General features: G+C 46.6%; 3 protein-coding genes across 3 annotated transcripts in view; 2 read left to right on the plus strand and 1 right to left on the minus strand.

Moving 5' to 3' along the window:
• Window positions 1-2,997: 2,997 nt before the first annotated feature.
• dscc1 (DNA replication and sister chromatid cohesion 1) lies at window positions 2,998-12,771 on the minus strand. The gene is made up of 9 exons (XM_064946938.1): window positions 11,930-12,771; window positions 10,989-11,160; window positions 6,608-6,742; window positions 5,964-6,054; window positions 5,645-5,783; window positions 5,227-5,279; window positions 4,925-5,079; window positions 3,444-3,592; window positions 2,998-3,193 (listed from the first exon to the last, which is right to left on the minus strand). Exons 1-9 carry the CDS (start codon window positions 12,100-12,102, stop codon window positions 3,082-3,084), a joined length of 1,179 nt encoding a protein of 392 aa, XP_064803010.1. The 5' UTR covers window positions 12,103-12,771; the 3' UTR covers window positions 2,998-3,081.
• A 377-nt stretch (window positions 12,772-13,148) lies between these two features.
• deptor (DEP domain containing MTOR-interacting protein) lies at window positions 13,149-99,278 on the plus strand. Its single transcript, XM_064946937.1, is given in 11 exon segments — window positions 13,149-13,498; window positions 14,178-14,273; window positions 28,019-28,032; window positions 28,035-28,196; window positions 30,523-30,646; window positions 43,587-43,768; window positions 52,432-52,614; window positions 59,841-59,978; window positions 84,127-84,197; window positions 86,724-86,828; window positions 96,526-99,278. Coding segments are annotated over 11 exon segments (1,218 nt in total). The 5' UTR covers window positions 13,149-13,484; the 3' UTR covers window positions 96,655-99,278.
• Window positions 99,279-135,566: 36,288 nt separating this feature from the next.
• Window positions 135,567-144,179, plus strand: part of LOC135519860 (collagen alpha-1(XIV) chain-like) — a 55,186-nt gene continuing 46,573 nt past the window's right edge. The window contains exons 1-2 of the mRNA XM_064945067.1: window positions 135,567-135,740; window positions 140,696-140,814. Of these exons, the coding sequence (XP_064801139.1) occupies window positions 140,724-140,814 (91 nt within the window). The 5' untranslated portion in view covers window positions 135,567-135,740; window positions 140,696-140,723. The remainder of the gene's footprint in view (window positions 135,741-140,695; window positions 140,815-144,179) is intronic.

The following is a 144,179-nucleotide window of genomic DNA, read 5'->3' on the forward strand; positions in this document are numbered from 1 at the left end:
CACGAAGCATCGTTACCCATCGCTCCACAATTTTTTTTCTTATTTTTTTTTTCTGTGGTTTAAATTTATTTCAATTTTTTTCCCAAAAAAGAATTGTACAATACAAAATTGTTTTTGCAACAGCTTGGAGAAAATGGTTTGAGTTGAGGTCTGTCATGACAACGTGCTTTTTGACATCCATTGTTCTGCTGCAGTTCGATTTTCATTCCCTCCCCACATGCGTCTACAGGCTGCTGAGTGAACCAAGCACACAGTGGACCAAACAGAAAGATCAAAATGACTGACTAACGAGCCCCAGAACAGACTGGGGGCCACGACAACAGAATGTCAGTGAGGGTCATAACCAGAACAGACTGGGGGCCACGACAACAGAATGTCAGTGAGGGTCATAACCAGAACAGACTGGGGGCCACGACAACAGAATGTCAGTGAGGGTCATAACCAGAACAGACTGGGGGCCACGACAACAGAATGTCAGTGAGGGTCATAACCAGAACAGACTGGGGGCCACGACAACAGAATGTCAGTGAGGGTCATAACCAGAACAGACTGGGGGCCACGACAACAGAATGTCAGTGAGGGTCATAACCAGAACAGACTGGGGGCCACGACAACAGAATGTCAGTGAGGGTCATAACCAGAACAGACTGGGGGCCACGACAACAGAATGTCAGTGAGGGTCATAACCAGAACAGACTGGGACATCGCTCCACAAAAGCCGCGGCTTTGCAGAGCAAGATGACGTCACCAACTGAAACGCTATTTAGCGCGAACCACCGCTTCCTAAGCTCGCCGTTTCACATCCGTTACACCTCTCCGACATTGCTTGCCCAAATATTTATATATTCTTAATTCCATTCCATTACTTTAGATGTGTGTGTATTGTTGTTAAATTGTTATATATTACTGCACTGTTGGAGCTAGAAACACAAGCATTACGCTACACCTGCAATAACATCTGCTAAACATGTGTATGTCACCAATAAAATTTGATTTGACATAAAATGTAGTCTTGGACTGACCATATCCAAATCCAATTTCAAAGTGTACATTCTGTTTGACACTAGGGGGCGATCCACTCACTCCAGCACATGGTAGGTGTAGGGATTGGACTTGGTAAGGGTCCAATGTCAAGTGTTAGCTATGGATGTTCTGATTGGCTGAGAAGTCTGGGGGGGGGGCTCCAAATCTCATCTTTCACTGCTCTGAATGGCCGAGGGGTCATGGGGCGTGTTCTATGTTGCTTGTGGACTTTATACGTGCCTCTAAGGCCAACTCTAATATCCAGACCCCTTCACTTTTCCCATATTATGTTGCGTCCTTATTCTAAAATGTATTAAATAGTCCCCCCCCTCCTCAATCGACACACAATACCCCGTAATGACAAAGCAAAAATAGGTTTTTAGAAATGTTTGCTAATTTATTAAAAATGTAAAACTGATCACATTTACATAAGTATTCAGACCCTTTACTCAGTACTTTGTTGAAGCACCTTTGGCAGAGATTACAGCATCGAGTCTTCTTGGGTGTAACGCTAGAAGCGTTATGGGAGTTTCTCCCATTCTTCTCTGAAGATCCTCCAAAGCTCTGGATGGGGAGTGTTGCTGCACAGCTATTTTCAGGTCTCTCCAGAGATGTTCAATCGGGTTCTGGCTGGCCCACTCAAGGACATTCAGAGACTTGTCCAGAAGCCACTCCTGCTTTGGAAGGTGAACAGTCGCCCCAGTCTGAGGTCCTGAGCAGGTTTTCATCAAGGACCTCTGTACTTTGCTCCGTTCATCTTTGCCTTGATCCCAGTCCCTGCTGCTGAGGAGCGGCTTCCTTTGGCAACTCTACCATGAAGGGCTGATTGGTGCAGTGCTGCAGAGATGGTTGTCCTTCTAAAAGTTTCGCCCTTCTTTACAGATTACCTTCAGAGCTCTGTCAAAGTGACCATCAGGTTCTTGGTCACCTCCATGAACAAGGCCCTTCTCCCCCGATTTCTCAGTTTGGCCAGGCATCCAGCTCTAGGATGAGTCTTGGTGGCTCCAAACGGCTTCCATTTAAGAATGATGGAGGCCACAGTGTTGTTGGGGACCTTCAATGCTGCAGAAAATGTTTTGGTACCCTTCCCCAGATCTGTGCCTCAACACAATCCTGTCTCATAGCTCTATTAGCAAATTATTTGACCGGAAGGCTTGGTTTTTGCTCTGACGTGCACTATCAACTGTGGGACCTGATAGACAGGTGTGTGCCTTTCCAAAGCATGTCCAATCAATTGAACTTAGCACCAGTGGACTCCAATCAATTGTAAAAACAGCGAGGAACAATGGAAACAGGATGCACCTGAGCTCATAGCGAAGGTCTGAATACTTAAAGGTATTTCAGTTCTTTTTAATACATTTGATAAAATTTCAACAAAACCTTTACTTTGTCATTATGGGGTAGTGTGTAGATAGCTGAGGATTTTTTATTTAATCCATTTTAAAAATAAGGTTTAACAAAATGTGAAAAAAGTCCAGGGGTCTGAATACTTTACAAAAATATAAAACGCACCATATGAAGTGTTGGTCCCATGTTTCATGAGCTAAAATAAAAGATCCCATAAATGTTCCATACGCAGAAAAAGCTTATTTCCCTCAATTGTGCACACATTTGTTTACATTCCTCTCAGTGAGCATTTCTCCTTTGCCAAGAAACCTGACAGGTGTGGCCTTTTGACCAACCTTTGACCCCCGGGCCCTTCCAGCACAATTATTATTTAATATATATTTTGGAGAATCATTTATGGTGCTTTTTGTTTATATTTTATCGTAACCTTGTTTCCAACAGTAAACTATTGGTTTTGGATCATTTTTGTGTTGTTTTAGAAATTTAAACACATTTTATTTGAAAGCCTTCTTGTCACTGCTCTTCTGCCTCTTACCACTGGAGGTCCCTAAATGATCAAATTGTGACTGTGGTATTAGGAAGAAAGTATAAGATATAGTATAGGTGGGAGGAAAAACACAAAGTAGGTCATAATTACAAAAACAGATTTTTATTACAACAATACACTGATTCCAAACAACTTTGCTCGTCAATTAAGATATCCAATCGTCTTCATGTTGCCACTAGCCTTCTTGAATTGAAGACTTTCATTCCGTTTTGCGTGGACAAACGAGCGTATTTGGTAAGAAGAGCTCCAGTGGTTTGCTTTTCTCCACACAAGTCCCTGCATGACAATAAATCGCTGAGGATCAATCGTTGTTAACCACAGACAGCTTTTCAGATAAAACACGACAGTTGGACCAACACCACCTGGCCGTGTCTGGCACCACCTGGCCGTGTCTGGCACCACCTGGCCGTGTCTGGCACCACCTGGCCGTGTCTGGCACCACAAACATCTGGCACAAGAGTCTAAATCTCTAATAGTCATTATTGTACAGCAGAGACAAGTCATTCTGATGCTGAGTTTTACTCACTGTATGTAAGGGGTGATGTCCTCCTCGGTCCACTTCTGTCTCATGGTGAAGAGGTGGGCGAATCTCTCCAGTGTGTCCTCGGGAAGATCTTCCACTCTCAGCAGAGATATGGTCTCCGGTTTGGAGCTGCGGTCCACAAGGGCCAGACTCTATAGAAACCCAGAACCATCTGGATAATCCTGTAATCATGTCTGCCAACAACCATCACGTCTTTAAACATGTGTAATTACCAGATTTCTAAGGCGAAAATAAAACCTGCTGTAATGCCTAAAAACGTAAACATCCATGAAGAGATATTTTGCTGTAGAATCTGAGAAAAGTCCACATGTAAAAAAACAGTGTTGGTTAAAGACATGTCCTGGAACTTTGACTAGTAAGTATTTTTCCAACCTCCCGAGTTGGGCTGGATGTGTCCATGTGTAGTTCATACTTTTATTTTACCATTATTTAACCAGGCAAGTCAGTTAAGAACAAATTCTTATTTTCAATGACGGCCTGGGAACACTGGGTTAACTGCCTGTTCAGGGGCAGAACGACAGATTTGTACCTTGTCAGCTCGGGGGTTTGAACTCGCAACCTTCCGGTTACTAGGCCAACACTCTAAACACTAGGCTACCCTGCCGCCTCATATATACATGCATAATCTGTGTGCAGAAAAACATCCTAACCTCAAACTGGCCACGAAATCCCTCATTTTAAAGCAACGGTTTTCTGGAAGCTATGCGACGCCATTTTCCCTACATTTTCTGGACCAGGTTCAATCTGGAAAACTGGCCCAACCCTCTGTGAGCTGCTAGTCTGACCCCCTCCTCACCTTCAGCTGGTCCAGTCTAGTGCCCATCCCTCTGTGAGCTGCCAGTCTGACCCCCTCCTCACCTTCAGCTGGTCCAGTCTAGTGCCCATCCCTCTGTGAGCTGCCAGTCTGACCCCCTCCTCACCTTCAGCTGGTCTAGTCTAGTGCCCATCCCTCTGTGAGCTGCCAGTCTGACCCCCTCCTCACCTTCAGCTGGTCCAGTCTAGTGCCCATCCCTCTGTGAGCTGCCAGTCTGACCCCCTCCTCACCTTCAGCTGGTCCAGTCTAGTGCCCATCCCTCTGTGAGCTGCCAGTCTGACCCCCTCCTCACCTTCAGCTGGTCCAGTCTAGTGCCCATCCCTCTGTGAGCTGCCAGTCTGACCCCCTCCTCACCTTCAGCTGGTCCAGTCTAGTGCCCATCCCTCTGTGAGCTGCCAGTCTGACCCCCTCCTCACCTTCAGCTGGTCCAGTCTAGTGCCCATCCCTCTGTGAGCTGCCAGTCTGAGCTGGTCCAGTCTAGTGCCCTTCCCTCTGTGAGCTGCCAGTCTGACCCCCTCCTCACCTTCAGCTGGTCCAGTCTAGTGCCCATCCCTCTGTGAGCTGCCAGTCTGACCACCCTCCTCACCTTCAGCTGGTCCAGTCTAGTGCCCATCCCTCTGTGAGCTGCCAGTCTGACCCCCCTCCTCACCTTCAGCTGGTCCAGTCTAGTGCCCATCCCGTCTGGGACACTTTGCTGCCACACCTCCTGGAACTCTGTCAGGTTGAACTTCACTGCGTTCTGCAGCAGCATCTGAGCTGTGGCTCTGCACACCTTGTCCTCGTTCAGCGCAAAGAACACCTCATCTGAAAAATTACGACATTTTCATTTCTGTTTAATATCAATTAAAATAGCTGTGAAGAGCCAATATAGTGCATGAGGGAAGAGGTAGTTGGCTGTGTGTCACTCTACAGCACACCAAAGCATTAAAAACGTACAGTACTTTGACTTACCGTTGTCCGTGTAGCGCCTTCCATAACAGTTCAAGCTATGCTCTATCATCTCCCTGGGCAGGAGAAGGGGTTTGGATGAGTATTAAACACATGTATTCCCTAACCAACACACACTTAAATGTTGTCATGACAATTACATGCAACAGAGAGCTTCCGCACACTTCGGTTCAATGCACATTTTAAAGATGTTTGTTGTCCTGAGCCTTTAGTCAAATGTGGCCTTTGACAGAGCTGACAACATGATGACTAAGTATTACATCAAACTGCTCTCCACTTCATCATTTTCTTTAACTAGGCAAATCAGTTAACAATAAATTCTTATTTAAAATGACGGCCTACACCGGCCAAACCGGGACAACACTGGGCCCATTGTGCGCCGCCCTGTGGGACAGTCGTAACGTTGCCTAACTGCACCTACTGTGGCTCCAGACATCCCAACTCCTCCAGACTGACACGAAGAGGGACTTTACTGAAGGGCCAGGACTCAGAGTCCACCAGCTGGGTGATGTGGCCCAGTAGCTTCATCTCATAGTCAAAATCCAACAGCCTCCAGTAGCCTAGAATACACAAGAGGGGAACACGTGAAAAGAGCACAGGACAAACAAACACCCCCTCATACATGTGGACACACCAAGACCAGAATGTTATTTCATGAATAGACACAAACCACATACAGTAGATCACATATCTTAATGGAAAAACTGTGAGAAAAATAAACATTTGAGAATCATTCTTACCGTTGACCTCACAGGCATGAATAGTCTGTAGTTGGGCCTCCAGTTCCTCCTCACTTGCTTGGATTCTTTCAAGCAGGTCTCCCATAGTGTACTGCCAAAAGGAAACGTTTTATCAAGCAGGTCTCCCACAGTGTACTGCCAAAAGGAAACGTTTTATCAAGCAGGTCTCCCATAGCGTACTGCCAAAAGGAAACGTTTTATCAAGCAGGTCTCCCATAGCGTACTGCCAAAAGGAAACGTTTTATCAAGCAGGTCTCCCATAGTGTACTGCCAAAAGGAAACGTTTGATCAAGCAGGTCTCCCATAGCGTACTGCCAAAAGGAAACGTTTTATCAATCTCTCGTGGGAATCGAACCCACAACTCTGGCGTTGCAAACTCCATGTTCTACCAACTGAGCCACACGGGAAAGGTTTTAAAAACAGAGAACGGTAGCGTAGCGGCAGACATTTACTCCGTGTACAATAGAGATGACGTTCTAGCGTGTACTGGCCTTTCCTGCACACGTCTTTTCTTAGCGGCACCAACGTCGCTGATAGTTGCTTTATTGAGGAAAAGTTGAACTGACTATGAATGTGACAGTCCTACCTGAAGATGAATGGACGGTGAGTCTCTCTGGATATAATCTAGTGCAGTTAATAAGTACCTTCGCCTCCGTGACATCCTCCTGCCCACTGACGCCTGGGCCCTCGTACGGATTCTCCATCAGAAGTCTCTTCAGCTTCTTGAGTTTGGGATGGCGCTTTCTCAGCTCCCAGTAACTGTTAGAAAAGCCCCAAATCTGTTGGGAAAAGGGTCACTTCTCTTGTCCTGAATAGATTTCAGCATATTAATTCACACTGCAACATTCTGTAGGTACTGGAGAGCATTACTGGTGTGCAACATTCTGTAGGTACTGGAGAGCATTACTGGTGTGCAACATTCTGTAGGTACTGGAGAGCATTATTGGTGTGCAACATTCTGTAGGTACTGGAGAGCATTACTGGTGTGCAACATTCTGTAGGTACTGGAGAGCATTATTGGTGTGCAACATTCTGTAGGTACTGGAGAGCATTATTGGTGTGTAACATTTGGGGAAAGTCGTACAGTATTGAAAACATTGAATGATGTGTGTCAGGTACTCCCAAACTGGGGTGACGAGCAATGCCGTCTGGGGGGGGGGGGCGCCAAATAAAATCAGTCACATTTTCAAACAGACCATTTATATTTTTTAGGCATTTGGGGGAGTTTCTCCCCCTCACCTGAGTAGCCTCGTTTCACTGCCAAAAATTAAATTAACCATCTAGTGATCAGCGAAATAACAACACAATGTCAAATACAGGAAACCTAGTCAAATAATTAACATCCAATCACACCGTTACTCTCTCGCGCGAAACCGTCACGCAGACATTTAGAAAAATGACAATTTGAAAAATAAGCCGCGGGAGTTTGAGTGAGAATTAAGACGACTTTCGAGTAGTAAGACATGTATAAAAGCAACAGATACCATTAATAAGAAGGGGCTAGAAGCGTCTTATATGGTGAGCTACTGAGTAGCTAGGACAGGCAAGCCCATACTATAGCGGAGGACTTCCTTCCTGCTGCCATGGATATGACTAGGACAGGCAAGCCCATACTATAGTGGAGGACTTCCTTCCTGCTGCCGTGGATATGACTAGGACAGGCAAGGCCCATACTATAGCGGAGGACTTCCTTCCTGCTGCTGTGGATATGACTAGGACAGGCAAGGCCCATACTATAGCGGAGGAGTTCACTATTCCTGCTGCCGCATATATGGCTGGGACAATGCTGTGGGACAATGCCAACAAAAACTATACAGACAATGCCTTCATCAAACACTGTTTCATAAGAAAATCAGTGACATGGCAGATGTTTTGAAACATTTACTGCTTCGCATACGAGCCAGTGCGTTACAGCTGGATGAGTCAACAGACATGGTATATGTCCGTTACGTTTATGGGGGGGGGGGGGGGGTCAATTAAGGAAGACATCCTCTTCTGCAAACCAGGACAACAGGAGAGGATATTTTTTTAAGTACTGGACAGCTTAGTGACATCAAAAGGACTTTGGTGGTCAAGATGTGTTGGTATCTGTACTGATGGTGCAAAAGCCATGACAGGGAGACATAGTGGAGTGGTAACACATGTGCAAGCAGTTGCTTCCGACGCCACTTGGGTACACTGCAGCATCCACCGGGAGGCTCTTGGGTTCGCTGCAGCATTCACCGGGAGGCTCTTGGGTTCGCTGCAGCATCCACCGGGAGGGCTCTTGGGTTAAAAGCATCCACCGGGAGGGCTCTTGGGTTCGCTGCAGCATCCACCGGGAGGGCTCTTGGGTTCGCTGCAGCATCCACCGGGAGGGCTCTTGGGTTCGCTGCAGCATCCACCGGGAGGGCTCTTGGGTTCCTGCTGCAGCATCCACCGGGAGGGCTCTTGGGTTCGCTGCAGCATCCACCGGGAGGGCTCTTGGGTTCGCTGCAGCATCCACCGGGAGGGCTCTTGGGTTCAGCTGCAGCATCCACCGGGAGGGCTCTTGGGTTCCGCTGCAGCATCCACCGGGAGGGCTCTTGGGTTCGCTGCAGCATCCACCGGGAGGGCTCTTGGGTTCGCTGCAGCATCCACCGGGAGGGCTCTTGGGTTCGCTGCAGCATCCACCGGGAGGGCTCTTGGGTTCGCTGCAGCATCCACCGGAGGGCTCTTGGGTTCGCTCAGCATCCACCGGGAGGGCTCTTGGGTTCGCTGCAGCATCCACCGGGAGGGCTCTTGGGTTCGCTGCAGCATCCACCGGAAACTCTTGGGTTCGCTGCAGCATCCACCGGGAGGGCTCTTGGGTTCAGCTGCAGCATCCACCGGGAGGGCTCTTGGGTTCGCTGCAGCATCCACCGGGAGGGCTCTTGGGTTCACTGCAGCATCCACCGGGAGGGCTCTTGGGTTCACTGCAGCATCCACCGGGAGGGCTCTTGGGTTCACTGCAGCATCCACCGGGAGGGCTCTTGGGTTCACTGCAGCATCCACCGGGAGGGCTCTTGGGTTCACTGCAGCATCCACCGGGAGGGCTCTTGGGTTCACTGCAGCATCCACCGGGAGGGCTCTTGGGTTCACTGCAGCATCCACCGGGAGGGCTCTTGGGTTCACTGCAGCATCCACCGGGAGGGATCTTGGGTTCACTGCAGCATCCACCGGGAGGGCTCTTGGGTTCACTGCAGCATCCACCGGGAGGGCTCTTGGGTTCACTGCAGCATCCACCGGGAGGGCTCTTGGGTTCACTGCAGCATCCACCGGGAGGGCTCTTGGGTTCACTGCAGCATCCACCGGGAGGGCTCTTGGGTTCACTGCAGCATCCACCGGGAGGGCTCTTGGGTTCACTGCAGCATCCACCGGGAGGGCTCTTGGGTTCACTGCAGCATCCACCGGGAGGGCTCTTGGGTTCACTGCAGCATCCACCGGGAGGGCTCTTGGGTTCACTGCAGCATCCACCGGGAGGGCTCTTGGGTTCACTGCAGCATCCACCGGGGGGCTCTTGGGTTCACTGCAGCATCCACCGGGAGGGCTCTTGGGTTCACTGCAGCATCCACCGGGAGGGCTCTTGGGTTCACTGCAGCATCCACCGGGAGGGCTCTTGGGTTCACTGCAGCATCCACCGAGAGGCTCTTGCTGCCAAGGGAATGCCTGACGGCTTGAAAGACGTTTTGGACACTACAGTGAAAATGGTTAACTTTGTTAAAGCAAGGCCCCTGAACTCTCGTGTATTTTCTGCATTATGCAAATGATCTGGGCAGCGACCATGTAACATTTTTACAACATACAGAAGTGCGCTGGTTATCAAGGGGCAAAGTATTGACATGTTTCTTTGAATTGAGAGACGAGTGACTCGTCTGACCACCTGCATGATGTTGAGTTTCGCACACGACTGGTCTATCTGGGTGATGTTTCTTTTCGCCTGAATGATCTGAATGTAGGACTACAGGGACACTTTGAAACTATATTCAAAGTGTGGGACAAAATTGAGGCTATGATTAAGAAGTTGGAACAAGGACAACACACAGGTCTTTCCATCATTGTATGATTTTTTTGTGCACAAATTAACTCAAGTTTACGGACCATGTCAAATGTGCGAGCTGGGTGCGCAATTACACAGGTACTTTCCCGAAACAAACTGGATACGTTATCCCTTTCATGCCCTGCTGCCAGTCCACTTACCGATATCTGAACAAGACAGCCTCATAGAAATTGCAACAAGCGGTTCTGTGAATAAATTCTATTTAAAATCAGAAGCCACAGCCATATTTCTGGATCGGGCTGCACTCAGAGTATCCTGCCTTGGCAAATCAAGCTGTTAAGACACTGATGCCCTTTGCAACCACATACCTATGTGAGAGTGGATTCTTGGCCCTCACTAGCATGAAAACTAAATACAGGCACAGACTGTGTGTGGAAAAGGATTTAAGACGGAGTTATGTGCATTCTTTCAAACAGACCCTTCTCATTAACCTGTGGTGAGTTATTCTCAATTTACGATAAACAAATAAGGTTTTATATGTAAGATGGTTAAATAAAGAGAAAAATGATTGATTATTATTATTATTTGTGCCCTGGTGTCCTATAGGAGCTCTGTCAATTCCACCGAGCCGGGTGACAAAAACTCACTCATTCTTATGTTTAATAAATGTATCGTATGTGTGTGTGGCAGGCTTACAATGATGGCAAAAAAACTACATTTGAGAGTGTGCTGACCCTGGTGCTTAGAGGGGGGGTACGTAGCTGGAGGTTGAATGTTTGAAGGGGTACGGGGACTATAAAAAGTTTGGGAACCACTAATGTAGGTGAACACAGTGCACTAGAAAAACATTTAATACATCAAAATGTACTCGCTGTGTTAGAATGTCTATAGCTATTTAGTGTGCGTGTGTCAGCATGTTAACGTAATATCTACTGTACAGACATTCAATAACAGATCAGTGATTTTCAAAATGGCTGTCACACAAGAAACATTCATTGTGTTGAGATAGTTGATAAGACTCCTCCTACCTGTGCATGGACCAGCTGAGAGCTGGCCTGGTTGTCAGTCGTCAGCTGATCTGGAGTCAGGCAGCCAGGCACTAACAGCAGGAGGTTTGAGGTGTCGGCTATCTTCAGGTCATAAGTCTTGTCTTCACTGCACAGGACAGCTCTCTCATCCTGGTCTCCTCTGATAACCAGGCTGCAGGTAGAGAACAAGGATAAAGGAGAGAGAGATTGTTGACGTGTCGAGAGACTCAACGTTAAAACAGTCTCTCGACACGTCAACGTTAAACAGTGGCAACAGCTGGATGAGTTGTTTTCACCAGGGCTGGACAACCCTTCTCCTATAGAGGTAGTAGGTGGGTGGCCCTTGACCATCACGCTCAGTTCCATTACATCACACATAAGACTCATTGGATGAAGGGGTATTCTGAAGGGGGAGGAGTTTAAATAAGAGACATGATGCTCAGTCTATACATTAACACACAGCTCTTGCGGTAAGTAGAGGGATTTCTGTTTCTATAACTGTACTGCAAGTGTGAATCCATTCAAGTTTAGTTTCAGTATTTGGCCGTTTTTGGCTTCCGGAGCCAATTTGCCCTTTAAACAGAACATGTAAGGTCCTCGGAGTAACGGTAGACTCCTTAAACCTGAGTCAGGTGTGTTTCAGTCCAACACACCTGATTCAGTTTATCAAGGTCCTGATGGGGAAGATCAATCATAGAATCAGGTGTGTTGGAGCAAATGCCTGCAGACATCCGGTAAGAGTCCAGGTGGGTTGCCAACGCACACTACATACACGTAATCTGTGAACCCAGAACAAAATCGTGTAAACCAACCAGTCACCTGCGAATGTTTAGGAGAGACAACCCACCGCCACATGTCTATTAACATAACTAGCTACGTCTATTAACGTAACGGTGTATTTATGTTGAATTAGCTCCATTGTAACTATGCAGATACTTTACCTCTTTCCTGCTTCTATGTGTTTACAGAGCGTGTCATCCAGTTCCATCAGGCAGTAGTCTCCGGACGAGACGCTTTCTCCAAAAGTTAAACAGTGAATTGTGTTCTGCAAATCATTCTCTTTTAGTTTGGCGATTTGTATGGTCGCCTGCACCTCTTCTAATGTTCTCGACATCTGGTTCTAATATATGAGCTAAATTTAATGAAAAATAGCCTATTTTGTAATGTACTCCAACTAAATTTGATTCTCGCTAGATTAACTTTCCCGCAATATATACCGGAAGTACGAAGGCATATTTGATTGACGGCGGCATAGGCCAATGAAAGTGTCGATTACGTCACGTTGTCCCACCTACAGTACAGTCGATTTATGTCCCCGCAAGCACGCGGAGTTCACCCGACGTGGGTGCACGGTGCTGAAGTCTACCACTGGAAATGATCAGATGGAAACCAACCTTCATCTACGGTCACTGAACCTAACCATAGCGCCAAAGGCGATGCGCTTGATTTAGCTCGCTAAGCACACCGAGTGAGTGCAGTTTGTTGGTTTGAGACTAGTCCACTTATCCGATTCTGTAACATTTGCATATATCGCGCCTTCTTGGTTTACTTCCACAGTGCCCACTTGTCTTGTGAGCGTTGCCAATTTAGCAACTTTGTCGCTATATTAAGCGAGTTTTCAGACCCCTCCAGCGACTTTTATTGGTAAAGGATTCCAGCGACAAATTCAGATGTTATTTTTCAGGCTGCCTTTGGGGTTTTGACACAGAGGGTGTCTATGATTCTGATAGCATTTAGCGACTTTTCCCACTCAATTCTGCCGCAAACAACAGTGGGTGACCGTGCAGGCTACTTGTGCAACATGAGTCACATCAACGACGCACTCACATGCCGCGTTCACGTACTAGTTTGAAACGAGGAAACTGACATTTCCTGGTTGCAAGCGTGTATAACTTCAACCTATTAGCAAGTCGGACATTTCAGAGTTTCTTAGTTCCAACTAGCACTTGAACACGGCAATAATCAGAGAGGTGCGGCGAAAACGCGACGTGGGGGCCGCAGTTGTGCCGCATCAAGCCAAATTCGTGATGTGACGCCGTCGCGGAAACGGTAAAACGTAATCTAGCGTCTTCTAGCGACAAATCAAGGAGCCAATAGCTGTAATCACTGGAAAAAAATTCGGCAACGCTGCACGGTGTCAACGTGCTTTTCATGGTAGGATTGCGTAGTAAACAGAGGCAGAGGTCCGAGTGGAGCTCATTACTACTGAAGAAACCTATGCACATTTCACAAGGAATCGCTTTTCGTTGAATGAAGCTTTACGGACGAGAAAATAATATGCATACGTTTAGCTGGTTAGTGGACCAGTTTAATTTTTAGAATACAAAAGAAGTTCAACATCAAGCTTGTATCCCCTCTTGCATAGCTATAGATAGCGTCTGTCCATTTTTCACTGTGTGAAACGTGTTTTTTTATGCATTTCTCAGAATACGCTGCTGGTTTGCAAATCTAGGACAACGTGATCTCGAGGAACAATAAATCAGCTATATTTTATCCATGGTGTTTGCAAGGTAAATTATTTGAAAAAAATGTTATGCATTTAAATGTGCACGTAATGATCAAATACTACAGCACATGTGTGTCAGAGCTGGACCACGGCAGGGGTGTTTAACCTGTCATCATGGACGATATGAGCGCACTGTGAGCCCACGTTATCTAAACTATCCTGTTTATTTCAATAGATTGTGCTGTTGATATTCTGCAATTTTTGGGAGATATATACGAATGACTTTTTACGTCAGTTAAGACACTAATACAGTATCGCTACAGTCATTAGGACAGAATACAGTGGAGCTATCCAGACGGCTTGTCAATGACATAAGGGTAGGCAACTATGTATGGTGTACTGTACAGTGTAGCTATCCAGACGGCTTGTCAATGACATAAGGATAGGCAGCTATGTATGGCGTACTGTACAGTGGAGCTATCCAGACGGCTTGTCAATGACATAAGGGTAGGCAGCTATGTATGGTGTACTGTACAGTGGAGCTATCCAGACGGCTTGTCAATGACATAAGGGTAGGCAGCTATGTATGGTGTACTGTACAGTGGAGCTATCCAGACGGCTTGTCAATGACATAAGGGTAGGCAACTATGTATGGTGTACTGTAGCTCGTTTTCACAGGCTATGATGCCTTTGGCTTGTGTACAGTATTTACATTGCCAGTAATATTTCCGTTATTTTAACAGTTGTAAAGAGATGGATGGTATCGGGAACACAATGCAGAAGAAGGCTGCGGAGCTCGAGCGCATGGCCGAGGTTCTCGTCACCGGAGAGCAGTTGAGGTAGGAGTGGCTGGCTCGAGCTGAGAGCTCTGTACGATCCTGTTCAAACTGTGTTGCGGCTTTTCAAACAAAGGCGTGAATTGTACCCATTCAAACCAACGCACAAATACAATACCTTTTCTGCAATGCCAATGTGTATTGCGTTGTACTGGCCCAGTGCACGCACACAATATGGTGTTTTCAAGTCTCAAAGTTGTTGTTTTTTTTGCATTGTGTAACTGAAAGCCATTCATTCAATGTGGTGTCAATCCGAAGAACACTGCTGCTTGTTTTAGTGGAAGAGAAGTAGCACCTGCTATTTGTGGAACAGAACACACACCCTTGGCCCATATTAGGGGTGCCATAAAAAAGCATGATTGAACTAGTGAGATAGCAGGAAGGGACAGCAGAGAGTGTCAACATCAGTGAAATGACTCTTTATAATTGGCATTGAAACGTTTTATCGCCTGTCAGGGTGTGTGTGGGGGTGTGTGTGGGGGGGGGTGGTTCTTTATCTTCATCATGGTCAAATCATATAGGTCAGTCAATAAACTCAATGTCAGTGTTCCCTATCAGTGGTTAACCTTTGACCCTCTCTAAAATGGTCACTTTTTACTAGGGCTGTGATAATATCAGTATCACATTTATCTTTCTATGGCAAAAATGAAAACAGGAAGCAGACCAAACTCTTTTTGTCCTTTAAAAAACCTGCTGTGTGTAAAATGTTGTGTGCCGTAACTTTGAAAATAAGTACACGTGTCTCTGAATGACAACGTAATGTTTTCCTAGAGAAGTTAAATCTGCTTTATCTGGAACACAATGCCACAATACTAACGAGTATTCTCCCTGGCCCTACTCTTAACCTGCCACAGCATGGCACAGTAGTAGTCTGGTCTAGTTGGCCCTACTCTTTACCTACCACAGCATGGCACAGTAGTAGTCTGGTCTAGTTGGCATGTCTTTTAACCTACCACAGCCTGGCACAGTAGTAGTCTGGTCTAGTTGGCATGTCTTTTATCCTACCACAGTACTAGTCTGGTCTAGTTGGCCCTACTCTTAACCTACCACAGTACTAGTCTTGTCTAGTTGGCCCTACTCTTAACCTACCACAGTACTAGTCTTGTCTAGTTGGCCCTACTCTTAACCTACCACAGTACTAGTCTGGTCTAGTTGGCATGTTTTTCTCCCAACAAAGTAATGACCTCATGCTTAATGTAACTAAGAACAGGAAGACTTGTGTCTCTAAATCATATCATTGACTAGAGGTCATCTGGGGATAGGCTATGTCTGCCTCCCAAATGGCCCCCTGTTGCCTTTCTAGTGTATGGGAATACGGTGCCCTGTCTTAGACATGCCGACACAGATGTTGCTGGCCACTGACTTGCACTAGCAGCGCTGCCTGGAATAATTGGTCACAGCTGAACATAGTGCACCTGCCTCTCTTTGGGCCAGTTGAACAAGAGTACAAGACATGCTGTTGTGCTGAAGATTAGCTCGTAGCTAATCGGCAGGTAGCCTAGTGGTCAGTGTGTTGGGCCAGTAACTGACAGGTTGCTTGATCGAATCCCCGAGTTGATAAGGTAAAAAGCTGTCGTTCTGCCCCTGAACAAGTTAACCCACTGTTCCCCTGACCAAGGCAGTTAACCCACTGTTCCCCTGAACAAGGCTAGTTAACCCACTGTTCCCCTGAACAAGGCTAGTTAACCCACTGTTCCCCTGACCAAGGCTAGTTAACCCACTTCTGTATGGCTGAACAAGGCTATAATTATAGTGAGGAAACCCTGACCAAGGCTAGTTAACCCACTGTTCCCCTGACCAAGGCAGTTAACCCACTGTTCCCCTGACCAAGGCTAGTTAACCCACTGTTCCCCTGACCATGGCTAGTTAACCCACTGTTCCCCTGACCAATGCAGTTAACCCACTGTTCCCCTGACCAAGGCTAGTTAACCCACTGTTCCCCTGACCAAGGCTAGTTAACCCACTGTTCCCCTGACCAAGGCTAGTTAACCCACTGTTCCCCTGACCAAGGCTAGTTAACCCACTGTTCCCCTGACCAAGGCTAGTTAACCCACTGTTCCCCTGACCAAGGCTAGTTAACCCACTGTTCCCCTGACCAAGGCTAGTTAACCCACTGTTCCCTGGTAGGCCATCATTGTAAATAAGACTCTGTTCTTAACTGACTTGCCTAGTTAAATAAATACAAACCTAAACATTATAACAGGACATAAGCTTCCTTGGATTCTGTAGTGTTAGAATGGTATTTTTGACCCCTGGCTTTATAATTATAGTGAGGAAACCAAGCTGTGTGGATTCATGGCGGGTTGCCCTGTGGGTTTAGGTTACAGAGACTCTAATCCAGGAGACATAGTGCACTACTTTGACGAGAGCCCTATAGGGCCTCGAGCTAGTAGATTCGGACTGAGCTGCCAAATCTAATCCAGGAGACGCTAGACAGTCATAGATTCTAGAGACCTCTAATGCAGGAGACGCTAGACACTAGTAGATTCTACAGAGACCTCTAATCCAGGAGACACTAGTAGGTTCTACAGAGACCTCTAATCCAGGAGACAGTAGTAGATTCTACAGAGACCTCTAATCCAGGAGACAGTAGTAGATTCTACAGAGACTTCTAATGCCGGAGACAGTCCTAGTTTCTACAGAGACTTCTAATCCAGGAGACAGTAGTAGATTCTACAGAGACCTCTAATCCAGGAGACAGTAGTAGATTCTAGAGACCTCTAATCCAGGAGACGCTAGACAGTAGTAGATTCTACAGAGACCTCTAATCCAGGAATTCTACACGCTAGACAGTAGTAGATTCTAGAGAGACCTCTAATCCAGGAGACGCTAGACAGTAGTAGATTCTAGAGACCTCTAATCCAGGAGACAGTAGTAGATTCTAGAGACCTCTAATCCAGGAGACAGTAGTAGATTCTACAGAGACCTCTAATCCAGGAGACAGTAGTAGATTCTACAGAGACCTCTAATCCAGGAGACGCTAGACAGTAGTAGATTCTAGAGAGATCTAATCCAGGAGACGCTAGACAGTAGTAGATTCTAGAGACCTCTAATCCAGGAGACAGTAGTAGATTCTACAGAGACCTCTAATCCAGGAAACGCTAGACAGTAGTAGATTCTAGAGAGATCTAATCCAGGAGATTCGAGACTAATCCAGACAGTAGTAGATTCTAGAGACCTCTAATCCAGGAGACAGTAGTAGATTCTACAGAGACCTCTAATCCAGGAGACGCTAGACAGTAGTAGATTCTTGAGAGACCTCTAATCCAGCTAGACAGTAGTAGATTCTAGAGAGACCTCTAATCCAGGAGACACTAGACAGAAGTAGATTCTACAGAGACCTCTAATCCAGGAGACAGTAGTAGATTCTACAGACAGTAGACCTCTAATCCAGGAGACAGTAGTTGATTCTACAGAGACCTCTAATCCAGGAGACAGTAGTAGTACTACAGAGACCTCTAATCCAGGAGACACTCGACAGTAGTAGATTCTACAGAGACCTCTAATCCAGGAGACACTAGACAGTAGTAGATTCTACAGAGACCTCTAATCCAGGAGACAGTAGTAGATTCTACAGAGACCTCTAATCCACGAGACAGTAGTAGATTCTACAGAGACCTCTAATCCAGGAGACACTCGACAGTAGTAGATTCTTCAAAGAGCCAGAGAAGCAGCTGTAATGAACAGTGGCTGTTTTGTTGACTTTCTCCATTTTAAAGTTATAGTGAATCACCCCATTTTATAAATAAAAGATGCCTTTTATTCCTAGTTGTTGTTTAACTAATCTGCCGTCTAGTGGTTGTAGTTGTAGTGTTGTTCATGGGTCAGTCCAAGAGGCAACAAAACATTTGTTCATAGCGGAGTAACGCTTGTACTGTAGGTACACTTTGAGACCGTGTTCTTGTTAAAGTCATTCATTTCGACATCTAGATTCACTTTCGTTGGCCAATCAATGAGTTTTATCTTGTCTGCCTCAACCTCTCCTCTCCTGATCGATTTCGTTGCATATCTGCTGTCTTTAGTCATCTTGAAGGTACTGAAAGAGGAGCCAGAATACACATGGAACCCAGAGTGTGTAAAGAGTTCTTGTTCTGTCCTGTCTGTCTGCTGAGGCCTGGGACATTTAATCTACTGTGCATTTAATGACCTGGACAGACACTCCAAATCACTCAGACCTGACTGATTTATATGGCGTGCACCACCTACATAACAGCCCTTTATACATACTGAGGTATCAGTTTAAAAAATGGTTAATTGTTCATTTTTTGAATGTTTCAGTTAGTTAATTTTTAATGAGGACACTCTTTCATCACCTGTCAGATTTGTGCACCACCTACAGAAGGACTCCTAAATCTCTTTATCCATCCTCCTCAGACCTGTCTACTTTATCCCTCCCTCTGTCCATCCTCCTCAGACCTGTCTACTTTATCCCTCCCTCCATCCTCCTCAGACCTGTCTACTTTATCCCTCCCTCTGTCCATCCTCCTCAGACCTGTCTACTTTATCCCTCCCTCTGTCCATCCTCCTCAGACCTGTCTACTTTATCCCTCCCTCTGTCCATCCTCCTCAGACCTGTCTACTTTATCCCTCCCTCCCTCCATCCTCCTCAGACCTGTCTACTTTATCCCTCCCTCCCTCCATCCTCCTCAGACCTGTCTACTTTATCCCTCCATCCTCCTCAGACCTGTCTACTTTATCCCTCCCTCCCTCCATCCTCCTCAGACCTGTCTACTTTATCCCTCCCTCCCTCCATCCTCCTCAGACCTGTCGACTTTATCCCTCCCTCCCTCCCTCCCTCCCTCCCTCCCTCCCTCAGACCTGTCCCTTTATCCCTCCTCTGTCCATCCTCCCTCCCTCCCTCCCTCCCTCCCTCCCTCCCTCCCTCCCTCCTCCTCAGACCTGTCTACTTTAGGGCATACACACAGTATGCAGTCAAACATTTGAAAACACCTACTCATTCAAGGGTTTTTTATTTTGACTATTTTCAAGACATCAAACTATGAAATAACACACGTAAAATTGTGTAGTAACGAAAAAAGTGTTTTAGATTGTAGATTCTTCAAAGTAGCCACCCTTTGCCTTCATGACATCTTTGCACATTCTTGGCATTCTCTCAACCAGCTTCACCTGGAATGCTTTTCCAACAGTCTTGAAGAAGTTCGCACAAATGCTGAGCACTTGTTGGCTGCTTTTCCTTAGCTGCGGTCATCCCAAACCATCTCAATATGGGTTGAGGTCGGGTGATTGTGGAGGCCAGGTCATCTGATGCAGCACTCCATCACTATCTTTCTTGGTCAAATAGCCCTTATACAGCCTGGAGGTGTGTGTGTGTGTGTGTGTGTGTGTGTGTGGGATCGTTGTCCTATCGGAAAAACAAATGATAGTCCCACTAAGCCCAAACCATATGGGATGGCGTATCGCTGCAGAATGCTGTGGTAGCCATGCTGGTTAAGTATGTCTTAAGTTCTAAATAAATCAGACAGTGTCACCAGGAACGCACCATCACACCTCCTCCTCCATGCTTCACAGTGTGAAATACACATGCAGAGATCATCCGTTCACCTACTCTGTCTCATAATGACACAGTGGTTGGAACCAAAATCTAAATGTTGGACTCGTCAGACCAAAGGACAGATTTCCACCTGTCTAATGTCCATTGATCGTGTTTCTTGTCCCAAGCAAGTCTCTTCTTCTTATTGGTGTCCTTTTAGTGTTTTTCTTGCAGCAAATCAACCATGAAGGCCTGATTCACACAGTCTTCTCTGAACAGCTGATGTTGAGATGCGTCCGTTACTTGAACTCTGAAGCTTTTATTTGGGCTGCAGTTTCTGAGGCTGGTAACTCTATCCCTCCCTCCCTCCATCCTCCTCAGACCTAATGAACTTATCTTCAGCAGCAGAGGTAACTCTGGGTCTTCCATTCCTGTGTTGGTCCTCATGAGAGACAGTTTCATCATAGCACAGCAGAGGTAACTCTGGGTCTTCCATTCCTGTGTTGGTCCTCATGAGAGACAGTTTCATCATAGCACAGCAGAGGTAACTCTGGGTCTTCCATTCCTGTGTTGGTCCTCATGAGAGCCAGTTTCATCATAGTGCTTGATGGTTTTTGCGACTGTACTTGAAGAAACTTTCAAAGTTCTTGAAATTGTCCGACCTTCATGTCTTAAAGTAATGATGGTCTGTAAGTTTCTCTTAGCTCATTTGAGCTGTTCTTGCCATAATATGGACTTGGTATTTTACCAAATAGGGCTCTCTTCTGTATACCACCCCTACCTTGTCACAACACAACTGATTGGCTCAAACACAGTAAGAAGGAAAGCCATTCCAGAAATGACCTTAACAAGGCACACCTGTTAATTGAAATGCATTCCAGGTGACGAATGCCTACAGTGTGCAATGCTGTCATCAACGCAAAGGGTAGCTCATTTGAAGAACATCAAATATATTTTGATTTAACACTTTTTTTGGGGGGGGGGGGGGGGTTACTACATGATTCCATATGTGTCATTTCATAGTGTTGATGTCTTCACTATTATTCTACAATGTAGAATATATATATATATATATATGTATGTGTGTGTGTGTGTGTGTGTGTGTGTGTGTGTGTGTGTGTGTGTGTGTATGTGTGTATTTATTTAATATATATAATGTATGTGTGTATTTATTTAATATATATAATGTATGTGTGTATTTATTTAATATATATAATGTATGTGTGTATTTATTTAATATATATAATGTATGTGTGTATTTATTTAATATATATAATGTATGTGTGTATTTATTTAATATATATAATGTATGTGTGTATTTATTTAATATATATAATGTATGTGTGTATTTATTTAATATATATAATGTATGTGTGTATTTATTTAATATATATCCTCCTCAATGTATGTGTGTATTTATTTAATATATATAATGTATGTGTGTATTTATTTAATATATATAATGTATGTGTGTATTTATTTAATATATATAATGTATGTGTGTATTTATTTAATATATATAATGTATGTGTGTATTTATTTAATATATATAATGTATGTGTGTATTTATTTAATATATATAATGTATGTGTGTATTTATTTAATATATATAATGTATGTGTGTATTTATTTAATATATATAATGTATGTGTGTATTTATTTAATATATATAATGTATGTGTGTATTTATTTAATATATATAATGTATGTGTGTATTTATTTAATATATATAATGTGTGTGTGTATTTATTTAATATATATAATGTGTGTGTGTATTTATTTAATATATATAATGTGTGTGTGTATTTATTTAATATATATAATGTGTGTGTGTATTTATTTAATATATATAATGTGTGTGTGTATTTATTTAATATATATAATGTGTGTGTGTATTTATTTAATATATATAATGTGTGTGTGTATTTATTTAATATATATAATGTGTGTGTGTATTTATTTAATATATATAATGTGTGTGTGTATTTATTTAATATATATAATGTGTGTGTGTATTTATTTAATATATATAATGTGTGTGTGTATTTATTTAATATATATAATGTATGTGTGTATTTATTTAATGTATGTGTGTATTTATTTAATATATGTGTGTATTTATTTAATATATGTGTGTATTTATTTAATATATGTGTGTATTTATTTAATATATGTGTGTATTTATTTAATATATGTGTGTATTTATTTAATATATGTGTGTATTTATTTAATATATGTGTGTATTTATTTAATATATGTGTGTATTTATTTAATATATGTGTGTATTTATTTAATATATGTGTGTATTTATTTAATATATGTGTGTATTTATTTAATATATGTGTGTATTTATTTAATATATGTGTGTATTTATTTAATATATGTGTGTATTTATTTAATATATATGTGTGTATTTATTTAATATATGTGTGTATTTATTTAATATATGTGTGTATTTATTTAATATATGTGTGTATTTATTTAATATATGTGTGTATTTATTTAATATATGTGTGTATTTATTTAATATATGTGTGTATTTATTTAATATATGTGTGTATTTATTTAATATATGTGTGTATTTATTTAATATATGTGTGTATTTATTTAATATATGTGTGTATTTATTTAATATATGTGTGTATTTATTTAATATATGTGTGTATTTATATAATATATATAATATATATTATATATATAATATATATTATGTGTGTGTGTGTGTGTGTGTGTGTGTGTGTGTGTGTATATGTATGTATATATGTGTGTATTTATTTTAAACTGAAATGAGTCGGTGTATCCAAAGTTATGACGAGCACTGTACCTACATCAGGAGACCAGGACACAATCCTAATTCATCCATCCACATCCCCCTCAGACCTGTCTAACTGTCGGATGTCCTACCCTGAACCCTTCACCTGAGGACCAACACCTACTAGGTTACACAGAGGCCTCATAACACAGATAATCCCTACACACTGCACTCATAACGCTAACACTTCACCTGAGGACCAAAACCTACCAGGTTACACAGAGGCCTCATTACACAGATAATCCCTACACACTGCACTCATAACGCTAACACTTCACCTGAGGACCAAAACCTACCAGGTTACACAGAGGCCTCATTACACAGATAATCCCTACACACTGCACTCATAACGCTAACACTTCACCTGAGGACCAAAACCTACTAGGTTACACAGAGGCCTCATAACACACAGATAATCCCTACACACTGCACTCATAACGCTAACACTTCACCTGAGGACCAAAACCTACTAGGTTACACAGAGGCCTCATTACACAGATAATCCCTACACACTGCACTCATAACGCTAACACTTCACCTGAGGACCAAAACCTACCAGGTTACACAGAGGCCTCATAACACACAGATAATCCCTACACACTGCACTCATAACGCTAACACTTTATCTGAGGACCAACACCTACCAGGTTACACAGAGGCCTCATAACACACAGATAATCCCTACACACTGCACTCATAACGCTAACACTTTACCTGAGGACCAACACCTACCAGGTTACAGAGGCCTCATAACACAGATAATCCCTACACACTGCACTCATAACGCTAACACTTTATCTGAGGAGCAAAACCTACTAGTAGGTTACACAGAGGCCTCATAACACACAGATAATCCCTACACATTGCACTCATAACGCTAACACTTTACCTGAGGACCAAAACCTACCAGGTTACACAGAGGCCTCATTACACAGATAATCCCTACACACTGCACTCATAACGCTAACACTTCACCTGAGGAGCAAAACCTACCAGGTTACACAGAGGCCTCATTACACAGATAATCCCTACACACTGCACTCATAACGCTAACACTTCACCTGAGGAGCAAAACCTACCAGGTTACACAGAGGCCTCATAACACACAGATAATCCCTACACACTGCACTCATAAGCAGAATCAAATCAAATCAAATGTATTTATATAGCCCTTCGTACATTAGCTGATATCTCAAAGTGCTGTACAGAAGCCCAGCCTAAAACCCCAAACAGCAAGCAATGCAGGTGTAGAAGCACGGTGGTTAGGAAAAACTCCCTAGAAAGGCCAAAACCTAGGAAGAAACCTAGAGAGGAACCAGGCTATGTGGGGTGGCCAGTCCTCTTCTGGCTGCGCCGGGTAGAGATTATAACAGAACATGGCCAATATGTTCAAATGTTCATAAATGACCAGCATGGTCGAATAATAATAAGGCAGAACAGTTGAAACTGGAGGAGCAGCACGGCCAGGTGGACTGCGGACAGCAAGGAGTCATCATGTCAGGTAGTCCTGGGGCATGGTCCTAGGGCTCAGGTCCTCAGAGAGGGAAGGAGAGAATTAGAGAACGCACACTTAGATTCACACAGGACACCGAATTGGACAGGAGAAGTACTCCAGATATAACAAACTGACCCCAGCCCCCCGACACAAACTACTGCAGCATAAATACTGGAGGCTGAGATGAGTCTTCAGTAAAGACTTAAAGATTGAGACCGAGTTTGCGTCTCTGACATGGGTAGGCAGACCGTTCCATGAAAATGGAGCTCTATAGGAGAAAGCCCTGCCTCCATCTGTTTGCTTAGAAATTCTAGGGACAATTAGGAGGCCTGCGTCTTGTGACCGTAGCGTACGTGTAGGTATGTACGGCAGGAACAAATCAGAGAGATAGGTAGGAGCAAGCCCATGTAATGCTTTGTAGGTTAGCAGTAAAACCTTGAAATCAGCTCTTGCTTTGACAGGAAGCCAGTGTAGGGAGGCTAGCACTGGAGTAATATGATCAAATTTTTGGGGGTTTTAGTCAGGATTCTAGCAGCCGTATTTAGCACTAACTGAAGTTTATTTAGTGCTTTATCCGGCTAGCCGGAAAGTAGAGCATTGCAGTAGTCTAACCTAGAAGTGACAAAAGCATGGATTAATTTTTCTGCATAATTTTTGGACAGAAAGTTCTGATTTTTGCAATGTTACGTAGATGGAAAAAAAGCTGTCCTTGAAATGGTCTTGATATGTTCTTCAAAAGAAAGATCAGGGTCCAGAGTAACGCAGAGGTCCTTCACAGTTTTATTTGAGACGACTGTACAATCATTAAGATAAATTGTCAGATTCAACAGAAGATCTCTTTGTTTCTTGGGACCTAGAACAAGCATCTCTGTTTTGTCCGAGTTTAAAAGTAGAACGTTTGCAGCCATCCACTTCCTTATGTCTGAAACACATGCTTCTAGCGAGGGCAATTTTGGGGCTTCACCATGTTTCATTGAAATGTACAGCTGTGTGTCATCCGCATAGCAGTGAAAGTTAACATTATGTTTTCGAATAACATCTCCAAGAGGTAAAATATATACTGAAAACAATAGTGGTCCTAAAACGGAACCTTGAGGAACACCGAAATTTACAGTTGATTTGTCAGAGGACTAACCATTCACAGAGACAAACTGATATCTTTCCGACAGATAAGATCTAAACCAGGCCAGATCTTGTCCGTGTAGACCAATTTGGGTTTCCAATCTCTCCAAAAGAATGTGGTGATCGATGGTATCAAAAGCAGCACTAAGGTCTAGGAGCACGAGGACAGATGCAGAGCCTCGGTTCCGATGCCATTAAAATGTCATTTACCACCTTCACAAGTGCCGTCTCAGTGCTATGATGGGGTCTAAAACCAGACTGAAGCATTTCGTATACATTGTTTGTCTTCAGGAAGGCAGTGAGTTGCTGACATTCAGAGAATGCTCTGAATGTCCTCGTTACATAACTTCAAATGAACCATTTTTAAAATGAAGAATATAAAACAAGTGTAACTTATTGACTTCAAAAGGGGGGGGGGGAAACCCCAGCCAATACTGTGAGTCAGCATGCTGTTGTGTCACTGACTATCTCACATAACCACAGTTCAGATGCCACCAATGTGCACCACACTGTGTTGTTGTTGTCACTTCCTCTTGGAGACAACTACCAAGAAACTGGAACATGTGCTACGGATTCACAATGCATGTACATGCACGTCCTTCCTGAGAGAACATGGAGTACAGACCAGTGACCGAACAGCCAAAGCTGTGTTATAAGAGACTGTACAGGGGAGGGGGAGTGTGTGTGTGTGTGTGTGTGTGTACATAATGACATGTGTAAGGTCTTTTATTCTTTTGGAACATCTGTGAGTGTAATCTTTGTTGTTTTTTATTTCACTTTTGTATATTATCTATTTCACTTGGGTTGGCAACGTTAACACGTGTTTTCCATTCTGACAAAGCCCCTTGAATTGAGAGAGGGAGAGCGGTATGTCACTAGGCAACATAATTGTGTAGATACAGTTACAACACATGACAGAGAGAGAGAGAGAGAGAAGCTCCACTACTGTATGTCAATAGCCTGACGTTGTGTTGTTCCACAGACGATGTAAAGAATAGTCTACAGTATTAGCTGTAGGCCTTATCCTGAACATGTACTGGAGTTACAGCATAGGATGGAGGGGGAGAGGCTCCAGTTTGTCAATAGCCTGACTTTATCTTTTCCTGAACATGTACTGGAGTTACAGCATAGGATGGAGGGGGAGAGGCTCCAGTTTGTCAATAGCCTGACTTTATCTTTTCCTGAACATGTACTGGAGTTACAGCATAGGATGGAGGGGGAGAGGCTCCAGTTTGTCAATAGCCTGACTTTATCTTTTCCTGAACATGTACTGGAGTTACAGCATAGGATGGAGGGGGAGAGGCTCCAGTTTGTCAATAGCCTGACTTTATCTTTTCCTGAACATGTACTGGAGTTACAGCATAGGATGGAGGGGGAGAGGCTCCAGTTTGTCAATAGCCTGACTTTATCTTATCCTGAACATGTACTGGAGTTACAGCATAGGATGGAGGGGGAGAGGCTCCAGTTTGTCAATAGCCTGACTTTATCTTATCCTGAACATGTACTGGAGTTACAGCATAGGATGGAGGGGGAGAGGCTCCAGTTTGTCAATAGCCTGACTTTATCTTATCCTGAACATGTACTGGAGTTACAGCATAGGATGGAGGGGGAGAGGCTCCAGTTTGTCAATAGCCTGACTTTATCTTTTCCTGAACATGTACTGGAGTTACAGCATAGGATGGAGGGGAGAGGCTCCAGTTTGTCAATAGCCTGACTTTATCTTTTCCTGAACATGTACTGGAGTTACAGCATAGGATGGAGGGGGAGAGGCTCCAGTTTGTCAATAGCCTGACTTTATCTTTTCCTGAACATGTACTGGAGTTACAGCATAGGATGGAGGGGGAGAGGCTCCAGTTTGTCAATAGCCTGACTTTATCTTTTCCTGAACATGTACTGGAGTTACAGCATAGGATGGAGGGGGAGAGGCTCCAGTTTGTCAATAGCCTGACTTTATCTTTTCCTGAACATGTACTGGAGTTACAGCATAGGATGGAGGGGGAGAGGCTCCAGTTTGTCAATAGCCTGACTTTATCTTTTCCTGAACATGTACTGGAGTTACAGCATAGGATGGAGGGGGAGAGGCTCCAGTTTGTCAATAGCCTGACTTTATCTTTTCCTGAACATGTACTGGAGTTACAGCATAGGATGGAGGGGGAGAGGCTCCAGTTTGTCAATAGCCTGACTTTATCTTTTCCTGAACATGTACTGGAGTTACAGCATAGGATGGAGGGGGAGAGGCTCCAGTTTGTCAATAGCCTGACTTTATCTTTTCCTGAACATGTACTGGAGTTACAGCATAGGATGGAGGGGGAGAGGCTCCAGTTTGTCAATAGCCTGACTTTATCTTTTCCTGAACATGTACTGGAGTTACAGCATAGGATGGAGGGGGAGAGGCTCCAGTTTGTCAATAGCCTGACTTTATCTTTTCCTGAACATGTACTGGAGTTACAGCATAGGATGGAGGGGAGAGGCTCCAGTTTGTCAATAGCCTGACTTTATCTTTTCCTGAACATGTACTGGAGTTACAGCATAGGATGGAGGGGGAGAGGCTCCAGTTTGTCAATAGCCTGACTTTATCTTTTCCTGAACATGTACTGGAGTTACAGCATAGGATGGAGGGGGAGAGGCTCCAGTTTGTCAATAGCCTGACTTTATCTTTTCCTGAACATGTACTGGAGTTACAGCATAGGATGGAGGGGGAGAGGCTCCAGTTTGTCAATAGCCTGACTTTATCTTTTCCTGAACATGTACTGGAGTTACAGCATAGGATGGAGGGGGAGAGGCTCCAGTTTGTCAATAGCCTGACGTTGTGTTGTTTTCCTCCACAGGCTGCGTCTCCATGAAGGAAGGTGGTCAAGGACCGCAGGCATCACCTGAGGACGTATCCCAACTGCTTTGTGGCCAAGGAGCTGATCGACTGGCTGCTGGAGCACAAGGAGGCGTCAGACAGAGACACAGCCATCAACATCATGCAGAAACTCCTGGATCAAAGCATCATCCATCACGGTAGGGCCTTCTGACATGACCAGACACGTCTGGGCTGTGTTCATTAGGAACCAAATGGACTGAAACATAGGGGAGAGATTTCCTGGACCTGTCAATAAGAAATGCTCATTTTTCGTTTTCCATTGCTAAGCATTTGGTGATGGTGTGCCCTAATTATATATATGTATATGTATATGTTTATGTATATGTATGTATATGTATATGATGGATATATATGTCAATATGACTTTATGTGTGTGTGTGTGTATATATGTATGTCAAGGATACACAGGGTGTAGCTGCTGTCTGATGACCGATGAGTTTCCTGAACATGTACTGGAGTAGTCAACATAACACTTTAAACTCAGACCTCACCACTCAAAGAACAGCAAAGTGCTTCATTTGGCAAATTACGTTCACTTCAGAGGATTGACAGGCGCTGGGGTGTCGAAACGTAATGGCATTATTGGGCTGTTCATGTGTGGGGTTACAGCAAATGAGGAGGCTCGTTAGCAGTTAGCTAACTCAGCTCTGTTTAGTGGGCTGTTAGTGTGGGGGAAAGAGGAGGCCATTAGCAGTTAGCTAACTCAGCTCTGTTTAGTGGGCTGTTAGTGTGGGGGGAAGAGGAGGCAGTTAGCTAACTCAGCTCTGTTTAGTGGGCTGTTAGTGTGGGGGAAAGAGGAGGCCGTTAGCAGTTAGCTAACTCAGCTCTGTTTAGTGGGCTGTTAGTGTGGGGGGAAGAGGAGGCCGTTAAACAGTTTCTAACTCAGCTCTGTTTAGTGGGCTGTTAGTGTGGGGGAAAGAGGAGGCCATTAGCAGTTAGCTAACTCAGCTCTGTTTAGTGGGCTGTTAGTGTGGGGGAAAGAGGAGGCCATTAGCAGTTAGCTAACTCAGCTCTGTTTAGTGGGCTGTTAGTGTGGGGGGTGTGAGGAGGCCGTTAGCAGTTAGCTAACTCAGCTCTGTTTAGTGGGCTGTTAGTGTGGGGGAAAGAGGAGGCCATTAGCAGTTAGCTAACTCAGCTCTGTTTAGTGGGCTGTTCGTGTGGGGGAAAGAGGAGGCCATTAGCAGTTAGCTAACTCAGCTCTGTTTAGTGGGCTGTTAGTGTGGGGGAAAGAGGAGGCCATTAGCAGTTAGCTAACTCAGCTCTGTTTAGTGGGCTGTTAGTGTGGGGGAAAGAGGAGGCCGTTAGCAGTTAGCTAACTCAGCTCTGTTTAGTGGGCTGTTAGTGTGGGGGAAAGAGGAGGCCATTAGCAGTTAGCTAACTCAGCTCTGTTTAGTGGGCTGTTAGTGTGGGGGGAAGAGGAGGCCATTAGCAGTTAGCTAACTCAGCTCTGTTTAGTGGGCTGTTAGTGTGGGGGGTAGAGGAGGCCATTAGCAGTTAGCTAACTCAGCTCTGTTTAGTGGGCTGTTATGTGGGGGGGGAAAGAGGCCATTAGCAGTTAGCTAACTCAGCTCTGTTTAGTGGGCTGTTGGTGTGGGGGAAAGAGGAGGCCATTAGCAGTTAGCTAACTCAGCTCTGTTTAGTGGGGGAAAAGAGGAGGCAGTTAGCTAACTCAGCTCTGTTTAGTGGGCTGTTGGTGTGGGGGAAAGAGGAGGCCGTTAGCAGTTAGCTAACTCAGCTCTGTTTAGTGGGCTGTTAGTGTGGGGGAAAGAGGAGGCCGTTAGCAGTTAGCTAACTCAGCTCTGTTTAGTGGGCTGTTAGTGTGGGGGAAAGAGGAGGCCGTTAGCAGTTAGCTAACTCAGCTCTGTTTAGTGGGCTGTTAGTTTGGGGGAAAGAGGAGGCCGTTAGCAGTTAGCTAACTCAGCTCTGTTTAGTGGGCTGTTAGTGTGGGGAAAGAGGAGGCCATTAGCAGTTAGCTAACTCAGCTCTGTTTAGTGGGCTGTTAGTGTGGGGGAAAGAGGAGGCCGTTAGCAGTTAGCTAACTCAGCTCTGTTTAGTGGGCTGTTAGTGTGGGGGGAAAGAGGAGGCCGTTAGCAGTTAGCTAACTCAGCTCTGTTTAGTGGGCTGTTAGTGTGGGGGAAAGAGGAGGCCATTAGCAGTTAGCTAACTCAGCTCTGTTTAGTGGGCTGTTAGTGTGGGGGGGAAAGAGGAGGCCATTAGCAGTTAGCTAACTCAGCTCTGTTTAGTGGGCTGTTCGTGTGGGGGGGAAAGAGGCCATTAGCAGTTAGCTAACTCAGCTCTGTTTAGCGGGCTGTTAGTGTGGGGGGGAAAGAGGAGGCCATTAGCAGTTAGCTAACTCAGCTCTGTTTAGTGGGCTGTTAGTGTGTGTGTGGGGGGGGGGGGAATATGACGCAATTATCAGTTCACTAAATGTAAACAAACATTGTTCCTCTTTTTGTGTTGCAGTTTGTGACGAGCACAAGGAGTTCAAAGACATGAAACTGTTCTATCGCTTCAGGAAAGATGACGGGACGTTTCCACTGGACAACGAAGCCAAGGTCTTCATGAGGGGACAACGGATATATGAGAAGTAGGTTATCCAGTCAATGAACCCAGAGTGGCTTTCTGTCCTGTTGATGGCGGGAGACATTTTATCCAGGGGGGAAAAAACCAAGTAAAAAGCTTTCTCATTACAGCGAGTTCTTACTTGTTATATACAATCAATTAAATATGTTCTGAACAGTATTATTTTTAGGGTGTAGGCATCCTGTTGGTGTTGTTGTTACCAGTCTAGTACATGGTGTTGTTCAGCAGGCAGGCGAGAGTGGTTAGAGCCTAATAGTTTCCATAGAAACCCCCTCCTCAACCAGATAGATCTCGTTCAGTCACTCTGCCAGCTACAGTTGTCTCTCTGTCTCTCTGTCTCTCTGTCTCTCTGTCTCTCTCTCTCATGAGAAAACAAGTTTTAATCAGTCATGGACATAAACGTGCTGAAAAAAATTGTCTCCCAGTTTTAAAGAAGATGGAGAACAAGCTATGAAGGATAAATACTGTAGTTTTGGTGCAGGTACAGACAACTAGCTATGAAGGATAAATACTGGAGTTTTGGTGCAGGTACAGCCAACTAGCTATGAAGGATAAATACTGGAGTTTTGGTGCAGGTACAGACAACTAGCACAAAAATAATAGTGTGATATTATCAAAACAATTCGATACAATATTTAGTCAAATGAATAATATCACTAAAGCAAAGGGGGATGAGTTGGCTGCATTACTGCTATACCAGACTCCAGGACATTAGCAAGGGGGATGAGTTGGCTGCATTACTGCTATACCAGACTCCAGGACATTAGCAAGGGGGATGAGTTGGCTGCATTACTGCTATACCAGACTCCAGGACATTAGCAAGGGGGATGAGTTGGCTGCATTACTGCTAGACCAGACTCCAGGACATTAGCAAGGGGGATGAGTTGGCTGCATTACTGCTAGACCAGACTCTAGGACATTAGCAAGGGGGATGAGTTGGCTGCATTACTGCTAGACCAGACTCTAGGACATTAGCAAGGGGGATGAGTTGGCTGCATTACTGCTAGACCAGACTCTAGGACATTAGCAACAGGGATGAGTTGGCTGCATTACTGCAACCAGACTCCAGGGCATGAGCAGACAGAACATTCTAGCAGCATAGCAACATGCTGTTTGATTTGATATGCAATTTTCAGTTGGACCGTTCAAATGGAATTCATTCAAGGTGGTTTCTATGGAATGGATCTTTCCTGGTGTGTGTGTGTGTATCACCTTTATTTAACCAGGTCGACCAGTTGAGAACAAGTTCTCATTTACAACTGCGACCTGGCCAAGATAAAGCAAAGCAGTTCGACACAAACAACAACACAGAGTTACACATGGAGTAAAACAAACATACAGTCAATAACACAATAGAAAGGTCTATATACAGTGTGTGCTAATGTAGTAAGATTAGGGAGGTAAGGTAATAAATAGGCCATAGAGGCAAAATAATTACAATTTAGCAAGTAACACTGGAGTGATAGATCTGCAGATGATGATGTGCAAGTAGAGATACTGGGGTGCAAAAGGTAAATGATTTGTTACAATGTGTTAACTGACAACTTAAATACTCCACTCATGACAGAGACAGTATGTTGAAATTCACCCTCAGGCATCTTGTATTGGCTGCTACTACCTAACTTACTACGCAGTAAAAATGCAAGTGTCTCTCTCTTAGTTTTTATTTTTTTTAAGGCTAGCCCCTCCCCTCTCTGCTCAGGCTGGCCTCCCTGCCCTCTCTGCTCGGGCTGGCCTCCCTGCCCCCTCTCTGCTCAGGCTGGCCTCCCTGCCCCCTCTCTGCTCAGGCTGGCCTCCCTGCCCCCTCTCTGCTCAGGCTGGCCTCCCTGCCCCCTCTCTGCTCGGGCTGGCCTCCCTGCCCCCTCTCTGCTCAGGCTGGCCTCCCTGCCCCCTCTCTGCTCAGGCTGGCCTCCCTGCCCCCTCTCTGCTCAGGCTGGCCTCCCTGCCCCCTCTCTGCTCAGGCTGGCCTCCCTGCCCCCTCTCTGCTCAGGCTGGCCTCCCTGCCCCCTCTCTGCTCAGGCTGGCCTCCCTGCCCCCTCTCTCCTCGGGCTGGCCTCCTTGCCCTCTCTCTGCTCGGGCTGGCCTCCCTGCCCTCTCTCTGCTCGGGCTGGCCTCCCTGCCCTCTCTCTGCTCGGGCTGGCCTCTCTGCTCAGGCTGGCCTCCCTGCCCTCTCTGCTCGGGCTGGCCTCCCTGCCCTCTCTGCTCGGGCTGGCCTCCCTGCCCTCTCTCCTCGGGCTGGCCTCCCTGCCGCCTCTCTCTGCTCGGGCTGGCCTCCCTGCCGCCTCTCTCTGCTCGGGCTGGCCTCCCTGCCGCCTCTCTCTGCTCGGGCTGGCCTCCCTGCCGCCTCTCTCTGCTCGGACTGGCCTCCCTGCCCTCTCTCTGCTCGGGCTGGCCTCCCTGCCCTCTCTCTGCTCGGGCTGGCCTCCCTGCCCTCTCTGCTCGGGCTGGCCTCCCTGCCCTCTCTGCTCGGGCTGGCCTCCCTGCCCTCTCTGCTCGGGCTGGCCTCCCTGCCCTCTCTCCTTATGATGGTGCTGTATTTTCATTACATTTTCAATTCTGATTGCATTTCACTAGGACATCATGACGTCCACCATTTATGTTGTAAATTCCACTTGTTATTGCAGTTCTACACGCCTGCAGAATGTAGGTCTAGTGCCTCTCCAGTTCGGTAATACTCTGTGACTGTGTCTGTGTTGTAGCTATCTGCCAGCTCCACAGCAACCTTCTTTGTGCCAGCTCCTGCTCCAGTCCCTGTGGTGGTTGAGCCAGCCTCCCCCTGAGGGGTGTGTGTGTGTGTGTGTGTGTGTGTAACAGGAAGACAGGCAGGGCCAGTGTTAGGGTGTATTTATGTAGTCACCATGGTAGAGGGACACACAGCCTGGTTTAGTGGAAGTATGCAGGCAACATCTCAGTATTCACACTCACCAAACTAGAGACTCAAACAAGCACAGCTGCAAACAAACTACCTGTGTGTGTGTGTGTGTCCTGGAATCCCAGCCCAAGTTCCCAGTACAGGAAGAGCTGTTGTATGGTTGGGGTGGGGAGTCAACAACGGGGTTAATCTCAAGGCGATATTTAACCTCCTTGTTTGACTGTTGTCTTCCTGCCTGAACAACCAGGGTGAAGATCAACTTCAGTCCCTGGTTGTCTGGTAAATGGGCCTGTAGTGTTTAGAGGGTGGTGAATGAGGCGGGGTGGCAGGGTAGCCTAGTGGTTAGAGCGTTGGACTAGTAACCGGAAGGTTGCGAGTTCAAACCCCGAGCTGACAAGGTACAAATCTGTCGTTCTGCCCCTGAACAGGCAGTTAACCCACTGTTCCCAGGCCGTCATTTAAAATAAGAATGTGTTCTTAACTGACTTGCCTGGTTAAATAAAGGTAAAAAAAAAATGAACCCTTTTTTTAGAGAATCAACAAAGCGAACCTTTCCTTCTCACAACGAGCAGGGGCCTCGGCCCTGAGCCCAGACCTGTGTGGTGTGAATGGTGGCGACTGCTTCCTCGTTCCTCCTTCACAAGCAGTTTAACCATAATGTTTCCACTTGTCTCATCTGAAGGAGTCTACAGTACACAGTGGTAATTAAACATGGGGGAGTCTACAGTGGTAATTAAACATGGGGGGAGTCTACAGTGGTAATTAAACATGGGGGGAGTCTACAGTGGTAATTAAACATGGGGGAGTCTACAGTGGTAATTAAACATGGGGGGGGAGTCTACAGTGGTAATTAATCATGGGGGAGTCTACAGTGGTAATTAAACATGGGGGAGTCTACGGTGGTAATTAAACATGGGGGAGTCTACGGTGGTAATTAAACATGGGGGAGTCTACAGTGGTAATTAAACATGGGGGAGTCTACAGTGGTAATTAAACATGGGGGAGTAATTAAATTAAACATGGGGGAGTCTGGGGGACTACAGTGGTAATTAAACATGGGGGAGTCTACGGTGGTAATTATACATGGGGAAGTCTACAGTGGTAATTATACATGGGGAAGTCTACAGTGGTAATTATACATGGGGAAGTCTACAGTGGTAATTATACATGGGGAAGTCTACATTGGTAATTAAACATGGGGAAGTCTACATTGGTAATTAAACATGGGGGAGTCTACGGTGGTAATTAAACATGGGGGAGTCTACAGTGGTAATTAAACATGGGGGAGTCTACAGTGGTAATTAAACATGGGGGTCTAGTCATGGGGGAGTCAGTGGTAATTAAACATGGGGGAGTCTACAGTGGTAATTAAACATGGGGGAGTCTACAGTGGTAATTAAACATGGGGAGTCTAAACAGTGGTAATTAAACATGGGGGAGTCTACAGTGGTAATTAAACATGGGGGTCTAGTCTACTAGTGGTAATTAAACATGGGGGAGTCTACAGTGGTAATTAAACATGGGGGAGTCTACAGTGGTAATTAAACATGGGGGGAGTCTACAGTGGTAATTAAACATGGGGGAGTCTACAGTGGTAATTAAACATGGGGGGAGTCTACAGTGGTAATTAAACATGGGGGAGTCTACAGTGGTAATTAAACATGGGGGAGTCTATAGTACACAGTGGTAATTAAACATGGGGTGAGTCTACAGTGGTAATTAAACATGGGGTGAGTCTACAGTGGTAATTAAACATGGGGGAGTCTACAGTGGTAATTAAACATGGGGGAGTCTACAGTGGTAATTAAACATGGGGGAGTCTACAGTGGTAATTAAACATGGGGGAGTCTACAGTGGTAATTAAACATGGGGGAGTCTACAGTGGTAATTAAACATGGGGGAGTCTACAGTGTATATTTAACATCCCACAGTGTAAGTGTCCCTCTGCCCACAGCGATCAGGACTCCTGTCCCCGGCGTTGTACTGTATCATGTATCTATGTGTTGCCTCAAGGCCGTCGCTGTCTTAACTGCCCGCTAGGGATGAATAAAGTGTATTGAATGGAATGGAGTGGAATTGAATGTGGACAGGCTTTTCTGTGGTCCATTCAGTAGTGTAATCCTGCTGTGCCCTGATTTAGTTTTCTATCTTGGTACCAGCCGGGTCAAACACTGCTTCTACTTATTGTTCTGTTGATAAGAAATGCAAATAATTGTTTTGAAGGATGGAGCTCAGACCTTGACGTGATTCAGGCACTTGTTTTCCCTGTTAATATATACGGCACACTTTTTTTTGTTTTCCTAACTGTTTAAGTCGATAATGATTTATATATTCTGTGTTACTGATTCTTAGAAATAACTTGAGACCTATAGTCTATCTTTGTGAATTATTATCTTAAACTCAGAGGAACAACGGCGTTCATTTGAACAACAGGTTAGAAACTTCTTACAAACACGGCTCAAGAAATCATAGAGAAACAATGCGAAGGCTTTTAATACAAACTAATGCTATTATGAATCCTGCCACACACTGCTGGTCTGCAGTGATTGGACCAGAGCCAGTTGGGCTCGCAGGACTAAAGCTGACGGTCTGACAGTCACAGGAGACCGTGTTGGTCTAAACAGCACCCTATCCCCTACACAGTACAGTGCACTACTTCTGACCAGAGCTCTAAGGGCCCTAGATAGGAATACACCCGAGTGGCCAAAACATTAGGAACACCTGCTCTTTCCATGACGGACTGACCAGGTGAAAGATATGATCCCTTATTGATGTCACTTGTTAAATCCACTTGAATCAATGAAGGGGAAGAGACAGGTTAAAGAAGGATTTTTAAGATAATTGAGACATGGATTGTGTGTCGTTGAGGGTAAATGGGCAAGACAAAAGCTCAAAGTTCCTTTGAACAGGGAGTGGTAGTAGGTACCAGGTGTAACGGATGTGAAATGGCTAGCTAGTTAGCGGTAAATAGCGTTTCAATCGGTGACGTCACTTGCTCTGAGACCTTGAAGTAGTAGTTCCCCTTGCTCTGCAAAGGGCCGCGGTTTTTGTGGAGCGATGGGTAACGATGCTTCCTGGGTGTCAGTTGTTGTTGTGTGCAGAGGGTCCCTGGTTCGCACCCGAGGGGACGGTCTAAAATTATACTGTTACACAGGCACGTCAAGAACTGCAACGCTGCTGGGTTCTTCACGCTCAACAGTTTCCTTTGAGTATCAAGAATGGTCCTCCAACCAAATGACATCCAGGTTTCTTGACCCAACTGTGGGAAGCATTGGAGTCAACATGGAATGCTTTCGACACCTTGTAGAGTCCCGTGCCCCGAATCATTGAGGCTCTGGTTCTGAGGGCAAAACGGGGCGCAACTCAATATTAGGAAGGTGTTCCTAATGTTTTGCACACTTGGTGTAGGTTGTCATTTGGGATGCAGAGTGTATGTAGGATAGAACAGGTTGTGTTCAGGACATCATTACCATGTGATGGCTGTAGTTGCTTAACAGCAGAGCACATTTACTGTACATTAAAGGACAACTACGCCACTTTTAACATGTGGCTTGTTATTGTCAGTATTTGGTGACCTCCACAGTTTTTAGTGTGATTTCATGTCTGTCGATTTGTTTAGTGGTGAGCAATACCGGAAAGTGCTTCTCTGACGTTTGAGTAGGATCCCTGAGTTGACAACTACAGGAAATGATTTACAGCGACCGATATGACCCGTCTGTATTTTTCTGATCATCCATCAAATCAAATGTTATTGGTCACATACACATGGTTCATCATATTGGACCTCCCTACCACCAGCTCTGTTGGTCTTTGTCTAATAAAACCTGGAAATATTTTAAATAGAACCTTTTTTTTGGTTCCAGGTAGAACTCTTTTTGGGTTCCATATAGAATCTTCCATGGAAAGAGTTCTACATGGAACCCAAAAGGGTTCTTACCTGGAACCAAAAAAGGTTATCCTATGGGGGACACTAAAGAACCTTTTCGGAACCCCTTTTTCTAAGAGTGTAGGTTTTTGAGCGTCTATTTAAAATATGTCCAGGTGTTATTAGACAAAGACGGAGCAGAGCAACATATGGTAGGTTGGGAGGTCCAATATAATGAACCATGTGTCTTGATCTTTCAAAAATGACAAAAACAAGGAATCGTGCAGAATGGCTAACAAACGATAAAACATCAAATGTGTATCAACTCTTACAGTAGTGGATGTATAACTGGTTCTAAAGTTGCAGAGTTGTCCTCTTAATGACTGGCCAGACCTGCCGAGGTGGTTTAGATCAGATGTGGATTCCTGCTGTGTTCTGAAAGGCCCACTATTACTAACCTTGGTCAAAAGTAGTGCACTATATAGGGAATAGGGTGCAATTTGGGATGTGTCCTGGGTGTTTGGGTCGGCTGTCGGCTTGGTAATCTTTCACATGCCAAGCGTCAAGACTAAAGTGAGGTTAATGGGTGGGTTAGTTGACTCAGTGATACGGTGGTGAAACGTCAGCAAACAGTCACACGTCATTGCTTCCTATGGAGAAGAGGAATTTATCTGTAAAGACAGAATCGGTGCCCCGCCTTGGAGAACACAAGCTATACTGTAGCCACACCATGATGACGTGGTTTGTCTTTGTCTCAGTGCCAAGCAGTAACATGTACATGATAGTTTTCACTGTCTTTGTCTCAGTGCAAGCAGTAACATGTACATTATAGTTTTCACTGTCTTTGTCTCAGTGCCAAGCAGTAACATGTACATTATAGTTTTAACTGTCTTTGTCTCAGTGCCAAGCAGTAACATGTACATTATAGTTTTCACTCTGTTTGTCTCAGTGCCAAGCAGTAACATGTACATTGTAGTTTTCACTGTCTTTGTCTCAGTGCCAAGCAGTAACATGTACATGATAGTTTTCACTGTCTTTGTCTCAGTGCCAAGCAGTAACATGTACATTATAGTTTTCACTGTCTCAGTGCCAAGCAGTAACATGTACATTATAGTTTTCACTGTCTCAGTGCCAAGCAGTAACATGTACATTATAGTTTTCACTGTCTTTGTCTCAGTGCCAAGCAGTAACATGTACATTATAGTTTTCACTGTCTTTGTCTCAGTGCCAAGCAGTAACATGTACATGATAGTTTTCACTGTCTCAGTGCCAAGCAGTAACATGTACATTATAGTTTTCACTGTCTTTGTCTCAGTGCCAAGCAGTAACATGTACATTATAGTTTTCACTGTCTTTGTCTCAGTGCCAAGCAGTAACATGTACATTATAGTTTTCACTGTCTTTGTCTCAGTGCCAAGCAGTAACATGTACATTATAGTTTTCACTGCGTTGTTCATACCGTTTATTCCCATAATATAATATATATATCCCATTTAGCAGACGTTTTGTCCAAAGCGACTTACATGTCGGCTTAGGGCCACTGTCTTTGTCTCAGTGGCCAAGCAGGAATAACATGTTGGCGTTATAGTTTTCATGCTCTTTGTCTGAGTGCACACAGGACCCATAGCTCCACCTGTTTCCACACGGGTTTGATATTTACTGTGTGTGTTGTGTGTGTGTGTGTGTGTGTACCAAACATGGCATGTGTATTCTGTCTGTTGGGACTCCACCCTTGTCGTCTTCGGATATATATCTTGTACCAGGGTCACTCAGTAGGAGGCTGTTGGGGTTAACTGATATCTATATTGTACCAGGGTCACTCAGTAGGAGGCTGTTGGGGTTAACTGATATCTATATTGTACCAGAGTCACTCAGTAGGAGGCTGTTGGGGTTAACTGATATCTATATTGTACCAGAGTCACTCAGTAGGAGGCTGTTGGGGTTAACTGATATCTATAGTGTACCAGGATCACCCAGTAGGAGGCTGTTGGGGTTAACTGATATCTATATTGTACCAGAGTCACCCAGTAGGAGGCTGTTGGGGTTAACTGATATCTATATTGTACCAGAGTCACCCAGTAGGAGGCTGTTGGGGTTAACTGATATCTATATTGTACCAGGGTCACTCAGTAGGAGGCTGTTGGGGTTAACTGATATCTATATTGTACCAGGGTCACTCAGTAGGAGGCTGTTGGGGTTAACTGATATCTATATTGTACCAGAGTCACTCAGTAGGAGGCTGTTGGGGTTAACTGATATCTATAATGTACCAGGGTCACTCAGTAGGAGGCTGTTGGGGTTAACTGATATCTATATTGTACCAGAGTCACTCAGTAGGTGGCTGTTGGGGTTAACTGATCTATATTGTACCAGAGTCACTCAGTAGGAGGCTGTTGGGGTTAACTGATATCTATATTGTACCAGGGTCACTCAGTAGGACGCTGTTGGTGGTTAACTGATATCTATATTGTACCAGGGTCACTCAGTAGGAGGCTGTTGGTGGTTAACTGATATCTATATTGTACCAGGGTCACTCAGTAGGAGGCTGTTGGTGGTTAACTGATATCTATATTGTACCAGGGTCACCCAGTAGGAGGCTGTTGGGGTTAACTGATATCTATATTGTACCAGAGTCACTCAGTAGGAGGCTGTTGGGGTTAACTGATATCTATATTGTACCAGGATCACCCAGTAGGAGGCTGTTGGGGTTAATTGATATCTATATTGTACCAGAGTCACTCAGTAGGTGGCTGTTGGGGTTAACTGATCTATATTGTACCAGAGTCACTCAGTAGGAGGCTGTTGGGGTTAACTGATATCTATATTGTACCAGAGTCACTCAGTAGGTGGCTGTTGGGGTTAACTGATATCTATATTGTACCAGGATCACCCAGTAGGAGGCTGTTGGGGTTAACTGATATCTATATTGTACCAGAGTCACTCAGTAGGTGGCTGTTGGGGTTAATTGATATCTATATTGTACCAGAGTCACTCAGTAGGTGGCTGTTGGGGTTAACTGATCTATATTGTACCAGAGTCACCCAGTAGGAGGCTGTTGGGGTTAATTGATATCTATGTTGTACCAGGGTCACTCAGTAGGAGGCTGTTGGGGTTAACTGATATCTATAATGTACCAGGGTCACTCAGTAGGAGGCTGTTGGGGTTAACTGATATCTATATTGTACCAGGGTCACTCAGTAGGTGGCTGTTGGGGTTAACTGATATCTATATTGTACCAGGGTCACCCAGTAGGAGGCTGTTGGGGTTAACTGATATCTATATTGTACCAGGGTCACCCAGTAGGAGGCTGTTGGGGTTAACTGATATCTATATTGTACCAGGGTCACTCAGTAGGAGGCTGTTGGGGTTAACTGATATCTATATTGTACCAGGATCACTCAGTAGGAGGCTGTTGGGGTTAACTGATATCTATATTGTACCAGGGTCACTCAGTAAGAGGCTGTTGGGGTTAACTGATATCTATATTGTACCAGGGTCACTCAGTAGGAGGCTGTTGGGGTTAACTGATATCTATATTGTACCAGGGTCACCCAGTAGGAGGCTGTTGGGGTTAACTGATATCTATATTGTACCAGGATCACTCAGTAGGAGGCTGTTGGGGTTAACTGATATCTATATTGTACCAGGGTCACTCAGTAGGAGGCTGTTGGGGTTAACTGATATCTATATTGTACCAGGGTCACCCAGTAGGAGGCTGTTGGGGTTAACTGATATCTATATTGTACCAGGGTCACCCAGTAGGAGGCTGTTGGGGTTAACTGATATCTATATTGTACCAGGGTCACTCAGTAGGAGGCTGTTGGGGTTAACTGATATCTATATTGTACCAGGGTCACTCAGTAGGAGGCTGTTGGGGTTAACTGATATCTATATTGTACCAGGGTCACTCAGTAGGAGGCTGTTGGGGTTAACTGATATCTATATTGTACCAGGGTCACTCAGTAGGAGGCTGTTGGGGTTAACTGATATCTATATTGTACCAGGGTCACTCAGTAGGAGGCTGTTGGGGTTAACTGATATCTATATTGTACCAGGGTCACCCAGTAGGAGGCTGTTGGGGTTAACTGATATCTATATTGTACCAGGGTCACCCAGTAGGAGGCTGTTGGGGTTAACTGATATCTATATTGTACCAGAGTCACTCAGTAGGTGGCTGTTGGGGTTAACTGATATCTATATTGTACCAGGATCACCCAGTAGGAGGCTGTTGGGGTTAACTGATATCTATATTGTACCAGGGTCACTCAGTAGGAGGCTGTTGGGGTTAACTGATATCTATATTGTACCAGAGTCACTCAGTAGGAGGCTGTTGGGGTTAACTGATATCTATATTGTACCAGGGTCACTCAGTAGGAGGCTGTTGGGGTTAACTGATATCTATATTGTACCAGAGTCACTCAGTAAGAGGCTGTTGGGGTTAACTGATATCTATATTGTACCAGGATCACCCAGTAGGAGGCTGTTGGGGTTAACTGATATCTATATTGTACCAGGGTCACTCAGTAGGAGGCTGTTGGGGTTAACTGATATCTATATTGTACCAGAGTCACTCAGTAAGAGGCTGTTGGGGTTAACTGATATCTATATTGTACCAGGATCACCCAGTAGGAGGCTGTTGGGGTTAACTGATATCTATATTGTACCAGGGTCACTCAGTAGGAGGCTGTTGGGGTTAACTGATATCTATATTGTACCAGAGTCACTCAGTAGGAGGCTGTTGGGGTTAACTGATATCTATATTGTACCAGGGTCACTCAGTAGGAGGCTGTTGGGGTTAACTGATATCTATATTCGGTAAATTTGTACCAGAGTCACTCAGTAAGAGGCTGTTGGGGTTAACTGATATCTATATTGTACCAGGGTCACTCGGTAGGAGGCTGTTGGGGTTAACTGATATCTATATTGTACCAGGGTCACCCAGTAGGAGGCTGTTGGGGTTAACTGATATCTATATTGTACCAGGGTCACTCAGTAGGAGGCTGTTGGGGTTAACTGATATCTATATTGTACCAGAGTCACTCAGTAGGAGGCTGTTGGGGTTAACTGATATCTATATTGTACCAGGATCACCCAGTAGGAGGCTGTTGGGGTTAACTGAACTTGTTGACCTTAAGTCCTAGTGCTCTTCCTGTAAGTTCATCTTTATAAATAGCACAGGGGTGACCAAGCTACCCTCCTCCTGGGGACATGAACTACCCATCAGCAAGGTTTTGATTCCAGCACTACGCTAACACACCTGGTTTTACTTAGTCATTCATTAGCTAAATCAGGTGTGTTATTGGTGGCGCAAAAGCCTGCAAAGATAACTATAACCTGTCGTTCTCAACCAACATCATGGCGGTGGCCAGTTCCTGTAGGTTCATGCTCTACAACATCCGCAGAGCTGACCCTGCCTCACACAGGAAGCGGCGCAGGTCCTAATCCAGGCACTTGTCATCTCCCGTCTGGATTACTGCAACACGCTGTTGGCTGGGCTCCCTGCCTGTGCCATTAAACCCCTACAACTCATCCAGAACGCCGCAGCCCGTCTGGTGTTCAACCTTCCCAAGTTCTCTCACGTCACCCCGTCCTCCGCTCTCTCCACTGGCTTCCAGTTGAAGCTCGCATCCGCTACAAGACCATGGTGCTTGCCTACGGAGCTGTGAGGGGAACGGCACCGCAGTACCTCCAGGCTCTGATCAGGCCCTACACCCAAGCAAGGGCACTGCGTTCATCCACCTCTGGCCTGCTCGCCTCCCTACCATTGAGGAAGTACAGCTCCCGCTCAGCCCAGTCAAAACTGTTCGCTGCTCTGGCCCCCAATGGTGGAACAAACTCCTCACGACGCCAGGACAGCGGAGTCAATCACCACCTTCCGGAGACACCTGAAACCCCACCTCTTCAAGGAATACCTAGGATAGGATAAGTAATCCTTTTGATAACCCCCCCCTTAATGATTTAGATGCACTATTGTAAGTGGCTGTTCCACTGGATGTCAGAAGGTGAATTCACCAATTTGTAAGTCGCTCTGGATAAGAGCGTCTGCTAAATGACTTAAATGTAAATGTAAATGTAGATGGAGGCTGATGGGAAAAAGTCTGTTTGTGTTGAATCAGGATGGAAAACGATGTACAACTGATTTCCACATCGTATAAAGTAGTCTGTCTTAAACAACAGGTGTGTATATAAACCCGTCCTTCTCAACAGGCTGATGATGAGCACGGAGACGTCCATCCTCGCGACTCGGGAAGAAGAGGGCGAGACGTTTGAACGGACGCTGGTGGCCTCGGAGCTTGTTGATTGGCTGCTGGCGGAGGGAGAGATGGCGACCCGAGAGGAGGCGGAGCATCTTGGACGGAGGCTTCTAGAACACGGGATCATGCAGCATGGTGAGTGGGAAGGAGCGTTTCATAGTCGGTCTGATTTATTTTAAATTTTAAAATTTTAATTTGTAATTTTTTTGAGACATCCCAACTAACATAAGGTCACGGTCAGTACCCCACCTGTCACACCGATGAAATGACATATCTCTGAGTCCTGAGTAGGGTTAGTCCTGCAGTTTGGGAACCACTTCCCTAAGCGAATGTAATTCTAGGCCCTTTTTGAAGAAGCTGAGTGCTGTACTTTCTTCTACTAGTCTACTATTTAGCCCTTCCTGGTTTTCACTGAGGATTTACATGGTAATATGGTCAAACGCTAATTACACAATAATGACCTATCGTGGTAATAACATGTGGGGAGGCAGGGTAGCCTAGTGGTTAGAAAAAAAAAAAAAAAATGTTGCGCTGTTGTCAGTTGTTTCGATTGAATTCTATGGTGCTGTAATTTCCAAGCTGACTTTGCTGGGTGAAAGAGGAGACGTGGGAGTGTTGACGTTAACGCGGTGGGCTGTAGGATCCTATTTTAGTCAGGGAACACGGCGTCTTCTCTGGTCAGACAGGATCACTCTGTGATCAAAGGCATGCTGGGATCATCATCATCACCACCCACTTGCATTGGATCTGTCCTGGGTTTTTTTTCTCACACACTCACTCACTCACTCACTCTCACACACACTCACTCTCACTCACTCACTCACTCACTCACTCTCACACACACTCACTCACTCACACACACTCACTCACTCACTCACTCACTCTCACACACACACTCACTCTCACACACACACTCACTCTCACACACACACACACTCTCACACACACTCTCACACACACTCTCACACACACTCTCACTCACACACAAACACACACACACACGTTTATTTTACTATTCTTGTTGGGACCAAACAATTGATTTCCATTCAAAAGTGTATTTTTGATAACCCTAAACCTTGACCCTTTTTAATTCCTTACCCTAATTGTAAACCGAACCCCTTCAGCCTAAAACGTCCACGCTTGTCCAAATGTTCCTTGTTTTATGTTCCTTGTTTTCGGTCCCTGTGAGGATGTGTTTTCGGTCCCTGTGAGGAGTTGTTTTACGGTCCCTGTGAGGAGTTGTTTTACGGTCCCTGTGAGGATGTGTTTTACGGTCCCTGTGAGGAGGAGTTTTACGGTCCCTGTGAGGATTTCAGGTCCCGACAAGGATGGTAAGACCAAACACATTTTGAAAGTTTAGCAGAGACTTTTTTTTACTTGGCTCCCAGTATTCCAGATTCACAGAAGATTGAGTTAACTTTGGATATGTTTTTATCTCACGACCAGTTTCATAATTAAACACGCCACATTTATCTGCTTGAAACGTGCGCTTCCTGCCCCATGATCCCTCAAATGACAGGCGCAGGGCTCTGGTCAAAACTAGTATAGGGAATAGGGTGCCATTTTTATGATGTGCCCTGGTCTGGATCACATGACTGGCTGAAAGGACTTGTGTTGTCACGGTGACATGACTGTTAGTCTCTCTCTCTCTCTCTTTCTCAGAGGTCAGCTGGGGTCTGTTTGCCGAGGTCAGGAGTGGGGAGGAACAGGGTGAAAGGGTTCTCTTATCAGGCCTGGTGGAATTCCTCTCTGTATGGTAACAGGACAGTCATTGTAATTTAGTCCAGTAGAACAGTGACGAGGTGAATCACATCTCCAATAGGCCCTTCGCTGCACTCTGAGTTAAAAGCAGGAAGTCACGCCAGTTACTCATGTACAGGGCATGGCCACCTGCATGGCTACAGAGTGAATGTCCCTGAGTCTGAGAGGTGGTTCCACTGGGGGGTGAACCCTTGATCAGAGACAGATGGACGTCATGTCTCTGGCCAGGGTGTTCCCGACCGAGATCAGCTGCTCACCTCTGGACAACGGTGTGTGATCCGACCTAGATACACACATACAGCACACACAATCATCGACCCAGATACGCGCACGCACGCACGCACGCACGCACGCACACACGCACACACGCACACATACATACATACAGCACACATAATCATTGACCCAGATACACATCCAACACATACAGCACACACACACATACAGCCCACACAATCATCGACCCAGATACACACCCACACACACCGGTAGCATGTGTTGCACACACGCGCGGCATACCAATGTCACGTGCACACCCACGAGACGCTCTCTGTCCTCTACCCAGGCTGCTGCTGGAACTGGGCTTCCTCTGTGTGACAGAGACAGAGCAGGGAGTAGAGCTGCTACTGAGCCAGTCAACCTCCTCTTTCTACAGGATCACCTGTCTCTATTACTGAGCCAGTCAACCTCCTCTTTCTGCAGGATCACCTGTCTCTATTACTGAGCCAGTCAACCTCCTCTTTCTGCAGGATCACCTGTGTCTCTGTCTCTATTACTGAGCCAGTCAACCTCCTCTTTCTGCAGGATCACCTGTGTCTCTGTCTCTATTACTGAGCCAGTCAACCTCCTCTTTCTACAGGATCACCTGTCTCTATTACTGACCCAGTCAACCTCCTCTTTCTGCAGGATGACCTGTCTCTATTACTGAGCCAGTCAACCTCCTCTTTCTACAGGATGACCTGTCTCTATTACTGAGCCAGTCAACCTCCTCTTTCTGCAGGATCACCTGTCTCTATTACTGAGCTAGTCAACCTCCTCTTTCTACAGGATCACCTGTCTACTGAGCCAGTCAACCTCCTCTTTCTGCAGGATCACCTGTGTCTCTGTCTCTATTACTGAGCCAGTCATTCTCCCCTTTCTGCAGGATCACCTGTCTCTATTACTGAGCCAGTCAACCTCCTCTTTCTGCAGGATCACCTGTCTCTATTACTGAGCCAGTCAACCTCCTCTTTCTGCAGGATCACCTGTGTCTCTGTCTCTATTACTGAGCCAGTCAACCTCCTCTTTCTACAGGATCACCTGTCTCTATTACTGAGCCAGTCAACCTCCTCTTTCTGCAGGATCACCTGTCTCTATTACTGAGCCAGTCAACCTCCTCTTTCTGCAGGATCACCTGTGTCTCTGTCTCTATTACTGAGCCAGTCAACCTCCTCTTTCTGCAGGATCACCTGTCTCTATTACTGAGCCAGTCAACCTCCTCTTTCTGCAGGATCACCTGTGTCTCTGTCTCTATTACTGAGCCAGTCAACCTCCTCTTTCTGCAGGATCACCTGTGTCTCTGTCTCTATTACTGAGCCAGTCATTCTCCCCTTTCTGCAGGATCACCTGTCTCTATTACTGAGCCAGTCAACCTCCTCTTTCTGCAGGATCACCTGTCTCTATTACTGAGCCAGTCAACCTCCTCTTTCTGCAGGATCACCTGTGTCTCTGTCTCTATTACTGAGCCAGTCAACCTCCTCTTTCTACAGGATCACCTGTGTCTCTGTCTCTATTACTGAGCCAGTCATTCTCCCCTTTCTACAGGATCACCTGTCTCTATTACTGAGCCAGTCAACCTCCTCTTTCTACAGGATCACCTGTCTCTATTACTGAGCCAGTCAACCTCCTCTTTCTACAGGATCACCTGTCTACTGAGCCAGTCAACCTCCTCTTTCTGCAGGATCACCTGTGTCTCTGTCTCTATTACTGAGCCAGTCAACCTCCTCTTTCTGCAAGATCACCTGTGTCTCTGTCTCTATTACTGAGCCAGTCATTCTCCCCTTTCTGCAGGATCACCTGTCTCTATTACTGAGCCAGTCAACCTCCTCTTTCTGCAGGATCACCTGTGTCTCTGTCTCTATTACTGAGCCAGTCAACCTCCTGTTTCTGCAGGATCACCTGTCTCTATTACTGAGCCAGTCAACCTCCTCTTTCTACAGGATCACCTGTCTCTATTACTGAGCCAGTCAACCTCCTCTTTCTACAGGATCACCTGTCTACTGAGCCAGTCAACCTCCTCTTTCTGCAGGATCACCTGTGTCTCTGTCTCTATTACTGAGCCAGTCAACCTCCTCTTTCTGCAAGATCACCTGTGTCTCTGTCTCTATTACTGAGCCAGTCATTCTCCCCTTTCTGCAGGATCACCTGTCTCTATTACTGAGCCAGTCAACCTCCTCTTTCTGCAGGATCACCTGTGTCTCTGTCTCTATTACTGAGCCAGTCAACCTCCTGTTTCTGCAGGATCACCTGTCTCTATTACTGAGCCAGTCAACCTCCTCTTTCTACAGGATCACCTGTCTACTGAGCCAGTCAACCTCCTCTTTCTGCAGGATCACCTGTGTCTCTGTCTCTATTACTGAGCCAGTCAACCTCCTCTTTCTGCAGGATCACCTGTGTCTCTGTCTCTATTACTGAGCCAGTCAACCTCCTGTTTCTGCAGGATCACCTGTGTCTCTGTCTCTATTACTGAGCCAGTCATTCTCCCCTTTCTGCAGGATCACCTGTCTCTATTACTGAGCCAGTCAACCTCCTCTTTCTACAGGATCACCTGTCTACTGAGCCAGTCAACCTCCTCTTTCTGCAGGATCACCTGTCTCTCTGTCTCTATTACTGACCCAGTCAACCTCCTGTTTCTGCAGGATCAGTCCCATGTACTGGTCACCTTGTCGTCATGGTCACCTTGTCGTCATGGTCACCTGGTCGTCATGGTCACCTGGTCGTCATGGTCACCTTGTCGTCATGGTCACGTGTTCAGCACTTTAATATAATCAGCTCTGGTTCTCTTGACTGTGGCACATCAGAATGGTCTCCCATCCTCATCGCGGCCCAACCCTGCTTCTCTGTCATCAGAGACAAGCCAGCAGTGGGTTGCAGCAGGATGGTACTGTGTGGGTACTGCCTGCTGGCTCAGTACAGGCTCTGTGATACAATCTGTTTCCAGTGTGCTGGGCTGTGTAGTGCAGAGCGTGTCTGTTCCCAGTGTGCTGGGCTGTGTAGTGCAGAGCGTGTCTGTTCCCAGTGTGCTGGGCTGTGTAGTGCAGAGCGTGTCTGTTCCCTGTGTGCTGGGCTGTGTAGTGCAGAGCGTGTCTGTTTCCAGTGTGCTGGGCTGTGTAGTGCAGAGCGTGTCTGTTCTCTGTGTGCTGGGCTGTGTAGTGTAGAGCGTGTCTGTTCTCTGTGTGCTGGGCTGTGTAGTGTAGAGCGTGTCTGTTCCCTGTGTGCTGGGCTGTGTAGTGCAGAGCGTGTCTGTTCCCAGTGTGCTGGGCTGTGTAGTGCAGAGCGTGTCTGTTCCCAGTGTGCTGGGCTGTGTAGTGCAGAGCGTGTCTGTTCCCAGTGTGCTGGGCTGTGTAGTGCAGAGCGTGTCTGTTCCCAGTGTGCTGGGCTGTGTAGTGTAGAGCGTGTCTGTTCTCTGTGTGCTGGGCTGTGTAGTGTAGAGCGTGTCTGTTCCCTGTGTGCTGGGCTGTGTAGTGCAGAGCGTGTCTGTTCCCAGTGTGCTGGGCTGTGTAGTGCAGAGCGTGTCTGTTCCCAGTGTGCTGGGCTGTGTAGTGCAGAGCGTGTCTGTTCCCAGTGTGCTGGGCTGTGTAGTGCAGAGCGTGTCTGTTCCCTGTGTGCTGGGCTGTGTAGTGCAGAGCGTGTCTGTTCCCAGTGTGCTGGGCTGTGTAGTGCAGAGCGTGTCTGTTCCCAGTGTGCTGGGCTGTGTAGTGCAGAGCGTGTCTGTTCCCAGTGTGCTGGGCTGTGTAGTGCAGAGCGTGTCTGTTCCCAGTGTGCTGGGCTGTGTAGTGCAGAGCGTGTCTGTTCCCAGTGTGCTCTTCTCGGGCCCTGGACAATGGGCTAACCAGGGGGCAGAGAGCAGGGCTCTAACCCCAGAGAGACTGCATCACTGCTGGGTTCACACCCACCACCCTGCCTGTGGCTCTTGCCCTGCCTCTGTCTGCATTCCTCTCCTCCGCTGGCACAGACCAGACTGGTACCTCGGCTGGCACAGACCAGACTGGTACCTCGGCTGGCACAGACCAGACTGGTACCTCGGCTGGCACAGACCAGACTGGTACCTCGGCTGGCTCAGACCAGACTGGTACCTCGGCTGGCACAGACCAGACTGGTACCTCGGCTGGCACAGACCAGACTGGTACCTCGGCTGGCACAGACCAGACTGGTACCTTGGCTGGTACCTCGGCAGATTAACACTGGGGTGATAAATGATCAGATGGTCATGTACAGGTAGAGATACTGGTGTGCAAAAGAGCAGAAAAGTAAATAAATAAAAACAGTGTGGGGATGAGGTAGGTGAAAATGGGTGGGCTATTTACCAATAGACTATGTACAGCTGCAGCGATCGGTTAGCTGCTCAGATAGCAGATGTTTGAAGTTGGTGAGGGAGATAAGTCTCCAACTTCAGGGATTTTTGGACAATTTGTTCCAGTCACAGGCAGCAGAGAACTGGAACGAACCCCATTCCGCCAAATAAGGTGTTGGCTTTAAGGATGATCAGTGAGATACACCTGCTGGAGCGCGTTTGCATCTACGGGTAGGTGTTGCCATCGTGACCAGTGAACTGAGATAAGGCGGAGCTTTACCTAGCATGGACTTGTAGATGACCAGCATGGCCAGTGGGTCTGGCGACGAATATGTAGCGAGGGCCAGCCGACTGGAGCATACAAGTCGCAGTGGTGGGTGGTATAAGGTGCTTTAGTGACAAAACGGATGGCACTGTGATAAACTCCTGAGTAGAGAGGTGGGCCTAACTTAAGAGGCTTCTGGCCTCCTCTCAGAATCAACTTGATCGCTCGCTCCTGAGGAATAATCAAGGCTGCTTGGCAGAACCCAGCCGTGATCCGGTTGGTGCTGCCACCTGGGGTTGGAGTGTGGAAGTGTGCCATGGTAGTGTGTTTGTCTATGTCCTAACACTCACCTTCCCCCACATCATAACAATACACACATACACACACACACACACAGGCACGCATGCACACGACAGCGTACACACACACACTGCATACTTTAAATGTCTGAACTGTAGAACAATAGCAACCCTGCCTGGATGGATCCACATTGTGGGTTGTTTTGGTTCAGTTGTCCCACACAATCACTGCATTCCTGGTTGATAGACTCACACAGAGAGCTGGTGACTTGATCTTTGTGGCCCAACACCATGTGCAACCGAGTCAATGGGTGAATGAATTAACATTAACCAAGAGTCATTGAACATGTTGTTGTTTTGGTTCAATTATATTTGAATTACAATGAGCCGATATTTAGATCTTTGTAAATCAACACCATGGCAACAAGCGTTCTGAATACACACAATCAACCCCCTTTTTAATCCTGATCGTTCCCTTTTTAGGGCACAAGGTGCCGAAACATAATTGAATCATTAACTTCTTGGATTGCTGAAATGTGTCTGTGGTGACTGGGGGAACTGCATTGGTCTGTCACTCTACCAACGTAAGGACAAAACTCCCTCCTGGGATGAAACAAACACAAACTGCAGATGATGAGGAATCCTTCCGTAGTTCTCCTTTAATGACGCCAGACAGGACAATCCATCACTATAAAGCACAGGATCAAAACCACTTCATACAGTCACAACAGCAGCTTTAAAGCATCACAAGATGTATCCATAACCAGACCAGTAAGTAGAACATACCAGCTGTATGTCTGTATTTTTAAAGTTAATACATCTTAACTTGATTGAGACTAACATTTTGAGACTATATCAACAATGGACTAATGAAACAAATACCAAAATATTGTTTTTGGGGTGGAGTGTTCCTTTAAATCCTGAGTCCTTACCCCTTGGCACAGTTATGCAGGCTTTATGGCTTAGTTACACAAGTGACAGTCAGATTTTGATTCCTGGATGGCTTTAGTCAGTCAGTTGGTTTTATGTCTTTCAAGGGATTTGGGGATTTTAAGGGGCATTCAGAGCCTCCCCCTGAACTGAGCGTTAGCCAAGTGAGTGTTGGCACAATGACGGCCCAAGCTAAGAGAGGGAGAGTGTGTGTTTGTCCAATCCAAAGAGACTTCGCTGATTACTGGTATTGGAGGCACCATCAGAGGTGTTCTGTCTGAATGGAATAATTGAAGAGTTACAGGATTTGGAACTGAACTACCTTCTGTTCTATAGTTACCAGGATTTACAGTTAGTTACTGTAGTTACCAGGATTTACAGTAACTGTAGTTACCAGGATTTACAGTAACTGTAGTTACCAGGATTTACAGTTAGTTACTGTAGTTACCAGGATTTACAGTTAGTAACTGCAGTTACCAGGATTTACAGTCAGTAACTGCAGTTACCAGAATTTACAGTCAGTAACTGTAGTTACCAGGATTTACAGTCAGCAACTGTAGTTACCAGGATTTACAGTCAGTTACTGTAGTTACCAGGATTTACAGTCAGTTACTGTAGTTACCAGGATTTACAGTCAGTTACTGTAGTTACCAGGATTTACAGTCAGTTACTGTAGTTACCAGGATTTACAGTTAGTAACTGCAGTTACCAGGATTTACAGTCAGTAACTGCAGTTACCAGAATTTACAGTCAGTAACTGTAGTTACCAGGATTTACAGTCAGCAACTGTAGTTACCAGGATTTAGTCAGTTACTGTAGTTACCAGGATTTACAGTCAGTTACTGTAGTTACCAGGATTTACAGTCAGTTACTGTAGTTACCAGGATTTACAGTCAGTAACTGTAGTTACCAGGATTTACAGTCAGTTATATGAAACAGTAACTGAACGATCCCAAACAACCGTTTTGTTCTGTGTTTCTCTCCCTGACAGTGACCAACAAGCACCACTTTGTGGACGGAGGGCTGCTGTACCAGTTCAGACTGAACTTCCGAAGGAGACGACGACTGATGGAGCTGCTGAACGAGCGCTGTCGTACCATCCCAGAGAGCCATGACAGCCCCTTCTGTCTGCGCAAACAGAACCCCGAGGGAAGCAACACCAGCTTCCTATCTGGTAAACCTCAATGTCGCGCAATCGAATGTCTTTTATAAAGCCCTTTTTACATCAGGAGTTGTTGTACCCACACTATCTACTGTCACACTGGGGCCGAATCCCACTATAACCCTTAGACCCTACTCCCTATCTACAGTCACACTGGGGCCGAATCCCACTATAACCCTTAGACCCTACTCCCTATCTACTGTCACACTGGGGCCGAATCCCACTATAACCCTTAGACCCTACTCACTATCTACTGTCAGACTGGGGCCGAATCCCACTATAACCCTTAGACCCTACTCCCTATCTACAGTCACACTGGGGCCGAATCCCACTATAACCCTTAGACCCTACTCCCTATCTACTGTCACACTGGGGCCGAATCCCACTATAACCCTTAGACCCTACTCACTATCTACTGTCACACTGGGGCCGAATCCCACTATAACCCTTAGACCCTACTCACTATCTACTGTCAGACTGGGGCCGAATCCCACTATAACCCTTAGACCCTACTCACTATCTACTGTCACACTGGGGCCGAATCCCACTATAACCCTTAGACCCTACTCCCTATCTACAGTCACACTGGGGCCGAATCCCACTATAACCCTTAGAACCTACTCCCTATCTACAGTCACACTGGGGCCGAATCCCACTATAACCCTTAGACCCTACTCCCTATCTACTGTCACACTGGGGCCGAATCCCACTATAACCCTTAGACCCTACTCACTATCTACTGTCACACTGGGGCCGAATCCCACTATAACCCTTAGACCCTACTCACTATCTACTGTCAGACTGGGGCCGAATCCCACTATAACCCTTAGACCCTACTCACTATCTACTGTCACACTGGGGCCGAATCCCACTATAACCCTTAGACCCTACTCACTATCTACTGTCACACTGGGGCCGAATCCCACTATAACCCTTAGACCCTACTCACTATCTACTGTCAGACTGGGGCCGAATCCCACTATAACCCTTAGACCCTACTCACTATCTACAGTCACACTGGGGCCGAATCCCACTATAACCCTTAGCCCCTACTCCCTATCTACAGTCACACTGGGGCCGAATCCCACTATAACCCTTAGACCCTACTCACTATCTACTGTCAGACTGGGGCCGAATCCCACTATAACCCTTAGACCCTACTCCCTATCTACTGTCACACTGGGGCCGAATCCCACTATAACCCTTAGCCCCTACTCACTATCTACAGTCACACCGGGGCCGAATCCCACTATAACCCTTAGACCCTACCCCCTATCTACTGTCACACCGGGGCCGAATCCCACTATAACCCTTAGACCCTACTCACTATCTACTGTCACACTGGGGCCGAATCCCACTATAACCCTTAGACCCTACTCACTATCTACTGTCAGACTGGGGCCGAATCCCACTATAACCCTTAGACCCTACTCACTATCTACTGTCACACTGGGGCCGAATCCCACTATAACCCTTAGACCCTACTCACTATCTACAGTCAGACTGGGGCCGAATCCCACTATAACCCTTAGACCCTACTCACTATCTACAGTCACACTGGGGCCGAATCCCACTATAACCCTTAGACCCTACTCACTATCTACAGTCACACTGGGGCCGAATCCCACTATAACCCTTAGACCCTACTCCCTATCTACTGTCAGACTGGGGCCGAATCCCACTATAACCCTTAGACCCTACTCCCTATCTACTGTCACACTGGGGCCGAATCCCACTATAACCCTTAGACCCTACTCACTATCTACTGTCAGACTGGGGCCGAATCCCACTATAACCCTTAGACCCTACACACTATCTACTGTCACACTGGGGCCGAATCCCACTATAACCCTTAGACCCTACTCCCTATCTACTGTCACACTGGGGCCGAATCCCACTATAACCCTTAGACCCTACTCACTATCTACTGTCAGACTGGGGCCGAATCCCACTATAACCCTTAGACCCTACTCACTATCTACAGTCACACTGGGGCCGAATCCCACTATAACCCTTAGACCCTACTCACTATCTACAGTCACACTGGGGCCGAATCCCACTATAACCCTTAGACCCTACACACTATCTACAGTCACACTGGGGCCGAATCCCACTATAACCCTTAGACCCTACTCCCTATCTACTGTCAGACTGGGGCCGAATCCCACTATAACCCTTAGACCCTACTCACTATCTACAGTCACACTGGGGCCGAATCCCACTATAACCCTTAGACCCTACTCACTATCTACAGTCACACTGGGGCCGAATCCCACTATGACCCTTAGACCCTACTCCCTATCTACTGTCACACTGGGGCCGAATCCCACTATAACCCTTAGACCCTACTCACTATCTACAGTCACACTGGGGCCGAATCCCACTATAACCCTTAGACCCTACTCCCTATCTACTGTCAGACTGGGGCCGAATCCCACTATAACCCTTAGACCCTACTCCCTATCTACAGTCACACTGGGGCCGAATCCCACTATAACCCTTAGACCCTACTCCCTATCTACAGTCACACTGGGGCCGAATCCCACTATAACCCTTAGACCCTACTCCCTATCTACTGTCAGACTGGGGCCGAATCCCACTATAACCCTTAGACCCTACTCCCTATCTACTGTCAGACTGGGGCCGAATCCCACTATAACCCTTAGACCCTACTCCCTATCTACTGTCACACTGGGGCCGAATCCCACTATAACCCTTAGACCCTACTCCCTATCTACTGTCAGTGGAACAAACTCCCTCACGACGCCAGGACAGCGGAGTCAATCACCACCTTCCGGAGACACCTGAAACCCCACCTCTTCAAGGAATACCTAGGATAGGTTAAAGTAATCCTTCTCACCCCCCCTTAAATGATTTAGATGCACTATTGTAAAGTGGCTGTTCCACTGGATGTCATAAGGTGAATTCACCAATTTGTAAGTCGCTCTGGATAAGAGCGTCTGCCAAATGACTTAAATGTAAATGTAAAATGTCAGACTGGGGCCGAATCCCACTATAACCCTTAGACCCTACTCACTATCTACAGTCACACTGGGGCCGAATCCCACTATAACCCTTAGACCCTACTCCCTATCTACTGTCAGACTGGGGCCGAATCCCACTATAACCCTTAGACCCTACTCCCTATCTACTGTCACACTGGGGCCGAATCCCACTATAACCCTTAGACCCTACTCACTATCTACTGTCACACTGGGGCCGAATCCCACTATAACCCTTAGACCCTACACACTATCTACTGTCAGACTGGGGCCGAATCCCACTATAACCCTTAGACCCTACTCACTATCTACTGTCACACTGGGGCCGAATCCCACTATAACCCTTAGACCCTACTCACTATCTACAGTCAGACTGGGGCCGAATCCCACTATAACCCTTAGCCCCTACTCCCTATCTACAGTCACACTGGGGCCGAATCCCACTATAACCCTTAGACCCTACTCCCTATCTACAGTCACACTGGGGCCGAATCCCACTATAACCCTTAGACCCTACTCCCTATCTACTGTCACACTGGGGCCGAATCCCACTATAACCCTTAGACCCTACTCACTATCTACAGTCACACTGGGGCCGAATCCCACTATAACCCTTAGACAGACCCTATAACCCTCACTATCTACAGACCCTACTCCCTATCTACTGTCAGACTGGGGCCGAACCCCACTATAACCCTTAGACCCTACTCACTATCTACTGTCACACTGGGGCCGAATCCCACTATAACCCTTAGACCCTACTCCCTATCTACTGTCACACTGGGGCCGAATCCCACTATAACCCTTAGACCCTACTCCCTATCTACAGTCAGACTGGGGCCGAATCCCACTATAACCCTTAGACCCTACTCACTATCTACAGTCACACTGGGGCCGAATCCCACTATAACCCTTAGACCCTACTCACTATCTACAGTCAGACTGGGGCCGAATCCCACTATAACCCTTAGACCCTACTCCCTATCTACTGTCACACTGGGGCCGAATCCCACTATAACCCTTAGACCCTACTCACTATCTACAGTCAGACTGGGGCCGAATCCCACTATAACCCTTAGACCCTACTCCCTATCTACTGTCAGACTGGGGCCGAATCCCACTATAACCCTTAGACCCTACTCCCTATCTACTGTCACACTGGGGCCGAATCCCACTACAACCCTTTGGGTTAGGGTTTACACATATCAACATCAGGGTTAGGGTAGAGTGTATAGTATGTGGGTGAAGGCCGTCAGTAGGTTTATGGACCTGAGGGAGTGCTGTAGAGTGCCGCCCCTCCACTCTAACCACTAGGCGACCTGCCGCCCCTCCACTCTAACCACTAGGCGACCTGCCGTCCCTCCACTCTAACCACTAGGCGACCTGCCGTCCCTCCACTCTAACCACTAGGCTACCTGCCGCCCCTTCACTCTAACCACTAGACTACCTGCCGTCCCTCCACTCTAACCACTAGGCTACCTGCCGCCCCTCCACTCTAACCACTAGGCTACCCGCCGTCCCTCCACTCTAACCCCTAGGCTACCCGCCGTCCCTCCACTCTAACCACTAGGCTACCTGCCGTCCCTCCACTCTAACCACTAGGCTACCCGCCGTCCCTCCACTCTAACCACTAGGCTACCCGCCGTCCCTCCACTCTAACCACTAGGCTACCTGCCGTCCCTCCACTCTAACCACTAGGCTACCTGCCGTCCCTCCACTCTAACCACTAGGCTACCTGCCGTCCCTCCACTCTAACCACTAGGCTACCTGCCTCCCCTACACTCTAACCACTAGGCTACCCTGCCGTCCCTCCACTCTAACCACTAGGCTACCCTGCCGTCCCTCCACTCTAACCACTAGGCTACCCTGCCGCCCCTCCACTCTAACCTCTAGTCTACCTGCCGTCCCTCCACTCTAACCACTAGGCTACCTGCCGCCCCTCCACTCTAACCACTAGTCTACCTGCCGTCCCTATGATGCTATGAACACGGTCGGGTTTTAAAGCTGAATGTCACGGTGTCACACTAATACATGGACAACAGGCTCTCTAGTTAAACAAACTGTGGCTTTATAGAGACTTCATAACATGTTCATAAGCACTACACATAGATGCACCAATATGTTTTATCCATCTTTCATTTTCTATGTTCAGCAGGAGTCAGGGTTCTCTACGTTCTGCAGGGTTCTCTACGTTCTGCAGGGTTCTCTACGTTCTGCAGGATATTGCAGAGCACCGATGCACAATGACATGGTTCTTTCAACTTTGCTCCACCGTCTGCCACAGTCTAGAGGTGTCCTGCTTTATGGAGGCAATATAGAGCTGCCACAGTCTAGAGGTGTCCTGCTTTATGGAGGCAATATAGAGCTGCCACAGTCTAGAGGTGTCCTGCTTTATGGAGGCAATATAGAGCTGCCACAGTCTAGAGGTGTCCTGCTTTATGGAGGCAATATAGAGCTGCCGCAGTCTAGAGGTGTCCTGCTTTATGGAGGCAATGTAGAGCTGCCACAGTCTAGAGGTGTCCTGCTTTATGGAGGCAATATAGAGCTGCCACAGTCTAGAGGTGTCCTGCTTTATGGAGGCAATATAGAGCTGCCACGGTCTAGAGGTGCCCTGCTTTATGGAGGCAATATAGAGCTGCCACAGTCTAGAGGTGTCCTGCTTTATGGAGGCAATATAGAGCTGCCACGGTCTAGAGGTGTCCTGCTTTATGGAGGCAATATAGAGCTGCCACGGTCTAGAGGTGCCCTGCTTTATGGAGGCAATATAGAGCTGCCACAGTCTAGAGGTGTCCTGCTTTATGGAGGCAATATAGAGCTGCCACAGTCTAGAGGTGTCCTGCTTTATGGAGGCAATATAGAGCTGCCACAGTCTAGAGGTGTCCTGCTTTATGGAGGCAATATAGAGCTGCCGCAGTCTAGAGGTGTCCTGCTTTATGGAGGCAATATAGAGCTGCCGCAGTCTAGAGGTGTCCTGCTTTATGGAGGCAATATAGAGCTGCCGCAGTCTAGAGGTGTCCTGCTTTATGGAGGCAATATAGAGCTGCCGCAGTCTAGAGGTGTCCTGCTTTATGGAGGCAATATAGAGCTGCCGCAGTCTAGAGGTGTCCTGCTTTATGGAGGCAATATAGAGCTGCCGCAGTCGAGAGGTGTCCTGCTTTATGGAGGCAATATAGAGCTGCCGCAGTCTAGAGGTGTCCTGCTTTATGGAGGCAATATAGAGCTGCCGCAGTCGAGAGGTGTCCTGCTTTATGGAGGCAATATAGAGCTGCCGCAGTCTAGAGGTGTCCTGCTTTATGGAGGCAATATAGAGCTGCCGCAGTCTAGAGGTGTCCTGCTTTATGGAGGCAATATAGAGCTGCCGCAGTCGAGAGGTGTCCTGCTTTATGGAGGCAATATAGAGCTGCCGCAGTCTAGAGGTGTCCTGCTTTATGGAGGCAATATAGAGCTGCCGCAGTCTAGAGGTGTCCTGCTTTATGGAGGCAATATAGAGCTGCCGCAGTCTAGAGGTGTCCTGCTTTATGGAGGCAATATAGAGCTGCCGCAGTCTAGAGGTGTCCTGCTTTATGGAGGCAATATAGAGCTTCCCTGGAAAGAGTGATTAGATACACCTACACATCCTTTCACAACTAACAACTCAAACACTGCTTATACACAGTCCTTCTCCCTTTAGTGCACTACTATTGACTAGGACCCATGAGGCTCTGGTCCCAAGTAGTGCACTGTATAGAGAATAGGGCTCCATTTGGGACATAATTAGTGTTTCGCTCTGAAAAGAAACAAATGTTGAATTGGGATAAAAAGTCTCTCAGACCTTCATTTGTTTTTGATGACGTCAAAGGGGGAAAATGTGCTCATGAATAAAAGACATTCACTCTCCTCTCTCTCTTGCCTCTCTCTCTTGCCTCTCTCTCTCTTGCCTCTCTCTCTCTCTCTTGCCTCTCTCTCTCTCTCTTGCCTCTCTCTCTCTCTCTCTCTTGCCTCTCTCTCTCTTGCCTCTCTCTCTCTCTTGCCTCTCTCTCTCTCTTGCCTCTCTCTCTCGCCTCTCTCTCTCTCGCCTCTCTCTCTCTCTCTCGCCTCTCTCTCTCTCGCCTCTCTCTCTCTTGCCTCTCTCTCTCTCTGCCTCTCTCTCTCTCTGCCTCTCTCTCTCTCTGCCTCTCTCTCTCTCTGCCTCTCTCTCTCTCGCCTCTCTCTCTCTCTCCTCTCTGCCTCTCTCGCCTCTCTCTCTGCCTCTCTCAGTAAGTCCTACTAAAGAGATCAAGATGATAGTGGGTATCCGTCGTAGCAGCATGAGCAGCAGCTGTGGCAGCAGTGGTTACTATAGCAGCAGTCCCACCCTCAGTAGCAGCCCCCCGGTGCTCTGTAACCCAAAGTCAGGTAAGAGGGTCACCGTTCTCCCTGAGTGACCTTAATACACACACACACCACAGTGGGGTAAGAGGGTCACCATTCTCCCTGAGTGACCTTAACACACACACACACCACAGTGGGGTAAGAGTGTGAATAGGAGCCCTGTGCACAGCAGTGTGTCTTCGATGTGCTGATACCCTCTCCTCCCCAAACTGAGGTTCTGGTCAGGAACTACTGACTATCCAGAACACATGGAAAAACACTTGGAGTGTTTTGGATCCTCAGTTTAGGTAAATGGTAACCGTATCATGCGGACAGAACCAGGCTGTACTGGACTGCTGTCTGTACCAGTGACTAGTGGTCACACGGACAGAACCAGGCTGTACTGGACTGCTGTCTGTACTAGTGACTAGTGGTCACACGGCCAGAACCAGCCTGTACTGGACTGCTGTCTGTACTAGTGACTAGTGGTCACACGGACAGAACCAGGCTGTACTGGACTGCTGTCTGTACTAGTGACTAGTACCTACAGCTACATGACCTCTGACATGTTGAGTCTGGGAAGAATCACACCATGTGGTTTACCCACGGTGCAGTGGAGCCTGTCATCGTCTGTAAGATGATCTCATGGCTCCATTATCTGAAGTGTACAATCTGTTTAACCCTTTAGTTTTCTATCCTGTAACCCTTCTCCGTTCTGCTGCCTTTTAGTCTAAAGATATCCAGGCTCTAGTCTTGTAAAGGAGGCTGTGTTTCAGATATCCAGGCTCTAGTCTTGTAAAGGAGGCTGTGTTTCAGATATACAGGCTCTAGTCTTGTAAAGGAGGCTGTGTTTCAGATATCCAGGCTCTAGTCTTCTATAGGAGGCTGTGTTTCAGATATCCAGGCTCTAGTCTTGTATAGGAGGCTGTGTTTCAGATATCCAGGCTCTCGTCTTGTATAGGAGGCTGTGTTTCTATCAAAGACTGCTAATTAAAAGATGGAAAACATTTTATTCTTTAGCTGTGTGTAGCTGTGTGTAGCTGTGTTGCTGTGTGTAGCTGTGTGTTGCTGTGTGTAGCTGTGTGTAGCTGTGTGTAGCTGTGTGTAAATGTAAAGTATGAGATTCCCTGTTTCTAGTTTCTATTCCCTGTTTCTAGTTTGTCTTCGGGACATTGTGTTCTCCTATTTCTCTAAACGAGAGAGAAGGGTGTTGAAAGCGGCTGTTGAAAGTTTTGTGTGTGACAGGGTTTGTGGCCAGGGTTAGGTCAGGGGATAGTTGTGTGTGACAGGGTTTGAGGCCAGGGTTAGGTCAGGGGATAGTTGTGTGTGACAGGGTTTGAGGCCAGGGTTCGGTCAGGGGAAAGTTGTGGGTGACAGGGTTTGAAGCCAGGGTTCGGTCAGGGGATAGTTGTGGGTGACAGGGTTTGAGGTCAGGGGATAGTTGTGGGTGACAGGGTTTGAGGCCAGGGTTCGGTCAGGGGATAGTTGTGGGTGACAGGGTTTGAGGCCAGGGTTCGGTCAAGGGATAGTTGTGGGTGACAGGGTTTGAGGCCAGTGTTCGGTCAGGGGATAGTTGTGGGTGACAGGGTTTGAGGCCAGGGTTCGGTCAGGGGATAGTTGTGGGTGACAGGGTTTGAGATCAGGGTTCGGTCAGGGGATAGTTGTGGGTGACAGGGTTTGAGGCCAGGGTTCGGTCAGGGGAAAGTTGTGGGTGACAGGGTTTGAGGCCAGGGTTAGGTCAGGGGATAGTTGTGGGTGACAGGGTTTGAGGCCAGGGTTCGGTCAGGGGATAGTTGTGGGTGACAGGGTTTGAGGCCAGGGTTCGGTCAGGGGATAGTTGTGGGTGACAGGGTTTGAGGCCAGGGTTCGGTCAGGGGATAGTTGTGGGTGACAGGGTTTGAGGCCAGGGTTCGGTCAGGGGAAAGTTGTGGGTGACAGGGTTTGAGGCCAGGGTTCGGTCAGGGGATAGTTGTGGGTGACAGGGTTTGAGGCCAGGGTTCGGTCAGGGGAAAGTTGTGGGTGACAGGGTTTGAGGCCAGGGTTAGGTCAGGGGATAGTTGTGGGTGACAGGGTTTGAGGCCAGGGTTCGGTCAAAGGATAGTTGTGGGTGACAGGGTTTGAGGCCAGGGTTCGGTCAGGGGAAAGTTGTGTGTTTTTGTCTGAGACCGTAGACGTTTCATTAGCTGGTGTGCGAGCGTGCATGGATATTTCAGGTTAGCCACGGGGGAGTCCTGCTATTTCTTCCCGTTGAACTCTCTCCTGACCTACCCTCACCTAGAACATGAGTTGAGAAATGGAAAGTGTGTGTGTGTCTACAGTATGAACCATATGACCCAATAAGGGTTGTTCTGGCAAGAGCTGGAACAGGGGGAGTAGCCCTTAGTTGGCAGGCATATATATATACACACACACACACACACACACACACACACACACACACACACACACACAGAGACACACACACACAGACAGACAGACAGACAGACACTCACTCACTGTGGGGGAGCTGGGGACTTACACCAGCAGGCCAGCCTGAGTTGCTGCACTCCCCACTGAGACAGAGGGGGACTGTTTATACTGTCGCACAGCACCAGGACAGAGGTGGACTGTTAATACTGTAGCACACGTCATGACACTGCCCTACACCCCCAGGCCAACGTCATGACACTGCCCTACACCCCCAGACCAACGTCATGACACTGCCCTCCACCCCCAGGCCAACGTCATGACACTGCCCTACACCCCTAGGCCAACGTCATGACACTGCCCTCCACCCCCAGGCCAACGTCATGACACTGCCCTACACCCCTAGGCCAACGTCATGACACTGCCCTACACCCCCAGGCCAACGTCATGACACTGCCCTACACCCCTAGGCCAACGTCATGACACTGCCCTACACCCCCAGGCCAACGTCATGACACTGCCCTCCACCCCAGGCCAACGTCATGACACTGCCCTCCACCCCCAGGCCAACGTCATGACACTGCCCTACACCCCCAGGCCAACGTCATGACACTGCCCTCCACCCCCAGGCCAACGTCATGACACTGCCCTACACCGGGACACAGGCCAACGTCATGACACTGCCCTCCACCCCAGGCCAACGTCATGACACTGCCCTCCACCCCCAGGCCAACGTCATGACACTGCCCTCCACCCCCAGGCCAACGTCATGACACTGCCCTCCACCCCCAGGCCAACGTCATGACACTGCCCTCCACCCCCAGGCCAACGTCATGACACTGCCCTACACCCCCAGGCCAACGTCATGACACTGCCCTCCACCCCCAGGCCAACGTCATGACACTGCCCTCCACCCCCAGGCCAACGTCATGACACTGCCCTCCACCCCAGGCCAACGTCATGACACTGCCCTACACCCCAGGCCAACGTCATGACACTGCCCTCCACCCCCAGGCCAACGTCATGACACTGCCCTCCACCCCCAGGCCAATGTCATGACACTGCCCTCCACCCCCAGGCCAACGTCATGACACTGCCCTACACCCCCAGGCCAACGTCATGACACTGCCCTACACCCCCAGGCCAACGTCATGACACTGCCCTACACCCCCAGGCCAACGTCATGACACTGCCCTACACCCCCAGGCCAACGTCATGACACTGCCCTACACCGGGACACAGGCCAACGTCATGACACCGCCCTACACCGGGACACAGGCCAACGTCATGACACCGCCCTACACCCCCAGGCCAACGTCATGACACTGCCCTACACCCCCAGGCCAACGTCATGACACTGCCCTACACCCCCAGGCCAACGTCATGTCACTGCCCTACACCCCCAGGCCAACGTCATGACACCGCCCTACACCGGGACACAGGCCAACGTCATGACACCGCCCTACACCCCCAGGCCAACGTCATGACACCGCCCTACACCCCCAGGCCAACGTCATGTCACTGCCCTACACCCCCAGGCCAACGTCATGTCACTGCCCTACACCCCCAGGCCAACGTCATGTCACTGCCCTACACCCCCAGGCCAACGTCATGACACTGCCCCCCAGGCCAACGTCATGACACTGCCCTCCACCCCCAGGCCAACGTCATGACACTGCCCTCCACCCCAGGCCAACGTCATGACACTGCCCTACACCCCCAGGCCTACGTCATGACACTGCCCTCCAGGCCAACGTCATGACACTGCCCTACACCCCCAGGCCAACGTCATGTCACTGCCCTACACCCCCAGGCCAACGTCATGACACCGCCCTACACCGGGACACAGGCCAACGTCATGACACCGCCCTACACCCCCAGGCCAACGTCATGACACCGCCCTACACCCCCAGGCCAACGTCATGTCACTGCCCTACACCCCCAGGCCAACGTCATGTCACTGCCCTACACCCCCAGGCCAACGTCATGACACTGCCCCCCAGGCCAACGTCATGACACTGCCCTCCACCCCCAGGCCAACGTCATGACACTGCCCTCCACCCCCAGGCCAACGTCATGACACTGCCCTCCACCCCAGGCCAACGTCATGACACTGCCCTACACCCCCAGGCCAACGTCATGACACTGCCCTCCAGGCCAACGTCATGACACTGCCCTCCACCCCCAGGCCAACGTCATGACACTGCCCTACGCCCCCAGGCCAACGTCATGACACTGCCCTACGCCCCCAGGCCAACGTCATGACACTGCCCTACACCCCAGGCCAACGTCATGACACTGCCCTACACCCCCAGGCCAACGTCATGTCACTGCCCTACACCCCCAGGCCAACGTCATGACACTGCCCTCCACCCCCAGGCCAACGTCATGACACTGCCCTACGCCCCCAGGCCAACGTCATGACACTGCCCTACGCCCCCAGGCCAACGTCATGACACTGCCCTACACCCCCAGGCCAACGTCATGACACTGCCCTACACCCCCAGGCCAACGTCATGTCACTGCCCTACACCCCCAGGCCAACGTCATGACACTGCCCTACGCCCCCAGGCCAACGTCATGACACTGCCCTACGCCCCCAGGCCAACGTCATGACACTGCCCTCCGCCCCCAGGCCAACGTCATGACACTGCCCTCCACCCCCAGGCCAACGTCATGACACTGCCCTCCACCCCCAGGCCAACGTCATGACACTGCCCTCCACCCCCAGGCCAACGTCATGACACTGCCCTCCACCCCCAGGCCAACGTCATGACACTGCCCTACACCCCCAGGCCAACGTCATGACACTGCCCTCCACCCCAGGCCAACGTCATGACACTGCCCTCCACCCCCAGGCCAACGTCATGACACTGCCCTCCACCCCCAGGCCAACGTCATGACACTGCCCTACACCCCCAGGCCAACGTCATGACACTGCCCTCCACCCCCAGGCCAACGTCATGACACTGCCCTCCACCCCCAGGCCAATGTCATGACACTGCCCTCCACCCCCAGGCCAACGTCATGACACTGCCCTACACCCCCAGGCCAACGTCATGACACTGCCCTACACCCCCAGGCCAACGTCATGACACTGCCCTACACCCCCAGGCCAACGTCATGACACTGCCCTACACCGGGACACAGGCCAACGTCATGACACCGCCCTACACCGGGACACAGGCCAACGTCATGACACCGCCCCTACACCCCCAGGCCAACGTCATGACACTGCCCTACACCCCCAGGCCAACGTCATGACACTGCCCTACACCCCCAGGCCAACGTCATGTCACTGCCCTACACCCCCAGGCCAACGTCATGACACCGCCCTACACCGGGACACAGGCCAACGTCATGACACCGCCCTACACCCCAGGCCAACGTCATGACACTGCCCTACACCCCCAGGCCAACGTCATGACACTGCCCTACACCCCCAGGCCAACGTCATGTCACTGCCCTACACCCCCAGGCCAACGCCATGACACCGCCCTACACCGGGACACAGGCCAACGTCATGACACCGCCCTACACCCCCAGGCCAACGTCATGACACCGCCCTACACCCCAGGCCAACGTCATGACACCGCCCTACACCCCCAGGCCAACGTCATGTCACTGCCCTACACCCCCAGGCCAACGTCATGTCACTGCCCTACACCCCCAGGCCAACGTCATGTCACTGCCCAACACCCCCAGGCCAACGTCATGACACTGCCCCCAGGCCAACGTCATGACACTGCCCTCCACCCCCAGGCCAACGTCATGACACTGCCCTCCACCCCCAGGCCAACGTCATGACACTGCCCTACACCCCCAGGCCAACGTCATGACACTGCCCTCCAGGCCAACGTCATGACACTGCCCTACACCCCCAGGCCAACGTCATGTCACTGCCCTACACCCCCAGGCCAACGTCATGACACCGCCCTACACCGGGACACAGGCCAACGTCATGACACCGCCCTACACCCCCAGGCCAACGTCATGACACCGCCCTACACCCCCAGGCCAACGTCATGTCACTGCCCTACACCCCCAGGCCAACGTCATGTCACTGCCCTACACCCCCAGGCCAACGTCATGACACTGCCCCCCAGGCCAACGTCATGACACTGCCCTCCACCCCCAGGCCAACGTCATGACACTGCCCTCCACCCCCAGGCCAACGTCATGACACTGCCCTACACCCCAGGCCAACGTCATGACACTGCCCTCAAGGCCAACGTCATGACACTGCCCTCCACCCCCAGGCCAACGTCATGACACTGCCCTACGCCCCCAGGCCAACGTCATGACACTGCCCTACGCCCCCAGGCCAACGTCATGACACTGCCCTACACCCCCAGGCCAACGTCATGACACTGCCCTACACCCCCAGGCCAAAGTCATGTCACTGCCCTACACCCCCAGGCCAACGTCATGTCACTGCCCTACACCCCCAGGCCAACGTCATGACACTGCCCCCCAGGCCAACGTCATGACACTGCCCTCCACCCCCAGGCCAACGTCATGACACTGCCCTCCACCCCCAGGCCAACGTCATGACACTGCCCTACACCCCCAGGCCAACGTCATGACACTGCCCTCCAGGCCAACGTCATGACACTGCCCTACACCCCCAGGCCAACGTCATGTCACTGCCCTACACCCCAGGCCAACTTCATGACACTGCCCTACACCCCCAGGCCAACGTCATGACACTGCCCTACACCCCCAGGCCAACGTCATGACACTGCCCTACGCCCCCAGGCCAACGTCATGACACTGCCCTACGCCCCCAGGCCAACGTCATGACACTGCCCTACGCCCCCAGGCCAACGTCATGACACTGCCCTACGCCCCCAGGCCAACGTCATGACACTGCCCTCCGCCCCCAGGCCAACGTCATGACACTGCCCTCCACCCCCAGGCCAACGTCATGACACTGCCCTCCACCCCCAGGCCAACGTCATGACACTGCCCTCCACCCCCAGGCCAACGTCATGACACTGCCCTCCACCCCAGGCCAACGTCATGACACTGCCCTCCACCCCCAGGCCAACGTCATGACACTGCCCTCCACCCCCAGGCCAACGTCATGACACTGCCCTCCACCCCCAGGCCAACGTCATGACACTGCCCTCCACCCCCAGGCCAACGTCATGACACTGCCCTACACCCCCAGGCCAACGTCATGACACTGCCCTCCACCCCCAGGCCAACGTCATGACACTGCCCTCCACCCCCAGGCCAACGTCATGACACTGCCCTCCACCCCCAGGCCAACGTCATGACACTGCCCTCCACCCCCAGGCCAACGTCATGACACTGCCCTCCACCCCCAGGCCAACGTCATGACACTGCCCTCCACCCCCAGGCCAACGTCATGACACTGCCCTCCACCCCCAGGCCAACGTCATGACACTGCCCTCCACCCCCAGGCCAACGTCATGACACTGCCCTCCACCCCCAGGCCAACGTCATGACACTGCCCTCCACCCCCAGGCCAACGTCATGACACTGCCCTACACCCCCAGGCCAACGTCATGACACTGCCCTACACCCCCAGGCCAACGTCATGACACTGCCCTACACCCCAGGCCAACGTCATGACACTGCCCTACACCGGGACACAGGCCAACGTCATGACACCGCCCTACACCGGGACACAGGCCAACGTCATGACACCGCCCTACACCCCCAGGCCAACGTCATGACACTGCCCTACACCCCCAGGCCAACGTCATGACACTGCCCTACACCCCCAGGCCAACGTCATGTCACTGCCCTACACCCCCAGGCCAACGTCATGACACCGCCCTACACCGGGACACAGGCCAACGTCATGACACCGCCCTACACCCCCAGGCCAACGTCATGACACCGCCCTACACCCCCAGGCCAACGTCATGTCACTGCCCTACACCCCCAGGCCAACGTCATGTCACTGCCCTACACCCCCAGGCCAACGTCATGTCACTGCCCTACACCCCCAGGCCTACGTCATGACACTGCCCCCAGGCCAACGTCATGACACTGCCCTCCACCCCCAGGCCAACGTCATGACACTGCCCTCCACCCCCAGGCCAACGTCATGACACTGCCCTCCACCCCAGGCCAACGTCATGACACTGCCCTACACCCCCAGGCCAACGTCATGACACTGCCCTCCAGGCCAACGTCATGACACTGCCCTACACCCCCAGGCCAACGTCATGTCACTGCCCTACACCCCAGGCCAACGTCATGACACCGCCCTACACCGGGACACAGGCCAACGTCATGACACCGCCCTACACCCCCAGGCCAACGTCATGACACCGCCCTACACCCCCAGGCCAACGTCATGTCACTGCCCTACACCCCCAGGCCAACGTCATGTCACTGCCCTACACCCCCAGGCCAACGTCATGACACTGCCCCCAGGCCAACGTCATGACACTGCCCTCCACCCCCAGGCCAACGTCATGACACTGCCCTCCACCCCCAGGCCAACGTCATGACACTGCCCTACACCCCCAGGCCAACGTCATGACACTGCCCTCCAGGCCAACGTCATGACACTGCCCTCCACCCCCAGGCCAACGTCATGTCACTGCCCTACACCCCCAGGCCAACTTCATGACACTGCCCTACACCCCCAGGCCAACGTCATGACACTGCCCTACACCCCCAGGCCAACGTCATGACACTGCCCTACGCCCCCAGGCCAACGTCATGACACTGCCCTACGCCCCCAGGCCAACGTCATGACACTGCCCTACGCCCCCAGGCCAACGTCATGACACTGCCCTACGCCCCCAGGCCAACGTCATGACACTGCCCTCCGCCCCCAGGCCAACGTCATGACACCGCCCTACACCCCCAGGCCAACGTCATGTCACTGCCCTACACCCCCAGGCCAACGTCATGTCACTGCCCTACACCCCCAGGCCAACGTCATGTCACTGCCCTACACCCCCAGGCCTACGTCATGACACTGCCCCCCAGGCCAACGTCATGACACTGCCCTCCACCCCCAGGCCAACGTCATGACACTGCCCTCCACCCCCAGGCCAACGTCATGACACTGCCCTCCACCCCAGGCCAACGTCATGACACTGCCCTACACCCCCAGGCCAACGTCATGACACTGCCCTCCAGGCCAACGTCATGACACTGCCCTACACCCCCAGGCCAACGTCATGTCACTGCCCTACACCCCCAGGCCAACGTCATGACACCGCCCTACACCGGGACACAGGCCAACGTCATGACACCGCCCCTACACCCCCAGGCCAACGTCATGACACCGCCCTACACCCCCAGGCCAACGTCATGTCACTGCCCTACACCCCCAGGCCAACGTCATGTCACTGCCCTACACCCCCAGGCCAACGTCATGACACTGCCCCCAGGCCAACGTCATGACACTGCCCTCCACCCCAGGCCAACGTCATGACACTGCCCTCCACCCCCAGGCCAACGTCATGACACTGCCCTACACCCCCAGGCCAACGTCATGACACTGCCCTCCAGGCCAACGTCATGACACTGCCCTCCACCCCCAGGCCAACGTCATGTCACTGCCCTACACCCCCAGGCCAACTTCATGACACTGCCCTACACCCCAGGCCAACGTCATGACACTGCCCTACACCCCCAGGCCAACGTCATGACACTGCCCTACGCCCCCAGGCCAACGTCATGACACTGCCCTACGCCCCCAGGCCAACGTCATGACACTGCCCTACGCCCCCAGGCCAACGTCATGACACTGCCCTACGCCCCCAGGCCAACGTCATGACACTGCCCTCCGCCCCCAGGCCAACGTCATGACACTGCCCTCCACCCCCAGGCCAACGTCATGACACTGCCCTCCACCCCCAGGCCAACGTCATGACACTGCCCTCCACCCCAGGCCAACGTCATGACACTGCCCTCCACCCCCAGGCCAACGTCATGACACTGCCCTCCACCCCAGGCCAACGTCATGACACTGCCCTCCACCCCCAGGCCAACGTCATGACACTGCCCTCCACCCCCAGGCCAACGTCATGACACTGCCCTCCACCCCAGGCCAACGTCATGACACTGCCCTACACCCCCAGGCCAACGTCATGACACTGCCCTCCACCCCCAGGCCAACGTCATGACACTGCCCTCCACCCCAGGCCAACGTCATGACACTGCCCTCCACCCCCAGGCCAACGTCATGACACTGCCCTCCACCCCAGGCCAACGTCATGACACTGCCCTCCACCCCCAGGCCAACGTCATGACACTGCCCTACACCCCCAGGCCAACGTCATGACACTGCCCTCCACCCCCAGGCCAACGTCATGACACTGCCCTCCACCCCCAGGCCAACGTCATGACACTGCCCTCCACCCCCAGGCCAACGTCATGACACTGCCCTCCACCCCAGGCCAACGTCATGACACTGCCCTCCACCCCCAGGCCAACGTCATGACACTGCCCTCCACCCCCAGGCCAACGTCATGACACTGCCCTACACCCCCAGGCCAACGTCATGACACTGCCCTACACCCCCAGGCCAACGTCATGACACTGCCCTACACCCCCAGGCCAACGTCATGACACTGCCCTACACCCCCAGGCCAACGTCATGACACTGCCCTCCACCCCCAGGCCAACGTCATGACACTGCCCTACACCCCAGGCCAACGTCATGACACCGCCCTCCACCCCCAGACCAACGTCATGACGCTGCCCTACACCCCCAGGCCAACGTCATGACGCTGCCCTACACCCCAGGCCAACGCCATGACACTGCCCTCCACCCCCAGGCCAACGTCATGACACTGCCCTACAGCCCCAGGCCAACGTCATGACACTGCCCTACACCCCAGGCCAACGTCATGACACTGCCCTACACCCCCAGGCCAACGTCATGACACTGCCCTCCACCCCCAGGCCAACGTCATGACACTGCCCTACACCCCAGGCCAACGTCATGACACTGCCCTACACCCCCAGGCCAACGTCATGACACTGCCCTACACCCCCAGGCCAAAGTCATGACACTGCCCTACACCCCCAGGCCAACGTCATGACACTGCCCTACACCCCCAGGCCAACGTCATGACACTGCCCTACACCCCCAGGCCAAAGTCATGACACTGCCCTACACCCCCAGGCCAACGTCATGACACTGCCCTACACCCCCAGGCCAACGTCATGACACTGCCCTCCACCGGGACACAGCCTCTGACCCAGAACAACACACTGATTATTCACACACTGTTCATTCACAACACGGACGTTTTTATCATATCTGATAGATTACTCTTTCACAACCAACTCACACTGGCACATGGAAGTTGGCATGCATATTTAGACTAGCTACTTAAAGCTTACTAAAATTATTAGATAAACTAAAGCAGATGTGATTTAGTTTAACTCTGATCCCCACAACTCCTCCTCAGCCTTTTTGGTGAATTACTAACTTTTCACAATTCAGAGAAAAAGGTTTAGGCCTGTGTTCTCTCTCGGTCTCTGTCTGTCTCTGTCTCTGTCTCTCTGTGTGTGTGTGTGTGTTGTCCATTTTTAAAGGAGTTGTAAACAGTCAGCAGCAGTATGGAGGAGAGGGGCTGGAAGGCCAGAGAGAGGCTGTGTACAATTGTTCTGGAATACACAGGAAGTCTTTGAATCAGATTCTTGGGAAAAGATGGGAAGTGTTTTTCTCAGTAAGTCTGAAACACTGGGAGTTGAGGGTGAACCATGCAGGCAGCTGTTCCCAGCTTCCTGCCCCAAGAAGTTTGACATTAACTGCTATTCCTCCTCTATAGCTATAGATGAGCCCTGGTGATTTAAATACACGTTGAGGAAATGTATTGATTAGTGTGATCGACAACACTTGACAATACTACCTTATTTTTTTTTTTGGGGGAATGTACTTACTGTGAGATGTGGTTGTCTCATCGAGCTATCTTAAGATGAATGCACAAACTGTAAGTCGATCTGGAGAATAGTGTCTGCTTAATGACTCAAAATGTCATGTAAATGAGTGTTGAGGGACGGCCGTCTGTTTGGACCAGAGGGATCACGGCCGTCTGTTTGGGCCAGAGGGATCACGGCCGTCTGTTTGGGCCAGAGGGATCACGGCCGTCTGTTTGGGCCAGAGGGATCACGGCCGTCTGTTTGGGCCAGAGGGATCACGGCCGTCTGTTTGGGCCAGAGGGATCACGGCCGTCTGTTTGGGCCAGAGGGATCACGGCCGTCTGTTTGGGCCAGAGGGATCACGGCCGTCTGTTTGGGCCAGAGGGATCACGGCCGTCTGTTTGGGCCAGAGGGATCGCGTAACATCTGATTGGTGAGAGTTGTGAGAGGCTTAAGCCTGTAGATTCCATTAGTGAGCCCAGATCACTCATCACGGCCTCATTGACTTGAGTAGGGTGGCCGTTCTTGTAATTGTATTTCTATGGCTGCGGCCCCTCCCTGAACACGGCTCTACTCTTCCTGTACTCCAGCTGTGGGGTGGAAGAGAATCTAGGTCACTGCAGTGTCCAGAGGTTACCCGAGGTCAACGTTAGTGAGTCACTCTCTAGGAAGAGAGGAACCCTTTCATACCGACTCAGTGCTGCTACCACCAAAACAAGGAATTGTGGGTGGGCGAGAGAACTGGTTTGAAGGACGGACGTCTGTTTATAAAGGTTAAGAGTTCATCTATAGTGAGTGTAGAGTAGCTACAGTGCATTCTGGAAGTATTCAGACCCCTTAACCTTTTCCACATTGTGTTACGTTACAGCCTTGTTCTAAAAACGGATTACACACTTTTTGTTCCTCATCAATCTACATACAATAATGACATTTTTACAAATGTATTATAAATAACAGAAATACCTTATTTACATAAGTTTGCAGACCTTTGCTATGAGACTCAGTTGCATCCTGTTTCCATTGATTATCTTTGTTTCTACAACATGATTGGAGTCCACCAGTGTTAAATTCAATTGATTGGACATGATTTAGAAAGGCACACACCTGTCTATATAAAGGTCCTACAGTGGACAGTGCATGTCAGAGCAAAAACCAAGCAATGAGGTCAAAGGAATTGTCCGTAGAGCTCCGAGACAGGATTGTGTCGAGGCACAGATCTGGGGAAAGGTACCAAAACATTTCTGCAGCATTGAAGATCCCCAAGAACACAGTGGCCTCCATCATTCTTTAATTTGTAAGTCGCTCTGGATAAGAGCGTCTGCTAAATGACTTAAATGTAAATGTAATGGGAGAAGTTTGGAACCACCAAGACTCTTCCTTGAGCTGGCCGCCCAGCCAAACTGAGCAATAGGGGAGAAGGGCCTTGGTCAGGAGGTGACCAAGAACCCGATGGTCACTCTGACAGAGCTCCAGAGTTCCTCTGTGGAGATGGGAGAACCACCTCTGCAGCTCTCCACCAATCAGGCCTTTTACGGTAGAGTGGCCAAACGGAAGCACAAGACAGCCCGCTTGCAGTTCATCTGGTCTGGCCAAACAGAGATCTGGTTAATCTGATGAAACCAAGATTGAACTCCTTGGTCTGAATGCCAATTATCACATCTAGAGGAGACCTGGAACCATCCCTACCGCGAATCATGGTGGTGGCAGCATCATGCTGTGGGGATGTTTTTCAGCGGCAGGGACTGGGATACTAGACAGGATCAGGGTGAACGGAGCAAAGTACAGAGAGATCCTTGATGCAAACCTGCTCAAGAGCTCCGACTGAGTTCACCTTCCAACAGGACAACGACCCTAAGCACACAGCCAAGACAACGCAGGGGTGGATTCGGGACAGGTCTCTGAATGTCCTTGAGTGGCCCAGCCAGAGCCCGGACTAGGACCCGATCGAACATCTCTGGAGAGACAAATAGTTGTGCAGCAACGCTCCCCATCCAACCTGACAGAGATTGAGAGGATCTGCAGAGAAAAATGGGAGAAACCAAATACAGGTGTGCCAAGCTTGTAGCGTCATACCCAAGAAGACTCGAGGCTGTAATCGCTGCCAAAGGTGCTTCAACAAAGTACTGATTTTAAGATGTCTGATTACTTATGGAAATGTATTACAAATAAAAAATGTAAATTTCACATTTGCAAACATTTCTAAAAACCTATTTTTGACATAGTCATTATGGGGTATTGTGTGTAGAAAGATTGATGGGGGGGGGGGGCATTTAAATTAAGGCTGTAACTTAACAAAATCAGGAAAAGGGTGAAGGGGTCTGAATACTTTCCAAATGCCCTGCATCTTCATGTCCTCAACAGTACTATACTGACTATACAGTAGCTACCTGTATTCATATCCTCAACAGTACTATACAGTAGCTACCTGTATTCATATCCTCAGCAGTACTATACAGTAGCTACCTGTATTCATATCCTCAACAGTACTATACAGTAGCTACCTGTATTCATATCCTCAACAGTACTATAAAGTAGCTACCTGTGTTCCTGTCCTCAACAGTACTATACAGTAGCTACCTGTGTTCCTATCCTCAACAGTACTATACAGTAGCTACCTGTATTCATATCCTCAACAGTACTATAAAGTAGCTACCTGTGTTCCTGTCCTCAACAGTACTATACAGTAGCTACCTGTGTTCCTATCCTCAACAGTACTATACAGTAGCTACCTGTATTCATGTCATCAACAGTACTATACAGTAGCTACATGTATTCCTATCCTCAACAGTACTATACAGTAGCTACCTGTGTTCATGTCCTCAACAGTACTATACTGAGTATACAGTAGCTACCTGTGTTCCTATCCTCAACAGTACTATACAGTAGCTACCTGTGTTCCTATCCTCAACAGTACTATACAGTAGCTACCTGTATTCATATCCTCAACAGTACTATAAAGTAGCTACCTGTGTTCCTGTCCTCAACAGTACTATACAGTAGCTACCTGTGTTCCTATCCTCAACAGTACTATACAGTAGCTACCTGTATTCATGTCATCAACAGTACTATACAGTAGCTACCTGTATTCATATCCTCAACAGTACTATACAGTAGCTACCTGTGTTCATATCCTCAACAGTACTATACTGAGTATACAGTAGCTACCTGTATTCATATCCTCAACAGTACTATACAGTAGCTACCTGTGTTCCTATCCTCAACAGTACTATACAGTAGCTACCTGTGTTCCTATCCTCAACAGTACTATACAGTAGCTACCTGTGTTCCTGTCCTCAACAGTACTATACAGAGTATACAGTAGCTACCTGTATTCCTATCCTCAACAGTATTATACTGAGTATACAGTAGCTACCTGTATTCATATCCTCAACAGTACTATACAGTAGCTACCTGTATTCCTATCCTCAACAGTACTATACTGAGTTTACAGTAGCTACCTGTATTCATGTCCTCAACAGTACTATACAGTAGCTACCTGTATTCCTGTCCTCAACAGTACTATACAGTAGCTACCTGTATTCATGTCCTCAACAGTACTATACAGTAGCTACCTGTATTCATATCCTCAGCAGTACTATACAGTAGCTACCTGTATTCATATCCTCAGCAGTACTATACAGTAGCTACCTGTATTCATATCCTCAACAGTACTATACAGTAGCTACATGTATTCCTATCCTCAACAGTACTATACAGTAGCTACCTGTGTTCATGTCCTCAACAGTACTATACAGTAGCTACCTGTATTCATATCCTCAACAGTACTATACTGAGTATACAGTAGCTACCTGTATTCATATCCTCAACAGTACTATACAGTAGCTACCTGTGTTCCTATCCTCAACAGTACTATACAGTAGCTACCTGTATTCATATCCTCAACAGTACTATACTGAGTTTACAGTAGCTACCTGTATTACTATCCTCAACAGTACTATACAGTAGCTACCTGTATTCATGTCCTCAACAGTACTATACAGTAGCTACCTGTATTCATGTCATCAACAGTACTATACTGAGTATACAGTAGCTACCTGTGTTCCTATCCTCAACAGTACTATAAAGTAGCTACCTGTGTTCCTGTCCTCAACAGTACTATACAGTAGCTACCTGTATTCATGTCATCAACAGTACTATACAGTAGCTACATGTATTCCTATCCTCAACAGTACTATACAGTAGCTACCTGTGTTCATGTCCTCAACAGTACTATACTGAGTATACAGTAGCTACCTGTATTCATGTCATCAACAGTACTATACAGTAGCTACATGTATTCCTATCCTCAACAGTACTATAAAGTAGCTACCTGTGTTCCTGTCCTCAACAGTACTATACAGTAGCTACCTGTATTCATGTCATCAACAGTACTATACAGTAGCTACATGTATTCCTATCCTCAACAGTACTATACAGTAGCTACCTGTATTCATGTCATCAACAGTACTATACAGTAGCTACCTGTATTCATATCCTCAACAGTACTATACAGTAGCTACATGTATTCCATCCTCAACAGTACTATACAGTAGCTACCTGTGTTCATGTCCTCAACAGTACTATACAGAGTATACAGTAGCTACCTGTATTCATATCCTCAACAGTACTATACAGTATCTACCTGTATTCATGTCCTCAACAGTACTATACAGTAGCTACCTGTATTCATGTCCTCAACAGTACTATACAGTAGCTACCTGTATTCATGTCCTCAACAGTACTATACAGTAGCTACCTGTATTCCTATCCTCAACAGTACTATACTGAGTTTACAGTAGCTACCTGTATTCATGTCCTCAACAGTACTATACAGTAGCTACCTGTATTCCTATCCTCAACAGTATTATACAGAGTATACAGTAGCTACCTGTATTCATATCCTCAACAGTACTATACAGTAGCTACATGTATTCCTATCCTCAACAGTACTATACAGTAGCTACCTGTGTTCATGTCCTCAACAGTACTATACAGAGTATACAGTAGCTACCTGTATTCATATCCTCAACAGTACTATACAGTATCTACCTGTATTCATGTCCTCAACAGTACTATACAGTAGCTACCTGTATTCATATCCTCAACAGTACTATACAGTAGCTACCTGTATTCATATCCTCAACAGTACTATACAGTAGCTACCTGTGTTCATATCCTCAACAGTACTATACAGTAGCTACCTGTATTCATATCCTCAACAGTACTATACAGTAGCTACCTGTATTCATGTCCTCAACAGTACTATACAGTAGCTACCTGTATTCATGTCCTCAACAGTACTATACAGTAGCTACCTGTATTCATGTCCTCAACAGTACTATACAGTAGCTACCTGTATTCATGTCCTCAACAGTACTATACAGTAGCTACCTGTATTCATGTCCTCAACAGTACTATACAGTAGCTACCTGTATTCCTGTCCTCAACAGTACTATACTGAGTTTACAGTAGCTACCTGTATTCATGTCCTCAACAGTACTATACAGTAGCTACCTGTATTATCCGCATCAACAGTATTATACAGAGTATACAGTAGCTACCTGTGTTCCTATCCTCAACAGTACTATACAGTAGCTACCTGTATTCATGTCCTCAACAGTACTATACAGTAGCTACCTGTATTCCTGTCCTCAACAGTACTATACAGAGTATACAGTAGCTACCTGTATTCATGTCCTCAACAGTACTATACAGTAGCTACCTGTATTCATGTCCTCAACAGTACTATACAGTAGCTACCTGTATTCATGTCCTCAACAGTACTATACAGTAGCTACCTGTATTCATATCCTCAGCAGTACTATACAGTAGCTACCTGTATTCATGTCCTCAACAGTACTATACAGTAGCTACCTGTGTTCATGTCCTCAACAGTACTATACAGAGTATACAGTAGCTACCTGTATTCATGTCCTCAACAGTACTATACAGTAGCTACCTGTATTCATATCCTCAACAGTACTATACAGTAGCTACCTGTGTTCATGTCCTCAACAGTACTATACAGAGTATACAGTAGCTACCTGTATTCATATCCTCAACAGTACTATACAGTATCTACCTGTGTTCATGTCCTCAACAGTACTATACAGTAGCTACCTGTATTCCTATCCTCAACAGTACTATACTGAGTATACAGTAGCTACCTGTATTCATATCCTCAACAGTACTATACAGTATCTACCTGTGTTCATGTCCTCAACAGTACTATACAGTAGCTACCTGTATTCATGTCATCAACAGTACTATACAGAGTATACAGTAGCTACCTGTATTCATGTCCTCAACAGTACTATACAGTAGCTACCTGTATTCATGTCCTCAACAGTACTATACAGTAGCTACCTGTATTCATATCCTCAACAGTACTATACAGTAGCTACCTGTATTCCTATCCTCAACAGTACTATACTGAGTATACAGTAGCTACCTGTATTCATGTCCTCAACAGTACTATACAGTAGCTACCTGTATTCATATCCTCAACAGTACTATACAGTAGCTACCTGTATTCCTATCCTCAACAGTACTATACAGAGTATACAGTAGCTACCTGTATTCATGTCCTCAACAGTACTATACAGTAGCTACCTGTATTCCTATCCTCAACAGTACTATACTGAGTTTACAGTAGCTACCTGTATTCATGTCCTCAACAGTACTATACAGTAGCTACCTGTATTCATGTCCTCAACAGTACTATACAGTAGCTACCTGTATTCCTATCCTCAACAGTATTATACAGAGTATACAGTAGCTACCTGTGTTCCTATCCTCAACAGTACTATACAGTAGCTACCTGTATTCATATCCTCAACAGTACTATACAGAGTATACAGTAGCTACCTGTATTCATGTCCTCAACAGTACTATACAGTAGCTACCTGTATTCCTATCCTCAACAGTATTATACAGAGTATACAGTAGCTACCTGTATTCATGTCCTCAACAGTACTATACAGTAGCTACCTGTATTCATGTCCTCAACAGTACTATACAGTAGCTACCTGTATTCATATCCTCAGCAGTACTATACAGTAGCTACCTGTATTCATATCCTCAGCAGTACTATACAGTAGCTACCTGTATTCATATCCTCAACAGTACTATACAGTAGCTACCTGTATTCATATCCTCAACAGTACTATACAGTAGCTACCTGTATTCCTGTCCTCAACAGTATTATACAGAGTATACAGTAGCTACCTGTATTCATATCCTCAACAGTACTATACAGTAGCTACCTGTATTCATATCCTCAGCAGTACTATACAGTAGCTACCTGTATTCATATCCTCAACAGTACTATACAGTAGCTACCTGTATTCCTGTCCTCAACAGTATTATACAGAGTATACAGTAGCTACCTGTATTCATATCCTCAACAGTACTATACAGTAGCTACCTGTATTCCTGTCCTCAACAGTATTATACAGAGTATACAGTAGCTACCTGTATTCATATCCTCAACAGTACTATACAGTAGCTACCTGTATTCATATCCTCAGCAGTACTATACAGTAGCTACCTGTATTCATATCCTCAACAGTACTATACAGTAGCTACCTGTATTCCTGTCCTCAACAGTATTATACAGAGTATACAGTAGCTACCTGTATTCATATCCTCAGCAGTACTATACAGTAGCTACCTGTATTCATATCCTCAGCAGTACTATACAGTAGCTACCTGTATTCCTGTCCTCAACAGTATTATACAGAGTATACAGTAGCTACCTGTATTCATATCCTCAACAGTACTATACAGTAGCTACCTGTATTCCTGTCCTCAACAGTATTATACTGAGTATACAGTATCTACCTGTATTCATATCCTCAACAGTACTATACAGTAGCTACCTGTATTCCTATCCTCAACAGTACTATACAGTAGCTACCTGTGTTCCTATCCTCAACAGTACTATACTGAGTATACAGTATCTACCTGTGTTCCTATCCTCAACAGTACTATACAGTAGCTACCTGTATTCCTATCCTCAACAGTACTATACAGTAGCTACCTGTATTCATATCCTCAACAGTACTATACTGAGTATACAGTATCTACCTGTATTCATATCCTCAACAGTACTATACAGTAGCTACCTGTATTCCTATCCTCAACAGTACTATACTGAGTATACAGTATCTACCTGTATTCATATCCTCAACAGTACTATACAGTATCTACCTGTGTTCCTGTCCTCAACAGTACTATACTGAGTATACAGTAGCTACCTGTATTCATATCCTCAACAGTACTATACAGTAGCTACCTGTATTCATATCCTCAACAGTACTATACAGTATCTACCTGTATTCCTATCCTCAACAGTACTATACAGTAGCTACCTGTGTTCCTATCCTCAACAGTACTATACTGAGTATACAGTAGCTACCTGTATTCATATCCTCAACAGTACTATGCAGTAGCTACCTGTATTCATGTCCTCAACAGTACTATAAAGTAGCTACCTGTGTTCCTATCCTCAACAGTACTATACAGTAGCTACCTGTATTCATATCCTCAACAGTACTATACAGAGTATACAGTAGCTACCTGTATTCATGTCCTCAACAGTACTATACTGAGTATACAGTAGCTACCTGTATTCATATCCTCAACAGTACTATACAGTAGCTACCTGTGTTCATATCCTCAACAGTACTATACAGTAGCTACCTGTGTTCCTATCCTCAACAGTACTATACAGTAGCTACCTGTATTCATGTCCTCAACAGTACTATACTGAGTATACAGTAGCTACCTGTATTCATATCCTCAACAGTACTATACAGTAGCTACCTGTATTCATATCCTCAACAGTACTATACAGTAGCTACCTGTGTTCATATCCTCAACAGTACTATACAGTAGCTACCTGTATTCATATCCTCAACAGTACTATACAGTAGCTACCTGTATTCATATCCTCAACAGTACTATACAGTAGCTACCTGTATTCATATCCTCAACAGTACTATACAGTAGCTACCTGTGTTCCTATCCTCAACAGTACTATACAGTAGCTACCTGTATTCATGTCCTCAACAGTACTATACTGAGTATACAGTAGCTACCTGTATTCATATCCTCAACAGTACTATACAGTAGCTACCTGTATTCATATCCTCAACAGTACTATACAGTAGCTACCTGTGTTCATATCCTCAACAGTACTATACAGTAGCTACCTGTATTCATATCCTCAACAGTACTATACAGTAGCTACCTGTATTCATATCCTCAACAGTACTATACAGTAGCTACCTGTATTCATATCCTCAACAGTACTATACAGTAGCTACCTGTATTCATATCCTCAACAGTACTATACAGTAGCTACCTGTATTCCTATCCTCAACAAGATTTCCTTCAGTTTAAATATGTGTTAGTGCAGATCCATTGTTCTGTGGATGTTTCTCCTCCTGTCTGAGTTGATGGTTACGCCACTATGAGCACACACACACACACACACACACACACACACACACACACTCTGTCTTAAAACCAGCTATAGGAAACAGGGAAATTGTTTCCCTCGAGGCACGGTCATGTGACTGCATGCTTTCCTCTTTTCCATTAAACACCAGTAGCCATGTTGTCCTCCTCCTACACACAGGACAACACGATGAGACTATAGTTATTCCTCCTACACACAGGACAACACGATGAGACTATAGTTATTCCTCCTACACACAGGACAACACGATGAGACTATAGTTATTCCTCCTACACACAGGACAACATGATGAGACTATAGTTATTCCTCCTACACACAGGACAACACGATGAGACTATAGTTATTCCTCCTACACACAGGACAACATGATGAGACTATAGTTATTCCTCCTACACACAGGACAACACGATGAGACTATAGTTATTCCTCCTGCACACAGGACAACACGATGAGACTATAGTTATTCCTCCTGCACACAGGACAACACGATGAGACTATAGTTACTGCTGCACACAGGACAACATGATGAGACTATAGTTATTCCTCCTACACACAGGACAACACGATGAGACTATAGTTATTCCTCCTACACACAGGACAACACGATGAGACTATAGTTATTCCTCCTACACACAGGACAACACGATGAGACTATAGTTATTCCTCCTGCACACAGGACAACACGATGAGACTATAGTTACTGCTGCACACAGGACAACATGATGAGACTATAGTTATTCCTCCTACACACAGGACAACACGATGAGACTATAGTTATTCCTCCTACACACAGGACAACACGATGAGACTATAGTTATTCCTCCTACACACAGGACAACACGATGAGACTATAGTTACTGCTGCACACAGGACAACATGATGAGACTATAGTTATTCCTCCTGCACACAGGACAACATGATGAGACTATAGTTATTCCTCCTGCACACAGGACAACACGATGAGACTATAGTTATTCCTCCTACACACAGGACAACACGATGAGACTATAGTTATTCCTCCTACACACAGGACAACATGATGAGACTATAGTTACTGCTGCACACAGGACAACATGATGAGACTATAGTTATTCCTCCTGCACACAGGACAACACGATGAGACTATAGTTACTGCTGCACACAGGACAACATGATGAGACTATAGTTATTCCTCCTACACACAGGACAACACGATGAGACTATAGTTACTGCTGCACACAGGACAACATGATGAGACTATAGTTATTCCTCCTGCACACAGGACAACATGATGAGACTATAGTTATTCCTCCTGCACACAGGACAACACGATGAGACTATAGTTATTCCTCCTACACACAGGACAACACGATGAGACTATAGTTATTCCTCCTACACACAGGACAACATGATGAGACTATAGTTACTGCTGCACACAGGACAACATGATGAGACTATAGTTATTCCTCCTACACACAGGACAACACGATGAGACTATAGTTATTCCTCCTACACACAGGACAACACGATGAGACTATAGTTATTCCTCCTACACACAGGACAACACGATGAGACTATAGTTACTGCTGCACACAGGACAACATGATGAGACTATAGTTATTCCTCCTACACACAGGACAACACGATGAGACTATAGTTATTCCTCCTGCACACAGGACAACACGATGAGACTATAGTTATTCCTCCTGCACACAGGACAACACGATGAGACTATAGTTATTCCTCCTGCACACAGGACAACACGATGAGACTATAGTTATTCCTCCTACACACAGGACAACACGATGAGACTATAGTTATTCCTCCTGCACACAGGACAACACGATGAGACTATAGTTATTCCTCCTGCACACAGGACAACATGATGAGACTATAGTTATTCCTCCTACACACAGGACAACACGATGAGACTATAGTTATTCCTCCTGCACACAGGACAACACGATGAGACTATAGTTATTCCTCCTACACACAGGACAACACGATGAGACTATAGTTATTCCTCCTGCACCCCTGACAACACGATGAGACTATAGTTACTGCTGCAGGAGGAATGTTCTGCAGCGGGTGTGTGTGTGTCAGTGCTTACTGTGTGTGTGCGTGTGTGTCAGTGCTTACTGTGTGTGTGCGTGTGTGTCAGTGCTTACTGTGTGTGTGCGTGTGTGTCAGTGCTTACTGTGTGTGTGCGTGTGTGTCAGTACTTACTGTGTGTGTGCGTGTGTGTCAGTACTTACTGTGTGTGTGTGTGTGTCAGTACTTACTGTGTGTGTGTGTGTGTCAGTACTTACTGTGTGTGTGTGTGTCAGTACTTACTGTGTGTGTGTGTGTCAGTACTTACTGTGTGTGTGTGTGTCAGTAGTTACTGTGTGTGTGTCAGTACTTACTGTGTGTGTGTGTGTGTGTGTCAGTACTTACTGTGTGTTTGCTTTGCAGTGTTGAAGAGACAAGTGAGTCCTGAGGAGCTGCAGACCCCAGGAGGCCCTTACATAAAGAAGACATTCACAGTACGACACACACACACACACACACACACACACACACACACACAGACACGGGGGGGAGGGGGTGTGTAATGAATGTAATGACATGCCCGATCCATAGACTGTTCTCTCTGCTTCCGCACGGCAAGTGGTACCGGTGCATCAAGTCTGACACCAGCAGGTTCCCGAACAGCTTCTGTCCCCAGGCCAGCAGACTGACACACACAGCTTCTGTCCCCAGGCCAGCAGACTGACACACACAGCTTCTGTCCCCAGGCCAGCAGACTGACACACACAGCTTCTGTCCCCAGGCCAGCAGACTGACACACACAGCTTCTGTCCCCAGGCCAGCAGACTGACACACACAGCTTCTGTCCCCAGGCCAGCAGACTGATACACACAGCTTCTGTCCCCAGGCCAGCAGACTGACACACACAGCTTCTGTCCCCAGGCTAGCAGACTGACACACACAGCTTCTGTCCCCAGGCCAGCAGACTGACACACACAGCTTCTGTCCCCAGGCCAGCAGACTGACACACACAGCTTCTGTCCCCAGGCCAGCAGACTGACACACACAGCTTCTGTCCCCAGGCCAGCAGACTGACACACACAGCTTCTGTCCCCAGGCCAGCAGACTGACACACACAGCTTCTGTCCCCAGGCCAGCAGACTGATACACACAGCTTCTGTCCCCAGGCCAGCAGACTGATACACACAGCTTCTGTCCCCAGGCCAGCAGACTGACACACACAGCTTCTGTCCCCAGGCCAGCAGACTGACACACACAGCTTCTGTCCCCAGGCCAGCAGACTGACACACACAGCTTCTGTCCCCAGGCCAGCAGACTGACACACACAGCTTCTGTCCCCAGGCCAGCAGACTGAGACACACAGCTTCTGTCCCCAGGCCAGCAGACTGACACACACAGCTTCTGTCCCCAGGCCAGCAGACTGACACACACAGCTTCTGTCCCCAGGCCAGCAGACTGACACACACAGCTTCTGTCCCCAGGCCAGCAGACTGACCCACACAGCTTCTGTCCCCAGGCCAGCAGACTGACACACACAGCTTCTGTCCCCAGGCCAGCAGACTGACACACACAGCTTCTGTCCCCAGGCTAGCAGACTGATACCCACAGCTTCTGTCCCCTGGCCAGCAGACTGACACACAGCTTCTGTCCCCTGGCCAGCAGACTGACACACAGCTTCTGTCCCCAGGCCAGCAGACTGACACACACAGCTTCTGTCCCCAAGAAGATGGCATGGCCACATCCCACACACAGTAGACACACACTCTGGCCTGCATGGTCTGATCCACAGGCGATTCTCCTCCTTACCGGGTCTGATATTCACCAGGGAATCGGGCTGAATACACTACTGATACCAGTTCATATTAGACTGGGTGGGACACATCATCACTCCTAACAGACTGACCGGATTGGCTCTGGGCTCTGCCTGAGATGACCCTCTTGTGTTCTGAAATGGAATGCTTGTCTGAGTAGGTTCTTAGAAGCCTCATGAGGGAGATCTGATAAGGGCTGTTACAGCACGCGCAAACACACCACACACACACCCTCACCCTAAAATAGCCTCTGTCCTCGTGTAGGAAATGTCCCCTACTTTTGGTGAATTCCAGTATCCACGAGGATAGTAAATACACACACACACACACACACACACACACACACACACACACACACACACACACACACACACACACACAGTTAAAAACAACACTTCATGTTACTTCTGCATAACAAACATTACAGTTCCTGACAGATACATTTTAGAGAATGATGAAACATCAAAATCATCCTACAACACTGTTGCATCTCATGTCAGGCCCCCAATAACGCGGTGTCAGGCCCCCGGTAGCGCGGTGTCAGGCCCCCGGTAGCGCGGTGTCAGGCCCCCGGTAGGCGCGGTGTCAGGCCCCCGGTAGGCGCGGTGTCAGGCCCCCGGTAGGCGCTTTGTCAGGCCCCCGGTAGGCGCTTTGTCAGGCCCCCGGTAGCGCGGTGTCAGGCCCCCGGTAGCGCGGTGTCAGGCCCCCGGTAGCGCGGTGTCAGGCCCCCTGTAGCGCGTTGTCAGGCCCCCTGTAGCACGGTGTCCTGTAACACGGTGCCATACCCCCTGTAGCACGGTGCCAGGCCCCCTGTAGCGTGGTGTCAGGCCCCCTGTAGCACGGTGTCCTGTAACACGGTGCCATACCCCCTGTAGCACGGTGCCAGGCCCCCTGTAGCACGTTGTCAGGCCCCCTGTAGCACGGTGCCAGGCCCCCTGTAGCACGGTGCCAGGCCCCCTGTAGCACGGTGCCAGGCCCCCTGTAGCACGGTGCCAGGCCCCCTGTAGCACGGTGCCAGGCCCCCTGTAGCACGGTGCCAGGCCCCCTGTAGCACGGTGCCATGGCCCCCTGTAGCACGTTGTCAGGCCCCCTGTAGCACGTTGTCCTGTAACACGGTGCCAGCCTTTTTAGTCACACCAACCCTGTTGTTTCTAGCTCTCTGCTTTAATGCTCTTGTTTAAATACATGTTGACCTGCCTGCCTCCTCAGATCGTGGGGGATGCGGTGGGCTGGGGCTTCGTGGTGCGGGGCAGTAAGCCCTGCCACATCCAGGCTGTCGACCCCAGTGGTCCCGCAGCTGCAGCTGGGATGAAGGTATGTAACACACAGACCTCACACACATACCATCACACACACACATATATATAAATATTACTCATACTCCACTGCCAGCTGGGAGTAGAGAGCACTGACCTAAACAATGGGGAGGGGGGAGGAAGGAAGGGAGAGTGGCCTAGGGAATTAGTGAGGGAGGAGAGATGTGGAAGAGAGGGGCAGGGAGAGGAGAGAGACCAGGGGAAGGCGTGAGGGAGGAGAGATGTGAAAGAGAGGGGCATGGAGAGGAGAGAGACCAGGGGAAGGAGTGAGGGAGGTGAGAGACCAGGGGAAGGAGTGAGGGAGGAGAGAGACCAGGGGAAGAGGGAGAAAGGGGGAGGAGAGCAGAAGGAAGGCGGAGGAGAGAAGTGAACTTAGACGAAGGAGCCGTAGCTAAATTAACTTTGGTAAAAAAATTAATCTGTTATCAATATGGAAGATATAGTGTCACTTCTGTCACATTTATCACCATGAAAACATGTGCTATGTTTCTACCTCTCCCCCTTCTCCTCTCCTCTCTCCCTGTTCCCCTCCCTTTCTCCTCTCCTCTCTCCCTGTTCCCCTCCCTTTCTCCTCTCCTCTCTCCCTGTTCCCCTCCCTTTCTCCTCTCCTCTCTCCCTGTTCCCCTCCCTTTCTCCTCTCCTCTCTCCCTGTTCCCCTCCCTTTCTCCTCTCTCCCTGTTCCCCTCCCTTTCTCCTCTCTCCCTGTTCCCCTCCCTTTCTCCTCTCTCCCTGTTCCCCTCCCTTTCTCCTCTCCTCTCTCCCTGTTCCCCTCCCTGTCTCCTCTCCTCTCTCCCTATTCCCCTCCCTGTCTCCTCTCCTCTCTCCCTATTCCCCTCCCTGTCTCCTCTCCTCTCTCCCTGTCCCCCTATTCCCTTCCTCTCTCCCTAATCCCCTTCCTTTCTCCTCTCCTCTCTCCCTGTTCCCCTCTGTCTCCTCTCCTCTCTCCCTGTTCCCCTTCCTTTCTCCTCTCCTCTCTCCCTATTCCCCTCCCTTTCTCCTGTTCCCCTCCCTTTCTACTGTTCCCCTCCCTTTCTCCTGTTCCCCTCCCTTTCTCCTCTCCTCTCTCCCTGTTCCCCTCCCTTTCTCCTCTCTCCCTCCCTGTTCCCCTCCCTTTCTCCTCTCCTCTCTCCCTGTTCCCCTACCTTTCTCCCCTCCTCTCTCCCTGTTCCCCTCCCTTTCTCCTCTCCTCTCTCCCTGTTCCCCTCCCTTTCTCCTCTCCTCCTCTCTCCCTGTTCCCCTCCCTGTCTCCTCTCCTCTCTCCCTGTTCCCCTCCCTGTCTCCTCTCCTTTCTCCCTATTCCCCTCCCTTTCTCCTCTCCTCTCTCCCTATTCCCCTCCCTTTCTCCTCTCCTCTCTCCCTATTCCCCTTCCTTTCTCCTCTCCTCTCTCCCTATTCCCCTCCCTGTCTCCTCTCCTCTCTCCCTATTCCCCTCCCTTTCTCCTCTCCTCTCTCCCTCTCCCCCTCCCTTTCTCCTCTCTTCCCCTCCTCTCTTCCTCTCCTCCTCTAAGTCGAGAGCAGAGCTGGCTCCATCCCATAGAAATCAAGCTGATGCAGTAATAACGGATCTGTGCAGCCTGTGGTTTGTGTCCCAAATGGCGCCCTATGTAGTGCACTACTTTAGACCATAGACCTATGGGCCCTGTTCAAACGTAGTGCACTCCATAGGGAATATGGTGATATTCTGGACACAGGCAGTCAGTTACGCAACACTAAATGCTGTTCTCTCTGTATGGTTGTTGATGCTTCTTATATAAGCCATGTTGGTCAGACAGTCTGAAGCCTTGTTTACTGCCTGCCTTTCCTCTGTGGTAAAACAGGCTCTGACTGAAGCCTTGTGTTTACTGCCTGCCTTTCCTCTGTGGTAAAACAGGCTCTGACTGAAGCCTTGTGTTTACTGCCTGCCTTTCCTCTGTGGTAAAACAGGCTCTGACTGAAGCCTTGTGTTTACTGCCTGCCTTTCCTCTGTGGTAAAACAGGCCCTGACTGAAGCCTTGTGTTTACTGCCTGCCTTTCCTCTGTGGTATAACAGGCTCTGACTGAAGCCTTGTGTTTACTGCCTGCCTTTCCTCTGGTAAAACAGGCCCTGACTCTCACATTGATCACATGCTCTTAACAGAGGCACTAAAAGCGAGTCACAGCTCTTGAAGTGGCCCATAAACTCTCATTCTATGGGGACCTTTGGAAGGAGATAATGACAGAGAGTTGACTCACTGCTTCCAAATGTTACGTCTAACGTTGCTCAAGCGGCAGTTTTCTAATGTTGGTCGAACGTTGCCAGAGTTGAGGTCATTTATAATATGAATGAGGCAGAACATCTCCGTCATGGCAACCACAGCCATGTAATACATATAATCACACCCCAAAGGAGACAGAGGTCTGAGGAGACTCAGACAACAACAGGAGACAGTAGAGGTCTGAGGAGACTCGGACCACAACAGGAGACAGTAGAGGTCTGAGGAGACTCGGACCACAACAGGAGACAGTAGAGGTCTGAGGAGACTCGGACCACAACAGGAGACAGTAGAGGTCTGTTGACTCAGACCACAACAGGAGACAGTGGAGGTCTGTTGACTCAGACCACAACAGGAGACAGAGGTCTGAGGAGACTCAGACAACAACAGGAGACAGTAGAGGTCTGAGGAGACTCAGACAACAACAGGAGACAGTAGAGGTCTGAGGAGACTCAGACAACACAACAGGAGACAGTAGAGGTCTGTTGACTCAGACCACAACAGGAGACAGAGGTCTGAGGAGACTCGGACCACAACAGGAGACAGTAGAGGTCTGAGGAGACTCAGACCACAACAGGAGACAGTGGAGGTCTGAGGAGACTCAGACAACACAACAGGAGACAGTGGAGGTCTGAGGAGACTCAGACAACACAACAGGAGACAGTGGAGGTCTGAGGAGACTCGGACCACAACAGGAGACAGTAGAGGTCTGAGGAGACTCGGACCACAACAGGAGACAGTAGAGGTCTGAGGAGACTCGGACCACAACAGGAGACAGTAGAGGTCTGAGGAGACTCGGACCACAACAGGAGACAGTAGAGGTCTGAGGAGACTCAGACAACACAACAGGAGACAGTAGAGGTCTGTTGACTCAGACCACAACAGGAGACAGTGGAGGTCTGTTGACTCAGACCACAACAGGAGACAGAGGTCTGAGGAGACTCAGACAACAACAGGAGACAGTAGAGGTCTGAGGAGACTCAGACAACAACAGGAGACAGTAGAGGTCTGAGGAGACTCAGACAACACAACAGGAGACAGTGGAGGTCTGAGGAGACTCGGACCACAACAGGAGACAGTAGAGGTCTGAGGAGACTCGGACCACAACAGGAGACAGTAGAGGTCTGAGGAGACTCAGACCACAACAGGAGACAGTGGAGGTCTGAGGAGACTCAGACAACACAACAGGAGACAGTGGAGGTCTGAGGAGACTCAGACAACACAACAGGAGACAGTGGAGGTCTGAGGAGACTCGGACCACAACAGGAGACAGTAGAGGTCTGAGGAGACTCGGACCACAACAGGAGACAGTAGAGGTCTGAGGAGACTCGGACCACAACAGGAGACAGTGGAGGTCTGAGGAGACTCAGACAACACAACAGGAGACAGTGGAGGTCTGAGGAGACTCGGACCACAACAAGAGACAGTAGAGGTCTGAGGAGACTCGGACCACAACAGGAGACAGTAGAGGTCTGAGGAGACTCGGACCACAACAGGAGACAGTAGAGATCTGAGGAGACTCGGACCACAACAGGAGACAGTAGAGGTCTGCTGAGACTCAGACAACACAACAGGAGGCAGTAGAGGTCTGAGGAGACTCAGACAACACAACAGGAGACAGTAGAGGTCTGTTGACTCAGACCACAACAGGAGACAGTAGAGGTCTGAGGAGACTCAGACCACAACAGGAGACAGTGGAGGTCTGAGGAGACTCAGACAACACAACAGGAGACAGTGGAGGTCTGAGGAGACTCGGACCACAACAGGAGACAGTAGAGGTCTGAGGAGACTCGGACCACAACAGGAGACAGTAGAGGTCTGAGGAGACTCAGACAACACAACAGGAGACAGTGGAGGTCTGAGGAGACTTGGACCACAACAGGAGACAGTAGAGGTCTGTTGAGACTCAGACCACAACAAGAGACAGTGGAGGTCTGAGAAGACTCAGACAACAACAGTAGACAGTAGAGGTCTGTTGACTCAGACCACAACAGGAAACAGTGGAGGTCTGAGGAGACTCGGACCACAACAGGAGACAGTAGAGGTCTGAGGAGACTCGGACCACAACAGGAGACAGTAGAGGTCTGAGGAGACTCGGACCACAACAGGAGACAGTAGAGGTCTGCTGAGACTCAGACAACACAACAGGAGACAGTAGAGGTCTGAGGAGACTCAGACAACACAACAGGACAGTAGAGGTCTGTTGACTCAGACCACAACAGGAGACAGTGGAGGTCTGTTGAGACTCAGACCACAACAGGAGACAGTGGAGGTCTGTTGAGACTCGGACCACAACAGGAGACAGTGGAGGTCTGAGGAGACTCGGACCACAACATGAGACAGTAGAGGTCTGTTGAGACTCAGACCACAACAAGAGACAGTAGAGGTCTGTTGAGACTCAGACCACAACAGGAGACAGTAGAGGTCTGAGGAGACTCGGACCACAACAAGAGACAGTAGAGGTCTGAGGAGACTCGGACCACAACAGGAGACAGTAGAGGTCTGAGGAGACTCGGACCACAACAGGAGACAGTAGAGGTCTGAGGAGACTCGGACCACAACAGGAGACAGTAGAGGTCTGAGGAGACTCGGACCACAACAGGAGACAGTGGAGGTCTGAGGAGACTCAGACAACACAACAGGAGACAGTGGAGGTCTGAGGAGACTCGGACCACAACAAGAGACAGTAGAGGTCTGAGGAGACTCGGACCACAACAGGAGACAGTAGAGATCTGAGGAGACTCGGACCACAACAGGAGACAGTAGAGGTCTGCTGAGACTCAGACAACACAACAGGAGACAGTGGAGGTCTGAGGAGACTCGGACCACAACAGGAGACAGTAGAGGTCTGAGGAGACTCGGACCACAACAGGAGACAGTAGAGATCTGAGGAGACTCGGACCACAACAGGAGACAGTAGAGGTCTGCTGAGACTCAGACAACACAACAGGAGACAGTAGAGGTCTGTTGACTCAGACCACAACAGGAGACAGTAGAGGTCTGAGGAGACTCAGACCACAACAGGAGACAGAGGTCTGAGGAGACTCAGACAACACAACAGGAGACAGTGGAGGTCTGAGGAGACTCGGACCACAACAGGAGACAGTAGAGGTCTGAGGAGACTCGGACCACAACAGGAGACAGTAGAGGTCTGAGGAGACTCAGACAACACAACAGGAGACAGTGGAGGTCTGAGGAGACTTGGACCACAACAGGAGACAGTAGAGGTCTGTTGAGACTCAGACCACAACAAGAGACAGTGGAGGTCTGAGAAGACTCAGACAACAACAGTAGACAGTAGAGGTCTGTTGACTCAGACCACAACAGGAAACAGTGGAGGTCTGAGGAGACTCGGACCACAACAGGAGACAGTAGAGGTCTGAGGAGACTCGGACCACAACAGGAGACAGTAGAGGTCTGAGGAGACTCGGACCACAACAGGAGACAGTAGAGGTCTGCTGAGACTCAGACAACACAACAGGAGACAGTAGAGGTCTGAGGAGACTCAGACAACACAACAGGAGACAGTAGAGGTCTGTTGACTCAGACCACAACAGGAGACAGTAGAGGTCTGAGGAGACTCGGACCACAACAGGAGACAGTAGAGGTCTGAGGAGACTCAGACCACAACAGGAGACAGTGGAGGTCTGAGGAGACTCAGACAACACAACAGGAGACAGTGGAGGTCTGAGGAGACTCGGACCACAACAGGAGACAGTAGAGGTCTGAGGAGACTCGGACCACAACAGGAGACAGTAGAGGTCTGAGGAGACTCGGACCACAACAGGAGACAGTAGAGGTCTGAGGAGACTCAGACAACACAACAGGAGACAGTGGAGGTCTGAGGAGACTTGGACCACAACAGGAGACAGTAGAGGTCTGTTGAGACTCAGACCACAACAAGAGACAGTGGAGGTCTGAGGAGACTCAGACAACAACAGTAGACAGTAGAGGTCTGAGGAGACTCGGACCACAACAGGAGACAGTAGAGGTCTGTTGACTCAGACCACAACAGGAGACAGTGGAGGTCTGAGGAGACTCGGACCACAACAGGAGACAGTGGAGGTCTGAGGAGACTCAGACCACAACAGGAGACAGTAGAGGTCTGTTGACTCAGACCACAACAGGAGACAGTGGAGGTCTGAGGAGACTCGGACCACAACAGGAGACAGTGGAGGTCTGTTGAGACTCAGACCACAACAGGAGACAGTGGAGGTCTGTTGAGACTCGGACCACAACAGGAGACAGTGGAGGTCTGAGGAGACTCGGACCACAACATGAGACAGTAGAGGTCTGTTGAGACTCAGACCACAACAAGAGACAGTAGAGGTCTGTTGAGACTCAGACCACAACAGGAGACAGTAGAGGTCTGAGGAGACTCGGACCACAACAAGAGACAGTAGAGGTCTGAGGAGACTCGGACCACAACAGGAGACAGTAGAGGTCTGAGGAGACTCAGACCACAACATGAGACAGTAGAGGTCTGTTGAGACTCAGACCACAACAGGAGACAGTAGAGGTCTGAGGAGACTCGGACCACAACAAGAGACAGTAGAGGTCTGAGGAGACTCAGACCACAACAGGAGACAGTAGAGGTCTGAGGAGACTCGGACCACAACAGGAGACAGTAGAGGTCTGAGGAGACTCGGACCACAAGAGAAGATAGAGGTCTGAGACTCATAGAGACACTTAGCTCGACAGATTCAGCAGGTACACGATGAACATAAATAAACAGAAGTTTCATGTTGTAAGCCACCTGGATAAACATCTCAAATGTATGATGTCTTAACCCTCGTCCCAGTATAGTGACATTTAGAGTACGGCTGAATTAATCTGCTTGAGTCACCTGTCAAATGTTCCTCTATCCGTCTCCAATCATCTGGAGTGATTGGTGAAGAAAAATATAACCGCAGTGGTTAGACAGGGCAATGACTTATACCCTGTAGCAGTGGTAACACAGAGCAATGACTTATACCCTGTAGCAGTGGTAACACAGAGTAATGACTTATACCCTGTAGCCGTGGTAACACAGAGCAATGACTTATACCCTGTAGCCGTGGTAACACAGAGCAATGACTTATACCCTGTAGCCGTGGTAACACAGAGCAATGACTTATACCCTGTAGCAGTGGTTAGACAGAGCAATGACTTATACCCTGTAGCCGTGGTAACACAGAGCAATGACTTATACCCTGTAGCCGTGGTAACACAGAGCAATGACTTATACCCTGTAGCCGTGGTAACACAGAGCAATGACTTATACCCTGTAGCAGTGGTTAGACAGAGCAATGACTTATACCCTGTAGCCGTGGTTAGACAGAGCAATGACTTATACCCTGTAGCCGTGGTAACACAGAACAATGACTTATACCCTGTAGCAGTGGTTAGACAGAGCAATGACTTATACCCTGTAGCATTGGTTAGACAGAGCAATGACTTATACCCTGTAGCAGTGGTTCGACAGAGCAATGACTTATACCCTGTAGCAGTGGTAACACAGAGCAATGACTTATACCCTGTAGCCGTGGTAACACAGAGCAATGACATACCCTGTAGCAGTGGTTAGACAGAACAATGACTTATACCCTGTAGCAGTGGTTAGACAGAGCAATGACTTATACCCTGTATCAGTGGTTAGACAGAACAATGACTTATACCCTGTAGCAGTGGTTCGACAGAGCAATGACTTATACCCTGTAGCAGTGGTAACACAGAGCAATGACTTATACCCTGTAGCCGTGGTAACACAGAGCAATGACATACCCTGTAGCAGTGGTTAGACAGAACAATGACTTATACCCTGTAGCAGTGGTTAGACAGAGCAATGACTTATACCCTGTATCAGTGGTTAGACAGAACAATGACTTATACCCTGTAGCAGTGGTTAGACAGAACAATGACTTATACCCTGTAGCCATGGTAACACAGAACAATGACTTATACCCTGTAGCCGTGGTAACACAGAACAATGACTTATACCCTGTAGCCGTGGTAATACAGAACAATGACTTATACCCTGTAGCCGTGGTAACACAGAACAATGACTTATACCCTGTAGCCGTGGTAACACAGAACAATGACTTATACCCTGTAGCCGTGGTAACACAGAACAATGACTTATACCCTGTAGCCGTTGTAATACAGAACAATGACTTATACCCTGTAGCCGTGGTTAGACAGAACAATGACTTATACCCTGTAGCATTGGTAACACAATGACTTATACCCTGTAGCAGTGGTTAGACAGAACAATGACTTATACCCTGTAGCAGTGGTAACACAGAGCAATGACTTATACCCTGTATCAGTGGTAACACAATGACTTATACCCTGTATCAGTGGTTAGGCAGAGCAATGACTTATACCCTGTAGCATTGGTTAGACAGAACAATGACTTATACCCTGTAGCCGTGGTAACACAGAGCAATGACTTATACCCTGTATCAGTGGTAACACAATGACTTATACCCTGTAGCCGTGGTAACACAGAGCAATGACTTATACCCTGTATCAGTGGTAACACAATGACTTATACCCTGTAGCAGTGGTTAGACAGAACAATGACTTATACCCTGTAGCCGTGGTAACACAGCACAATGACTTATACCCTGTAGCCGTGGTAACACAGAACACTGCAGTTTAACATGTCTCCATCTCTACAAATTCTCTGCAGCCTAAGATAACCAGTATCTCATTCATTTCAGCAACGGCCTGGCCATGAAACGGTTAACAAACGCTTTTTCTGAGAAATCCTCAAGTGCTCTTTTCTAGGAGTATTAACTCCTGAGTGACTGGGGCCTTCTGGGTAACGGTTGACCCGTTGCCAAGAAAAATAAGGGATTGTGTTTTGATGTAAATTGCAGCGAGGGGATGCTCTAGAATTCCTTCACTGCATGAAATTAGAGTGAAGTTGAGACAATGGCTTGCCATGTTGCAAAACAGTCCTAAAACATGTTTGTTTTTGCCAACACTGTTGCAATAGTGAGTCAGGAATCAAATCAAATATTTTTCCCATCGAGAGCTAACTCTCCTCTCCCTTTCTCTGTTGTTTCTCCCATCGAGAGCTAACTCTCCTCTCCCTTTCTGTTGTTTCTCCCATCGAGAGCTAACTCTCCTCTCCCTTTCTCTGTTGTTTCTCCCATCGAGAGCTAACTCTCCTCTCCCTTTCTCTGTTGTTTCTCCCATCGAGAGCTCAACCTCTCCCTGGTTCCGCTGTTGTTTCTCCCACTATACATGGGTAGTTGTGTCTAACTCTCCTCTCCCTTTCTCTGTTGTTTCTCCCATCGAGAGCTAACTCTCCTCTCCCTTTCTCTGTTGTTTCTCCCATCGAGAGCTAACTCTCATCTCCCTTTCTCTGTTGTTTCTCCCATCGAGAGCTAACTCTCATCTCCCTTTCTCTGTTGTTTCTCCCAAAGAGAAATGCATGTGTAGACATGGCTAACTCTGTTCTTCTCCCTCCTCTAGGTGTGTCAGTTTGTGGTCTCGGTCAACGGGCTAAACGTGCTGTCTCTGGACTACAGGACAGTCAGTAACCTCATCCTGACCGGGCCCAGGACCGTTGTCATGGAAGTCATGGAGGAAGCAGATTACTGAAGAGGCAGGCTATCACGTGGCAGGGGGCGTGGCTGAGCAGAGTAGACCCAAGGCAGGATCTAAAGACACCATAGAGATAGAAGTACCTTTATGGAACTCTATGGGAAATTCTCTCTGGGCTTCTAACTCTATGGGAAATTCTCTCTGGGCTTCTCACTCTATGGGAAACTCTCTCTGGGAAACTCTCTCTGGGCTTCTCACTCTATGGGAAACTCTCTCTGGGCTTCTCACTCTATGGGAAACTCTCTCTGGGCTTCTCACTCTATGGGAAACTCTCTCTGGGCTTCTCACTCTATGGGAAACTCTCTCTGGGCTTCTCACTCTATGGGAAACTGTCTCTGGGCTTCTCACTCTATGGGAAACTCTCTCTGGGCTTCTCACTCTATGGGAAACTCTCTGGGCTTCTCACTCTATGGGAAACTCTCTCTGGGCTTCTCACTCTATGGGAAACTCTCGCTGGGCTTCTCACTCTATGAGAAACTCTCTCTGGGCTTCTAACTCTAGGAAAGACTCAGTCAAGCTCTGCCAGCCACCACCCACGTCTCCTTCCTATTGGACACTGCTTCCCTCTGATGGCCTCCAATAGAACTGCTTGGAGAAGAGCGAGGGACATTAGTTACTCTGTTAGATGCACACATCTTGTCATTGGTCTCCTGTCTCATCTGTCTAGTTGATGTTGAGACATCAGATGGACCCTGATAACATAACAGCCCCCTGCTCCATGATTAGGGGACTGTGCCCTGCTGTCCCCTTCTGGTTGCTCACTGTCTCCTGTGGTCTGTGTTTTCTTTATGTATTGATGGTACTACCTACCCATGTGTGAAGCTGTGTGGGGAGAGACAGTTCTGGACCTGTCTAGATCTGTCTGTATTTCTTTATCCCAGGATGAGATGTGGTGAAGTTGAAGACAGGCCTGAAGGAGACAGACAGCATATCATTCGGGACAGGCCTGAAGGAGACAGGCAGCATATCATTCGGGACAGGCCTGAAGGAGACAGGCAGCATATCATTTCGGGACAGGTCTGAAGGAGACAGGCAGCATATCATTTCGGGACAGGTCTGAAGGAGACAGGCAGCATATCATTTTGGGACAGGCCTGAAGCAGACAGGCAGCATATCATTTCGGGACAGGCCTGAAGGAGACAGTCGGCATATCATTTCGGGACAGGCCTGAAGCAGACAGACGGCATATCATTTCGGGACAGGCCTGAAGGAGACAGTCGGCATATCATTTCGGGACAGGCCTGAAGGAGACAGGCAGCATATCATTTCGGGACAGGCCTGAAGGAGACAGGCAGCATATCATTTCGGGACAGGCCTGAAGCAGACAGGCAGCATATCATTCGGGACAGGTCTGAAGGAGACGGGCACAATATCATTCGGGACAGGCCTGAAGGAGACAGTCGGCATATCATTCGGGACAGGTCTGAAGGAGACAGGCAGCATATCATTCAGGACAGGAGTGTGAAGCATTAGCAAGTGACTGTTCAATCCTCTGGGCCACATGATGCAAACCACGTCCAACGACTCCAGAGCTGTTTGGACGTGTGACACCGATACCAGCCTGGTTCCTCTGTACCGTTGGCTGGAGATCACTCACTATACATGGTGGTAGTTGTGTGAAGTTGGCCTTTAGTTTAACCAAGCAAACAGGGTTGTATAATGTTCATGTTTATGCAGGACTAATTGTTGTCGATGATGTCTTTTCCCTGTACACTTAGGGGGAGTTTCCCGGACAACAAATCCTGGACTAAAAAGTCTAAATCAATAGATGATCTCCATTTGAAAGTCCATAATTATTCTTTGTTCGGGAAATCGTCATTTGAAGACAAAGTAGGTAGCTACTAGCTAGTTAATGAGGTAACACTTGACAGGATGGTTCTACTGTCTGTAGGCCTGAATATCATGGTTATAATTACCACATAAAGGATATGACTCAGTATGTAGACCTAAAGGATATGACTCAGTATGTAGACCTAAAGGATATGTAGACCTAAAGGATATGTAGACCTAAAGGATATGACTCAGTATGTAGACCTAAAGGATATGTAGACCTAAAGGTTGCGCCTGTAACAACTACCTTCACTCTGTCATGACACAACAAACCATTACCCATCAGGCCCCTCTCCCAGACATGCATTTTGCCTCGTCTTGGACTAGAAAGCAAGCTGAAGGGAGAATCTCCGTTGAAAGAGCGTTTTGGTCCAGGGAATCTGCTCATGGTGATATAAATGGGTTGGTTTGCATAGATTTGTAATGTGTAATGAGCGTGATGCGTCTGTTTCTGTGTCACCGGCATTGAGCCCTATGACGACACCCACCTGTTAACCAATAAGCCGAATGTGGATGTCGTATCCACTATAGTCCCTAGTCTTTCAGGGGCCGGCAGGGTAGCCTAGTGGTTAGAGCGTTGGACTAGTAACCGAAAGGTTGCAAGTTCAAATTCCCGAGCTGACAAGGTACAAATCTGTTCTGCCCCTGAACAGGCAGTTAACCCACTGTTCCTAGACCTCTCAAGAACAAATTCTTATTTTCAATAACTGACTTGCCAAGTAAAATAAAGGTAAAATAAAATAAAAAGAAGCGGCATGTTCCACACTACCGGCAATTCTATAATATATGGATATGTTAACACATATGTAGATCTGTGTATGGATTGAGGCTGACAAAGGCACTTTAAAAAAATGAAAATAACTGTTTGCATCGGTTTGTTTTCCAGTTAAAATGTCAGAAAATTGATAGTGTGTGAAGACGTCACTGTACTGTACCATCCTGAAACATAAACGCTTAAACAATTATCAACCCTTTCTATTTGCCATCAGACCCCATCTACTTGTATTTAAGGAGGAGAAAGGGGTTTATTTCAGGTAGCGAGCTGTGAATTTAAAGTAGAAGAACTATTGATGGCATGAGAGAAACAATCTATGGCAGTATTTAATAACAGAGTCATCTGTAGCTCAGTGTACCAGGGTCAACTGTTGTCTTATGACATCACTTCCTGGTCAGATAAAGTAGCCTAGGTTCATTGTAATATTTAATAATATAAGAATAGCAGTACAAGCTCTATGTTCATGTTCACCTTTCTTCGATATGCAGTGTTGTTGTTTACCATAATGTCAAGCCTCAAATCACAGGTTTGATTTTAGTTTTGTTTTGAAAACAACAGTCACTTTTAGACAAGCTCGGATTCTGTCTCTTTTTATAATGTGCTTAAATGTGTAAAGCAACAAAATACCCAATACACTTAGTTTCATGAATGTAGTGCTGGCTAACAATCCAGGGTTCTTTTTTCAGGACTGATATATCATTGGTTAAGCTCTCACTAAGAACATTAGACATCAGTGATTGGGTGAATGGCTGCTCTCACTAAGAACATTAGACATCAGTGATTGGGTGAATGGCTGCTCTCACTAAGAACATTAGACATCAGTGATTGGGTGAATGGCTGCTCTCACTAAGAACATTAGACATCAGTGATTGGGTGAATGGCTGCTCTCACTAAGAACATTAGACATCAGTGATTGGGTGAATGGCTGCTCTCACTAAGAACATTAGACATCAGTGATTGGGTGAATGGCTGCTCTCACTAAGAACATTAGACATCAGTGATTGGGTGAATGGCTGCTCTCACTAAGAACATTAGACATCAGTGATTGGGTGAATGGCTGCTCTCACTAAGAACATTAGACATCAGTGATTGGGTGAATGGCTGCTCTCACTAAGAACATTAGACATCAGTGATTGGGTGAATGGCTGCTCTCACTAAGAACATTAGACATCAGTGATTGGGTGAATGGCTGCTCTCACTAAGAACATTAGACATCAGTGATTGGGTGAATGGCTGCTCTCACTAAGAACATTAGACATCAGTGATTGGGTGAATGGCTGCTCTCACTAAGAACATTAGACATCAGTGATTGGGTGAATGGCTGCTCTCACTAAGAACATTAGACATCAGTGATTGGGTGAATGGCTGCTCTCACTAAGAACATTAGACATCAGTGATTGGGTGAATGGCTGCTCTCACTAAGAACATTAGACATCAGTGATTGGGTGAATGGCTGCTCTCACTAAGAACATTAGACATCAGTGATTGGGTGAATGGCTGCTCTCACTAAGAACATTAGACATCAGTGATTGGGTGAATGGCTGCTCTCACTAAGAACATTAGACATCAGTGATTGGGTGAATGGCTGCTCTCACTAAGAACATTAGACATCAGTGATTGGGTGAATGGCTGCTCTCACTAAGAACATTAGACATCAGTGATTGGGTGAATGGCTGCTCTCACTAAGAACATTAGACATCAGTGATTGGGTGAATGGCTGCTCTCACTAAGAACATTAGACATCAGTGATTGGGTGAATGGCTGCTCTCACTAAGAACATTAGACATCAGTGATTGGGTGAATGGCTGCTCTCACTAAGAACATTAGACATCAGTGATTGGGTGAATGGCTGCTCTCACTAAGAACATTAGACATCAGTGATTGGGTGACCCACTGCAATGCATGAGGTTTTCGTGGTATGTTTGTTTTTTACACATTTCTACTCCACCACCTAGTTTCACTTTAGTCCTGTAATGAATGATTTAGTTCTGTCATACAAGGAAAGGCTTGTGTTGTTTGGTTAAGAGAGAACTTAGAGAAATGCACATTACAATGAGTCATTTAATACTTTGGCTGTTTCTGGTTCCACATTACTGAAAGCATCCAGGTTAAAACGCGTGATAAGGTGTTATTAGCATGAGCCTTTTATCGTGTCTTATCAGGCTTATAAAAACACTTATCCTGCATTAATACCTGTGTGTTTTAAACAGACACAATGACCACAAAGAGCTGGAAATCCAGTCACTATTGGACTTCTTAAATGTGCCATGTTATAACTCTTGAAACATTTGCCTTAATAACTATTGATTTTGCTGCACGTCTTGTTTTCAGTTGGTGGTTATTTTTAATATTTGAATATCTTCTCCTTAAAGGGTTCACTATGCCATCCACTTCCTGATTGGTCTTACTATATTAACCTTCTGCTGCTTATCTTACAGACTGGTCATCTTTTTTTTATTTATTCTTGACAATCAGTGTTTTCTTGATACACAAGGTCTGAGTTTCCAAATGGTAGTGCACTACTTTGGACCAGGGCCCAGTGTGGGGGTTATAGCACTATATATAGGGAATAGAATGCCATTTGGGACGCTACAGAGATCTGAACAGCACAATGACCTGCCGGCAGTATGGATAGAGATACAACCTGCCACGTACTCTCTGCTTCATAGAAGGTTTTACTAATGGTAATGAATCTGACTTTTTGATTAAAAAATATAATACAATCTTTTTATTTTGACCAATCAGTCAGCAGCTCATTTTAAAGGGATTCATTCATCGACAGATCATTATGTTCATTAATAATCCATGTACATTAAATGATCTAGATTACACTCTGGGCTCACGAAGTGACTATATAAAGGCTTTGATGGTAGTTTGTGTACATACATTTTATAAAATACATTGTGTGGATGAATGAATGTCAGGACAATGAAAATAAATAAGCTCACGTCTGGCATCACGTCTGGCATCACGTTGTTTGTTTAATGCAGCTAAAAGCATACAGTTCATATGTAAAGTTAATATGTGTTTTAATAAACATACTGGTTTGGTTCAAAATGTATTTACGGCATCATACTTCCTGTTTTAAAGTTATTTTGGTCAAATGACTTCCCCAATCATGTATTAATTAATGGTTAGTAAATAGTCACAAACTCAGTCTCAGATGGACCACGAGGTCTCACATCAGGTGGATTCAACTCTGACCCTACGAGGTCCGGAACCTGTTGGTTTTCTGTTCTACCTAATCATTAATTGCAACCACCTTGTGTCTCAGGTCTAAATCGGCCTCTGATTGGAAGGGAACAATGACTGGTGTCCCAGGTCTAAATCAGACTGATTAGAGGGGAACAGTGACTGCTGTCTCAGGTCTAAATCAGACTCTGATTAGAGGGGAACAGTGACTGGTGTCCCAGGTCTAAATCAGGCCCTGATTAGAGGGGAACAATGACTGGTGTCCCAGGTCTAAATCAGGCCCTGATTAGAGGGGAACAGTGACTGGTGACCAGATTTATACTGTTATCACTGAGCTGGTGTGCCCTAGGAGGAAGTCCACTGTGAGCAGCTCTCCCTTCACTAGCATAAAGAAGACGAGCACGTCAACTGCTGCTAAGCTTCCCAGTAAAGCAATGAAACCAAGGAAGCTTTCCAGAAGAAAAGTGCTCAAAATGACCCACGGTAAAATGTTTAGCTTAAGAAACAAGGTTCATGAAATCAATCATTTGCTCGTCAGAATATGAATGTCATCTGTTACTATCTTTGAAACTGTTAGAGGAATTAAATTCCTATATGTTTATTACCCAATTCAATTAATACACTTTCTAAGGATTTGTAAGAAACTTATTTGCATAAAATGGGCGGAGACCAGTCTCAAAATCAAGCACTTGCGTTTATTCTCGAGAGTACTGACCATGATACAATTTACAACAGGTTATAAACTGAAAACGACGACATGAGGTTTCAAACTGTCCCATCCCTCCTCCACTCCAGTACAATGGCAGTATAGTTCTCAAGCCTTCCTACATCATCCTTCACTAGTTTAGATCATTTATGACTAGGCCAAGGCCTCCCTGTGTAGATAAGCATTCTAGCCAGTCTGACGATAAGTTCATTAGTTTCTACCGAGGAACAGACAGTCTTTGTTGTAATTCTTGATTATAATTACACACATTATATTCAGTACTGGGATTAAACGAAAATTCATACATCTATACAGTAACATTTATTATTCTGATTAGTCAGTCCTGATTGAAATGTATACATAATTAGTCATTATTGATTTTTAAAAAAAATCCCTTAACAGAAACTCATGTGACGATAAAGTGGTATACAAGATTAGAACATTTATAGAAAAGATAGAAATGCCAATGGTAGAGGTGTTGCTAAGGGTGCTAGACAGGCTGAAAGAGCTTGACCATTCCAAAGTGACTGGCCTTGACAACATTCCTGACAGCTTTCTAAGGGATGCTGTTGTAATTATCACCCCCTGTGTAACTCACAATGTGAATCTGTCTATTGAACTAGGGTGTTTTCCCAGTGAACTAAAACTTGCAAGGGTCATTCATTTTATATATATATATATATATATATATATATATATATATATATATATATATATATATATATATATATATTATATATATATATATATATATATATATATTATATATATATATATATATATATATATATATATATATATATATATATATATTATATATATATATATAATATATATAAAAATATATTAAAAATTATATATATATATATATATATATAAAAAATATATATATATATATATATATAAATATATATATATATATATATATATATATATAATATATATATATATATATATATATATATATATAAAAATATATATATATATATAAAAATATATATATAAAAAATATATATATAAAAAATATATATATATATATAAAAATATATATATATATATAAAAATATACATATATATAAAAAAAAAAATATATATATATATATATAATATAAATAAATGGAATAAGTTAGATCATGGAAACTATCGGCCTGTCTCAATCCTGTGTGCTTGTTCGAAGGTCATGGAAAAGATTATGTTCAAGCAGATTGACAGTAAAATATCCTTACATAACCTAGTCTATGAGCTCCAATCTGGCTTCAGGAAATCCCATTTCACTGACATCTGCCTACTGTATCTGACTGAGCACATCAGGAAGGAAGTAGACGGAGGGACATTTTGTGGTATGGTTATGTTAGATCTCCAAAAGACGTTGGATACAGTGGATCATGATATTCTGTTAATCAAACTAAGAGCCATGGCCTTTAACAACTTAGCAGTAAAATGGGTCAGCTCTTACATGCAAGAAAGAAAAACAAATGGTGGATGGGACCTTGTCTAAACCCAGAATCTTGAACTGCGGGGTACCCCAAGGGATTGTGCTGGGTCCACTTTTATTTCTATTGTATATAAATTATCTGAAATCTGCCTCTACATGTGACCTTTTCCTACATGCAGATGCACTGTTGGTTTCCAACAAAGATGTGGTTGAAAAAGACAAAGATGTGGTTGAAAAAGACAAAGATGTGGTTGAAAAGACAAAGATGTGGTTGAAAAAGACAAAGATGTGGTTGAAAAGCCCTCAGAGCTGAACTTCTGGATGTCAGTAAATGGCTATATGACAATAAGCTGTTACTTCACCTTGGAAAAACAGAGTCCATCTTGTTCGGGTCCAAAGTGAAACTGAGGAAATCCCCAGATTTTTAAAGGTGGTAGTTGGTGACGTCGTGGTCGCAGCAAAAGACTCTGGTTAAGTATCTTGGATGTGTGCCAGATAACCATCTGACAGGGGAGAGAATGGCACAAAATGTTATCGCTGAAGTGAACCATAAAATTAGGTTCCTGGCTAGAACCTCCAAATATCTGGATAAGAATACAATGGGCAGAATACATTGGCAAGGGCTCTTGTTCAGTGGCACTTCGATGCATGCTCTTCCTGGTACAATAGTGCCCCCAAGATATGAACAAATAGATTGCAGACGTCTCAGAACAAATTAGTCAGGATTATTCTTCAAACTACCAGCATTACGCATCTTGACTATTCACAACTTTGAAAGCATGAGACGGCGAAAGGTGGAGGAGAGAGTTGCTCAGATAAAATTGTGTCTTGTACATAAGATTGTGAGGGATAACCATAACTATTCAACGAGAAGGAGTGAAACTGACGCGTTCCTTCTAGATTTGAAAGTGGTTTTGAGGAAAGAAACATTTTTATATTCGGTTGCCATTTGGAATCATTTTCCAAAGAATTTGAAACCTTGTAACCTCCATTGTAACCTCCATTAAAACCTCCATTGTAACCTCCATTAAAACCTCCATTATAACCTCCATTATAATCTCCATTATAACCTCCATTATAATCTCCATTATAACCTCCATTGTAACCTCCATTAAAACCTCCATTGTAACCTCCATTGCAACCCTCATTGTAATGTCCATTGTTATCTCCATTGAAACCTCCATTATAATCTCCATTAAAACCTCCATTATAACCTCCAGTATGACCTCCATTATAACCTCCAGTATGACCTCCATTATAACCTCCATTATAACCTCCATTATAACCTCCATTGAAACCTCCATTAAAACCTCCATTATAACCTCCATTGTAATCTCCATTGTAATCTCCATTGTAATCTCCATTGTAACCTCCATTGTCACCTCCATTGTCACCTCCATTATGACCTCCATTATGACCTCCATTATGACCTCCATTATGACCTCCAGTATGATCTCCATTATAACCTCCATTATAACCTCCATTGTAACCTCCATTGTAACCTCCATTATAACCTCCATAGGTAGTTTCAAGATCTCACTGAACAAATGGCTAAATAGTAGCATGTCTCAGAAGTGAATGTTGAGATTAAAGTCGGTGACCGAGAGGGAAATGCTGGGATAGTATGTGATCTGCCTGTTTGGTGCCTGTTGCTTATTATATTGTGATTGTCTTGTGTGAGAGATATACAGTTGAAGTCGGAGGTTTACATACACTTTGGTTGGAGTCGTTAAAACTCGTTTTTCAACAACTCCACAAATGTCTTGTTAACAAACTATAGTTTTGGCAAGTCGGTTAGGACATCTACTTTGTGCATGACACAAGTCATTTTTCCAACAATTGTTTACAGACAGATTATTTAACTTATAATTCACTGTATCACAATTCCAGTGAGTCAGATGTTTACATACACTAAGTTGACTGTGCCTTTAAACAGCTTGGAAAATTCCGGAAAATGATGTCATGGCTTTAGAAGCTTCCGATGGGCTAATTGACATAATTTGAGTCAATTGGAGGTGTACCTGTGGATTTATTTCAAGGCCTACCTTCCAACTCAGCGCCTCTTTGCTTGACATCATGGGAAAATCTAAAGAAATCAGCCAAGACCTCCATAAGTTTGGTTCATCCTTGGGAGCAATTTCCAAACGCCTGAAGGTACCACTTTCATCTGTACAAACAATAGTACACAAGTATAAACACCATGGGACCACGCAGCAGTCATACTGCTCAGGAAGGAGACGCGTTCTGTCTCCTAGAGATTAATGTACTTTGGTGTGAAAAGTGCAAATCAATCTCAGAACAACAGTAAAGGACTTTGTGAAGATGCTGGAGGAAACAGGTACAAAAGTATCTATATCCATAGTAAAACGAGTCCTATATCAATATAACCTGAAAGGCCGCTCAACAAGGAAGAAGCCACTGCTTCAAAACCTCCATAAAAAGCCAGACTATGGTTTGCAACTGCACATGGGGACAAAGATCTTACATTTTGGAGAAATGTCCTCTGGTCTGATGAAACAAAAATAGAACTGTTTGGCCATAATGACCATCCGTTATATTTGGAGGAAAAAGGTGGAGGCTTGCAAGCCGAAGAACACCACCCCAACCGTGAAGCACAGGGGTGGCAGCATCATGTTGTGGGGTTGCTTTACTACAGGAGGGACTGGTGCACTTCACAAAATAGATGGCATCATGAGGAAGGAAAATTATGTTGATATATTGAAGCAACATCTCAAGACATCACATCAGTCAGGAAGTGAAAGCTTGGTTGCAAATGGGTCTTCCAAATGGACAATGACCCCAAGCATACTTCCAAAGTTGTAGCAAAATGGCTTAAGGACAACAAAGTCAAGGTATTGGAGTGGCCATCACAAAACCCTGACCTCAATCCTATAGACATTTTGTGGGCAGAACTGAAAAAGCGCGTGCGAGGAAGGAGGCATACAAACCTAACTCAGTTAGAAGGAATGGGCCAAAATTCACCCAACTTATTGTGGGAGGCTTGTGGAATGCGACCTGAAATGTTTGACCCAAGTTAAACAATTTAAAGGCAATGCTACCAAATATTAATGGAGTGTATGTAAACTTCTGACCCACTGGGAATGAATGAAAGAAATAAAAGCTGAAATAAATCATTCTCTCTACTATTATTCTGACATTAAACGTTCTTAAAATAAAGTGGTGATGATAAAATATCCATAATAAATACAAATACTGGTGTCTCAGGTCTAAATCAGTCTGATTAGAGGGGAACAATGACTGGTTTCCCAGGCCTACATCAGTCTGATTAGAGGGGAACAATGACTGGTTTCCCAGGTCTAAATCAGTCTGATTAGAGGGGAACAATGACTGGTTTCCCAGGTCTAAATCAGTCTGATTAGAGGGGAACAATGACTGGTGTCCCAGGTCTAAATCAGTCTGATTAGAGGGGAACAATGACTGGTTTCCCAGGTCTAAATCAGTCTGATTAGAGGGGAACAATGACTGGTGTCCCAGGTCTAAATCAGTCTGATTAGAGGGGAACAATGACTGGTTTCCCAGGTCTAAATCAGTCTAATTAGAGGGGAACAATGACTGGTTTCCCAGGTCTAAATCAGACTGATTAGAGGGGAACAATGACTGGTTTCCCAGGTCTAAATCAGTCTGATTAGAGGGGAACAATGACTGGTTTCCCAGGTCTACATCAGTCTGATTAGAGGGGAACAATGACTGGTTTCCCAGGTCTAAATCAGTCTGATTAGAGGGGAACAATGACTGGTTTCCCAGGTCTAAATCAGGCCCTGATTAGAGGGGAACAATGACTGGTTTCCCAGGTCTAAATCAGTCTGATTAGAGGGGAACAATGACTGGTTTCCCAGGTCTAAATCAGGCCCTGATTAGAGGGGAACAATGACTGGTTTCTCAGGTCTAAATCAGGCCCTGATTAGAGGGGAACAATGACTGGTGTCTCAGGTCTAAATCAGTCTGATTAGAGGGGAACAATGACTGGTTTCCCAGGTCTAAATCAGTCTGATTAGAGGGGAACAATGACTGGTGTCCCAGGTCTAAATCAGTCTGATTAGAGGGGAACAATGACTGGTTTCCCAGGTCTAAATCAGTCTGATTAGAGGGGAACAATGACTGGTTTCCCAGGCCTAAATCAGTCTGATTAGAGGGGAACAATGACTGGTTTCCCAGGTCTAAATCAGTCTGATTAGAGGGGAACAATGACTGGTTTCCCAGGTCTAAATCAGTCTGATTAGAGGGGAACAATGACTGGTTTCCCAGGCCTAAATCGGTCCCTAATTAGAGGGGAACAATGACTGGTTTCCCAGGTCTAAATCAGTCTGATTAGAGGGGAACAATGACTGGTTTCCCAGGTCTAAATCAGTCTGATTAGAGGGGAACAATGACTGGTGTCCCAGGTCTAAATCAGTCTGATTAGAGGGGAACAATGACTGGTTTCCCAGGTCTAAATCAGTCTGATTAGAGGGGAACAATGACTGGTTTCCCAGGTCTAAATCAGTCTGATTAGAGGGGAACAATGACTGGTTTCCCAGGTCTAAATCAGTCTGATTAGAGGGGAACAATGACTGGTGTCCCAGGTCTAAATCAGTCTGATTAGAGGGGAACAATGACTGGTTTCCCAGGTCTAAATCAGTCTGATTAGAGGGGAACAATGACTGGTTTCCCAGGTCTAAATCAGTCTGATTAGAGGGGAACAATGACTGGTGTCCCAGGTCTAAATCAGTCTGATTAGAGGGGAACAATGACTGGTTTCCCAGGTCTAAATCAGTCTGATTAGAGGGGAACAATGACTGGTTTCCCAGGCCTAAATCAGTCTGATTAGAGGGGAACAATGACTGGTTTCCCAGGTCTAAATCAGTCTGATTAGAGGGGAACAATGACTGGTTTCCCAGGTCTAAATCAGTCTGATTAGAGGGGAACAATGACTGGTTTCCCAGGCCTAAATCGGTCCCTAATTAGAGGGGAACAATGACTGGTTTCCCAGGTCTAAATCAGTCTGATTAGAGGGGAACAATGACTGGTTTCCCAGGTCTAAATCAGTCTGATTAGAGGGGAACAATGACTGGTTTCCCAGGTCTAAATCAGTCTGATTAGAGGGGAACAATGACTGGTTTCCCAGGCCTAAATCGGTCCCTAATTAGAGGGGAACAATGACTGGTTTCCCAGGCCTACATCAGTCTGATTAGAGGGGAACAATGACTGGTTTCCCAGGTCTAAATCAGTCTGATTAGAGGGGAACAATGACTGGTTTCCCAGGTCTAAATCAGTCTGATTAGAGGGGAACAATGACTGGTGTCCCAGGTCTAAATCAGTCTGATTAGAGGGGAACAATGACTGGTTTCCCAGGTCTAAATCAGTCTGATTAGAGGGGAACAATGACTGGTTTCCCAGGTCTAAATCAGTCTGATTAGAGGGGAACAATGACTGGTTTCCCAGGTCTAAATCAGTCTGATTAGAGGGGAACAATGACTGGTTTCCCAGGTCTACATCAGTCTGATTAGAGGGGAACAATGACTGGTTTCCCAGGTCTAAATCAGGCCCTGATTAGAGGTGAACAATGACTGGTTTCCCAGGTCTAAATCAGACTGATTAGAGGGGAACAATGACTGGTGTCCCAGGTCTAAATCAGTCTGATTAGAGGGGAACAATGAAGAAATGCAGTGGAACTGGCTTCGAGATCCGGAGTTGAGTTTGAGGGCCCTATGTGCTAGAGATGTGCTAGAGATGCACCAGAGATGCACCAGAGATGCACCAGAGATGCACTAGAGATGCACCGGAGATGCACCGGAGATGCACCAGAGATGCACCAGAGATGCACCAGAGATGCACCAGAGATGCACCAGAGATGCACCAGAGATGCACCGGAGATGCACCGGAGATGCACCGGAGATGCACCAGAGATGCACCAGAGATGCACTAGAGATGCACCAGAGATGCACCAGAGATGCACCAGAGATGCACTAGAGATGCACTAGAGATGCACCAGAGATGCACCAGAGATGCACCAGAGATGCACCAGAGATGCACCAGAGATGCACTAGAGATGCACCAGAGATGCACTAGAGATGCACTAGAGATGCACCAGAGATGCACCAGAGATGCACCAGAGATGCACTAGAGATGCACCAGAGATGCACCAGAGATGCACTAGAGATGCACCGGAGATGCACCAGAGATGCACCAGAGATGCACCAGAGATGCACCAGAGATGCACTAGAGATGCACCAGAGATGCACCAGAGATGCACCAGAGATGCACCAGAGATGCACCAGAGATGCACTAGAGATGCACCAGAGATGCACCAGAGATGCACCAGAGATGCACCAGAGATGCACCAGAGATGCACTAGAGATGCACCAGAGATGCACTAGAGATGCACCAGAGATGCACTAGAGATGCACTAGAGATGCACCAGAGATGCACCAGAGATGCACCAGAGATGCACTAGAGATGCACCAGAGATGCACCAGAGATGCACTAGAGATGCACCGGAGATGCACCAGAGATGCACCAGAGATGCACCAGAGATGCACCAGAGATGCACTAGAGATGCACCAGAGATGCACCAGAGATGCACCAGAGATGCACCAGAGATGCACCAGAGATGCACCAGAGATGCACTAGAGATGCACCAGAGATGCACCAGAGATGCACCAGAGATGCACCAGAGATGCACCAGAGATGCACTAGAGATGCACCAGAAATGCACCAGAGATGCACCAGAGATGCACCAGAGATGCACCAGAGATCGGAAATGATTTGCCTAATATAAGCAATCTGGTGAAACTTCCACCTAGCCTATCAGAGGGTAGGGTTGAGCTACTACCAGATTGGTTGCACCTGTCAAATCCTCTCAGATCTCCACAAGTGCGTAGGGTCTAGGGGTCATCTTTGTCAAATCATATTTGCTGTACTCATCTTCAATGTTCCTGCAATGCCTCCTGCTTTTTAATGTGTAATGTACTGTATCACCAACGAGGGGCAGTGTTACACTATATTTGGTCAACACTGGTACCCTCCTTACTCAACACTCTGATTCTCAATCAGAGCCAGACCTGGCTACAGGCCTTAAAGCCGTAGAATCCTCTCCCAATCAACTCCATTACTTCAGGATGACAGGTGACATGTTAACAGAAGACTTTGTTTGGCCCTCTAGACTTGTTCCTCTGGTCAACAGTGGTCCACTCTAGGGAATAGGGTGTAATTTGGGACCTACGGCCAGGCTAAAATTCCAGACCTGTCCCTGTCCCACCTCTTTCACAGATCCGTAGTTAAGCCTGAGAGAGATGGATTTGACAACCCCCTTTCCTCCCCACTGGGCAGCAGTGTAGATATGAGGGGAGTGGATTGGGGGTAAACCACATGGTTCTTGTCTTCTGGTAAACTGGGTGTATCGCTGCCATGTTGCTTCCACATGTCCAGAACCCCTTCAGATCTACAGGAGGAGCTAAGGGTCACTTTGGAATTCATTCAACGATACCATCTCTCTCTTTCTCTCTCTCACTGTTTTATTCCACTGTTAGATCCATAAACCTCACAACATTGTCACCTAGCAACAGAGCCCTATATTTTTTGCAATTAAAAAAAAAAAAGTATACAGTATTTGGCGGGGGGGGGGGGTGCTTGCCTGTTTTGCATGTTATTTTGGCATTAATATATGTCACATATCAGTTTGCAAACAGTGTATAAAAAAATAAAAATATAGCATTGAGTTAATGAAGCCGCATACAAAACAGGCAGCTCTGAAATGCAGGTGTTTCAGCCTGGTGCTTTCTGTGGAGGTGGGGCAGGCCAGCAGAAAACAGGAGCACTGCACTGTGATTGGCTCAGCATTGCACCGTGATTGGCTCAGTGTTCTGTCACTCATGGGGACGCTACGTCACTCGCCTTTAGTAAGGGTAGACTTCACGAATGTGAGCCCAACTCGGAATTGTAAATCTTTTTCTTTCTTTGATGACGAAATTTGCCGATGTAGGACCGTCGCGTACAACAAGGTGAGTCCAAAAATGCCTTGTATCCTGCTGGATAAACGATGTGATGTGCCAGGGAGAAATGGTCAGCCATATCAGCTAGGTTTATTTAAAGGCAGTAAACGAGGCTGATTGAATTGTTTCGCTGCCAGACAAGGCTCCGCTGATAACCAGGTGTAGCGGTGGTAAGGATTCACTCCATGGTGCTGGAAAGAAAGCTCTGCTGTTGAGACAGCCTTACGTCGGCCCTAACAGTTTGTCGCCATTATAGTACAATTAATTTGTTTAGTGGTGTGTTGTATAGTGGCTTTCATCTAAAAATAAATGGGGGGAGTTTGCCCCACCAAGATTTACATGCTAAAAGGGCCACTGTATATATATTTTTATTTTACTTAACTAGGCAAGTCAGTTAAGAACAAATTCTTATTTTCATTGATGGCCTAGTAACAGTGGGTTAACTGCCTTGTTCAGGGGAAGAATGACAGATTTTTACCTTGTCAGCTCAGGGATTCGATCTTGCAACCTTCTGGTTACTAATCCAATGCTCCTACCGCTACGCTACCTGCCGCCCCATATATCATATGATGTGGTTAACGCAACTGATATGTCAAACACCTATACAGACGGTTTTGTCGTCGAGGAGGAACTGGAGCAAAGCCAAAGGCCGTCATATCATCCCTGTTTAACAGCAGACTGAGGAGGAGGGACTGACAGGTGATCTCTGTTACATCAGCAGACTGAGGAGGAGGGACTGACAGGTGATCTCTGTTACATCAGCAGACTGACAGGTGATCTCTGTTACATCAGCAGACTGACTGGTGATCTCTGTTACATCAGCAGACTGAGGAGGAGGGACTGACAGGTGATCTCTGTTACATCAGCAGACTGAGGAGGAGGGACTGACAGGTGATCTCTGTTACATCAGCAGACTGACAGGTGATCTCTGTTACATCAGCAGACTGACAGGTGATCTCTGTTACATCAGCAGACTGAGGAGGAGGGACTGACAGGTGATCTCTGTTACATCAGCAGACTGAGGAAGAGGGACTGACAGGTGATCCCTGTTACATCAGCAGACTGAGGAGGAGGGACTGACAGGTGATCTCTGTTACATCAGCAGACTGAGGAGGAGGGACTGACTGGTGATCCCTGTTACATCAGCAGACTGAGGAGGAGGGACTGACAGGTGATCTCTGTTACATCAGCAGACTGAGGAGGAGGGACTGACAGGTGATCCCTGTTATATCAGCAGACTGAGGAGGAGGGACTGACAGGTGATCTCTGTTACATCAGCAGACTGAGGAGGAGGGACTGACAGGTGATCCCTGTTACATCAGCAGACTGAGGAGGAGGGACTGACAGGTGATCTCTGTTACATCAGCAGGCTGAGGAGGAGGGACTGACAGGTGATCTCTGTTACATCAGCAGACTGAGGAGGAGGGACTGACAGGTGATCCCTGTTACATCAACAGACTGAGGAGGAGGGACTGACAGGTGATCTCTGTTACATCAACAGACTGACAGGTGATCCCTGTTACATCAACAGACTGAGGAGGAGGGACTGACAGGTGATCTCTGTTACATCAGCAGACTGAGGAGGAGGGACTGACAGGTGATCTCTGTTACATCAGCAGACTGAGGAGGAGGGACTGACAGGTGATCTCTGTTACATCATCAGACTGAGGAGGAGGGACTGACAGGTGATCCCTGTTACATCAACAGGCTGAGGAGGAGGGACTGACAGGTGATCCCTGTTACATCAGCAGACTGAGGAGGAGGGACTGACAGGTGATCTCTGTTACATCAGCAGGCTGAGGAGGAGGGACTGACTGGTGATCCCTGTTACATCAGCAGACTGACAGGTGATCTCTGTTACATCAGCAGACTGAGGAGGAGGGACTGACTGGTGATCCCTGTTACATCAGCAGACTGAGGAGGAGGGACTGACAGGTGATCCCTGTTACATCAGCAGACTGAGGAGGAGGGACTGACAGGTGATCTCTGTTACATCAGCAGACTGAGGAGGAGGGACTGACAGGTGATCTCTGTTACATCAGCAGACTGAGGAGGAGGGACTGACAGGTGATCCCTGTTACATCAGCAGACTGAGGAGGAGGGACTGACAGGTGATCCCTGTTACATCAGCAGACTGAGGAGGAGGGACTGACTGGTGATCTCTGTTACATCAGCAGACTGACTGGTGATCTCTGTTACATCAGCAGACTGAGGAGGAGGGACTGACAGGTGATCCCTGTTACATCAGCAGACTGAGGAGGAGGGACTGACAGGTGATCTCTGTTACATCAGCAGACTGAGGAGGAGGGACTGACAGGTGATCTCTGTTACATCAACAGACTGAGGAGGAGGGACTGACAGGTGATCTCTGTTACATCAGCAGACTGAGGAGGAGGGACTGACAGGTGATCTCTGTTACATCAACAGACTGAGGAGGAGGGACTGACAGGTGATCTCTGTTACATCAGCAGACTGAGGAGGAGGGACTGACAGGTGATCTCTGTTACATCAGCAGGCTGAGGAGGAGGGACTGACTGGTGATCTCTGTTACATCAGCAGACTGACAGGTGATCTCTGTTACATCAGCAGACTGAGGAGGAGGGACTGACAGGTGATCTCTGTTACATCAGCAGACTGAGGAGGAGGGACTGACAGATGTCTGATGAGATCGTAGAGATACTGGTATTTCTATGGATGAGCTTTATCAGATGGAAGAAGCATCAGATTGTAAACCATACCACAGGTGGCAGATCTACTGTATAAACCAGGAAATTAGAGCAGGTTTTTTCAATAAGGTATGTGTGGTGGGTAGAATACCATGACAACGATAAAATATAAACACTACCTTTACCAACAATAACAGTCTGGTGGTCCAGTCTGATCTCACCAGGCTACATGCATGGCTCTCTACACAGATACTGATAGATAGTGTAGCAGTAACCAGCCTGGTAATAAGAGACTACAGATACTGATAGTGTAGCAGTAACCAGCCTGGTAATAAGAGACTACAGATACTGACAGATAGTGTAGCAGTAACCAGCCTGGTAATAAGAGACTATAGATACTGATAGATAGTGTAGCAGTAACCAGCCTGGTAATAAGAGACTACAGATACTGACAGATAGTGTAGCAGTAACCAGCCTGGTAATAAGAGACTACAGATACTGATAGATAGTGTAGCAGTAACCAGCCTGGTAATAAGAGACTACAGATACTGATAGATAGTGAAGCAGTAACCAGCCTGGTAATAAGAGACTACAGATACTGATAGATAGTGAAGCAGTAACCAGCCTGGTAATAAGAGACTACAGATACTGATAGATAGTGTAGCAGTAACCAGCCTGGTAATAAGAGACTACAGATACTGACAGATAGTGTAGCAGTAACCAGCCTGGTAATAAGAGACTACAGATACTGATAGATAGTGTAGCAGTAACCAGCCTGGTAATAAGAGACTACAGATACTGATAGATGGTGTAGCAGTAACCAGCCTGGTAATAAGAGACTACAGATACTGATAGATAGTGTAGCAGTAATCAACATGGTAATAAGAGACTACAGATACTGATAGTGTAGCAGTAACCAGCCTGGTAATAAGAGACTACAGATACTGATAGATAGTGTAGCAGTAACCAGCCTGGTAATAAGAGACTACAGATACTGATAGATAGTGTAGCAGTAATCAGCATGGTAATAAGAGACTACAGATACTGATAGTGAAGCAGTAACCAGCCTGGTAATAAGAGACTACAGATACTGACAGATAGTATAGCAGTAATCAGCCTGGTAATAAGAGACTACAGATACTGATAGATAGTGTAGCAGTAACCAGCCTGGTAATAAGAGACTACAGATACTGATAGATAGTGTAGCAGTAACCAGCCTGGTAATAAGAGACTACAGATACTGATAGATAGTGTAGCAGTAACCAGCCTGGTAATAAGAGACTACAGATACTGATAGATAGACTCCCATGTGTTTCTTCATTGTCATGGCAGCAGTTGGCTACAGTACATACAGAAATAATCAAGTCAACAGCCTAAAATATGAAGCTAACAGTTGATACATTTTCATCATGGATCTCAAACAAGTTTTAAAGTCAAAATACCTCAGAAAACAAACCCCCTTCGATCATTCAGGAGATTACGTTCTATTTAACTGACTTCCTTTTAGAATCTTACATTCTATGGTTGCCATGCAGATCTGTTAACAGAGGGTCTTGGCGAACATTGTTGTTGATGTTTTTGGAGGGTTTGGCTGTTTACCCAAGTGAAATATAGCCACTCTGGCCAACAAACGACCAGTAATAACATTTCAATTCACAGACTGTTTGAAAAACAAAATGCAAGCGGCCCAGTACAAGAAGCAATTATTCCTTATATGTAGATGGAAAAACATTTTAAACCCTTTGAAAAAACAAACAAAATAAGTGTGTAAATAGTTATTAAGCTAAAAAATATATTTATAGTTTGTCGTAAAGACAAATCCAATATGATGCAAAGTGGTGATTTATTGTTAACTTTCAGGGTCAGGATGAGTGTGTTGTTGTTAGGACTGTAAGAGAAATGACCCCAGTCACCTCTTGAAAAACCGTTCAACAAGAAATAGTTTCAAATTATTTTCACAAAGAGAGATCTGAGTTATGAAATGATTGATTGCAGTTTTTGGAGGTATTGGGCGCGTTCCTCTGCCCAGGCGTTGCCACACCACTAGCACTCCAGGTTTTACAACGTCTGGAGAGGTATTTATCGTGTAAGATAACCCAAGGATATGTTAAATCAATCTGTCGGTCGAGGAAACGGTCGATGACGCGACACGCAACCATTGGTTGATGCATGCAACGTCTGAGCAGGGGAACGCGACCATTCTCACCTCCTAAAGGTCACAGGTCAGAGGTGAGTGTGTGAGGCCTGTGGAGGGAATGACCCAATTGCTTCCTGTCATAACAATAATCCCTGTCAGACCTGGCAACCACCTTCCCGAACATGACCCTGTCCAGAAACATCCGTGGCCCCTGGACTACCCTTAAACAATTCCTCCTCCTATCATATAACAACAAGACAACTCCTCCTATCATATAACAACAAGACAACTCCTATCATTTAACCACTAGACAACTCCTCCTATCATATAGCCACTAGACAACTACTCCTATCATATAGCCACTAGACAACTACTCCTATCATATAACCACTAGACAACTCCTATCATATAACCACTAGACAACTACTCCTATCATATAGCCACTAGACAACTACTCCTATCATATAACCACTAGACAACTACTCCTATCATATAACCACTAGACAACTACTCCTATCATATAGCCACTAGACAACTACTCCTATCATATAGCCACTAGACAACTACTCCTATCATATAACCACTAGACAACTACTCCTATCATATAACCACTAGACAACTACTCCTATCATATAACCACTAGACAACTACTCCTATCATATAGCCATTAGACAACTACTCCTATCATATAGCCACTAGACAACTACTCCTATCATATAGCCACTAGACAACTCCTCCTATCATATTACCACTAGACAACTCCTATCATATAGCCACTAGACAACTACTCCTGTCATATAGCCACTAGACAACTCCTCCTATCATATAACCACTAGACAACTCCTCCTATCATATAACCACTAGACAACTCCTCCTATCATATTACCACTAGACAACTCCTCCTATCATATAGCCACTAGACAACTCCTCCTGTCATATAGCCACCAGACAACTCCTATCATATAGCCACTAGACAACTACTCCTGTCATATAGCCACTGGACAACTACTCCTGTCATATAGCCACTAGACAACTCCTCCTATCATATAACCACGAGACAACTCCTCCTATCATATAACCACGAGACAACACCTCCTATCATATAACCACGAGACAACTCCTCCTATCATATAGCCACTAGACAACTCCTCCTATCATATAGCCACTAGACAACTCCTCCTATCATATAGCCACTAGACAACTCCTATCATATTACCACTAAACAACTCCTATCATATAACCACTGGACAACTCCTATCATATAACCACTAGACAACTCCTATCATATAGCCACTAGACAACTCCTATCATATTACCACTAGACAACTCCTATCATATAGCCACTAGACAACTACTCCTGTCATATAGCCACTAGACAACTCCTCCTATCATATAACCACTAGACAACTCCTCCTATCATATTACCACTAGACAACTCCTATCATATAGCCACTAGACAACTACTCCTGTCATATAGCCACTAGACAACTACTCCTGTCATATAGCCACTAGACAACTCCTCCTATCATATAACCACGAGACAACTCCTCCTATCATATAACCACGAGACAACTCCTCCTATCATATAACCACTAGACAACTCCTCCTATCATATAGCCACTAGACAACTACTCCTATCATATAGCCACTAGTCAACTACTCTATCATATAGCCACTAGACAATTCCTCCTATCATATAGCCACTAGACAACTCCTCCTATCATATAGCCACTAGACAACTACTCCTATCATATAGCCACTAGACAACTCCTCCTATCATATAGCCACTAGACAACTCCAATCATATAGCCACTAAACAACTCCTATCATATAACCACTGGACAACTCCTATCATATAACCACTGGACAACTCCTATCTTTTAACCACTAGACAACTCCTATCATATAGCCACTAGACAACTCCTATCATATTACCACTAGACAACTCCTCCTATCACATAACCACTAGACAACTCCTCCTATCATATTACCACTAGACAACTCCTCCTATCACATAACCACTAGACAACTCCTCCTATCATATTACCACTAGACAACTCCTATCATATTACCATTGTGTGGACTTGACAGGATGAGATGGGTATTAACAATATGGCGGTGAAGGTGGGGCTCAGCCTAATAAAGTATTTCATTCTTGTTGTATTTGGGGCTCTTGAGTGACACAGTGGTCTAAGGCTCTGCATCTCAGTGCAAGAGGCGTCACTACAGACACACTGGTTCGCATCCAGGATGTATCACAACCGTTGTATCACATGCCGTTATTGTAAATAAGAATTTGTTCTTTAACTGACTTGCCTAGTTAAATAAAGGTTAAGTAAAGGTTAAATAAAGGTTAAATAAAGGTCAAGTAAAGGTTAAGTAAAGGTTAAGTAAAGGTTAAGTAAAGTTAAGTAAAGGTTAAGTAAAGGTTAAGTAAAGGTTAAGTAAAGGTTAAGTAAAGGTTTAATAAAGGTTAAATAAAGGTTAAATAAAGGTCAAATAATGGTTAAGTAAAGGTTAAGTAAAGGTTAAGTAAAGGTTTAATAAAGGTTTAATAAAGGTGAAGTAAAGGTGAAGTAAATGTGAAGTAAAGGTTAAATAAAGGTGAAATAAAGGTTAAGTAAAGGTTAAGTAAAGGTTAAATAAAGGTGAAATAAAGGTTAAGTAAAGGTTAAGTAAAGGTTAAACACTTATGAGGATCCCCTATGAACTGCTGCAGCGACTTCTCTTCCTGGGGTCCAAACAGGAAACAACACAACAAATAGAATACATAGATATACGTATATATACCACTACATTTACATTACAAACCAGCCATTCAGCAGACGTTCCCACCCAGAGAGACCCGTAGACCTCTGGTTGCATTTAGTTTAGTTTATTAATTGGATCATTTTACAAAACAAGCACACATAAAACCTGAAAAAGACATACACATTCACATGAATAAAATCATGGAGAACAACACGCAATAAAGTCTGGAATTTATTTCCATTGTGGTCCTCTTGAGACCAGATGGCTGGACAAGATCCAACACAGTGTGGCAGTGGAATAATAACACACCAACAGAGAAGAAGAAGAAGAACATCTATCTCGTCATTCCAGTTACACCATAGGGGTTATTCATATGAAGACATCAAACACATTTAGACTTTATGTCACACATGTCCTGTGTGATACGGATGAGTGTCCGACCTGTGTGCCAGCTGCTGAAACAGACTGTATGTCACATGTCCTGTGTGATACCGATGAGTGTCCGACCTGTGTGCCAGCTGCTGAAACAGACTTTATGTCACATGTCCTGTGTGATACCGATGAGTGTCCGACCTGTGTGCCAGCTGCTGACTTCAACACATTAACACCTGGCACAAAGACCGACAGTGATACAATCAATCTCTCCTCAACTTTGAACCAGGGGGGGAAATGACATGCGTGTCACTGACATTCGCCACTCCCATGTACATCGAAGTGCAACACGTGCTGCTCTGTTCTGAACCAACTGCCTATGTCCTTGTAAGCTGCACCTGACCACACAACTGGACAAGTAGTCCAGGGGCGTCTAAGCTTGGGCCTGTAGGACTTGTCTGGTTGACTGAGATGTGAAGAAAGCAGAGCAACGCCTTATCGTGGACAGACCTCTTCCCATTTCAGTAACCATTGAGTCGATATGTTTTGACCATGATACCGTGGCTTGCTAGTTGCTATCTAGGGTCACACACCCAGCAGTTTGGGCTCCTCAATATTGAAAATAACTCTCCTATCCTTTCTATATCTATATGAAGTCCCTACACTCCAACCAGCTCTGGTATCTTGGCCCTCCCAGCCCCATGGGAGGGCATCTCCCTCTCAACCCAGTCCAAGCCCTTCTCTGTCCTCCCAGCCCCACGGGAGGGCATCTCCCTCTCAACCCAGTCCAAGCCCTTCTCTGTCCTCTCAGCCCCACGGGAGGGCATCTCCCTCTCAACCCAGTCCAAGCCCTTCTCTGTCCTCCCAGCCCCACGGGAGGGCATCTCCCTCTCAACCCAGTCCAAGCCCTTCTCTGTCCTCCCAGCCCCACGGGAGGGCATCTCCCTCTCAACCCAGTCCAAGCCCTTCTCTGTCCTCCCAGCCCCATGGGAGGCCATCTCCCTCTCAACCCAGTCCAAGCTCTTCTCTGTCCTCCCAGCCCCACGGGAGGCCATCTCCCTCTCAACCCAGTCCAAGCTCTTCTCTGTCCTCCCAGCCCCATGGGAGGGCATCTCCCTCTCAACCCAGTCCAAGCTCTTCTCTGTCCTGGCACCCCAATGGTGGAACCAGCTTCCCCCTGAAGCTTGGACAGCAGAGTCCCTGTCCATCTTCCACCTGAAGCTAGGACAGCAGAGTCCCTGTCCATCTTCCTCCTGAAGCTAGGACAGCAGAGTCCCTGTCCATCTTCCACCTGAAGCTAGGACAGCAGAGTCCCTGCCCATCTTCCTCCTGAAGCTTGGACAGCAGAGTCCCTGTCCATCTTCCACCTGAAGCTTGGACAGCAGAGTCCCTGTCCATCTTCCCCCTGAAGCTAGGACAGCAGAGTCCCTGTCCATCTTCCTCCTGAAGCTAGGACAGCAGAGTCCCTGTCCATCTTCCACCTGAAGCTAGGACAGCAGAGTCCCTGCCCATCTTCCCCCTGAAGCTAGGACAGCAGAGTCCCTGTCCATCTTCCACCTGAAGCTAGGACAGCAGAGTCCCTGTCCATCTTCCTCCTGAAGCTAGGACAGCAGAGTCCCTGTCCATCTTCCTCCTGAAGCTAGGACAGCAGAGTCCCTGTCCATCTTCCTCCTGAAGCTTGGACAGCAGAGTCCCTGTCCATCTTCCACCTGAAGCTAGGACAGCAGAGTCCCTGTCCATCTTCCACCTGAAGCTAGGACAGCAGAGTCCCTGTCCATATTCCCTGAAGCTAGGACAGCAGAGTCCCTGTCCATCTTCCACCTGAAGCTAGGACAGCAGAGTCCCTGTCCATCTTCCCCTGAAGCTAGGACAGCAGAGTCCCTGTCCATCTTCCACCTGAAGCTAGGACAGCAGAGTCCCTGTCCATCTTCCTCCTGAAGCTAGGACAGCAGAGTCCCTGTCCATCTTCCTCCTGAAGCTAGGACAGCAGAGTCCCTGTCCATCTTCCTCCTGAAGCTTGGACAGCAGAGTCCCTGTCCATCTTCCACCTGAAGCTAGGACAGCAGAGTCCCTGTCCATCTTCCACCTGAAGCTAGGACAGCAGAGTCCCTGTCCATCTTCCACCTGAAGCTAGGACAGCAGAGTCCCTGTCCATCTTCTTCCTGAAGCTAGGACAGCAGAGTCCCTGTCCATCTTCCTCCTGAAGCTTGGACAGCAGAGTCCCTGCCCATCTTCTGAAAACATCTGAACCCCCCCCCTCCCCTCTTCAAAGAGTATTTTAAACAATCCCACAGCACACCCCCTCCCTATAATTATAATAATTTATACACTGTAAATTGACAACAAAGACCAAAAAGAGATTATATTTGAGAAGAACAATTATTTCCTACCTTGTTGACATTGAGACGACATCAAGTATTTTTTTTCCATTTGTGGGAATACTTGGGAGCAGATTTCCAAATTAAACTAATTAAACAAATGTAATGAATTCCTCCTGATTATACAATATTTTTTCCCCAAAACTAAAATTACAATATATGTGTATATATAAATTACATGACCAAAAAGTATGTATATTATTTGTTGTTGTTGTTTCTGGACAGGAGCTGTGTCCACAGCTGCATTCTACAGCACCATGTCTTCCTGTTGAAACACATTCACCTCCTCCATCTTCAACAGACAACAGTAAAGTGTAAACTTCCCCTGAGAGCTTCCTTTGTAGGTTCTGGCTGCCTCCCTCCTGTAGATATACCTCACTAGTTACACTAACCTGACCTCACTGACAGACTCAGAGTCCTGTCCACTAGTTACACTAACCTGACCTCACTGACAGACTCACTAGTTACACTAACCTGACCTCACTGACAGACTCACTAGTTACACTAACCTGACCTCACTGACAGACTCACTAGTTACACTAACCTGACCACACTGACAGACTCACTAGTTACACTAACCTGACCTCACTGACAGACTCACTAGTTACACTAACCTGACCTCACTGACAGACTCACTAGTTACACTAACCTGACCACACTGACAGACTCACTAGTTACACTAACCTGACCACACTGACAGACTCACTAGTTACACTAACCTGAACACAGACTCACTAGTTACACTAACCTGACCACAGACTAACTAGTTACACTAACCTGACCACAGACTCACTAGTTACACTAACCTGACCACAGGCTCACTAGTTACACTAACCTGACCACAGACCAACTAGTTACACTAACCTGACCACAGACTCACTAGTTACACTAACCTTAACACACTGACAGACTCACTAGTTACACTAACCTGACCACAGACTCACTAGTTACACTAACCTAACCACACTGACAGACTCACTAGTTATACTAACCTGACCACAGACTCACTAGTTACACTAACCTGACCACAGACTAACTAGTTACACTAACCTGAACACACTGACAGCCTCACTAGTTACACTAACCTGACCACAGACCAACTAGTTACACTAACCTGACCACAGACTCACTAGTTACACTAACCTGACCTCACTGACAGACTCACTAGTTACACTAACCTGACCTCACTGACAGACTCACTAGTTACACTAACCTGACCACACTGACAGACTCACTAGTTACACTAACCTGACCACACTGACAGACTCACTAGTTACACTAACCTGACCACACTGACACTCACTAGTTACACTAACCTGAACACAGACTCACTAGTTACACTAACCTGACCACAGACTAACTCGTTACACTAACCTGAACACACTGACAGCCTCACTAGTTACACTAACCTGACCACAGACTCACTAGTTACACTAACCTGAACACACTGACAGACTCACTAGTTACACTAACCTGACCACAGACTCACTAGTTACACTAACCTGACCACACTGAAAAACTCACTAGTTATACTAACCTGACCACAGACTCACTAGTTACACTAACCTGACCACAGACTCACTAGTTACACTAACCTGACCTCACTGACAGACTCACTAGTTACACTAACCTGACCTCACTGACAGACTCACTAGTTACACTAATCTGACCACAGACTCACTAGTTACACTAACCTGACCTCACTGACAGACTCACTAGTTACACTAACCTGACCTCACTGACAGACTCACTAGTTACACTAACCTGACCTCACTGACAGACTCACTACTTACACTAACCTGACCACACTGACAGACTCACTAGTTACACTAACCTGACCACACTGACAGACTCACTAGTTACACTAACCTGAACACAGACTCACTAGTTACACTAACCTGACCACACTGACAGCCTCACTAGTTACACTAACCTGACCACACTGACACTCACTAGTTACACTAACCTGACCACAGACTAACTAGTTACACTAACCTGAACACACTGACAGCCTCACTAGTTACACTAACCTGACCACAGACCAACTAGTTACACTAACCTGACCAGAGACTCACTAGTTACACTAACCTGAACACACTGACAGACTCACTAGTTACACTAACCTGACCTCACTGACAGACTCACTAGTTACACTAACCTGACCACACTGACAGACTCACTAGTTACACTAACCTGACCACACTGACAGACTCACTAGTTACACTAACCTGACCACACTGACAGACTCACTAGTTACACTAACCTGAACACAGACTCACTAGTTACACTAACCTGACCACAGACTCACTAGTTACACTAACCTGACCACAGACTAACTAGTTACACTAACCTGAACACACTGACAGCCTCACTAGTTACACTAACCTGACCACAGACTCACTAGTTACACTAACCTGAACACACTGACAGACTCACAAGTTACACTAACCTGACCACAGACTCACTAGTTACACTAACCTGAACACACTGACAGACTCACTAGTTACACTAACCTGAACACACTGACAGACTCACTAGTTACACTAACCTGAACACTGACAGACTCACTAGTTACACTAATCTGACCACAGACTCACTAGTTACACTAACCTGACCACACTGACAGACTCACTAGTTACACTAATCTGACCACAGACTCACTAGTTACACTAACCTGACCACACTGACAGACTCACTAGTTACACTAACCTGAACACAGACTCACTAGTTACACTAACCTGACCACACTGACAGACTCACTAGTTACACTAACCTGACCACAGACTCACTAGTTACACTAACCTAACCACACTGACAGACTCACTAGTTATACTAACCTGACCACAGACTCACTAGTTACACTAACCTGACCACAGACTAACTAGTTACACTAACCTGAACACAGACTCACTAGTTACACTAACCTGACCTCACTGACAGACTCACAAGTTACACTAACCTGACCTCACTGACAGACTCACTAGTTACACTAACCTGACCACACTGACACTCACTAGTTACACTAACCTGAACACAGCCTCACTAGTTACACTAACCTGACCACAGACTCACTAGTTACACTAACCTGACCACAGACTCACTAGTTACACTAACCTGAACACACTGACAGACTCACTAGTTACACTAATCTGACCACAGACTAACTAGTTACACTAACCTGACCACAGACTCACTAGTTACACTAACCTGACCTCACTGACAGACTCACTAGTTATACTAACCTGACCACAGACTCACTAGTTACACTAACCTGACCACAGACTAACTAGTTACACTAACCTGAACACTGACAGACTCACTAGTTACACTAATCTGACCACAGACTCACTAGTTACACTAACCTGAACACACTGACAGACTCACTAGTTACACTGACCTGACCTCACTGACAGACTCACTAGTTACACTAACCTGACCTCACTGACAGACTCACTAGTTACACTAACCTGACCACAGACTCACTAGTTACACTAACCTGACCACAGACTAACTAGTTACACTAACCTGAACACTGACAGACTCACTAGTTACACTAACCTGACCACAGACTCACTAGTTACACTAACCTGAACACTGACAGACTCACTAGTTACACTAATCTGACCACAGACTCACTAGTTACACTAACCTGAACACACTGACAGACTCACTAGTTACACTGACCTGACCTCACTGACAGACTCACTAGTTACACTAACCTGACCACACTGACAGACTCACTAGTTACACTAACCTGACCACAGACTCACTAGTTACACTAACCTAACCACACTGACAGACTCACTAGTTATACTAACCTGACCACAGACTCACTAGTTACACTAACCTGACCACAGACTAACTAGTTACACTAACCTGAACACACTGACAGCCTCACTAGTTACACTAACCTGACCACAGACCAACTTGTTACACTAACCTGACCACAGACTCACTAGTTACACTAACCTGACCTCACTGACAGACTCACAAGTTACACTAACCTGACCTCACTGACAGACTCACTAGTTACACTAACCTGACCACACTGACAGACTCACTAGTTACACTAACCTGACCACACTGACAGACTCACTAGTTACACTAACCTGACCACACTGAGTCCACTAGTTACACTAACCTGAACACAGACTCACTAGTTACACTAACCTGACCACAGACTCACTAGTTACACTAACCTGACCACAGACTAACTAGTTACACTAACCTGAACACACTGACAGCCTCACTAGTTACACTAACCTGACCACAGACTCACTAGTTACACTAACCTGAACACTGACAGACTCACTAGTTACACTAATCTGACCACAGACTCACTAGTTACACTAACCTGAACACACTGACAGACTCACTAGTTACACTAATCTGACCACAGACTCACTAGTTACACTAACCTGACCACAGACTCACTAGTTACACTAACCTGACCACACTGACAGACTCACTAGTTACACTAATCTGACCACAGACTCACTAGTTACACTAACCTGAACACACTGACAGACTCACTAGTTACACTGACCTGACCTCACTGACAGACTCACTTTACACTAACCTGACCTCACTGACAGACTCACTTTACACTAACCTGACCACACTGACAGACTCACTAGTTACACTAACCTGACCACACTGACAGACTCACTAGTTACACTAACCTGACCACAGACTCACTAGTTACACTAACCTGACCACAGACTAACTAGTTACACTAACCTGAACACACTGACAGCCTCACTAGTTACACTAACCTGACCACAGACTAACTAGTTACACTAACCTGAACACTGACAGACTCACTAGTTACACTAATCTGACCACAGACTCACTAGTTACACTAACCTGAACACACTGACAGACTCACTAGTTACACTAATCTGACCACAGACTCACTAGTTACACTAACCTGACCACAGACTCACTAGTTACACTAACCTGACCACACTGACAGACTCACTAGTTACACTAATCTGACCACAGACTCACTAGTTACACTAACCTGAACACACTGACAGACTCACTAGTTACACTGACCTGACCTCACTGACAGACTCACTAGTTACACTAACCTGACCTCACTGACAGACTCACTAGTTACACTAACCTGACCACACTGACAGACTCACTAGTTACACTAACCTGACCACACTGACAGACTCACTAGTTACACTAACCTGAACACAGACTCACTAGTTACACTAACCTGACCACACTGACAGACTCACTAGTTACACTAACCTGACCACAGACTAACTAGTTACACTAACCTGAACACACTGACAGCCTCACTAGTTACATTAACCTGACCACAGACCAACTAGTTACACTAACCTGACCACAGACTCACTAGTTACACTAACCTGACCACACTGACAGACTCACTAGTTACACTAGTCTCTTTACCTGACCACACTGACAGACTCACTAGTTACATTAACCTGACCACAGACCAACTAGTTACACTAACCTGACCACAGACTCACTAGTTACACTAACCTGACCACAGACTAACCGTTACACTAACCTGAACACACTGACAGACTCACTAGTTATACTAACCTGACCACAGACTCACTAGTTACACTAACCTGACCACAGACTAACTACTAACAGTAAGCTGAACACACTGACAGACAGCTCTGTTTCTTCATACCCTCCACTTCAACGAAGAGGTGTGTTCATGAAACTAAACCCCACTTTAACGGTTGTTTGCTTTCTTTCCCTCACAGAGGGCTACACAGAGGCTCTGACCCTTGAACCCAGGTTCCGGACAGCTAATTACAAGATGGAGTCAAATATCAGGGTTGTGTTGTGGAGCTAAGTGACCATAGTGTTCAGACCTAATGACAAGGCCACAGTTCATTTATTACCCGTCTTCACCAGGCTTGTTATTTCCATCCCCAGGGTAAGACGTTGAGAGTGTGAGAGAGCTGACCGTTCCAGATCCCCAGGGCTGAGTCCCTTTATGTAGAGAGCTGAGTCCCTTTATGTAGAGAGCTGACCGTTCCAGATCCCCAGGGCTGAGTCCCTTTATGTAGAGAGCTGGCCGTTCCAGATCCCCAGGGCTGAGTCCCTTTATGTAGAGAGCTGGCCGTTCCAGATCCCCAGGACTGAGTCCCTTTATGTAGAGAGCTGAGTCCCTTTATGTAGAGAGCTGGCCGTTCCAGAACCCCAGGACTGAGTCCCTTTATGTAGAGAGCTGAGTCCCTTTATGTAGAGAGCTGAGTCCCTTTATATCCCCAGGGCTGAGTCCCTTTATGTAGAGGGCTGAGTCCCTTTATATCCCCAGGGCTGAGTCCCTTTATAAAGAGAGCTGACCGTTCCAGAACCCCAGGGCTGAGTCCCTTTATGTAGAGAGCTGAGTCCCTTTATGATAGGGCTGAGATATGGCCGTTCCAGAGCCCCAGGGCTGAGTCCCTTTATGTAGAGAGCTGACCGTTCCAGAACCCCAAGGCTGAGTCCCTTTATGTAGAGAGCTGGCCGTTCCAGATCCCCAGGGCTGAGTCCCTTTATGTAGAGAGCTGAGTCCCTTTATGTAGACAGCTGACCGTTCCAGAACCCCAGGGCTGAGTCCCTTTATGTAGAGAGCTGAGTCCCTTTATGTAGAGAGCTGACCGTTCCAGAACCCCATGTAGGCTGAGTCCCTTTATGTAGAGAGCTGAGTCCCTTTATGTAGAGAGCTGACCGTTCCAGAACCCCAGGCTGAGTCCCTTTATATAGAGAGCTGGCCGTTCCAGATCCCCAGGGCTGAGTCCCTTTATGTAGAGAGCTGGCCGTTCCAGAACCCCAAGGCTGAGTCCCTTTATGTAGAGAGCTGGCCGTTCCAGATCCCCAGGGCTGAGTCCCTTTATGTAGAGGGCTGATCCCCAAGTCCCTTTATGTAGAGAGCTGAGTCCCTTTATGTAGAGAGCTGACCGTTCCAGATCCCCAGGGCTGAGTCCCTTTATGTAGAGAGCTGGCCGTTCCAGATCCCCAGGGCTGAGTCCCTTCATGTAGAGAGCTGAGTCCCTTTATGTAGACAGCTGGCCGTTCCAGAACCCCAGGGCTGAGTCCCTTTATGTAGAGAGCTGGCCGTTCCAGATCCCCAGGGCTGAGTCCCTTTATGTAGAGAGCTGGCCGTTCCAGAACCCCAGGGCTGAGTCCCTTTATGTAGAGAGCTGAGTCCCTTTATGTAGACAGCTGGCCGTTCCAGAACCCCAGGGCTGAGTCCCTTTATGTAGAGAGCTGAGTCCCTTTATGTAGACAGCTGGCCGTTCCAGAACCCCAGGGCTGAGTCCCTTTATGTAGAGAGCTGTTCCCTTTATGTAGAGAGCTGGCTGTTCCCTTTATGTAGAGAGCTGGCCGTTCCAGGACCCTGGCAGGACCCCAGGGCTGAGTCCCTAATGGTATTCTATTCTCTTTATGCTGCGTAACGTTTGACCAGGACCCATAGGGCTCTGGTCAAAAGCAGTGAACTACAGTACCCTACAGAACAGGGTGTGATTTGGGACGCACTTCCAGACATACTGTAGACACTCTGACAATGGAAACACGTGTCACTTTGATTGAACTGCAGTGACCATCATCCCATACTGTGGAGATGTACTGACTCAAGGATCTGCTCAGCTGTTTACATAATCAATACAGGGTATGTACTACAGTCAGGTCAATACTCCAGGTGGAAAAGACCACGGAAAATATGTTCTGTACATTTTAACCCTTATAAAAGAGACCCCCTCCTTAAATAAAGGTAAAATGTGCATACCAGAGATTGTAAAACAATGAAATTGGGTGTTTCCCTGCACAGGCCCCGGGACATACTGCTTACTGGTCCCCTGGGGAAGACAAGAAGAGGACAGGAGATGGACACGTTACGTCCCTATATAGTGCATTACTTTTGACCACGACTCATACTGTCTGTAACCCAGCGGGAAGCAGCATGACAATCTGTCATATTTAAAAACCCTCTCAGGTCAGAGGTGAGACAACGATGTGACATAATAATCTGACTGTGAGACGGAAAAGGTGTCTGGGAATGAGGACTAGAAGGGAGTGTGTGTGTGTGTGTGTGTGTGTGTGTGCGTGTGTGTGTGTGTGTGTGTGTGTGTGTGTGTGTGTGTGTGTGTGTGTGTGTGTGTGTGTGTGTGTGTGTGTGTGTGTGTGTGTGCGTGCGTGTGTGCGTGTGCGTGTGTGCATTCATGTGAAACATTGAAATTATTGTTTGTCACATTTCCCACAAAAAAAACATCTCACATTTTACACTTTATAGTTTCTCTCCAATGCTCCAGAACAGCAGTTTGAATAAGAAATCAGAATAGCCTACGGTATCGAGACAGACTGTTGAATCCCAATGACCTTTAAATTGTTTATGACAGAGACAGGCAGCAGAGAGAGAGAGAACCATATGGTCGAGGCTCAATGAACTCCGTATCAACTCTAAGGTTGCGATCCAAATGGCACCTCCGTTCCCTACACAGTGCACTACATTTAGGGTTCTGGTCAAACCTAATGCACTATGTGTAGGGAATATGGTGCAATTTGGGACTCGGGCACCAATGCATTTATTCATTCTATATTGGATTCTGTTCTGTTCAGGGAGGCGGGTTCATGAGGAGTGCAGATCTGTTGTCCGGCTCGATTCCTGGGGCCCTGAGAGGAGCTGTCACTCAGGGTCTGCTGGGAACTGAACGAAAGGAGGCACTGAGCTCTGAGAGAGAGAGTAAGAAGAGGGAGAGAGAGATGCTGAGCTTGTTGAAATGTAATTGGGTACTTTGAGCCAAAGGTTACAGTTAAAGTTTTTCAATGCAACATTGCTTAGAAAAGAAGAAAAATGTCTCACTTTCGCATTAAAAACAAATCAGAAAGTTAACAATTGGTGGGCCTCTCTCGTTGGAGTCTGTAATGTTGTGCTGCATCTACAGTAGTCCAGAACAGGGAATCATGTCTAATGTGTAGAGGACCCAGGAGATATACAAGGAATCATGTCTAATGTGTAGAGGACCCAGGAGATATACAAGGAATCATGTCTAATGTGTAGAGGACCCAGGAGATATACAAGGAATCATGTCTAATGTGTAAGGACCCAGGAGATATACAAGGAATCATGTCTAATGTGTAGAGGACCCAGGAGATATACAAGGAATCATGTCTAATGTGAGATGTCTAATGTGTAGAGGACCCAGGAGATATACAAGGAATCATGTCTAATGTGTAGAGGACCCAGGAATCATATACAAGGAGATATACAAAATCATGTCTAATGTGTAGAGGACCCAGGAGATATACAAGGAATCATGTCTAATGTGTAGAGGACCCAGGAGATCATGGAATCATGTCTAATGTGTAGAGGACCCAGGAGATATACAAGGAATCATGTCTAATGTGTAGAGGACCCAGGAGATATACAAGGAATCATGTCTAATGTGTAGAGGACCCAGGAGATATACAAGGAATCATGTCTAATGTGTAGAGGACCCAGGAGATATACAAGGAATCATGTCTAATGTGTAGAGGACCCAGGAGATATACAAGGAATCATGTCTAATGTGTAGAGGACCCAGGAGATATATAAGGATTCATGTCTAATGTGTAGAGGACCCAGGAGATATAAAAGGATTCATGTCTAATGTGTAGAGGACCCAGGAGATATATAAGGATTCATGTCTAATGTGTAGAGGACCCAGGAAATATATAAGATAGGAATCATGTCTAATGTGTACCCAGGAGATATACAAGGAATCATGTCTAATGTGTAGAGGACCCAGGAGATATATAAGGAATCATGTCTAATGTGTAGAGGACCCAGGAGATATATAAAGGAATCATGTCTAATGTGTAGAGGACCCAGGAGATATATAAGGAATCATGTCTAATGTATATAAGGAATCATGTCTAATGTGTAGAGGACCCAGGAAATATATAAGGATTCATGTCTAATGTGTAGAGGACCCAGGAGATATAAAAGGAATCATGTCTAATGTGTAGAGGACCCAGGAGATATATAAGGATTCATGTCTAATGTGTAGAGGACCCAGGAGATATATAAGGAATCATGTCTAATGTGTAGAGGACCCAGGAGATATATAAGGAATCATGTCTAATGTGTAGAGGACCCAGGAGATATACAAGGAATCATGTCTAATGTGTAGAGGACCCAGGAGAGATTGAGCCTTATATCTGGCAGTGCAGGGCTTGAATATGGCAGACAGAGAGACCTGTTGTTCAGACAGTGCAGGGCTTGAATATGGCAGACAGAGAGACCTGTTGTTCAGACAGTGCAGGGCTTGATTATGGCAGACAGAGAGACCTGTTGTTCAGACAGTGCAGGGCTTGAATATGGCAGACAGAGAGACCTGTTGTTCAGACAGTGCAGGGCTTGAATATGGCAGACAGAGAGACCTGTTGTTCAGACAGTGCAGGGCTTGATTATGGCAGACAGAGAGACCTGTTGTTCAGACAGTGCAGGGCTTGAATATGGCAGACAGAGAGACCTGTTGTTCAGACAGTGCAGGGCTTGAATATGGCAGACAGAGAGACCTGTTGTTCAGACAGTGCAGGGCTTGATTATGGCAGACAGAGAGACATGTTGTTCAGACAGTGCAGGGCTTGAATATGGCAGACAGAGAGACCTGTTGTTCAGACAGTGCAGGGCTTGATTATGGCAGACAGAGAGACCTGTTGTTCAGACAGTGCAGGGCTTGAATATGGCAGACAGAGAGACCTGTTGTTCAGACAGTGCAGGGCTTGATTATGGCAGACAGAGAGACCTGTTGTTCAGACAGTGCAGGGCTTGATTATGGCAGACAGAGAGACCTGTTGTTCAGACAGTGCAGGGCTTGAATATGGCAGACAGAGACCTGTTGTAGAACAGGCCAGGACAAACTTCACACGGATTCTTTCAAACCTCAAACGCTCCAGTTCTGTTTGAAGCTACCTAGCTGTGATTACTGCTCTGATTTCTACTATGGTGGTCGACTGGTTGTGTTTCCAGTTTAGTACAAGTCGGATGAGACTCTGCAATTGTACATGTCATTTTAATCTGTAGGAAATAAGGCTGTTACAACACAACTGGTATCCAATACACACATACACAATGGGAACGTTCTCGGGGGACTGACTGGATTTAGGGGAAATATCTGTTACTGTCCACTATAAAGTTGAGAATACTTTATATGGTAGCCCCCCCCGCCCCTCTCTCTTTATCTCTCTCTCTCTTCTCTCTCTCTCTCTCTCCTACTCTCTTTATCTCTCTCTCCTACTCTCTTTATCTCTCTCTCCTACTCTCTCTCTCTCTCCTACTCTCCTACTCTATCTATCTCTCTCTCTCTCTCTCTCTCTCTCTCTCTCCTACTCTCTTTATCTCTCTCCTACTCTCTTTCTCTCTCTCCTACTCTCTTTATCTCTCTCTCCTACTCTCTCTCTCCTACTCTCTCTCTCTCTACTCTCTCTCTCTCTCCTACTCTCTTTATCTCTCTCTCCTACTCTCTCTCTCTCTCTCCCTCTCTCTCCTTCTCTCTTTATCTCTCTCTCCTACTCTCTCTCTCTCTCTCTCTCTCTCTCTATTAAATGTAAAGGGCTTTGTTGGCATGGGAAACATATGTTAACATTGCCAAAGCATGTGACATAGATAAACAAAAGTGAAATAACAAATTTAAAAAATGAACAATAGACATTATAGTCACAACAGTTCCAAAGGAATAGAAGTCATTTCAAATGTCATATTATGTCTATGTACAGTCGTTGTGAGTCTGTGTGATCTGAGGGAAATATGTGTCTCTAATATGGTCATACATTTGGCAGGAAGTTAGGAAGTTCAGCTCAGTTTACACCTAATTTTGTGGGCAGTGAGCACATAGCCTGTCTTCTCTTGAGAGCCAGGTCTGCCTACAGCGGCCTATCTCAATAGCAAGGCTATGCTCACTGAGTCTGTACATCAACGCTTTCCTTAATTCTGGGTCAGTCACAGTGGTCAGGTATTCTGCCACTGTGTACTCTCTGTTTAGGGCCAAATAGCATTCTAGTTTGCTCTGTTTTTTTTGTAAATTCTTTCCAATGCTTCAAGTAATTATCTTTTTGTTTTCTCATGATTTGTTTGGGTCTAATTGTCCCGCATTGGTCGCAACGGTACACCTGGTGTGGAGTGGAGTTTATTCCAGAGCCGCAATGCTGCACAATTCACTATTACCCACGTTTCAAATTACGCTGTCCCAAAAGACAAGTCAACTAAAATATGGCCCTATTCCTAGGGAATTTGCAAATGTTCATTGGATATTACGCGACAGCCATTCAAGGAACAACTTAGCGTAGATGTATGTTTAAATGTATAGTCACTTGGTGCGTTCAGACTCAGAGCACCAGAGAGCGCGCAACAGAATTTGCCGAAGCACCTGCTCAGATTCCACAATTCCAATCCAGTCGGTGTCAGACATAACAATGCTATGAAAACTAACGATAGAGCTAAATGACCATTTCCTGAGTGTTAAAACCTACATTCGGTTACAAGTCGTTTACTTGACAAGTCCTGTCGAGGCAAAGTCCCTGAGGGTTTTTGTCAAATTCCACCCTCCCGTTTCGCTCCCGTCCTCCTGTTCAGCAGCTATTGGTCGATTCCCCCCCCCCGTCAGTCCACAGGATGAAATGAGGTGAAGGAAGGAGAGAGAGAAGTAGAGGGGGATGAATAGCCGAAGGGATGGTTGAATAACGACGCAAGAAACACCCACCCCCAGTTTTCGTCTGGACTGAAGGAATAGTTGACTGAGAGAGGCTGAGACAAACCAGGGAGACGGACATACACTCTGGGGATTGAGAGGATCCGTGGGAAATAGGAGCGTTTAGGATTTGATGACTTGTGAGTTATGGATTGCTATTTCATTAATTCAGTATGGAATTTGTTTTGTTTCGAGTGCTTAGCCTATATTTATTATGGTTTATTTACTCCACGCTCTCAAAGGAAATTAAATTGGATAGATTGACTTGATCAAATATACTGATAAATTACCAAATTAATTGTAAACGAATTGAAAGTTCTAGAATTTAACTAAACTTGTGGGCAATCTTCTCATCAGTTTCCTGTCGGGTGCACAAGTTAACAATTAACTTTTGAAGTAGGCACTGTGAGAGTTGCACAACTGGAGTATTTTAAGCCATTCAAATGTTTTTTTGTGTGCCTATAAATCAAGTCAGAAATGATTTTTTTTATGTATTATTAACTATCATTATTATGGTCTTCGTGGAATTTCATTGTAAATACAAAAAAAAAAAAAACGAAATATGTCAATTTTCCGGTTGTTTCCAGGGCGACAAGATGCGGTTTGTCCCTATCGCATATTCTATTGACGTGTCGGCTACATACTTCAGATTGATGAGGTTTATTTTGATTGGACTGCGTTCAGGGATTACTACTTCACGAGTTTCATCAGCAGTTTCAGCTTTCAAATTGAATTTGCTGATTCGTGTATACTTCCTCTTTTGAAGAATAATTGGCCATAAGGGTTTACAAGTAGGGAAAAAAACATCCAATGTGTGTCAGCAAATAGTTACTTCCCATAAGACACAAACTGGTTGAATCAACTCTGTTTTCCACGTCATTTAAACAACAATAAAAAATGCGATGAAATTGAAACAACGTGGGAACCTGTCATGGAACTGTAAAAAAACAACGTAATGTTTTCACCGACCGTTTAACCTAAATCTAATGACAATATATATCTTTGGTTTTGGTTCAATTGTATTGCATAAGTATAGCAAATAATGGGTTTGAAGAAAACATTTTATGCTTTTGCTTGTATAAAATAGTTTAAATGTCTAAATGATATCTCTGTCATGAAGTCAATTTAGTTTGATGGACACAGATACCAGGATTAAGATATACAGTATCTCTGTATATAAAGACACATTTTGACACGTTATTCACTTATGTCCAGGGATGTTGATTGGAAATCTATTTTCATCATCAATGCTGTTTGAGTATAATGAATGCATTGAATATAGTCATAGAGCAAAAATGTACACAAGTGAGTAAAGCTGGTCATTTTCAGCCTACTGTCCTACAGTCTTCCTATGTGGCAGTATTGTACTAGCTTCCTCCATTCCTGTGCTGCTGTTACAATCTGCCTGTCTAGTCAAAGCCTTAATGATGAGTGACAGACAAGTTGAGCTCTGCTTGTTCTCAATGTCAACAATGGCACTCAGGAAATGTTTTCTTGTGCCTGTCCGTCAAAATGTAACAAAGTCCTCTACTGTTCTGTTTCCAACTTCCCATTCTGAAAGTGACTCTCATCTCTCCCCTTTTCCCCTCACCCCCTTCTGCCTGCCCCCACTTGAGACTGGCTGGGCCTCGACACTGAAAAAGCCCGATAGCTATGGATGTCTGTTACTACTCAATGCTGGTCTTTCTCTCTCTCTCTCTCTCTCTCCTCTCTCTCTCAATTTAAATTTTCAATTTAAGGGGCTTTATTGGCATGGGAAACATATGTTACCATTGCCAAAGCAAGTAAACACTCACTCTCAAACTCACTCACTCTCTCTCTCTCTCTCTCTCTCTCTCTCTCTCTCATTCTGTCTATCTCGCTCTCTCTCTCTCCTGCTCGCTCACTCTCTCTCTCTCTCTCTCTCTTTGCTCTCGCATTCTGTGTCCCTCTGTCCCCCCTCTCTCTCTCTTTCTGTGTCCTTCTCTCTCTCTCATTCTGTGTCCTCTCTCTCTCTCTCTCTCTCTCTCATTCTGTCCTTCTCTCAATTCAATTCAATTCAATTCAAGGGCTTTATTGGCATGGGAAACGTGTTAACATTGCCAAAACAAGTAAGGTAGATAATATATAAAGTGAAATAAACAATAAAAATCACACATACAGAAGTTTCAAAACAATAAAGACATTACAAATGTCATATCATATATATATACAGTGTTTTTACAATGTACAAATGGTAAAGGACACAAGATAAAATAAATAAGCATAGATATGGGTTATATTTACAATGGTGCGTGTTCTTCACTGGTTGCCCTTTTCTCGTGGCAACAGGTCACAAATCTTGCTGCTCTGATGGCACACAGTGGTATTTCACCCAGTAGATATGGGAGTTTTTCAAAATTGGATTTGTTTTCGAATTCTTTGTGTGTAATCTGAGGGAAATATGTCTCTCTAATATGGTCATACATTGGGCAGGAGTTTAGGAAGTGCAGCTCAGTTTCCACCTCATTTTGTGGGCAGTGAGCACATAGCCTGTCTTCTCTTGAGAGCCATGTCTGCCTACGGCGGCCTCTCTCAATAGCAAGGCTATGCTCGCTGAGCCTGTACATAGTCAAAGCTTTCTCTCTCTCTCTCTCTCTCAGTTTGGGTCAGTCACAGTGGTCAGGTATTCTGCCGCTGTGTACTCTCTGTTTAGGGCCAAATAGCATTCTAGTTTGTTCTTTTTTTGTTTGTTAATTCTTTCCAATGTGTCAAGTAATTATCTTTTTGTTTTCTCATGATTTGGTTGGGTCTGATTGTGCTGTTGTCCTGGAGCTCTATAGGGTGTGTTTGTGTTTGTGAACAGAGCCCCAGGACCAGCTTGCTTAGGGGACTCTTCTCCAGGTTCATCTCTCTGTAGGTGATGGCTTTGTTATGGAAGTAAGGAAGGTTTGGGAATTGCTTCCTTTTAGGTGGTTGTAAAATTGAACGGCTCTTTTCTAGATTTTGATAATTAGTGGGTATCGGCCTAATTCTGCTCTGCATGCATTATTTGGTGTTCTATGTTGTACACGGAGGATATTTTTGCAGAATTCTGCATGCAGAGTCTCAATTTGGTGTTTGTCCCATTTTGTGAAGTCCTGGTTGGTGAGCGGACCCCAGACCTCACAACCATAAATGGCAATGGGCTCTATGACTGATTCAAGTATTTTTAGCCAGATCCTAATTGGTATGTTGAAATTTACGTTCCTTTTGATGGCATAGAATGCCCTTCTTGCCTTGTCTCTCAGATCGTTCACAGCTTTGTGGAAGTTACCTGTGGCGCTGATGTTTAGGCCAAGGTATGTATAGTTTTTTTGTGTGCTCTAGGGCAACAGTATCTAGATGGAATTTGTATTTGTGGTCCTGGCGACTGGACCTTTTTTGGAACACCATTATTTTGGTCTTACTGAGATTTACTGTCAGGGCCCAGGTCTGACAGAATCTGTGCATAAGATCTAGGTGCTGCTTTAGGCCCTCCTTGGTTGGTGACAGAAGCACCAGATCATCAGAAAACAGTAGACAGTTGACTTCGGATTCTAGTAGGGTGAGGCCGGGTGCTGCAGACTTTTCTAGTGCCCGCGCCAATTCGTTGATATATATGTTGAAGAGGGTGGGGCTTAAGCTGCATCCCTGTCTCACCCCACGACCCTGTGTGAAGAAATTTGTGTTTTTTGCCAATTTTAACCTCACACTTGTTGTTTGTGTACATGGATTTTATACTATTGTATGTTTTACCCCCAACACCACTTTCCATCAATTTGTATAGCAGACCCTCATGCCAAATTGAGTCGAAGGCTTTTTTGAAATCAACAAAGCATGAGAAGACTTTGCCTTTGTTTTGGTTTGTTTGGTTGTCAATTAGGGTGTGCAGGGTGAATACATGGTCTGTTGTACGGTAATTTGGTAAAAAGCCAATTTGACATTTGCTCAGTACATTGTTTTCATTGAGGAAATGTACAAGTCTGCTGTTAATGATAATGCAGAGGATTTTCCCAAGGTTACTGTTGACGCATATTCCACGGTAGTTATTGGGGTCAAATCTGTCTCCACTTTTGTGGATTGGGGTGATCAGTCCTGGGTTCCAAATATTGGGGAAGATGCCAGAGCTAAGGATGATGTTAAAGAGTTTTAGTATAGCCAATTGGAATTTGTTGTCTGTATATTTGATCATTTCATTGAGGATACCATCAACACCACAGGCCTTTTTTGGGTTGGAGGGTTTTTATTTTGTCCTGTAACTCATTCAATGTAATTGGAGAATCCAGTGTGTTCTGGTAGTCTTTAATAGTTGATAGTTGATTCTAAGATCTGTATTTGATCATGTATATGTTTTTGCTCTTTATTCTTTGTTATAGAGCCAAAAAGATTGGAGAAGTGTTTTACCCATACATCTCCATTTTTGGATAGATAATTCTTGTTGTTGTTGTATGTTTAGTGTCTGTATATTTGATCATTTCATTAAGGATACCATCAACACCAAAGGCCTTTTTGGGTTGGAGAGTTTTTATGTTGTCCTGTAACTCATTCAAGGTAATTGGAGAATCCAGTAGGTTCTGGTAGTCTCTCTCTCTCTCTCTCTCTCTCTCTCTCTCTCTCTCATCACTATTCCTAAAACCTCTTTCTCGAGCTCTCCAAAGCCCACAGCTGTGGCAGTCAGGCAGCGTTAAATAGTCTGTATTTTTCTTCCTCTCCCTGCTAGGTGCAGAAGGAGCATCACAGTTGTAAGGATGCTAATTTAAGGGGCTTTATTGGCATGGGAAACATATGTTACCATTGCCAAAGCAAGTAAACACTCACTCTCATTCTCTCTCTCTCTCATTCTGTGTCCCTCTGTCCTCTCTCTCTCTATCTCTCTCTCTCTCGCTCACGCTCTCTCATTCTGTGTCCCTCTGTCCCCTCTCTCTCTCTCTCTCTCTCTCTCTCTCTCTCTCTCTCTCTCATTCTGTCTCATTCTGTGTCCCTCTGTCCTCTCTCTCTCTCTCTCTCTCCCTCATATCACTATTCCTAAAACCTCTTTCTAGAGCTCTCCAAAGCCCACAGCTGTGTCAGTCAGGCAGCGTTAAATAGTCTGTATTTTTCTTCCTCTCCCCGCTAGGTGCAGAAGGAGCATCACAGTTGTAAGGATGCTGATTGTAGGACTCCCAATAAGGACGTGGTGTCCTCTGCTCTTCCTGGTGTTGGCTGTACATTTCCCAGCCCCTGCCCAGGGTCAAGGTAAGGGCTACACTGTGACTGGATGATTACCCAAATGCTTCCGTTGGTCATCTCCTCTGTCAGTTCCTCTTTTGATGTGCTGATTTGGTCCCATTTCATTCCATCTCTAACATCTCTAACACCATGTCTTTGTTTTACATTCAAATAATACAATTTGATTCTTGTTTTGTGTTTGTCATGCTTTTTTTTTGTAAAGAATATTATTTGGGTGTAATCATATACTATATTTTTTACATGGAGCATAAACCCGAGCCTTATAATGAGATGTAAAGGCCCAGTCACAGAAGCACATCTGATTGCTATCATGCTTAGCTGGGCTGCTGACTTGATGTCCTCAAGATGATTGTTTAATCAGTCATCTATCATGTAACAACCTTCACCTGTGGTCAATGGAAGAACCCTGTGGAGGTGGTCTTGTCTGCTCTGGTCTTTGAGACAAACTGGGTTTAAATTCTATTCGCAATTATTTCAAATACTTGTTTTATCTGCGCTTGATTTAGCCTGCCTGGTTTAATTGGGCAATAGAATAATCTCAAAATCTGGCACTCTAGGCAGACTCAGTCAACCCCCCCCCAATTGTTGAAGGATGTTGAATAGTATGTGAACCCAGGTTTGCTGTGAGTGGATTGGAAAGGGAGAACATTCAGGATCCTATCTGAGGGGGGGGGATCATATGAAAGCGTCCTCCAGGGACACATCAACGTTTAATTGGCCTGTCTGTGTGCTGCTTGGACGCAGCTCAGCACAGCATTCCATCTAGGCCTTGGAGTGAAAAGATCCCAAATGACACCCTATTCCCTATGTAGTGCACTACTTTTAACCAGGACTCATAGGGCTCTGGTCAAAAGTAGTGCACTACATAGGGAATAGGGTGCCATAGGGCTCTGGTCAAAAGTAGTGCACTACATAGGGAATAGGGTCCCATAGGGCTCTGGTCAACAGTAGTTCACTACATAGGGAATAGGGTTCCATAGGGCTCTGGTCTAAAGTAGTGCACTATATAGGGAATAAGGTGCCATTCGGTAGAGTAAAGCATCTGGTGTGGGAGTGGAGGCTCTGTGGACTGGTGTGGAGCAGACCTGGGTTCGATTAGTATTTGTTTTCTTTTCAAATACCTGGAAAGTTCAAATAAGTTTACCTGGCGCAGTGGAACCAATGGGATAGTTCCAACTCCCGAGAGTGTCATCCCTGTCCATCTGGCAGTCCAGGCAGGCTCAATCAAACCATTAACAAATACTATTTGAACCCAGGTCTGGTGTGAAGAGGGGGATTTCTGACTCCTGTCTGTGGAGTGTGTATATATAATGTATATCTGGTCTGCACTTCTCTCCCCCACGGCTACTGACTCCTGTCTGTGGAGGGTGTATATATAATGTATATCTGGTCTATACGTCTCTCCCCCACGGCTACTGACTCCTGCCTGTGGAGTGTGTATATATAATGTATATCTGGTCTGCACTTCTCTCCCCCATGGCTACTGACTCCTGTCTGTGGAGGGTGTATATATAATGTATATCTGGTCTGCACTTCTCTCCCCCACGGCTACTGACTCCTGTCTGTGGAGGGTGTATATATAATGTATATCTGGTCTGCACGTCTCTCCCCCACGGCTACTGACTCCTGTCTGTGGAGGGTGTATATATAATGTATATCTGGTCTGCACGTCTCTCCCCCACGGCTCTCTGCTCGGGTCAAGCTAGGCCACTTACCATTTCCTGTATATATAATACACTGGGAGTTCCATTTGTTTAAAAAAATAAGTGATTTTAGGTTATTTCAACCCCCAGTCACCACTGTCTTCCGTCTCCTATTGTGGTGGACACTGGACACAACTAGCTGCTACACCCTGTAACAGAGAACCTCTTTATCTGTCTCTGGGCACCACAGTGTGTTGTCTGGTCAGGCTCTGGGGTCAGTGACATGCTGTTTCATATGACAGAGTCCTTCGCTAATGATTCTCTATTGATTCCATGTCTGTCTGTATGGGTCAGCTCCGTGCTGTACTCCAAATGGCATCAGATTAGCTTTTAGTTACCTAATTAGGAAAAAACAAGGTGTTTCATTTGAGCGTGTTAAAATCTAGATTGGTGAATTTGTATGTGTAGGGAGAGATTCTGATGAGAGTGTTAGAAAAACAGTTCAATAAAACCAAAACAGATGGTTGTGTTTTCATTCACCTACAACAACAGTACACTCTTACAACAAAAGGGTTCTTCTGCTATCCCCATAGGAGAACCCTTTTGGTTCTACATGGAACCTCAAAAGGTTTACCTGGAACCAAAAGGGGACAGCCCTTTTCTCCCCAATTTCGTGGTGTCCAATTGTTAGTAGTTACTGTCTGTCTCATCGCTACAACTCCCGTACGGGCTCGGGAGAGACGAAGGTCGAAAGCCATGCGTCCTCCGAAACACAACCCAACCAAGCCGCACTGCTTCTTGACACAGAGCACATCCAACCTGGAAGCCAGCCGCACCAATGGGTCGGAGGAAACACTGTGCACCTGGCGACCTGATTAGCGTGCACTGCGCCCGGCCCGCCACAGGAGTCGCTGGTGCGCAATGAGACAAGGATATCCCTACCGGCCAAACCCTCCCTAACCTGGACGACGCTGGGTCAATTGTGCGTCGCCCCACGGACCTCCCGGTCGCGGCCGGTTGGGACAGAGCCTGAGCTCGAACCCAGAGTCTCTGGTGGTACAGCTAGCGCTGCGATGCAGTGCCCTAGACCACTGCACCACCCGGGAGTTGAAGAACCCTTTTAAGGTTCTAGATAGCACCTTTTTTTCTCGGAATGTAGAGTGTAGAGGGGTCATAATGGCCTGTGTTGTTAATGCTACTGTGTTCATGTTCATTTTAAATCCATGTCTGGGGCTTCATTTAGGCCTGGATGAGTAGAACGAGGAACATATTGACATTCTATGTAAACCTAATTCACATTATCCAAAGAACTCTTGGTCAATATCTCTTCTCTAATCCCCACGTTTGTGGTATTTAACATGACAGTACTCTTAACCAACTTTGACTGAATGGCACAGAATGTATACTGCAGCCTCATTCTCCACATGGTGTGATGGAGGACTAGCAGAACAGAGTCTTAATATTTAAATACCCTCAGCAGGGATTACCATGCTGGTAACAGATAAACGTTTAAAAAAAGAGGAAGCTAGGCCTTAGTCAGGTAGGTGAGCAGCGTGCCGAGAGAGGGAAGACATACAGACAGACATTAAGACAGACATACAGACAGGTAAAGGGCTCAGAGGATTCAGGGGTAAGTGCTATCTGCCACAACAGAAGACTCCTCACATGGAGGAGAGGGATGAGAGGAGAGAGGGATGAGAGGAGAGAGGGATGAGAGGAGAGGGATGA

This window comes from Oncorhynchus masou, chromosome 29, assembly GCF_036934945.1.
Source record: "Oncorhynchus masou masou isolate Uvic2021 chromosome 29, UVic_Omas_1.1, whole genome shotgun sequence".
Lineage (NCBI taxonomy): Eukaryota > Metazoa > Chordata > Actinopteri > Salmoniformes > Salmonidae > Oncorhynchus > Oncorhynchus masou.

What these genes read in the sequence shown, in the direction of transcription:
- dscc1 (XM_064946938.1), bottom strand. Translation starts at nt 12,102, where the DNA reads ATGTCGAGAACATTAGAAGAGGTGCAGGCGACCATACAAATCGCCAAA. An exon ending in TCATGCCTGTGAGGTCAACG is followed by an intron (nt 5,784 to 5,963) that starts GTAAGAATGATT and finishes TGTGTATTCTAG; the next exon opens with GCTACTGGAGGCTGTTGGAT. An exon ending in TTGGGATGTCTGGAGCCACA is followed by an intron (nt 5,280 to 5,644) that starts GTAGGTGCAGTT and finishes TCTCCTGCCCAG; the next exon opens with GGAGATGATAGAGCATAGCT.